The 144179-nt window shown below is 41.4% G+C and overlaps 4 protein-coding genes across 12 annotated transcripts; 3 read left to right on the top strand and 1 right to left on the bottom strand.

Moving 5' to 3' along the window:
* Positions 1 to 879: 879 nt before the first annotated feature.
* On the top strand, positions 880 to 2624 carry LOC125885632 (perforin-1-like). Its single transcript, XM_049571306.1, has 2 exons — positions 880 to 1259; positions 1448 to 2624. The coding sequence occupies exons 1-2, from the start codon at positions 880 to 882 to the stop codon at positions 2622 to 2624; spliced, it is 1557 nt and encodes a 518-aa protein (XP_049427263.1).
* On the bottom strand, positions 2491 to 57374 carry LOC125886569 (uncharacterized). 8 transcript variants are annotated; one of them, XR_007449045.1, is made up of 4 exons: positions 55835 to 57374; positions 46505 to 46744; positions 22074 to 22140; positions 18462 to 21676 (listed from the first exon to the last, which is right to left on the bottom strand). XR_007449045.1 is itself a non-coding variant. In XM_049572883.1 (3 exons), the coding sequence occupies exons 1-2, from the start codon at positions 57125 to 57127 to the stop codon at positions 46529 to 46531; spliced, it is 1509 nt and encodes a 502-aa protein (XP_049428840.1). In that variant the 5' UTR covers positions 57128 to 57374; the 3' UTR covers positions 2491 to 2582; positions 46505 to 46528. The 8 variants fall into 8 exon arrangements, 6 of the variants coding, with proteins under 6 accessions (XP_049428840.1, XP_049428842.1, XP_049428839.1 ...); XR_007449046.1 differs by having other exon boundaries at positions 18462 to 21684; XM_049572883.1 differs by lacking the exons at positions 18462 to 21676; positions 22074 to 22140 and adding an exon at positions 2491 to 2582.
* On the top strand, positions 22160 to 119772 carry LOC125886558 (perforin-1-like). Of its 2 annotated transcripts, XM_049572857.1 has the most exons (4): positions 36974 to 36981; positions 37141 to 37676; positions 37865 to 39036; positions 119633 to 119772. In XM_049572857.1, the coding sequence occupies exons 2-4, from the start codon at positions 37141 to 37143 to the stop codon at positions 119635 to 119637; spliced, it is 1713 nt and encodes a 570-aa protein (XP_049428814.1). In that variant the 5' UTR covers positions 36974 to 36981; the 3' UTR covers positions 119638 to 119772. The 2 variants fall into 2 exon arrangements, with proteins under 2 accessions (XP_049428813.1, XP_049428814.1); XM_049572856.1 differs by lacking the exon at positions 119633 to 119772 and having other exon boundaries at positions 22160 to 37676; positions 37865 to 39470.
* LOC125886556 (perforin-1-like) lies at positions 117475 to 119639 on the top strand. Its single transcript, XM_049572854.1, has 3 exons — positions 117475 to 117577; positions 117737 to 118272; positions 118461 to 119639. Exons 1-3 carry the CDS (start codon positions 117563 to 117565, stop codon positions 119635 to 119637), a joined length of 1728 nt encoding a protein of 575 aa, XP_049428811.1. The 5' UTR covers positions 117475 to 117562; the 3' UTR covers positions 119638 to 119639.
* Positions 119773 to 144179: the final 24407 nt, after the last annotated feature.

Raw genomic sequence — 144179 nt, forward strand, 5'->3', positions numbered from 1 at the left:
TGTGAGTGTTGAACTATAGGGTTCCTAGTCAGTATCATCAAGATGGCTGGGTACTCTGAACTGCAGTTTGGTGAATAAGCACAACAAACAGTCAGGGCTTCCCTCTCAGTGACTCAGTCACATTAAAGCGACCCGCTCATTTCCTGGGGAGGACTCCAAAACAACGGTGCTCACCTGGAGTTAAATTCTCACCTCGGATTAATTCTTCTTTTTTTTAAAATCAATAAGCAATATTTGTAGCTTGAACTTAAAATTTAGGTGACTCTATTAATGTAGCATATTTCATTACAGGTCAACTAAATTGTGCCCAACATTAAAGTGCATACAACAAGTGACATGGAAATACTATTTAATAAAATGCAAGGAGAACCACCCACTCTTCCAAAGACACTGACATACCACAGAACCATCCCACAAACACAAACACACACACACAAATGCACATGCTTAAATCTAAAATGTGTGAGAATCACGTTGGTGCTCAAGACTCCACCTCCAAATCAATTCTATAAGACAGGTCAGACATTGTGAGCTACTGAACACAGTCTGATGTCAACAGCCACGGTAAGAGCCGATTTGATTGAGTAATTGCTTCTATTACTCAGTCATTTGCTTAGTGACATGCAATTTACATTGAAATTTTTGATTCCAAATTTTCATTGTTTAACTGATTCTGTGCCTCTGCCTTTTACCTTCTGTTGCTTTTTATTTTCTTTTGTACAGATGGCCAGGCTGTGGCATCTCATGTTCCTGTGCTGGGCATGGACTCCTCTGTGTCTGCTGTCCAGTGTAAGCTTCAGAGGTACACCACAGGAGTGTGAAAAGGCTCACTTTGTCCCTGGTTACAATCTGGGTGGAGAGGGCTTCGACATCGTCACAATGAAACGGAAAGGTGCCTATGTCATCGACACTGAAACATGGAAGCTTGACAATGGCACATGCAGGCTATTCAGCAACAGCTACATGAACCGAGAGAGCCAGAAGGTTCCAGTTGCCGTGGTGGACTGGAGAACCCTCCCTAAGTGCAGTTTGAAGGTCTCCGGTGTACTCTATGATTCTGTCGAAGCTCTTGTCAATGATTCCACCTCGGCTGTGTCCAATGATTGGAGAATTGGCCTTGAAATCTCTGTAATCCCACTCGTCACTCTTGGTGTTGGCTTTGGAGGTTCCCACTCCAAAGAATCTATCTTTGGCATGCAAAAGTCCAAACAAGACCGCTACACCTTCTCTGGCCATTCTGTCTACTGTAACTACTACCGGTGAGTATGTGGACAAGTGTCTTTTGTCATTTATCTGGTCAGTTCACTGAGATATGTTTTGTTTTACAGTGTCCTGGATAAATAACAATAATGACAGTAATTCTGCGTAAAATAACATATACAGTCACGTGAATAAAATGGGACTGTGATAGATTTTAACTGATTAATATTATTCCTGTTCTTCACAGCTACAGACTGGCAACAAAACCTCCACTGAGTCATGATTTTGAATCAGCTGTGAACTCCCTTCCTTCCTATTCACCCGAAACATTGTCATTATATCGCAACCTGATTGACACTTATGGTACACATTACATCACACAAGTGTCGCTAGGAGGGCAAATAAAAGCAATCACTTCCATCAAGACCTGCGTGGCAACCATGAATGGACTGACAGCAACAGAAGTCAATGACTGTCTGTCAGTGGAGGCCTCTGCTAGCTTTGCAAGCACTGCCAGCATTAAGGCCGAATACAAGCACTGTCAGGAAAAGAAGGAGAAGTTAGGCCTTACCCAAGATTTCCGCACCATGTTTAATGAGCGTAACACAGAGGTCATTGGCGGACACATTGACGGTGCTGATATCCTCTTTGAAGGCCGAACAAACTCGTCGGTCTATAGCAGCTGGCTTGGATCACTGAAAACCACACCTGATGTGGTCCAATACAACCTAAAGCCACTGCACACCATACTCCCAAGTGCTCATCCTGCCAGGGCCGGACTGAAGCAAGAGGTGGAGAAGTACATCAAGAAAAATGCAGTGTTGAAAAAATGCTCAGAAACCTGTCAGATTGGGCAAAGATCCAATAAAAGGGATCCTTGTGCTTGTGTTTGCAACAGTGATCAGAATATCAAGTCAAACTGCTGTCCTGCTGGGAAAGGTCTTGCTACATTAAAGGTTTTCAGGCTCTATGCACAAGGGTTGTATGGTGATAGGTGGACTCAGACAGATGGTTCAGTTGAGGTGAGATACGGAGATCAGGTAAAGCGCACTGCCATCATCAGTAACAACGACAATCCCACATGGTTGGAGAGATTTGAATTCGGACCCATTGTCATTAATATGAGAGACAAACTTACGTTCCGTGTTTATGATGAGGATACCTACTGGGATAGTGATCTACTTGGTGAGTGTTCATTTGATCTGCATAGAGGGAAAGTGAGTGACAGCTGTATGTTTGACTATGGTACCTTCTTCTTCTCCTACATAGTAGAATGTGCACCAAGTCTCAGTGGACACAAATGTCAAGAATACATGCCCTCCCCCATGAGTCCCTCTTTGGCCAAGGTCTTCCACACCAGAAATGGGGTCCTTCTTGGAGACCTGGGGAAGAGGTATGCTAAGTCACTCAGTCAGTCATGTTAAGGTCAGCTGTTGACATGAGATGTGGTTATGAAACAATAACAATTTTCTGATGTTCATGCAAGTAGTTAATAGCATCTTTCACTGTTACTCTTTCTTTGTTTGACTTTGGTAAAAAGTTAATCTTGAAATGTAATCCAAAACTTTGTCTGTAAAAATTGATGTTTGATCATCTATCTTTTCTGCTGCTTCTTTATCATTTGTTAAAAACTCTGCCATTAAAGCATCGACAAAGACAACAGCAGTGTCTGCCTGATTTTATGTGGTGAATGTTTCTACTGTGTAATTTAGTGGTTAACGTGTAAGGATTAGGGTTAGGAGGTTAGGGTCGGGGGGCTAGGGTTAAGTTTCGGGTTTACTAAATGCAGCCACACATATAGACTTTCCAACCTTGTGTGTTCAACTTTGTAAAAAAAGAAAAAAAAAAATAGATTAATAATAACTTTCATCTGAAGTTCCTCTGAATGAGGTATCATTGAGCTGGATTTTAACACTTTTTTAAAGACTCCTTTTCATCTCTGGAAACATTTTTCAGCTACAGTTTAACTAAGACACTCTTCCCTGTTGTGGGCTTAGGTGTAGAGTGGAAGGATTCATGCTGAAAGAATACAAAGATACAGGTGTTAATTGCTTATTTGATCCTTATCTATGCTCCCTGATAGCTCTTGTATTAAAAATGTAATCCTACAGCTGCTACTTTGATCACTGAACAATTGTAATTTCATTTCTTGTTGTCCCACCAATTTTAAATTGAGAAGGAATGGGCCATCAGCAGTGTATTGCAATAAAAAATATTCTATCCAAAACATAATCATCAAATCACTGTGACATTGTATCTAAACGAAATGCAGATGACAACCGGGAGTGTCATAAATTGTAATAGCACGGGATTAACAGAAACTCAAAATAAAGGAAGTGAAAATAATGTGAATGAAAAAGGGAGGGTAAGGAGAGTTAGGGTGATACACAAGAAAAACAAGTCAAACAAGACAGACAGAATAAAAAGCCACCCTCCTGCAGACATTTTGCTGTGAATCACATTAAAGCAGTGTGCACTTTAGTCATCTTTATCATAATATCCCATAGCTAACTATCTGAACAGCAGACAGTAACCTGTGTGCTCCTGAGTTTGAACAAGATAACACAAGGTTTCATGGGCTGGGTTTGGAGGGTTGTGTGTGTGTGTGTGTGTGTGTGTGTGTGTGTGTGTGTGTGTGTGTGTGGTGATGGACAGCTGAGCATGGAAGGTCAAGGAGCACTGATATGGAAGCAGTATGACCTCTGACCTCTGACACTTTTAAGTCTGTTTGAATGTCGACTGAACATTCACACCAAACTACATTATAATTTTGACTACTTGGACGGCTCCTCTCTCTCTTCGGTGCAGGACAGAGCAACACAGGAGATCCTATATACCAACAGCCATCAGGCTTTATAATTCTTTGACATATAATAGATGAGCTGACAGATAAGTGAATTTCCCCTTGGGGATGAATAAAGTTATTCTTATTTTTATTAAAAACTTGTTGGTTGATTTAATAATAGTTTGATTTTGTCTTGATTGCGTGTGTGTGTGTGGTGTGTGTGTGTGTGCGTGTCTGTAGGTCAGAAGCGGAACGAGAGGGAGGCGGAGCATCAGTCTCTGACTCACATTGGCGCTGACAGAAAAATTTCCTTTTCGGCCAAGACCTCCAGATATGATAATGAACACATTGTCACTTTATTATCCAATCAGAACACATCATTAGCTCTGTGTCTGTGTCATGTTTACATTTATTAAAAGTGCTTTTTTTTAATACATTAAATCTAAGTAAAACAAATGGTCAGTGATCATCACACATCGCAGTGACATATTAAAATAAGATATACTAAATTAAGATCAACATGTAACATTTTCTTGCTCTGAGAGGTCACAACAGTTTTATTGTTCTGCTGGGAACATAATGGTAAACAATGATTGGACGCAGAGCAGACAGTCAGTACAGAATAGATGCTCAGCACAGAATAGATGCTCAATGCAGAAGAGATGCTCAGTGCAGAAATAACACTCAGTACAGAAAAGACACTCAGTACAGAGCTGAGGCTTAGCACAGAATAGATGCTCAGTGTAGAATACACAGTCATTGCAGAAAAGACACTCAGAGCAGAACAGATGCTGAGTGCAAAATAGATGCATAGTGCAGAATGGGTGTGTGGCGTCAGTCCGACCACCCAGTGGTTCAACTACTCATTAGTCCGACTACCCAAAGGTCCGACCTAGTAGTTGAATCCTATTAGTCCGACCTCCCAAAAATCCGACTGCAGTAAAGTTACATTTAAGGGGGGACCAGGCAAGTTTCCCCTTTCAGTAAACACAGAGCAGCAGTACCACTAAACAGCTGCAATGTCTCTATGCACGGACTGTGAGGACAGTTGCGTTTAACTCATCAACAGGAAATCATATCATCTGCTATATGTGATGTACATGCCCTTATTTGGATAACACATCCTGGTATTCCCTACACATGGGAAGATGTTTTATGTAGCTGTCAACTGAATGAATGAATGAGTGACATCATTGTATTTTTTTTCCTGCTGTATAGCGCATTGCACATCGCCACTCACTAGGCTGCTGACTGGCTGCCATAAGCTACACACAAATTAAACATTAATAAGTTCTAACAAATGCAAATTTTATTACATTTTTTCCATAAGGAGGCCAACAGTAGAATTTACCACATAACAAAAGCAGACAAGAACTACCGTAGTTTGAGCGCTGTCCTTGGTGCTGAAGATGCCCCTGAGCCTGTTACAGGCAGCGGTTGTAACAAAATCACTTTAAGCACTGTCCTTGGTGCTGAAGATGCAAAAACAAACAAATGTCTATACTTCAAAACTCACTACCTCTGACATGACGAACCAAGACAGTGTACATGGATAAAAAAAACCAACATCAGCAGAAAAGCAGAAGTCCTGCAAACCAACAGCAAGAGGCGATCACCATGGCCAAATAATGTCGCAGATCTGTAATAAAGAAATAAAAACAAGACAGCTGTTGGCAACTAACGCCGTTGCTGCTGCAGCTACTACTAGGCTCCTACTGTTATCCAAACTAAATTAAAGGAAGCAAAGATTGTTTAACCTATAATTCCACATTATGTTGCCTTCTTTCCACAGCATATAAATTATTTCCTTTTAACGAATGGCTCAGAGAAATGCCGTCTAGCAAAGTTAAATATTTTCACCACCATTTTAGTTATGAAATAGCCTTACATATGATATTCAAGGTGCACGCACACACAAGCAGGATCTCACACACATAAAACATGACTGGAATTAATAAACAAGCAGTAAATGCACAGTGGGGGTTATTTGTTTTCTGTATCAGTGTGACGTGCTGTGTTAATTTGAGTTTGATTTAATTTAATTACACTAAAGTTGTTGAGTTAAACTTACCATACGAGTCCTTTATGTTTTTATACAATTTATTGCTGCATTTTGAAAGCAAAAAGAGTTAAGTTTTTTTGGGGTTTCATGTTATATCAGGGGTTTCAGCTTGGCACCGTGAACCTGTGCCTTCTGTGACCTGTAAAAGTAGCGTTGTGACAAAAGCCTCAGTTTCTGTTGTTGGCGAATTGTTACAAGCTGATGAATTCGCTGGTCAAGGCTAGGCAAAACGTTAGTACAGGTGAGATGACAGGCAGATGGATGGTTTGTCTCTAACAAAATACTTTCTGTAGACGTGCTGCAAGAACGGATTAATGCTTAATATACATCTGCAGCCAGAGCGCATTACGCTGTCAATAGGCTTTATGTGTTGGGAATACCAGGTTGTGTTATCTAAATAAAGGCATGTATGTCACATATAGCAGATGGATGTGATTTCCCATCGATAAGATAAACGCAACTGTCCTCACAGTTCATGCTGGCGCAGTGAGGGAGAAATGCACAGACTGCTTCGTGTTGGAAGTGCTGTGGTCGGACTAATGGGCGGTCGCACTACTGGGTATGAAATCCGACGGTCGGAATAATGGCATTAAAATGGTTGGATTAAGGGGTGGTCGACATTATGGTACTAAAACGTAAAACTCGCCGTAGACCTGCATGGTCGGATTAGCAGGTAGTCGGAGTTAAGGGTAGTCGGACCTATGGGAGGTCGCACTAACGCTGAACTCTACTGCTGGAGTTTTTTGGAGTGTATTACACAAAGACAAAACATGCTGGCCTCAGGAAACAAACATTTTGTCAAATCAAGGCAGAGCTGTAGCTGCAGCTGCACTTGTTGCAGTCTCCCATGTTTAGTTAATGCTGTCAATGCTGTTATCTCAGTACACAGTAGCAGCAGGCATCAAGTGTGCACAGTGTGTTCTCCTTGGGTTGACAGGTGTAAAGAATACTGTTGAAATTACGAAGCTGTGCAGCGCTACAGGGTTAATTGTAAACATGCCATGTTGTACATACTATATACAAAGCCAAACATACATATACACACACGTGCACTTAAAAATTAGAAACGAAATGCAATTAAAGTATGATTGTGTTCGGCAGTGTTGGGTTAGATATATTCATAGCTGGTGGATTGTTTTTTCCCCTTGCAACTCCACCTCCCTCCAAAGGCCTACTCCCCTCTCCTCTATTACGTCCTTATTACGTCTATGATAGACGTAGGCGTTGACATACGACATCCCTCTGTCCTTTGGACCCTCATAGAGGATAAGGAAAAACCCAAATAAACCTTTTAAGGGGGGAATAAACGGTAGAAACCTCAGGAAGACCAACTGAGGAGGGATCCCTCTTCCAGGACGGACAGACGTGCAATAGGTGTCATACAGAACAGATCAACATGATAAATTAACAGTAATCTGTATGACAAAATGATACATAAAGAGAGACAGAGAGAGGGACACGACAGACAGTAATGACAGCAGCTTATGTGATGGAAAATTCTGGTATTTAAACATATTTAATCTATAATGTGTTGTATAAGGTTACTTTTTTTGATGAAACTGAACTTCTAACCTAATGATATGTGTTGCTCATTTAACCCCTACTGTGACAGCGGTGAGAGACACCAAGGTCACGAGCCAGGGAGGCTCAGACACTAAGATTATGAGCCAGGGAGGACAACAAGTGTCCTTGTTAGTCTGAAGAGATGTTGTGTTTTAGGAATGTCAAGGCGCCACATATTTTGACTGTTGATGTGCATGCGTTATGGGAACTATAAAGATATCAGAGCAAGAGGACTTGGTAGGCATTCACCGACTGACTGTTCATGCGGTTGTATGTTTGAGTGTCTCCATTCATGAATGCTTATTAAAACTCAAGAAAGACAGCCGACGTGTGAAGACTTTTTCTTTAAACTGTTCATTAAATAATTGTTTTGCCACCACACTTACAACAACAATAATAAAAGTAATAATATAATTAATATTACAGGCTATTGTGGTACAATATGTTGAAAGTAGGGGCGGCACGGTGGTGTGGTGGTTAGCACTCTCACCTCACAGCAAGAGGGTTGCCGGTTCGATCCCAGGCATGGCAGCCCTTCTGTGCGGAGTTTGCATGTTCTCCCCGTGTCAGCGTGGGTTCTCTCCGGGCACTCCAGCTTCCTCCCACAGTCCAAAGACATGCAGATTGGGGACTAGGTTAATTGATAACTCTAAATTGTCCATAGGTGTGAATGTGAACGTGAATGGTTGTTTGTCTCTATGTGTCAGCCCTGCGATAGTCTGGCGACCTGTCCAGGGTGTACCCTGCCTCTCACCCGATGTCAGCTGGGATAGGCTCCAGCCCCCCCGCGACCCTCAAGAGGATGAAGTGGTTAGAAGAATGAATGAATGAATGAGTGAATGTTGAAAGTATGTATTAATATCTGGCAGTATACATGTGTGACAATGATCATATGTGTATAATAACAGTAGAAGTATGACTAATGATAACAGTAGCAGCAGGAGGCATCTGGCAGGACCACAACCACACACGTCACACTATCCAGGCACCGCTGCGATATGAGTTAACCTGAGAGACAGTGAAGCACAAAGGCTCCGGAGAAGAAGCCGAGTTAGTGACATGCAGTATGATGCAGTAACAGGACATGAGAGAGAGAGAGAGAGAGAGAGAGAGAGAGAGAAGGTGCTCGGTGTATTATAGGAGGTCCCCTGGCAGACTAGGCCTAAGTCAGCCTAACTAGGGGCTGGTACAAGGCAAGCCTGAGCCGGCCCTAACTATAAGCTTGTGTCCTGGTGGGATAATTTGACACTATGAGCTCTCTAAGATATGACGGAGCCTGACCATTTAAAGCTTTATAAGTTAACAGTAGGATTTTAAATACAGACAGGAAGTAAACACTGGGCTCCCAGGTGAAAGTCCAGTGTTATAGAGGTTTTTCTTTTTTTCAGACAGAGATTAGGAGATGTTGCTTTACCTTTGTTAAGACTGAACTGATAGGACTCAAGAGCAGGACTCAATTCAGGTTCAGTTCAAATCAAAAGTCTTTAATGAAGAAGGCAGGTTCGATACACAGGAAGGCAGTCAGACAAGGCAGAGGTATCCAAAAATGCTAAGGCGGAGGCAGGGTCCAAAAACCAGAACTAGATCATACACTCACAAGACTCACACTGGGAAAAAGGCTGGGACGCTTACAGAGAACTGAAAATACGAACTGGCAGAGACAAAGGGATGCACACAGACTAAATACACAAGGGAAGGTGGGATAATGAGACACAGGTGACACTAATCAGGGCGGGGCAGGTTATCACACAAGGCAGGAAACACAGGAGGACAGGAAGTGAGGATCTGGAATGAGAGGTAAATACAAAATAAAACAGGAAGTAACCAAAAATGCACAAAGACAGAAAAACATAACTATACTCAGGGACTAAATGTTACAACCTTGACATGTTTCGACTGTTTACTTCAGTCTTCTTCAGAAGCGTCATCTGACGTGTGTCGTGACGTGTCTTCATCAGCTGGTGTTTCCTTGAAGGCATGACCGGCTTGGCAATCTGACAGATCTGCCGATGGTCTCTGGTGGAGAGCGCCCCAGGTGTGCGACAGCATTAAAGCCCTCTCATCTCGGTTGATAGTGTCCTGGCCCGCTTCCTGATCTCTATGGCCTTCTTGATCCATGACCTTGATTGCCAAATTAAATACCCATTGTGCCTGAGCCAGTCATGTGACATGCCACACCTGTTGCCCATATTTATAATAAAATTAAACCAAGAAAATGGAAATATGTACCTGTGTACGCCTATATCGTACCAGCACTACTTTTGATAAATAGGGGGGGCAATATCAGAATGTACATATTTTATATCCCACACACACACATACACACACACATCATACTATCTCACCAGCAGCAGAATGCATTACAGGATGCTTTCTTTATTAAAACCCTTCTAAATGGGATCTGCTTAGAGTGCAGATTTGTTATTTGTTTTCACCTTTGCCAAATGTTAGCATGCAGCTCACCACTGTTCTTAAGTACAAACTTGTAGAGTTATTAGCATGGCCATAGGCTCTGAGTCCGGTTGACCTAGGTTAGCCTGTGCTTGAGGCATAAGTGCACTGCAGCATAGGAAAACAGAGAAAATGGATGAACTATCTGAGCTTATGGAGGTTTACTGAGCTGGAGCTTAAAAGTGAGTTCCTCATAATTAAAGCAGTCACAATATGCTGTGCTCTATCATAAATGATGATAAACAACAATTTAATGAGGTCAGGTTAAAAAAAAAGGTTTTTGGAAGTGACTGTGCAAATGAGCAAGCAATGCAATAAGAGTAAGAGTCCACACCAACAACACACAAGTTCACCAACACCCTGTTTGTGATCACAGATTGCTGTTTGATGGTGATGAGATAGAAATGTGATACTGTGGCTCTACAAACTTGTTGCTCAGCTGACCATCTGCTGATAGAGGAATTAATTGTTAATCTGCACTGATGTTAACAGGTTGCAGTATGCCAGTGTGCAGCAGTCGAGGGTGCCGATCCTGTGTCTAAGTTTCAAAAGGCTGATGAGAGCAAGTAAACTCAGCTGAACACATACTTTGACATGACCTTCTTCACAGATGGTCCTGATCAGGGCTGGATTGGCTATAGGGCATAGGGCCGGTGGGCCGTTGGCATATTTTGGGCTGGCACAATCGTAATTTACTTAATGTAATTATGTAGATATTTTTTTAACGGCCTTCCTCCTCTGCCGCCCCCTCCCCGCTCATTTTCTGAGTTCTCTTGAGAGCGAGTAGCTGGCTGTTGGCCTTGTGCACAGTGGTGGAGTGCGTAGCCTTCTAGTGTACACTGATGGATAAATCACCAAAGTGCAAGGGAGGTGCGGAGAAGCTACGGGAGAAAAGGCGCAAGAATATCCAGGCAGATGCAGCCATGTGTTAGTGGAATTATCCCTTTATGATGCTGCCACCATGTTCCAGACCCAGAACATGATACACTCTAAGCAAATTCAGGGTCTTGAAATACACCTTTCTTGTATCTTTCCCCTGATTATTTTCAATAATCTTGCTGCAGGTTTGTTTGGAATGCTCAACCAACCTTTTGGCCCAACCAACCAGCTCAAACCATTGACCTCCTCATTGCTATTTAACTTCAACAACAAAATGTTGACTGAATTTCTTTAAAACTTCAATCATCAGTAATTGTGGTGGAGGTTTTGTTAAGTAGATGGACCAGCAGTAGAACTGTCAGATCATTCATCATCTAAATGATTTTGTACCTTATGTGTTTTCCCTTATTTGGATCATTTTGAGAAACTACTTAACTACATACTTAACAGTAAATACCCAGTGGTTCAACTACTGTCACACTTCATGATAACGCTAATAGCATATAAACATACAGGAAATGAATGCAGTTGTAGATTAAATCAATGACAATTATCTCCAGAGATGCACACAAGACTTTTGACTGTTGTCATATAATAAAACTCTTTTCTAGTAAAGACTGATTTATAATTAAGCTGCACTCCCAGATCATTACAGCAGTTCTTACTATTGTCATTAACACTAAGCAGGTCAGCTATAACAGAGATGACGTGCAAATACATTGGTAAGTAATCAATAAAACCCCACTTAAACAGTTTTAACAATCATATCACTGTGAAGACTTTCCAAAATAACATCTGTCAGGATGTAAAAAAAGTAGCCTTGTCTTGAGCTTGACAGTCATGCTCATTTTCAGATGATCCCCATGGTTTTATAATTCTTAATAACCAATCTATAAGCTGAACAGATTTTCAAGTCACAGCAAATATTTTCTAATATAACTTTTATCAGATTTGGGTAACACTTTATATTAAGGTACTGTAATAAGCGTTAATTAATGCTTAATAAGCACCAATTAACCAGTTAATGAGCAGTTATAAGACAGAATAAGATGTTTATACCATTAATAAGACTATATGTGTTAATTATAGCATAATTAACACAGTTATTATTGCATATAGGAGCATTATAAGCACTTAATAGAAACTTGACAACAGTTTATAAAGCTATCCTAAATATTAATTAATAAGATGTCTATTTACATTAATTATGATTTATAAGGGTTAATTATAGAATAATAACCACATTTATTACTGGTTTATAAGACACTATAAGACCCTATCAGATTAAATTAATAAGGTGTTATTAATAGTTAACAATGATCTTTTGCAGCTACCGGCTCTAAAGTGGGAACAGTGTCCTATAAAGGTTAATAAATCATTAATATGCTCTCAGGGCTCGAAACTAACGGTGCCTCGACGTCCCAGGGACTATAAAAATTGCTACTGGGACACAAAGATGATGTGTCTGGGACAATTACGGGACAGCAAAAAAAAAAAAAAAGTCAAAGCAATATGGAAATAGGTGTTATTTACAACGTCATTACATATGGGTATCTGAACGTTGCTTTTGTCGCTTGAATAATTGACCTATGGCTGACCTAAGTCCCGCCCTCAAACACAATGAGCCAATCACAGTGCGTATAGCCATTCCCATACACTTGGATATTCTCTGCCTGGAAGTTCATTGAAATGCATTACAGAAAGTCAGTTTTGTACAGTTTTATGAAATGGTCAAACGGTGTGCATGGGGTACATGCAACTCCGACACAAGGTATCCAGAGAGGCTGGGCGACGAGGTGTATTTTTTACCCTTTCCTAAACCACATCTCAACCGAGAAAAGTGTCTCCTTTGGATAAAGTTGTGCGGTAGACCACAACATTAACTCAACGTGAATAAGATTAACAAGGATGTCTACATCTGTTTTAAGGCAAGACAGCAACATGTTTAAGGCAACATATTGTCACTTTGCTGGAAAGAAATATAAAGTTATCTTTAACATCTCTAGCTAACGTTAGCTAAAGTTAGCCTAACGTAAGCTCCTAGCTGCGTTGTTCATCATGTCTCCCTGTTTGCTGGGAGTTCATTAGCCTATTTTGTTCTAGTTTTGTACTTTGGTATTCGTACATCACTGTTAGCTCTAGTTAAGCTAACGTTAACTTCTGGAGCTTAGCTTCATTAATTTATCTGTAATGGCAGAGATAACAAAGGTTGGCAAACGTTATGCTGAATGATTTAATGTAAATACTGTAGCACCAAACTAACGGAGAGACACTCTTGGTAAAGATGGTAAAAAGGCCGTTATCCTTTCTCATATTCTGAGCCAAAACCTTAACTTCAGTGGCACTTTAACTTGTTGTCTTTGGTGGCGATGCCAACGACATGCGGTTAACAAGCATACACTGTAAATTCTGGCTTGTAATTTAAGCTTTTCATCGACGTTCTCAACAATAAAATGATGAATATATCCCTCCAATGTGTAGTTTAGGCCCTTTTGGTTACTTCTCAATGACATCTGATCGTTATGTCCCCAAAAATCATCAATTGCCTCCTGTGAAATGCCGTGTACTGTGACACCTGCCATAGCACCCAGTCACTGAATGTTGATAGTTTGTCCGAGTGAGTGGGGGGGGGCGTGGTTTAGCCATAGGTCAGTTTCAATAAAAACTTAATATGAACAGCAAAAATACAGTAGCTTTTGCTGCACCTGATCTGGATCTGGAGCTCAACTCACTGCATGACGGTCACGCTGGGTGCCACTCGCCACCTATGCTCGCCACTCCTCATCAGAGCACAGAACCTAGCAATGCTGAGATGGTTGAAAAAAATGATGCAAGCTCCTCCAGTGCTGCTCCAGTTCGAGTAGGATGCGACACTTCGTTTCGGGACTCTGAAGACGATGTTTCATCTGTTTCTGCCCCTGTGGTAAGTTAGTTTGTTAAAGTAGACTATAAGCTAACGTTAGCTTGTTGATTTTTAGCTAGTTCTAGTTCTTTGCAATAGCTAACACTAGCAACTTGTTAAATGTTGAGGAACAGGATCACTAAAGAGATAAGAAAAGCTAAAGCAAATTTTTTCATCAATGTCATTAATGAAGTGAAAAGCAACACACAATTAATTTGGAATCAGATTCAAAAACTGACAGGGACTGATCATCTAAGATGCACTAAGCAATTAGAACTGAGAAGCAATGGTGAAACAATGCAAGATCCGGTGATTTTGGCGAAAGCCTTCAATGAATATTTCATTGATTCAGTTGCTGAGATTGCACAATGTTTCCCTAACATGCATGAAGACCTCAATCTCACTCCAGTGAATACTAATTTGCCCACTTTTAACATTAACAATATAACACTAAGTAAAGTACAAATGCTGATAAACTCACTCAAACCCTCTACAGCTAAAGACACTTATGGTATGGACTCAGCAATGCTCAAATACCTCAAGGAATCCCTGACACCTCCCATTACACAGATTATCAATCTGTCAATCTCGCAGGGGGTATTCCCAAATAATTGGAAAACAGCTGTGATATCACCAATTTTTAAGTCAGGCGATCCACAGGCTATCTGTAATTACAGACCAATTAGCATCCTACCAGTGGTGTCCAAAGTTGCAGAGAAGTGGGTAGCAGAGCAGCTTACTAACCACTTAAACAACAGCCCTTTTTCACTGCATCCCATGCAGTTTGGTTTTCGAGCCCATCACTCTACAGAGACTGCTAACTGCATTTTTCTTGAAAAGATAAAGCTCATGATGGACAAAGGAGGCTCTGTTGGAGCTGTATTCCTGGACCTGCGAAAGGCATTTGACACAGTGAACCACCAGGTGCTCATAGCCAAACTCTCTACATTTAACTTTACCCATAATGCCCTCAAGTGGACAGAATCATATCTACTTAACAGAACCCAGTGTGTAAAGGTCCACAACTACCAATCGGCTGCTCTTAAAACTTGCACTGGTGTCCCACAAGGGTCTGTACAAGGACCACTTCTGTTCAGTCTCTATATAAATGACTTGCCCTCTGTGTGCTCTGACGTGGAGACCCAGCTATATGCTGATGATGCAGTGATTTATGCCCATGGCAGCACAAAACAACATGCTGCCGCAAAACTCACTAATGCACTGTGCCACATCACAAACTGGCTAAACCAATCATGCCTTCAACTCAACACAACTAAAACTGTCAGCATGTTTTTCTCTAAAAATCCATCTACCACCTCAGAACCAGTCATAATGCTGTCAGGGAAAAAAATGCAAGTTGTCTCTGAATATAAATATCTGGGCATCCTGATCGATTCTCATCTGTCTTTCAAATCCCATGTTAAAAAAGTCCGTCATTGAGCCAAATTTAACTTATCCAACTTCCGTTTTATCAGAAACTCAATGAGCACCAACGCAGCCAAATTGTACATGAACACAATGATACTATCACATCTCACATACTGTTTGACAAGTTACGCACAGGCCAATAAAACAACACTAAAACCTCTCGAAGCACTGTACAAACAAATACTCAAAGTTTTGGATCGCAGATCAAATAACTACCACCACTGCCTTATCTTAACAAAGTACAAACTTTTGAGCTGGGACAATTTAATCAAGTACACAAACCTTTGTCTTGTTTTTAAGATCATACATAACACTGCTCCCCCTCCACTTCAAACTTTCATCACTCAGAGGTCAAGCAATAACTGGGCCACGAGAGATGCAACCCAAGGAGACTGTGTCATACCCATTAGGAAAAGTGCCTTTAGCCACTCAGCATTTTCAGTTAAGGCGTCGCAGGACTAGAATACAGTACCAGTACACATCAGAGAACTCAGTTCATACCATTTGTTCACAAAACAGTTGAAATCATGGCTCATCAACAATCAAACCTGTACACATTAATACTCAACTGCTGCCTCTGTCCACTCTTTAACAACTGCCTGCCTGCCATATTCTTTTGCTTATGTCTGTCTTGCTGTTGTTTGTTGCAGTCTATGCTTGTTTTTTGTGAATAGGGCTGCTTTGTAATTGTTACTGTCTTGCTGTTGTTTGTCACAGTCTATGTTTGTTTCTTGTGAATTAGGCTGCTCAGATCTGGCCAGAGACTGCGGATGAAAACTAGCCTTTTGGTTAATTCCGGTATATTTACAGTTCACTGTTCATTAATATGCATTGTCCCTGATAAATTAACAAATAAATAAAATAAATAAATAAACTCAGCTAATGTACATGATGGCCTTACAAAGTTATAAAATGTAACTGTGTGTTCTAAATGTTGATGTTTATGATAATGACGGTAGAGGAAGAGGTGCGCTCGGTTCATTCAGTCAGTAATAATTAGGTTAGCAACTTTAGCTACAGAAATGAAGGTCATGCTTGAACTAGCAGCCAGTCATGTTTCTAAATTTCCTACAGATAAGCTGAGTATAATGAACACCCAGATAACAGTAGTATGAGTTAGCAGAACTGTTGTGTAACTGTGACCCCCAGAGACATTGACTTTGACCGCGATTAAGAGTGTGTGTGTGTGTGTGTGTGTGTGTTAGGGTTAGGGTTAGGGTTAGTGTGTGTGCTTGTGGAGGGTGCAACTAGAAATAGCCTCTGTAGCTAAGTGCATCGCTAATGACATTTTGTGTGAGTTAAAGTGAGTGAAATGTGTGTGAAGATGCATATGGTTGAGATACAAGAGTGACAGTAAATTGTGTGAAGCAGGATGAGCAGAGTGAATGTGTTAGGAGCATCGATGAGCTGTGTGATATGTTGAGCAGGCTAATGGATATAGGCTGCTTCATGTTCATGCTAACGCCTGCTGATTTGCTAACGCCATAGCCTGACTTCATCCCTCTCCGTCAGTAAGGTTAAAGGAGCATTTTATAGGTTTTGGCAATTGAAGTTAGCATCAGGCCCAGTGTGTAAGTGTTTCATTGTCACTCTTGTGAAACCATTGTGAGAGTAATTCAGTAGTAGGCTGTGGATTAAAAACAAGGGAAGTTAGATTAAATGTGCTTATGGGTTGAATTCTGAGCCTCCTCTTTCAGAGGGATGGGCTGACATTGCAGATGGTGTCAGATGGACGGCAGAAGACGACCCTGGCTCTTGTAGCCATGCAGGTAAACAAAATAAACTCCCTAGAGAGGAATTCATATGCTACAGTGTATGTTTAGCAATCGTGACAGTGAAAGTTTTTTCTTCTGTATTTCAGACAGTCCCAGGTCAGCATCTGAAGCAGTTCCTGGATGGAGTGGGACCTTTTCCCAGAAACACCTTCTCTGGTGTAAAACTCAACAGGAAACAAGTGGATGATGATGACTTTCACAAAGTGAAAGATAAACTGATCAATGGCTTCTGTGACAACCTCACCACGCGGTTTGGCAACCTTGATGAGGGTGTCTTGAAGGCCACTGCCACCATGTTTGACCTAAGCAACTGGCCTGAAGACATCACTGACCTGGCCACCTTTGGCCTGGGTTACAGGGAGCTTTGTGGAACACTGTATTCCTCAACAGTCAATCTAAGTAACAAAACTTTTGAAAAAGCCAAATGAACTCAGATCTGTCATTTTTTTTTAGAACTCAACTATTAGGGTTTCCTGTTTTTGACAATAGTGGTTGCATTAAAAATCAATATGAAAAGGAAATATGTCCTTATGTTGTGTTTTCACCACCATTGGTAGGCTGAATTCTCATCACGAGCGAATAAAGCAGCTAACTCTGAATCAATCTGCTCAAATTTTTTAAGTTCAAATAACTCATGTTTGTCTTTGTATGCCATTTTGAGGAAATGAGATTCCCATGATCCTTTGCTAAAGAAAATAATAACATACTAGAGTGAAAAGAACGCATCAGAATTCTTTAATGTTGAAATAATGATTGATATCTAGATGTTGCAATAGGTGCATAATTAATAGAACTATTAACTTAAGTGAGTGCATAATAAAGAGTTTATGAATGTCAACAAGACACTGTTCCTACTTTAGATCCAGTAGCTGCAAAGATGCATTATGAGCTGTTAATAAGTGCATATTAATAACTTATTAACGTTTATACAACACTGTTCCCTCTTCAGATCCAGTAGCTGCAAAGATGCATTATGAGCTGTTAATAAGTGCATATTAATAACTTATTAACGTTTATACAACACTGTTCCCTCTTCAGATCCAGTAGCTGCAAAGATGCATTATGAGCTGTTAATAAGTGGATATTAATAACTTATTAACCTTTATATGACACTGTTCCCACTTTAGATCCGGTAGCTGCAAAGGATCATTATTTACTATTAATAAGTGCATAATTAAGCATTTATTCACTGTAATATGGCATTTATATTAATTTCTTATAGTCTCATTAATGTTAATAAACACCTTATTAATTTCATCTTATAGGGTCTTACAGTGTCTTATAAACCAGTAATAAATGTGGTTATTATTCTATAATTAACCCTTATAAATTATAATTACGCCTAATGTAAATAGACATCTTATTAATATTTAGTATAGGTTTCTAAACTGTTACCAAATTTTCTATTAAGCGGAGGTGGAAAGAGTACTGAAAATTTGTACTCAAGTACAAGTACTGTTACATTGCTTAAACTGTACTCAATTACAAGTAAAAGTACTGGTGTTTAAAAAATACTAAAGTAAAAGTACAAAGTACTCTTCTCAAAAACTACTCAGAGTATTAATTAGTTTTAACCGATGGATGTTTTATTGCGTCGTCAATAGCAGGCATTCGATTCGATTCACCTGTATAAAATATCAAAAACAGCTCACCTTATACAGTGAAATTACTGCAATGATGACTATTATGAGGCAAGAGTGTAAACACATGGCACACACATTAATACATGGGGCTCACTGACTCCACAAGAGTCACAGCTTTCCAGTCAGCCCCAAATTATCTAACTGTAATACTGTTTAAGGACCCCAATATGCAAGAATAATAAAATAGAATAGGCAAAATTACATAAATACCGCACGCAAAATTACCATGTGGGTTTTGCACAAAACTGCAAGGGATTAGAGTGAAGTGGATGAGTCTGTAAAGGGGTAACGCTTATCATACAAAAACATTTTCATTCAGGTATCTTTAAGTAAGAGAACAACGAACCCCTTGCTCGTGCCCTGTTTTCCATGCTAAACATTAGCCTGAATTTGGAGCACTATTTACCCCCCTTACCGACAGGCTAACATGACATGGTTAACTTTCATGGTTAATGTTTCATATAACATAGCGTCACTCTAGCACAAAATATAGGCCTGTTGAATGTAGGCCTGTGAGTATTAAATGACTACAGATTTAATTTATTGTAATGACGGTGGCTGTCAAAATATTAAGCTAAAACATCTCTAAGAATTGTAGCTCAATTATGTATGCATGCACGCGCACACGTTAGTTAGCTCCGTCTTATTTTAATATCAGGCAAACCAGTGGCAGTGACAATATCTTTGCAGACTTATCTTAGCCAAACTAATAACCAGTGCTTAATTTGTAAAATTAGAAGTAGGGGAACACTTTGGGCCTCTGAGAGAGCAGTGTTCCCCCACTCCCAAAAGTGGGGGAACACTCACCCGAGCCGCCTCACTGCGCGACTCCGAATGGAATGGTTGCGACATCTAGTGTTGTCACCGTACCAAAATTGGGACCCACTGTACGATACCAGTGAAAGTATCACGGTTCTGAGTAGTATCACGATACCACAGCAAAAATGAGGCAGATGTGCCTTTTGTCATTTATAAAAACATAAATCACTTTTCTAAAATACATCAATGATATTTCAATGGAATAAATTACTAAACAGCTTCAATAAGTGATTAACAAAAGGGGGATCAAAATAAAAAAATAAAAAAATAAAAATCAACCAGCCACCCTCGTCCCCTGACAAGTACAGAACAGTCCCTTCATAAGTAAAGAACAGTCCCTAAAGTGCGGTGAGGTTTGTGGAACGTTACCTGCCACAGAGAGAAAAATGTGAACAGCTCGTTTCTCCTCTGACACGCCACATACCTGTGTGCCTGCGTGCCTCTTTTGTCCAGGTACTACTGGGCAGTCATGACGCCAACGAATGAGGAAATTACTGGACCTGGAGTCAGACTTCTCTGTCACCGGTAAGCCGTTATGTTGCGGCGCAGAGCACTATGGCGCATGGACACTCACCCTTGGCTTCTTTGTCTTCAAATCTTCAGTCCATAAATTAGTCTCTACTCTGCTGTGTAGGTATGTTACCGCCAGACACCTGTGCCTGCTGCAGCGGAGATGTCCTTTCCTTACGTCATAGATTAATTGGCGCGGTCGCGATCGGACAGCCTTATTGGCTACAAAGATGCAGATGAAAGGTTTGAATATTAATTCAAATTGTGGGCGTACTCAGTAGCGACTTATGATTTTAAAAGTAGCAAAGTAGATGACATGGTGTAAATTGTACTCAAGTAGGAGTAAAATTACACACTTGAAAAAAAATACTCATAAAAGTACAAGTACCCAAAAAATCTACTTAATTACAGTAACGTGAGTATTTGTAATTCGTTACTTCCACCCCTGCTATTAAGTGCTTATAATGCTCCTATAAGCAATAATAACTCAGTCAGTTATGCTGTAATAAACACTTATAGTCTTATTAATGTTAATAAGCATCTTATACTGCCTTCTAAGTGCTGATTAACTATTAATTTGTGCTTATTAAGCATTAATTAGCTATATAACAGTACCTTAATATAAAGTGTTACCCGGATTTGTTCTACCTAACAAAGTATTAGTACAAACTACATGGTGAAAAAATAATACATTTACAGTACTGTATAATACATAAAGTACTGTATTGAAGTTCAATTATGACGTACTTGTACTTGAGTGTTTCACTGAGTGTTTGACTTCACTACATTTCAGAGGGATATACTGTAGTTTTTAATCCACTTCATTTATTTACCAGCTTATAGGTGACTTTGCAGATGAGGATTTAAATACAAAACAAATGACCAGCATTTTACAGATAAAACTACCCAACAGTGTATAAAGTTTGTTTAATTAGTTCAGCCTTAAAGGTCCAGTGTTTAGGATTTAGAGGGATATTGTTAGATATTGAATATGATACAATAAATATGTTTTCTTTTGTGTATAATCAGCTAAAAATAAGAATCTTCATTTTTCATTACCTTAAAATGAGCTGTTTACATTTACATAGGGTTCCACAGGGTCCACCATGTTGCAGTGACATGTTTCTACGGTTACCTAGAACAGACAAACCAAACACTGGCTCTAAATGCTACAAATTGGGCCATTTTGATTTTTTCCTTTGCCAACTTAGTTAGAAGCCCCTCTGCGACGAGCAGCAATGGAAAAACACAGATTTTTTTTATTTTATTTATTTATTTATTTTCATGTCTAACTGCTTTGTTCAGAGTTTTTAGCGGTTTAAATCATTTGTTTTTCAGAGGAAGAGACCCCTGGATAATGCAGCTCCTAGTAAAAAACCTCTTGAACATTTGGAACTTAAATTGTCAGAGAATAAAGATGAGCACACATTAGCAAGTGCTGGGCTAGCATTCCATCTCCAACATGCCAAACAGCATCAGAGAAACACTGAAGGGTATCGTGAAACTACTTTATTCAGTGTTTTTACCAGTTAAAATCACCGGGTCTGTTTGTTTTGGAGAAGAGGAGACATCTACAATAATTTGGCTGGTAAAATCATGCTGAATGTCTGGATCAGAAATTCGGTGGAGGGATTGGTGTTCAGGACGCTATCACCAGTCCTGCAGCACTCATGCAAAGAATAAGACAAACAAGAAATGTATTAAAAACACACAGGACTGCTGCAATAATCTATTAAAAGTCTCTTGGGGGAAAGAAATCAAGGCCCTGGAGGACTAACATAACAAAGGGCAAAAGAAATTAACAGAAACCACCTAATATAATAAAAGGCAAAATAATACTGAAATCATTCAAAAATAGAACAACTGGGTCAACAATGAAATAAACTAAATGAACAAACAAACAAAATGAAATAAACAAAACAATGCAAAAAAAAACAAAACAAAAAAAAAACAGCAGTGGCAGTCTGTCTATAATAAATGAAAGAAAACAAGTTAAATGAATGACCATTCAGCCAAAAAAAGTAATTCATGTGAACAAAGAAAGTTGGCATTTTACCTCTTCTGACACAATACCCTTCATGGGATTCACATGCCAGAGCAGGGGGGTAGCCGGGGAACAGGACCTAAGGTGTACCAGACAGAGAGTAAGCCACACACATACACACTCATAAAACATTACAAACATTTACACAGGTAACAGCAACCCCTTACCACAGCACATGTGGCAATCTGTCACACCAAGGACCAAGGAGGAAAAGCAGCAGCAGCAAAGGGAAGGCCAACACCTTGTCTGCCAGCTTATATCACTTTGTGATTTTGGACTCTCGATGTGAAAAAGGAATCTTTGTTGGTTATGATAAGAATAGCCCTGCATATCTAGTCTTTAATCCAGACTCAGGAAAAGTAACCAAAAACAGGTTGGTGAAGTCCATCGCAAAGAGTGTCAATGAGTGTCACACTCGGACAGATCAGGAAGGTAGTGAAGGTAGTGAGTATGTTTTGCATAGGGAGAGAGTTGAAACTCACTTACCATAAACTGACATGACAAAATCAACTCTCCAGGGAAAAGAAGCAGAGGTGTGTGACCCAAACACCAACACAGGTGAAGGGGAGAGTGATAGACGTTATCCAAAGAGGGAGAGGAGACGTCCTCAGTATTTAAGTGACTATGAGTGTGAGGTAAAATGTGATGACGACCATGTACTAACCAGTATTGATTATTGTTATAGAGTCATGCACGATGTACCCCAAACACTGAGGGAGGCTATCAGCTCACCAGAGTCAGAACAGTGGATTAAGGCTATGCAGGAGGAGATTAATTCTTTGAGGGAAAATGATACCTTTACCCTAAGAGGCCGTTTACACGTACACGGTGATTTTGATAAACGGAGACATCTTCCTTCGTTTGTGCCCTTCGTTTACACGCAAACGGAGATTTCTCCTCTGAAAACGAGTCTTTCTAAAAACTCCAGCCAGAGTGGAGATTTTGGAAAACTCTGGTTGCGCGTTTGCATGTAAACGGAGATAAACGGAGATAAACGGCAGTCGACGTCACAGTATGGGCCAGAACTTGCGCCTGTGTCAAAAGTGTGACCTATGTTGCTATGGTGACAATGGATACATGGAAGGCTTGAGCTTCTCGTTACACTGCCACCTACAGGTTTGGCGTGCTCTTGTGTATATATACAGGGATAAGTGTAAACGAAGATCTTTTTGAAAACGGAGACAGTGAAATGTCCGTTTATGAAAATAGCCGGCAACGTGTAAACGGCCTCTAACAACATTGCCAGAAGGTAAGCATGCAGTAGGCAGTATATGGGTTTACACAGTCAAAGAAAACCCAGTTGAGACAACATATAAAGCTAGATATGTGGCAAAAGGTTATAGTCAAGTTGAGGGGATTGACTATAAGGAGACCTTTTCGCCAACTGCTGATATGACATCGGTACGTAGCTTAATGCAGCTTGCAGCTCAATATGATTTAGAACTGCATCAAATGGATATAAAGACTGCATATTTGCGAGCCCCTATTAACTGTGAGCTATATATGGAACAGCCAGAAGGATTTGAGGTTAAGTCAGAGACAGGTGAGAAACTAGTCTGTAAGCTTAACAAATCACTTTATGGTTTGAAACAGTCAGGACGGAATTGGAATAAAATGCTACATGATTTCCTAAGTCAAAAAGGTTTTATCCAAAATCTGGCTGACCACTGTGTTTACAGTAAACAAACTGAAAGTGAGAAAATAATATTGATAATTTGGGTCGATGATCTTATTATTGCAGCGAGTGATAGTCAAAAGCTCAGAAGTGTGAAAGAAATGTTGAGTGAAAAATTCAAAATGAAAGACCTTGGTAAACTTAAACACTTCGTAGGCATTGGTTTTGCACAGGGAGAAGGTGAAATAAAAATGAGCCAAAAAGGTACATTACAAAGATTTTGGAGAGGTTTGACATGACTCATTTCAAATCTAGATCAACCCCATGTGAAAGCAAATTGAAATTTGACAATGAAGGTGAACCTGCTGATCCAAAAAGGTATCGGGAAATGATTGGCAGCTTGATCTATGTAATGACATGTACTAGACCAGATTTAAGCTTTATTGTCAGTAAGCTGTCACAACATTTATCAGAACCAAAAGAACAACATTGGGTAGCAGCAAAGCATGTGTTGAGATATTTAAAGGGGACTGTGAACCAGGAATTATGTTATAAGAAAAATGGTGTGAATCTTAATCTTGTTGCATTTAGTGATGGTGACTGGGCAGCAGGTCAAAATGACAGGTGAAGTACAGCTGGTTATTGTTTCAGTTTGTCTGGAATAGGTCCTGTTATTTCCTGGAAATCTAAAAAACACACACTTGCTTTATCCACATGTGAAGCAGAATACATGGCTTTGGCAGCTGCGACACAGGAAAGCCTGTATCTTGTTCAGCTACTGAATGGAATGTACAATGGGTGTGAGTACACACCAGTGACAATTTATGAGGACAATCAAAGTGCGATTGCTTTGTCCAAGAACCCTGTACAGTATGTCATCTAAGGTGTAAACATGTTGACCTCGAGTTCCCTTTTGTTTGATCTGCACTTTATGATGGGAAAATAACTATTGAATATTGTCCAACAGCAGACATGGTGGCAGATATTTTAACTAAACCTGTAACTAAAACCATGCTTGATAGATTTGCCTGTTTTATTTTTGGTGTAAAGGGGTAAACATGAAATGAAAATAAATTGTGTAAATGTATGTGACATTGTATATTGATATTCAGTATAAGAGCAAGTGGGGGTGTTGAATATTGCTCTTGTGCTCTTACACTGACTAGGTTGTCTGGAGAGGGGGTGTGGTGATTAGGTAGCAGGTGTCGCAAATCAATAAATGAACTCTTGCCCCTGGTCTAGGTGTGTGCATGCCGGTAAAACAGAACCGATGGCTGTGTGTGTTTATTCCTCTGTTAGTTAAACATTTGAGTCAGCGTTCCAGCCCTTTCTATGATGGCAGCTCCTGCTCCAACACAGGCGCTGGGAGTGTGGCCTGTCTGCAACGTGCCAAACAGTGTAGAGAAAACACTAATTTATACATAAAACTGCTTTATTCAGGGTTTTTGGGTCAGTGACAAATGAGGGTTGGCAAGATGAGCGATTCAGAAATATCTTCAAAGATAGTTTTCAAAGCATGCACCAGATTTGTTAAAATGTACATTCTGTATTTTTGTTGGTTTCATGTCATTTGAAATGACATTTGCACCATTTTTTATGAAAAGTAAGACTGAATGCTCCTGAAAATGTCAAATGGTTTAACCACGAAAGAATGATAAATATTAAATATTTTATCCACCTACAGTAGATTTAAGTGTAGTTATAAAAAGAAATCTTTATTTCAAAAGCAATAAATTGAAATAAGATATTTTATTGCATTTTGGCAATACTGAGCAGGACATTTCCTGAAAACACCCCCCTTTTTTTCTAAATAACGCTTGACAAATTATTTAAAATTTGTTAAAAAACACAGTGTTGCACTACAAAAGTGGATTACATTTATTCCACATTTTACCCCTGGACCCAGGAGGTTAGAGAGCCCAGGTCCCTCTCCAGCATCCTGAACCCCCCCGCCTGAAGGTCCAGGAAGGGCTGGTCCTGTGGCTTCACCCGGCCCGTCTGGACGGGCTCAGACGGAACTCTCATTATACCTTCGCGCGGCGCATTTAAGGGCGAGGAGAGGGGCTCATTTGATTGATGTGTGTAAAACCCACTCCACGCCTTCTCTCCTCCCTCCTTCCAACTTGCGCAGGTAGAAGGGACGGAGGTGGGAAAGAGGAGTAGCTGCGCCAGCATGCACGGTGTGCCAAACTTGCAAAATCCGCCTGGCCACACCCAGTTGGCGAAGTGCAAGTGCGCTGCGCCCCCGCCTCACCCGGTCTGCGAAACTAGAGGCCAGAGTGTTTTTGCACTTGCATCTGTGTTCACACCAAAAGGTGTTCATTATCTGCAGCTGCTGCTCATCATTACTGCAGACAGCCTTCAATCTTTAATCCAATAACGTGAGACCTCTGAAAGGTTGCAGTTCATATTGTTACCACACAGGGGCACTAGTTCCCTACAGACTAGAAATGCAGAATACAAATGTAACATTTACAACTGCAGTTTTACATCAGCACTCTATTATGAAAAAGAGCAAATGTATAGTCCTGTGAGATAGAAACCCTTAAGGTTCATCTATGCAAGAAATACCAAAGCTGTTTTCATAATTCATTAGTATTGGGATCAATGATTTCAGATCTAAACTGGAAGTTAAAGCATTTCCAAATGAAATTTATTCTTAGTTTCTATTGGGGCAATTATTGTATTTCCAAATGAAGTGACTGAAAAATCTGGTGATGACACAACTGAGCTTTAACCATAAACTCTTCAGGTTACATCTTAACTTTTATAAGCAAGTTACCAAATACACACGTTGCAGCAATGATTGTGTGTCGGCAGGTTGGGGCTGTTTATCAGCTATCGTCTGTCTTTCTAGAGTGTATCTTCTCCCTTCTGTCAAAACACAAGTTCCTGAACTTCAGCTGCGTTACACGAGGGAATTGATGTATCCACCATCTATTTATAAGACAGAGAGCAGGTGTGCCGATACACAGAGGCAAAGTGATTGGTTGGGATCTTCAGAAGACTATTTGTGCTTGTGTAAATACACACACACACACACAGACACACAGACACACACACACACACACACACACAAGAAACATGCTTGCATATGCAAACATGAAAATAATGCATTCACACATTCACACACACACACACACACGCACACACACACATACATTGATCTACATACATGAAACCTTTTCACAGCGCTGGGGCATGCATGCCCACAAGACAAAGGCATTCCCATACAATGCATACATTCAGACAATAAAAGATTTACAGCTGGCACACACACACACACACACACACACACACACTTTCAAACACTCATTTCCATCCAAGCAACTCAAACACATTTCCATCTGTTGTCAAATGAAAGGGAGACATGATGCTCTTCACAATACCAGTTTCTTCTCCCCTGAGGGTAGAGCAGATCCACACCCACAACCAGATCCTCTGAGCAACACTTGACTCAAATGATCCTCAGCACTCAACAACACATGTTGCCTTAATACTAATGACTCCACACACAGCTTTAAACATCATGGAAACAACTACTCATAGAACCACCTGTGACCACATTTTGTGTGAGGTCAAAGTGGTGCCAAAGTAATGTCTAGAGTCAGAAGAACCTGTACCCACAGTAATTTATAACCTCAGAAAAGAGAACTTCATTTCATGAGAACTGAGGGTGGGAGGAAGATAACCTTGTTTGCATATGCTTTTTATTGTGGTCATTTGCACCTCCCTCAAGTGAGACTGAAAGCACTGCTGCAACCTCAAAAAGGAAGTAGGCCTGCTTATGGACTACAAAATATATTTTCACGGGGTGAAATTTTGCCATTTGATGTAAAAAGGATGAAGCACTGGTAATAAGTACAGACATCTAGTGTCGTATATTACCAAATGAAAATAAGGTTGTTTACAGTAGGACAAGTCTTTTCATTATAGAAATCTGTTGGTAACATTCAACAGTCCCCCATAATGCTGGGAAAGGACATTAACTCTCACCTTTATGTATGCTAGTGAAGCATCACTCATCAAATAACATGATGTTTTAAGAAAAATTAAAGAGATCATACCGTACATTTACATGCACAGTTAAGTCGAGATACAGTTATAGCTCGATTAGGCTATTTATTTGAACTACTGTCCTTGTCCCAGTACAAGCACGGGAGAGGAATCGAATTATTGACTGAATATGTCAACTCTGCTATGATAGGTGGCGATATGCCCCCTTTCAGCTTGTTAGTATTGGACCTTTTTTTGGTTTACTTACTATGTCACAGACCAAACAGCATAAACTGTATCTCCTCAATTATCCAAAAATGTACGGCTCTGGTTGTAGATTTCACCATGTTGTTACTGGCTTCTTCTGTTGCACATTTATTGCTTATCGACCTTGGGTCAAAGCTCAGGGCGGAAACTGTGGAGCATGCGCAGAGTGCCTCTGCTAGTTTGGGTCCAATTGACTGTATGCATACACAAGCAATTCGACTCCAATCACTTTATCTGAGTGTGTTAGTCCGACTATAAGAAATTCTATTTAGTTAAATTTCAGTCAGACTAATATGTTTACATGTATTTTAAAAGTCCGGTTTTAGTTGGACTCTCACAATAAATCGATTTACCCTAATGTCACGTAAACGTACTAATAGAAGCTAGTCTCAGAGTTCTAAAAGGGGATTTATGGTTGTGCGTGGACCCTACGCACGTAGCATACACACATCACCTATGCCGTTGTGAGCAGTTTTACTTCTGCAGTGGTGTGTCTGTGTCACTCTGCAGTTACACCTCCAAAACACTAGTCAGCGGCAGAGGTTTCTGTGAAGTGCTGTTAGGTTAAGTTGATTCAAAACACACCGAAAACATACATTAAATAAAAGCCTTATGAGTTTCTTACAACTGTTTATAATAACATTACAAACACATATATTGAGTTTAACTTACCTACATATTATGTCATTGTTAAACCTTTACTAAGATTTTTTGTTGCTTTATTAAGATTAAAACATACTTTATTATGCACTTATTAACAGTTAACTATGCTTTTTGCAGCTACCAGATCTAAAGTGAGAACAGTGCCTTATTAAGCTTAATAAATCCTTTATTATGCACTTATGAACAGTTAACTATGCTTTTTGCAGCTCCCCATTTTGGAATGAGCACTACATGTGGTCAAGGTTGATAAAATGTGAAGAAACAATTGCATAACAATATAACGTTTCAGCGGTGAAACATAAAAACACACTTAAACACAGCTCTTTTGAAAATTGTTTTTTTTTTAGTTGTCATCATTTATGCATGAATGGCAGCCACAAAGAGAACATTTTATAAAAGCAGTTGACAAACAGAAAGATTTTAAGGGGGTCCTATTTTCATGCAATTTCATAGAGAAATAGATAAATTCAAGGACTTTCAATGACCTGTGTACAGGGCTGGACTGGGACAAAACAATGCCGACATTTATGTATCTTATTTGTACTTGCACACATTTTATTAAAAATTGAAATGATAAATCTTGTAGAGTGCTTTCACCATAGGCATTGTGTTGTCTGGGGCATACCGCTACCGAACACATCAAACTAACAGTGAGCCGACTTAACCTTCTTCAAGTTCAGTCAAGCGTCTCTCATTTCACTTGAAAAGTCACATCCTCCCCGGCGCATGAAACAGCCCGTAGTTGGCTGACCAGGGCCGGCCCAAGCCTCCTTGGGGCCCTAAGCAAAATTTGATTTTGGGGCCCTCTATTACTGCCAATAATAGTGATTATTGATCATTCACACACCTACTATAACTTATTTCATGTTCTACTCTGTCATTACGGATACACTTCTAAAACAGATGTGAGAACTTTTTGTTGTAGGTAGATTGTAATCCACAGTGATTCCACAGTGATTAAGGCCATGGAAGCAAACTTGTAGAAAAATCTTTCGTTTAATATTTGGTAAAGTCAGCAACTCCCCCTACTGGCCACACAGAGAATCAATACATAAAACATCAAAGGGCAGCCCGGCATGTTTTACCCTAACCTGGCGTTGCCAGACCCAATTCGCAAAACGCGTATGGGTCTGGACACGGAGTGTACATTTCCTCTATGAGGGGCGGTATCAACGGCTGTCACTCAAAGTGCCCCTTCACACAACTGGAAAGATGGAAAACCAATCAGAGTAAACGACACGTGTGACGTAGGCTAGCACAACGCCACTGTAAACAGACCAGCAAGCTGCTGCGGAGATGAGCTGTGATGATGTCTGGGAAAGAGTGTTGCTGTCGCTGCGGATTTCCTCCTCACTGTGGACTCCGAGTTGTATGGCTGTGATTCCCAGCTTGGTCGCTTCCCTGACGTGCTCCTCCATGAGAGCAACTAGCGGAGAAAATAGCCACTGGGTTTTCACTGAGTCCCATATTTTCCCGATCAACGGAGCCAGTTGATAAATGAAACTTTTACCAAACCCCGTAGGAAGGACGACAAAAACATCCTTTTTTTCAATAAAAGCTTTCAGTGCAGCCATTTGCTGTGCTTTTAAAGAAAATATACATTCCAATTTATTCAACACATTTACCATCGCAGTTTCAAAATCAGTAGCCATGTTGGTTGTTTACGAAATGCATTCATTCCACTCCTTGTCCCTCGTATTCTGATGACGTGCCCGCCCCAAAGTAATAAACGGTTGTGATTGGCCCGGTAAACTTTAATCGATGCCAGAATGCGCCTTAATGATTGCATGGCCAGACTGATCTATGGAGCGAAATCAAATATGAGCTCACAAGATCAGGATGGTTTCACCAGGCTAGTAGGAAACTATACTCTGTTAACATAATATTGTCTTTTTGTACAAGAACGTACATTTGATAATCATCATCATTCACACATGGAAAAAAATAATGAATAACTTTTTTCTTTTTTTAAGTTAATTGCTCTTGGGGACCCCCTAGTGGTCACGGGACCCTAAGCAGGTGCTTAGTTTGCGTATGCCTTGGGCCGGCTCTGGCTGGGGTACATGGAGAAAAGCCACACTGACATGGGGAGACCAGTGTGAGATCCACACAGAGGGGCTCAAGCCCCCATTCTTGGTTGGAACCAGGAACCCTCTCGCTGTGAGATTACAATGCTACCCACTGCACCACCATGCCGCCCCCCTTGTATCATGTATAAATGTAAGCACTTTATACTGTGTGTTGCTTCAGGGAGTCTGACTGGTAAAGTTAAATTCATTAAAATGTTTGACTATAAAAATGCTTGAAGTGGAACTATTAACATGCCACCAAAAACAAGCTACATAAATAAAGCTTTTAGTCTCAATAACATTAATAATGTGTTATTTCAATAATTTCTGAGTAGTGCTAAAACACACCCTCACGCAAAACTACTGGAAAGTTCAGCTTCGTCATTCTAGTTAAATACTTCAACCACACGAGACAAAGTGTGAAACGCATCAGAGCCTAAAGAAAAAAACGACAAAATGTGTGACATTTTGTTTCGCAGCATGGCTGCTATGATCAAGCACTATACAGTCACGTAGTGAAAAGAGTAATTGTGTCTTCTACTTCTACTACTGTTAAAATGCTATGATTAATTCTACATGGAGCAGATTTGAGAAACTTTTCAAGACAAAGCTGTGTGATCATTTCACACAGCAGTCGCTATGGTGTGTACTTTCAGGGACTGTTTGGTTGTGTTTCAAGGTGGGATGCATCTGCAAACTTGCAAACTTGCAGCACCTACAGAGAGCACAGTTCCATCCTGTGACACAGGAAAACTTGTATGTGTCTCTTGAGATGACTGTCACTGTTTTGAATCACTATTTTATTTAAGCACTATAATTCAGTATGGCATTTGTTCGACCACCACATATTTACAGTGTAAAACATTCACCCCAGTTTTTGATATTTATTGTTTTACCCTCATTCACAATGGATACTGCACTTAAGATTAACAGAAAAAGAAAACAAATATCAAACTGATCTAAAAAAGCAGATAGCTAGGTATATGATTGCATACTTATTCACCCCATGTAAATCGTTGTTGGTGTGAGAAGTCTTTCAGAGGTCACATATTAACTGGAATGAAGACCACCTGTATGTAATAAAGGTGTTGGAGTCGAACATGATTTCCTGACTGCAACGTCAAAGGTTCAGGGCATAAGATTTACAGGGATTGAGTGGCCTTGGTGAAGATTACAGATTGCAAGCAGCTGAAACTTCAGCCGCTTAGAATTCCCCCCGTGTTCATTGTTCAGAAGGTTTTTACCGGGAGATGAATTATCCACAGAGGTCTCTTCCACTACAGAACAAACAGACCCAGGGTTACAAACTAGTAAAAACACTGAATCAAGCAGTTTCATTGTACAAATCAGTGTTTCTCTAACCCTGTTTGGTACATCGCACACAGGCTGCTTGCTTAGCGGTGGCTAATGTGTGCTCACCTATTTTATCTGATAACTTAATGTATGCTCATCTTATTTCTGAACCAGATGTTCAGGAGGGCTTTACGTGGATCTGAATCCACAGAGGACTCTTCCTCTCCAAAACAAACAGCTCAGGTGATTAAAAGCAGTAAGAACACTGAATAAAGCAGGCTACAAATAAGTGTTTCTCCAGACAGTGGTTGTTTTCAGTGGGCTTCTAATTACTCTGGCTGATGTGAAAATGGGAAAACCTGAAATCATGAAAATGTGAAAATGCAAATTGCCGAATTTGGAGGCAGTGTTTTGTTTGTCTGTTTGTCTGTTCGGGGTTACTGTAGAAACATGGCAATCTCCATTTATGAGGACCCACTCCCTATGTAGATATTAACGGCTAATTCTATGATAAGGAAAACACGATTCTTATTTTCAGGTGATTACACACTATAGAAAACACGCTTATTATATTATATTATATTATATTATATTATATTATATTATATTATATTATATTCAATTTTTGCCAATATATCCCCTGAATCCTACACACTGGACCTTTAAGAATATAGTTTGTAATTAACCAGTTAAACCTAGTACGTTTCTTTAACTTAAAGACTGACTTTTCTAAGTGCCTACATGGTCTGTTCAATATGATGCATAGCACAACTCTTCTCCCCTCTCAGAGTTCCATGTACAAAAAAGGTAGTGCAAAAAACAGAAGTTCATTCAAGTAGATGAGCTCAACCACATGAGACATTGTGAGAAATGCGTCATATGAACAAAACTGAACCAAGACTAATGTGTGACATTGATGTGTGTCCTCTGCAATGTATTACCAAGATCTGTTGTAGCCCCTGTTGGTACCTATAGAAGGAAGGAGACATTGGAGAGGTGAAAGAGGGAGGATGAATACATGTGTAGATGGTCAGTTAGGAAGAGATGGCTGAATGAGGAAGAGCCATTAGAGGAAGAAAGGAGGGAGAGTGAGTTGAGAAAAGTGAGGTTAATATGAGATAATATGTTAACCAGGTGTGAGTAGGCTTGACAGGTGAATCGAGTCATGGCTGAGGCGTGGCCTTTAATTCCAAATGTTCCAAATCCAAAATTAGATGACACATTCGGTCAGTGAAATCAGTAATAGCATGAGCGCTGAACGATCTCTGGAAAACTTTGTGTGTTTGCTACCGGGACAGGTCACCAATCTTTCACACAACACTTACAGACTAACACATTTACACATACACCTTCAAATTAAGATCACCAAAATGATTACAATTCATTCCTTGGGGAATATAAATATCTGTACCATTTTTAATCTCATGATTGTCATGACATTTCTGGCTAAATAAAATCCACCCAACAGGGTGAAAGTTCAGCTCTGCTGCTATCAATGGCAGGCCAGGCTAAAGCTACAGATAGTAGAATATCCTTAAATAATTAGAGCCCATATATCACTTCGACCTAGATTCTGACATGTTTGTTGACAAGTCTTTTGTATATTGATACCCAGTGCTAATGTGAACAGCCTAGAGTAGAGGCCCTGTGTTGTGTTATTTGTTAACTGGCTTACAACTAATTGAACAGCTGAAACCGGCAGAACTGCTCTAGAGTTGGTCCTCATAGAGTCTGAAGTTTCAACTTGTGTTCTTCTTGCCAACATGTTCTCATCACAACTTGTCAAATACTGCTGCTTTGTCAGTGGACCTAACACGTCAGGAAATAAATGCATACAATCTTTTACTAAATAAACTTACAATGTATATAAAAATTGATTGTTTTTAGGTTCTATTCCTTAACGTTTAGGCGACAAAAGCACGTGGTTGGGTAAGAAATTTTTTTTAAAAAAAATCTTGGTTTGACTTAAATAATTACGGCTGTTACTAGTGTGGTTTATGTGACATACCTCACCAGTGTAGTATGCCATGCATACTTGCACACTATGCAGACTTTCTCAGCCCTATACTACGATGGTGGCCCATGGCGTCAGAAACAGCCGCTGCCTGGTGTGTGTCATTCTGCTGCCAAGGGTGTCACTCAGGCGCGCCGCCAGACACTTTTCACCGGGGCACGTGCCTCAGTAAACATACGCTGTGCCCCTGTATAAATTCCCAATCAAATTCCTAAATAAGCCTATTTTTGTTTCATTACTGAATATCTGTATTCATTACTGAATATCCGTAGGGCTATACTATGACTGATGTGTCAAGGAAGAATAGCATGGGCACAATTGCTTCCTACTTCGACCACGTAGTAGGGCCGGCGCCGCATATCAAAGAGTGGAGAGGTTGCACTTGCAGGCATTGTGTGCGTCTGTGCATATTCAGTGAATGAAACATGCAGGAAGCCTGGAGTTGGAAGGCAAGCTGCTGTGGCCTGCGGTGCAAATTTATCAGCGGACTGTAGCCCACACATGTTGTCAAGTAAAGCCGAAATGTATATAATGTATATAATACCACTGCACACTGATGGATCATCATGGACATAAGGAAATTCTTTTTGCAGAACAGAGGAGGCAGGCTAGTTTAAAAAGCTACCCAATCAGGGGAATACCTTTTCAGACCATATCAGTTACTCTTAATTTAAGATTTTGACTTTTTTTTGGTAACATTCCCTCTTGTAAAAGGATTTCTTGATTGCATTTACTATGCTACAGTAAGATTGAAAAGTTCATAAGCTGGACTGAAATATTGTTATTATTTGCATATATGTTATTTTGTATCTGTTGATTTGTAAGATTGTAAGACTATGTAAATCACTTTTTTGGGAAATATTCCCTCTTGTAAAAGGCTTACTTGATTATGTTTGGTATGCTACAGAAGGAGGAACTGAAAGGCTCAATGGCTGAACTCAGAAGTTTTTTTATTTGCTTACAGATGTAGCTCTGTTAAACCTGTTAAAGGTTGATGCAAATATAAATAAATGTTCTCAAACATCCAGTACAGGCTAACTTTCTGTATGTTATACGTCTTACCATAGTGCTTTTGTCAGTTTGAGTGGCATTTATAATTAGTAAGGCAGTATTGTAAATCTATGTGTGTGTGTGTGTGTGTGTGTGTGTGTGTGTGTGTGTGTGTGTGTGTGTATGTGTGTGTGTGTGTGGGTGTGTGTGTGTGGAAGGGGGGGTTGGCTTCTGACTGGGGGCCTGTGCCCCTGCACAGCTGTATGCCTAGCAATGCCCCTGGTGCCACTGTGCGTCAGTGTCTGATGCCAAGGCCAACGGACACAGCAGCGATATTTGAGGAGTTGGGACGTGCCCGGAAAACTTCCAACGGGGGGCACCCTGGAGGCATCCTAATCAGATGCCTGAACCACCTAAAGTGGCCTCTATTGATGTGAAGGAGCAGCGGCTCTACACCGACATCCCTCTGGATGTCTGAGCTCCTCAACCTATCTCTACGGCTAAGCCCAGCCAACTTTCATAGGAAACTTTTTTTCTGGCACCTGTTTACGCAATCTCATTCTTTCGGTCACTACCCAAAGCTCATGATCACAGGTGAGGGTTAGGCATAAATTAGCCAGTAAATTGAAAACTTTGCCTTCTGGCTCAGCTCTGTTTTCACCACACCATAGTCCAGTGCAGTGCCTGCATCACTGCAGATGTTGTGCCTAACTGCTTGTCCATCTCATGCTCCATTTTACCCTTATTGGTGAACAAGACCCCAAGATACTTAAACTCCTTTGCCTGGGGCAGTAACTCTCTCCCATCCTCAGAGGGGGCAATCCACTGTTTTCCGTCAGAGAACCATGGCCTCAGACCTGGAAGTGCTTACTCTTATCCCAATACCCATCTGCTGTCTTAGGAAGCCTGCTTAGTAGAAAACACCAGAATATATATCTTGTATCGCCAGTCAGCCTGAAAATATGAATTTTTGTCCATATCGCCCAGCCCTACTTCTGACCACAACTTTTAGTATCTGCCTCCACAATAGAGGCTTTGTACATGGCCTACTTGGATTCTGTGTCCCCAGCCTCCCCCAGGATGCATGAAAAGTTCTTCTGGAGGTGGGAGGTGAAGATCTTGTAAACAGGGACCTCAACTAGATGGTCCCAGTTCACCTTCACTACTCTTTTGGGTTTAGAAGGTCTGTCTGGCAGCCTCCTCTGCCATCAGATCCAACTTACTACCAGTTGGTGATCAGTTGACAGCTCTTGATCCTAGGGTGTTCTAGTACTAAGTGCACTTATGAACCGCCCTATGCTCAAACATGGTGTTTGTTATGGCCAATCCAAGAAGTCCAGTAACACACTGCTGGAGTTCAGATCAGGTAGGCTGTTCCTCCCAGTCCCCCCTTACAGGTTCCTCCATTATTGCTCATGTGAGTGTTGAACTACAGGGTTCCTAGTCAGTATCATCAAGATGGCTGGGTACTCTGAACTGCACTTTGGTGAATAAGCACAACAAACAGTCAGGGCTTCCCTCTCAGTGACTCACAGTCACATTAAAGCGACCCGCTCATTTCCTGGGGAGGACTCCAAAACAACGGTGCTCACCTGGAGTTAAATTCTCACCTCGGATTAATTCTTTTTTTTTTTTTAATCAATAAGCAATATTTGTAGCTTGAACTTGAAATGTAGGTGACTCTATTAATATAGCATATTTCATTACAGGTCAACTAAATTGTGCCTAACATTAAAGTGCATACAACAAGTGACATGGAAATATATTTAATAAAATGCAAGAAGAACCACCCAGTCTTCCAAAGACACTGACATACCACAGAACCATCCCACAATCACTCACACACACACACACACACACACACACACACACACACACACACACAAATGCAGATGATTAAATCTAAAATGTATGAGAATCACGTTGGTGCTCAAGACTCCACCTCCAAATCAATTCTATAAGACAGGTCAGACATTGTGAGCTACTGAACACAGTTTGATGTCAACAGCCACGGTAAGAGCCGATTTGATTGAGTAATTGCTTCTATTACTCAGTCATTTGCTTAGTGACATCCAATTTACATTGAAATTTTTGATTCCAAATTTTCATTGTTTAACTGATTCTGTGCCTCTGCCTTTTACCTTCTGTTGCTTTTTATTTTCTTTTGTACAGATGGCCAGGCTGTGGCATCTCATGTTCCTGTGCTGGGCATGGACTCCTCTGTGTCTGCTGTCCAGTGTAAGCTTCAGAGGTACACCACAGGAGTGTGAAAAGGCTCCCTTTGTCCCTGGTTACAATCTGGGAGGAGAGGGCTTCGACATCGTCACAATGAAACGGAAAGGTGCCTATGTCATCGACACTGAAACATGGAAGCTTGGCAATGGCACATGCAGGCTATTCAGCAACAGCTACATGAACCGAGAGAGCCAGAAGGTACCAGTTGCCGTGGTGGACTGGAGAACCCTCCCTAAGTGCAGTTTGAAGGTCTCCGGTGTACTCTATGATTCTGTCGAAGCTCTTGTCAATGATTCCACCTCGGCTGTGTCCAATGATTGGAAAGTTGGCCTTGAAATCCCTGTAGACCCATCTGTCACTCTTGGTGTTGGCTTTGGAGGTTCCCACTCCAAAGAATCTATCTTTGGCATGCAGAAGTCCAAACAAGACCGCTACACCTTCTCTGGCCATTCTGTCTACTGTAACTACTACCGGTGAGTATGTGGACAAGTGTCTTTTGTCATTTATCTGGTCAGTTCACTGAGATATGTTTTGTTTTACTGTGTCCTGGATAAATAACAATAATGACAGTAATTCTGCGTAAAATAACATATACAGTCACGTGAATAAAATGGGACTGTGATAGATTTTAACTGATTAATATTATTCCTGTTCTTCACAGCTACAGACTGGCAACAAAACCTCCACTGAGTCATGATTTTGAATCAGCTGTGAACTCCCTTCCTTCCTATTCATGCAAAACATTGTCATTATATCGCAACCTGATTGACACTTATGGTACACATTACATCACACAAGTGTCGCTAGGAGGGCAAATAAAAGCAATTACTCCCATCAGGACCTGCGTGGCAACCATGAATGGACTGACAGCAACAGAAGTCAATGACTGTCTGTCAGTGGAGGCCTCTGCTAGCTTTGCAAGCACTGCCAGCATTAAGGCCATGTGCCAGCACTGTCAGGAAAAGAAGAAGAAGTTAGGCCTCACCCAAGATTTCTGCACCATGTTTAATGAGCGTAACACGGAGGTCATTGGCGGATACATTAACGGTGCTGATATCCTCTTTGAAGGCCGATCAAACCCATCGGTCTATAACAGCTGGCTTGGATCACTGAAAACCACACCTGATGTGGTCCAATACAACCTAAAGCCACTGCACACCATACTCCCAAGTGCTCATCCTGCCAGGGCCGGACTGAAGCAAGAGGTGGAGAAGTACATCAAGAAAAATGCAGTGTTGAAAAAATGCTCAGAAACCTGTAAGATTGGGCAAAGATCCAATAAAAGGGATCCTTGTGCTTGTGTTTGCAACAGTGATCAGAATATCAAGTCAAACTGCTGTCCTGCTGGGAAAGGTCTTGCTACATTAAAGGTTTTCAGGCTCTATGCACAAGGGTTGTATGGTGATAGATGGACTCAGACAGATGGTTCAGTTGAGGTGAGATACAGAGATCAGGTAAAGCGCACTGCCATCATCAGTAACAACGACAATCCCACATGGTCGGAGAAATTTGAATTTGGACCCATCGTCATTAATATGAGAGACAAACTTACGTTCCGTGTTTATGATGAGGATACCTACTGGAATAGTGATCTACTTGGTGAGTGTTCATTTGATCTGCATAGAGGGAAAGTGAGTGACAGCTGTATGTTTGACTATGGTACCTTCTTCTTCTCCTACATAGTAGAATGTGCACCAAGTCTCGGTGGACACAAATGTCAAGAATACATGCCCTCCCCCATGAGTCCCTCTTTGGCCAAGGTCTTCCACACCAGAAATGGGGTCCTTCTTGGAGACCTGGGGAAGAGGTATGCTAAGTCACTCAGTCAGTCATGTTAAGGTCAGCTGTTGACATAAGATGTGGTTATGAAACAATAACAATTTTCTGATGATCATGCAAGTAGTTAATGGCATCTTTCACTGTTACTCTTTCTTTGTTTGACTTTGGTAAAAAGTTAATCTTAAAATGTAATCCAAAACTTTGTCTGTAAAAATTGATGTTTGATCATCTATCTTTTCTGCTGCTTCTTTATCATTTGTTAAAAACTCTGCCATTAAAGCATCGACAAAGACAACAGCAGTGTCTGCCTGATTTTATGTGGTGAATGTTTCTACTGTGTAATTTAGTGGTTAACGTGTAAGGATTAGGGTTAGGAGGTTAGGGTCGGGGGGCTAGGGTTAAGTTTCGGGTTTACTAAATGCAGCCACACATATAGACTTTCCAACCTTGTGTGTTCAACTTTGTAAAAAAAGAAAAAAAAAATAGATTAATAATAACTTTCATCTAAAGTTCCTCTGAATGAGGTACCATTGAGTTAGATTTTAATACTTTTTTAAAGACTCCTTTTCATCTCTGGAAACATTTTTCAGCAACAGTTTAACTAAGACACTCTTCCCTGTTGTGGGCTTAGGTGTAGAGTGGAAGGATTCATGCTGAAAGAATACAAAGATACAGGTGTTAATTGCTTATTTGATCCTTATCTATGCTCACTGATAGCTCTTGTATTAAAAATGTAATCCTACAGCTGCTACTTTGATCACTGAACAAGTGTAATTTCATTTCTTGTTGTCCCACCAATTATAAATTGAGAAGGAATGGGCCATCAGCAGTGTACTGCCACAAAAAATATTCTATCCAACACATAATCATCAAATCACTGTGACCTTGTATCTAAAGGAAATGCAGATGACAACCGGGAGTGTCATAAATTGTAATAGCACGGGATTAACAGAAACTCAAAATAAAGGAAGAGAAAATAATGTGAATGAAAAAGGGAGTGTAAGGAGAGTTAGGGTGATACACAAGAAAAACAAGTCATACAAGACAGACAGAATAAAAAGCCACCCTCCTGCAGACATTTAGCTGTGAATTCCATTAAAGCAGTGTGCACTTTAGTCATCTTTATCATAATATCCCATAGCTAACTATCTGAACAGCAGACAGTAACCTGTGTGCTCCTGAGTTTGAACAAGATAACACAAGGTTTCATGGGCTGGGTTTGGAGGGTTGTGTGTGTGTGTGTGTGTGTGTGTGTGTGTGTGTGTGTGTGTGTGTGTGTGTGTGTGTGTGTGTGTGGTGATGGACAGCTGAGCATGGAAGGTCAAGGAGCACTGATATGGAAGCAGTATGACCTCTGACCTCTGACACTTTTAAGTCTGTTTGAATGTCAACTGAACATTCACACCAAACTACATTATAATTTTGACTGCTTGGACGGCTCCTCTCTCTCTTCGGTGCAGGACAGAGCAATACAGGAGATCCTATATACCAGCAGCCATCAGGCTTTATAATTCTTTGACATATAATAGATGAGCTGACAGATAAGTGAATTTCCCCTTGGGGATGAATAAAGTTATTCTTATTTTTATTAAAAACTTGTTGGTTGATTTAATAATAGTTTGATTTTGTCTTGATTGCGTGTGTGTGGTGTGTGTGTGCGTGTCTGTAGGTCAGAAGCGGAACGAGAGGGAGGCAGAGCGTCAGTCTCTGACTCACATTGGCGTTGACAGAAAAATTTCCTTTTCCTCCAGATATGATAATGAACACATTGTCACTTTATTATCCAATCAGAACACATCATTAGCTCTGTGTCTGTGTCATGTTTACAGTTATTAAAAGTGCTTTTTTTTTTTTTATCAATTAAATCTAAGAAAAACAAACGGTCAGTGATCATCACACATCGCAGTGACATATTAAAATAAAATATACTAAATTAAGATCAACATGTAACATTTTCTTGCTCTGAGAGGTCACAACAGTTTTATTGTTCTGCTGGGAACAACAATGGTAAACGATGATTGGACGCAGAGCGGACGGTCAGTACAGAATAGATGCTCAGCACAGAATAGATGCTGAGTGCAGAAATAATGCTCAGTGCAGAGCTGACGCTCAGCACAGAATAGATGCTCTGTGTAAAACACACAGTCATTGCAGAAAAGTCTCCAAAAGGAGTCTCAGGAGCCAGAGCCTTCAACTATCAGGCTCCTCTCCTGTGGAATCATCTTCCTGTTACGGTCCGGGAGGCAGACACCGTCTCCACATTTAAGACTAGACTTAAGACTTTCCTCTTTGATAAAGCTTACAGTTAGGCCTGGCTCAGGCTTGCCTTGTACCAGCCCCTAGTTAGGCTGACTTAGGCCTAGTCTGCTGGAGGACCCCCCTATAATACACCGGGCACCTTCTCTCCTTCTCTCTCTCTCTCTCTCTCTCTCTCTCTCTCGTATCCTATTACTGCATCTTGCTAACTCGGCCATTCTGGATGTCACTAACTCAGCTTCTTATCCGGAGCCTTTGTGCTCCACTGTCTCTCAGATTAACTCATATCGCAACGGTGCCTGGACAGCGTGACATGTGTGGTTGTGCTGCTGCCGTGGTCCTGCCAGATGCCTCCTGCTGCTGCTGCCATCATTAGTCATTAGTCATACTTCTACTGTTATTATACACATATGACTATTGTCACATGTGTATACTGCCAGATATTAATACATACTTTCAACATATTGTACCACAGTAGCCAGAACTATAACTATAATATTATTACTTTCATTAATGTTGTTGTAAGCTACTGTCATTACCTGCATCTCTCTCTCTCTCTCTCTCTCTGTCTCTCTCTCTTTCTCTGTCTCATTGTGTCATGTGGATTACTGTTAATTTGTTATGCTGATCTGTTCTGTACGACATCTATTGCACGTCTCTTCCTGAGGTTTCTACCGTTTTTTTTCCCCGTTAAAGGGTTTTTTTTGGGGAGTTTTTCCTTATCCACTGCGAGGGTCATAAGGACAGAGGGATGTCGTATGCTGTAAAGCCCTGTGAGGCAAATTGTGATTTGTGATATTGGGCTTTATAAATAAAATTGAAACTGAATTGAATTGAAAAGACATTCAGCACAGAACAGATGCTGAGTGCAAAATAGACGCATAGTGCAGAATGCAGAATGTGCACACTCACTGAAGAAGAGACGCTAAACTCTACTGCTGGAGTTTTTTGGAGTGTATTACACAAAGAATTGACAAAACATGCTGGCCTCAGGAAACGAACATTTTGTCAAATCAAGGCAGAGCTGTAGCTGCAGCTGCACTTGTTGCAGTCTCCCATGTTTAGTTAATGCTGTCAATGCTGTTATCTCAGTACACAGTAGCAGCAGGCATCAAGTGTGCACAGTGTGTTCTCCTTGGGTTGACAGGTGTAAAGAATACTGTTGAAATTACGAAGCTGTGCAGCGCTACAGGGTTAATTGTAAACATGCCATGTTGTACATACTATATACAAAGCCAAACATACATATGCACACACGTGGACTTAAAAATTAGAAACAACCCAAGTCATGAAATGCATTTAAAGTATGATTGTGTTCGGCAGTGTTGGGTTAGTTACATTCATAAGGTACACAAAATTAGAGTAGTTACTGAGGAACTAATGAGGAACGAATGAGGAACTAACTATTAGTTAATGGTCAGTTCCTTAGTAACTCATGATCAAATTTCAGAGGAGTAGTTACTGAGGAACTAATGAGGAACTAACTATTAGTTAATGGTCAGCTCTTCATTAGAAAATGAGACATCAAAATGAGTAGGTAATGATTCAGTAATCATTACCTACTCATTCTGATGTCTCACTTTACTTTGGGGTACACAAAAAAGTAACTAATGAGTAGGTAATGAGTACTGAGTCATTACCTACTCATTTTGATGTCTCACTTTACTTTAGGGTACACAAAAAGAGTAACTAATGAGTAGGTAATGATTCAGTAATCATTACCTACTCATTTTGATGTCTCACTTTACTTTAGGGTACACAAAAAGAGTAACTAATGAGTAGGTAATAGTTAGTTCCTCATTAGTTCCTCAGTAACTACTCCTCTGAAATTTGATTTGAAGTTACTGAAGAACTGACCATTAACTAATAGTTAGTTCATCATTCATTCCAAATTTTCGGCCGATTGAGCACGTTGAATCGGCGGCGGAGCTTGTCGGTGAGAGATCCCTCTGACTGGCTGTTCAGGTTTTATATCCTCGCCCCTGTAGCGAGTGAATCTGCCTGTAGTGAAACCGGGGCTAACTGGTGCTTCCTCCTCAGGCTCCACTTCACTCAGCTGCCTGACAGATCCGCTGCTTCTTCCCACTTTAACCTGAATAACAAACTGAAGCTAGTTGGGAGCGGCTAGCGGAGCGTTAAGGCCAAAACACACCGGCGCTGTACGACGTGCGTCAAAACAGCCGCCCCCATTACGTGCTACTTGGCCGTCTTTTTTTTTCACAACTTTATTTAAGACAGGAAGTTTACAGAATGCAGATCTTTGACATTACACATATCATATATCACATATGCCAGGGGGGATAAGAGTTTACAAGAAAATATTAAAATGATCACAAATATTAATGTTTTTGATTGCCTTTTGATTAAGGGAAAATTTAATGGAATCAATGTAACGAAAGCAACAAAAGAAGGTTTTCTATGTGTAAACTTACATTTGTGAATGTGAAATCTTGCCAAAAGTAAGATGAGATTAATGATAAATCTTTCACTGGGTTTTGCCGTATTTCTGTTAGTCAAAAAGTCCAAACAGCATATCCCTCCAAAACAGCTTAAATTCTTTTTCAATATTGTTCGCACTAAAATTACAAATATCACTCCAGAGTCTTTTGACAATGGGGCAGTGCCAAAATAAATGAGTAACAGTTTCAAGCGTCGGGTGTAGTCTTTGTAGTGTGCTCAAATGCAACTGACACAGGGTGACGTGAGGCGACGTAGACGACGCAACAGTTGGCTTTCGTTGCCCCTAGTTCTTTGATGTCGGTTTGGTGTGTCAGCACCTTGTACAGAATAACATGGATGATCATATTAATGTGTATGTGGAACTAATTGTAAAGATGATGATGAAGTAATGAAAGACTACTCATTATGTGTCACTTTACTTTAGGACATAAAAAGGTTAACTAATGGACGGGTTATTGAGTAATGATTCTGTACTGATAAAGTAACTGGTTCACTAATTATTAAGTTGTGATTAACTCCTCTATGAAATTTGATCATGAGTTAATGAAGAACTGACCATTAACTAATAGTTAGTTCCTCATTTCATTCCTCATTAGGTCCCCAGTAACTACTCTAATTTTGTGTAGCTTAGTTCCTCAGTAACTACTCATTAGTTCCTCATTAGTTCCTCAGTAACTACTCTAATTTTGTGTACCTTATTGTAAAGTGTTACCGATTGTTTTTTGTTTTTTCCCCTTGCAACTCCACCTCCCTCCAAAGGCCTACTCCCCTCTCCACTATTAAGTCCTTATTACATCTATGATAGACCTTGGCAAGGTAACGTTAGATACACGGAAGAGAAGAGCGAGTGTAACGTTACAACCAAGACAGTCAAATGCAACCCTGGAGTTTTAAAACTCAACCGGAGTCAGTGATGACTGATGAGTTTTAGAATAAGCTTTAGTGCTAATGTTACCAGTAAGTGGAAACGCATAAGGAAGACTGGTTGGAGTTTTCTTAGAACCATATGAGAATGGTACAATTACGAATTTTGATCTCTGGTGCAATTGACTTACATTTTAGTGTGCCATCAGCTTGAATATGTAACATAGTAGAGTGCTGCAGGGATGATGTCTTTAGTAGAGTGATGTGGAAGTTAGTATTGCTCTGGTTCCCTTTGTCAAAAAGCCTATGGGATATTTTCATCAGATTTTATTGCAAAAAATAAGCTCTGTGGCAAACAAAAGTTTATGTTACTTACACATGTTGTTCAGCAAGATAATCTTCACAAATGAACACCACATTTATGATACTGAAGCATAAATGCAATCGCGAGAAGTTAATAGCTAGCGTTAGGCTATAAACAAAAAATACTATGAGCGCATGACTAACGTCACCACCACAACAAGGCTGTAAAACCGTGTTCGGTGTGATGATGTTCCAACACGTTATGATCACAAGGTGTCACATATTGCTGCTTTGTCAGTGGACTGTCACGGCTATATATTATAGGCTAGGTATCCTCCTGCATCAACAGTTGATGTTCAGGGACGCCACCACCAATTCTAGGACATAAACAAAAGCACATGGTTAGGTTTAGAAAAAACATCAAGGTTTGGCTCTACATTCAATCAATCAATCAATCAATCAATCACTCAATCAATTTTATCTATAAAGCCCAATATCACAAATCACAATTTGCCTCACAGGGCTTTACAGCATACGACATCCCTCTGTCCTTTGGACCCTCACAGCGGATAAACAGCAGGAAAAACTCCCCCCAAAAAAACCATTAACGGGGGAAAAAAACGGTAGAAACCTCAGGAAGAGCAACTGAGGAGGGATCCCTCTTCCAGGTCGGACAGACGTGCAATAGATGTCGTACAGAACAGATCAACATGATAAATGAACAGTAATCTGTATGACAAAATGATACATAAAGAGAGACACAGAGAGAGACAGAGAGAGAGGGACACGACAGACAGTAATGACAGTAGCTTACAACAGCAATAATAAGAGTAATAATATAATTAATATCACAGGCTACTGTGGTACAATATGTTGAAAGTATATATTAATATCTGATAGTATACATATGTGACAATAATCATATGTGTATAATAACAGTAGAAGTATGACTAATGATAACAGCAGCAGCAGGAGGCATCTGGCAGGACCACGGCAGCAGCACAACCACACACGTCACACTATCCAGGCACCGCTGCTATATAAGTTAACCTGCGAGACAGTAGAGCACAAAGGCTCCGGAGAAGAAGCCGAGTTAGTGACATCCAGAATGGCCAAGTTAGCAAGATGCAGTTACAGGACATGAGAGACAGAGAGAGAGAGAGAGAGAGAGAGAGAGAAGGCACCCGGTGTATTATAGGGGGTCCCCTGGCAGACTAGGCCTAAGTCAGCCTAACTAGGGGCTGGTACAAGGCAAGCCTGAGCCAGCCCTAACTATAAGCTTTATCAAAGAGGAAAGTCTTAAGTCTAGTCTTAAATGTGGAGACGGTGTCTGCCTCCCAGACCGTAACAGGAAGATGATTCCACAGGAGAGGAGCCTGATAGCTGAAGGCTCTGGCTCCTGATCTACTTTTGGAGACTTTAGGGACCACGAGTAACCCTGCATTCTCAGAGCGCAGTGTTCTGGTGGGATAATATGGCACTATGAGCTCTCTAAGATATGATGGAGCCTGACCATTTAGAGCTTTGTAAGTTATGAGTAGGATTTTAAATACATACAGGAAGTAAACACTGGGCTCCCAGGTGAAAGTCCAGTGTTTTTCTTTTTTTCAGACAAAGAGATTAGGAGATGTTGCTTTACCTTGACATGTTTTGACTGCTTACTTCAGTCTTCTTCAGAAGCGTCATCTGACGTGTGTCGTGATGTGTCTTTATCAGCTGGTGTTTCCTTGAAGGCATGACCGGCTTGGCAATCTGACAGATCTGCCGATGGTCTCTGGTGGAGAGCATCCCAGGTGTGCGACAGCATTAAAGCCCTCTCATCCCGGTTGATGGTGTCCTGGCCCGCTTCCTGATCTCTATGGCCTCCTTGATCCATGACCTTGATTGCCAGATTGACAGAAAGTCGCCAAATTAAGTACCCATTGTGCCTGAGCCAGTCATGTGAAATGCCACACCTTTTGCCCATATTTATAATAAAATGAAACCAAGAAAATATAGAAATATATATATCATACATATGTCTGAAAAACACATCTTGATACGTCACAGTTGCTGCTCATCGGCAGCAGAATGCATTACAGAATGCTTTCTTTATTAAAACCCTTCTAAATGGGAGCTGCTTAGGGTGCAGATTTGTTATTTGTTTTCACCTTTGCCAAATGTTAGCATGCAGCTCACCACTGTTCTTAAGTACAAACTAATATAGTTATTAGCATGGCCATAGGCTCTGAGTCCGGTTGACCTAGGATAGCCTGTGCTTGAGGCTTAAGTGCACTGCAGCATAGGAAAACAGAGAAAATGGACAAACTATGGTTAACTGAGCTGGAGCTTAAAAGTGAGTTCCTCATAATTAAAGCAGTCACAATATGCTGTGCTCTATCATAAATAATGATAAACAACAATTTAATGAGGTCAGGCTAAAAATAAAAAGGTTTTTGGAAGTGACTGCAAATGAGCAAGCGATGCAATAAGATTAAGAGTCCACACCAACAACACTTGCCTCACCCTCACAAGTTCACCAACACCCTGTTAGTGATCACAGGCTGCTGTTTGATGGTGAGGAGATAGAAATGTGATATTGTGGCTCTACAAACTTGTTGCTCAGCTGACCATCTGCTGATAGGAATATGGCAAATTGGTTTTTCTTCTACACTGACATTGGGCTGACCCAATGAAATGTCTCAGCCCTTCCTCCTCTGCCGCCCCCTCCCCGCTCATTTTCTGAGTTCTCCTGAGTTAGAGTAGCTGGTTGTTGGCCTGGTGGACAGTGGTGGAGTGCGTAGCCTTCTAGTGTACACTGATGGATAAATCACCAAAGCGCAAGGGAGGTGCGGAGAAGCTACAGGAGAAAAGGCGCAAGAATATCCAGGCAGATGCAGCCATGTGTTAGTGGAACTATCCCTTTATGATGCTGCCACCATGTTCCAGACCCAGAACATGATACACTCTAAGCAAATTCAGGGTCTTGAAATATACCTTTCTTGTATCTTTCCCCTGATTATTTTCAATAATCTTGCTGCAGGTTTGTTTGGAATGCTCAACCAACCTTTTGGCCCAACCAACCAGCTCAAACCATTGACCTCCTCATTGCTATTTAACTTCAACAACAAAATGTTGACTGAATTTCTTTAAAACTTCACTCATCAGTAATTGTGGTAGAGGTTTTGTTAAGTAGATGGACCAGCAGTAGAACTGTCAGATCATTCATCATCTAAATGATTTTGTACCTTAGGTGTTTTCCCTTATTTGGATCATTTTGAGAAACTACTTAACTACATACTTAACAGTAAATACCCAGTGGTTCAACTACTGTCACACTTCATGATAACGCTAATAGCATATAAACATACAGGAAATGAATGCAGTTGTAGATTAAATCAATGACAGTTATCTCCAGAGATGCACACAAGACTTTTGACTGTTGTCACATAATAAAACTCTTTTCTAGTAAAGACTTGATTTATAATTAAGCTGCACTCCCAGATCATTACAGCAGTTCTTACTATTGTCATTAACACTAAGCAGGTCAGCTATAACAGAGATGACGTGCAAATACATTGGTAAGTAATCAATAAAACCCCACTTAAACAGTTTTAACAATCATATCACTGTAAAGACTTTCCAAAATAACATCTGTCAGGATGTAAAAAAAGTAGCCTTGTCTTGAGCTTGACAGTCATGCTCATTTTCAGATGATCCCCATGGTTTTATAATTCTTAATAACCAATCTATAAGCTGAACAGATTTTCAAGTCACAGCAAATATTTTCTAATATAACTTTTATCAGATTTGGGTAACACTTTATATTAAAGTACTGTAATAAGCGTTAATTAATGCTTAATAAGCACCAATTAACCAGTTAATGAGCAGTTATAAGACAGAATAAGATGTTTATACCATTAATAAGACTATATGTGTTAATTATAGCGTAATTAACACAGTTATTATTGCAAATAGGAGCATTATAAGCACTTAATAGAAACTTGATAACAGTTTATAAAGCTATCCTAAACATTAATTAATAAGATGTCTACTTACATTAATTATGATTTATAAGGGTTAATTAAAGAATAATAACCATTATTATTTATTTATTTATTACCGGTTTATAAGACACTATAAGACCCTATCAGATTAAATTAATAAGGTGTTATTAATAGTTAACAATGATCTTTTGCAGCCACCGGATCTAAAGTGGGAACAGTGTCCTATAAAGGTTAATAAATCATTAATATGCTCTCAGGGCTCGAAACTAACGGTGTCCCGACGTCCCGGGGACTATAAAAATTGCTACTGGGACACAAAGATGATGTGTCTGGGACAATTACGGGACAGCACAAAAACAAAAAAGGTCAAAGCAATATGGAAATGGGTGTTATTTACAACGTCATTACGTATGGGTATCTGAACGTCGCTTTTGTCGCTTGAATAACTGACCTATGACTAAGCCAATCACAGTGCGTATAGCCATTCCCATACACCCGGATATTCTCTGCCTGGACGTTCATTGAAATGCATTACAGAAAGTCAGTTTTGTTTGGTTTTATGAGCTTTTTCGGAGATTTGAATTTTAAAAATGGTCAAATGGTGTGCATGGGGTACATGCAACTCCGACACAAGGTATCCTGAGAGGCTGGGCGACGAGGTGTATTTTTTATACTTGAAACCACATCTCAACCGAGAAAAGTGTCTCCTTTGGATAAAGTTGTGCGGTAAGTTAGACCACAACACCAACTCAACGTGAATAAGATTAACAATGATGTCTACATCTGTTTTAAGGTAAGTCAACATTGTGTTTTTTTGCCTATTTTGTTCTAGTTTTGTACTTTGGTATTCGTACATCACTGTTAGCTCTAGTTAAGCTAATGTTAACTTCTGGAGCTTAGCTTCATTAATTTATCTGTAATCGCAGAGATAACAAAGGTTGGCAAACGTTATGCTGAATGATTCAATGTAAATACTGTAGCACCAAACTAATGGAGAGACACTCTTGGTAAAGATGGTAAAAAGGCCGTTATCCTTTCTCATATTCTGAGCCAAAACCTTAACTTCAGTGGAACTTTAACTTGTTGTCTTTGATGGAGACGGCAACGAGATGTGGTTCACAAGCATACACTGTGACCTGTAAATTTTGGCTTGTAATTTAAGCTTTTCATCGACCTTCTCAACAATAAAATGATGAATACAGTGTTTCCGCCGCCGCTGCTGCTCCTTCAAAACATTTATTTTGCCAATGCACCACCACCGCTCTGAGACATCTGTGCACTTGCACAGCACAGCAGCCAGTGTAGTGAGGAGAGCAGGGAGTGGGCGAAGGCTCCTATTGGAATTAACGTTATTCGCGGGATCTTGAAAGTCACTACTGTGTAACTGCAAAGGTGTTTCTGTTGTCAGAATACAGATTTCGATACTAACTTGTGTGAAGATCTAGTCAATATTACTGTTTCAGTCCGTTTTAAGCTAGATGAGAAAACATACACTGTGTAATAGCAAAGGTGTTCCCTCCAATGCGTAGTTTAGGCCCTTTTGGTTACTTTTCAATGACATCTGATCGTTATGTCCCCAAAAGTCATCAGTTGCCTCCTGCAAAATGCCGTGCACTGTGACACCTGCCATAGCACCCAGTCACTGAATGTTAATAGTTTGTCCGAGTGAGGGGAGGGGGGCATGGCTTAACAACAGGTCAGAAGACGACCCTGGCTCTTGTAGCCATGCAGGTAAACAAAATAAATTCCCTAGAGAGGAACTGATATGCTACAGTGTATGTTTAGCAATCGTGACAGTGAAAGACAGTCCCAGGTCAGCATCTGAAGCAGTTCCTGGATGGAGTGGGACCTTTTCCCAGAAATACCTTCTCTGGTGTAAAACTCAACAGGAAACAAGTGGATGATGATGACTTCCACAAAGTGAAAGATAAACTGATCAATGGCTTCTGTGACAACCTCACCACGCGGTTTGGCAACCTTGATAAGGGTGTCTTGAAGGCCGCTGCCACCATGTTTGACCTAAGCAACTGGCCTGAAGACATCACTGACCTGGCCACCTTTGGCCTGGGTAACAGGGAGCTTTGTGGAACACTGTATTCCCGAAAGTAACAAAACTTTTGAAAAAGCCAAATGAATGCAGATTTTTTTTTTTAGAACTCAACTATTAGGGTTTCCAATCCTTTTTTCCTGTTTTTGACAATAGTGGTTGCATTAAAAATCAATATGAAAAGGAAATATGTCCTTATGTTGTGTTTTCACCACCATTGGTAGGCTGAATTCTCATCACGAGTGAATAAAGCAGCTAACTCTGAATCAATCTGCTCAAATGTTTAAGTTCAAATAACTCATGTTTGTCTTAGTATGTCATTTTGAGGAAATGAGATTCCCATGATCCTTTGCTAAAGAAAATAATAACATACTAGAGTGAAAAGAACGCATCAGAATTCTTTAATGTTGAAATAATGATTGATATCTAGATGTTGCAATAGGTGCATAATTAATAAATTTATTAACTTCAGGGAGTGCATAATAAAGAGTTTATGAATGTCAACAAGACACTGTTCCTACTTTAGATCCAGTAGCTGCAAAGATGCATTATGAGCTGTTAATAAGTGCATATTAATAATTTATTAACGTTTATACGACACTGTTCCCACTTTAGATCCAGTAGTTGCAAAGATGCATTATGAGCTGTTAATAAGTGCATATTAATAATTTATTAACGTTTATACGACACTGTTCCCACTTTAGATCCAGTAGCTGCAAGGATGCATTATGAGCTGTTAATAAGTGCATATTAATAGTTTATTAACGTTTATACGACATTGTTCCACCATTAGATCCGGTAGCTGCAAAGGATAATTATTAGCTATTAATAGGTGCTTAATTAAGCATTTATTAACAGTAACATGGCATTTATATTAAATTCTTATAGTCTCATTAATGTTAATAAACACCTTATTAATTTGATCTTATAGGGTCTTATAGTGTCTTATAAACCAGTAATAAATGTGGTTATTATTCTATAATTAACCCTTAAAAATTATAATTAATGTAAATAGACATTAATATTTAGTATAGTTTTCTAAACTGTTACCAAAGTCTCTATTAAGTGCTTATAATGCTCATATAAGCAATAATAACTCAGTCAGCTATGCTGTAATAAACACTTATAGTCTTATCAATGTTAATAAGTATTTTATACCACCTTATAAGTGCTCATTAACTGTTTGATAACGCAATCAAACAGTGTGCGTCGGCAGTTTTTTTAAATTTTTTTTTATTTTTATTTATTTAAAGAGGACAGCGCACATTAAACATACATTACTGTAGATGTGCCAGTGTTAGCCAAAGGCTAGTTTCCAACCGTAGTCCTCCAGCATGGTGTTAAGAGCCATTAAAACATACAAGGGTCATAATACATAATAAAAAACAAAACAAAACAGAACAGAACAGAAAACAGGGACATAGGTAAGATACAATTTAAAGTAAGAATACTACTATCAAGACACTAACAAAGGGACAATCAATACAATACTACCAAGACAGATAAAACAGACAGTTATACATAACAAAAACCATTATATGCGGTGCAATTAAAAACAAGATGAACTGTCAGGGATGAGTAATTGAGATGAAGGTGCAGCAATGCAAAGACCAGAGCAGGGTTTCTTGTTGGAGTTGTGCTAAGATGGATTGAGAAACACAACGAAACCATGGATATAAAGTGCTACAGTGCTCATGGAAAGTGCTGCAGTGCTCTGCTTATAGAGATTGTTGTCAGAATGTTGGGTTAGTTGTCAGATGTGAGTAAATGGAATGGAAGTGCAGCAATGCAAAGACCAGAACACAGGTTATTGTTGGAAGTTATGTAAATTGAGATAAGAAGAAGTAGTACATATCTAAAGTGCTACAGTGCTAAAGTGACTTGAGAAGAGGTAGTACCTTGTAAAGTGTTGCAGTGCTTCTTGTGGTTTACCCATGTCACTGCGCATGTCAGTGAGAGAACATGTGCAGCGGCATGGGGAGCTAAGTATATACAGTTAACAATGATTACAGGTCTGGTTAGACTTGAGCCAGTCTTTTAAATGTCTTTTAAATATAAGAAAAGAAGAGCAGTCTCTTATGGAAGTTGGCAGGCCATTCCAGATTTTGCTGCCTCTGACTGACAGAGCAGACTGTGAGAAAGAGGTACGCCTAGATGGAATTGCGCAGTCTCCTCTTGTAGTTGCTCTAGTGTTGATACCGTTGGTGGATTTACGTTCAAAAAACTGACTCAGGGGTGGAGGTGCCAATCCATTCACAATCTTATACACACGACATGCAAGTTTAAGCGTGATAAGACTGTCAAAGCTCAATAGATTATGGCGTGTGATGATGTCACAGTGATGATAAGAGAACGGTTTTTTGTCAAAAGTTTTTAGGGTTTTTTTATAGAGAGATTCAATTGGTTTAAGTATGGTTTTTCCCGTAAAAGACCAACTTGTGAGACAATACTCAATATGTGAGAATATCATAGAGTGCATGAATATTTTTGCTGCTTCTTCAGTTAATGAACATCTTATTTGCCTGAAATTGCTCAGATTGAAATTAATTGTTCTGCCTACTCTTTTCACGTGCTTTTCGTATGATAGGGTCGGGTCTAGAATGACTCCGAGGTACTTAAACTCTGTCACCAAACTGAGTTCCTCCCCTCTCAGAAATACATTGGAGTTTCGCAGAACAACAGATCTTTTAGAAAAGGCCATACAAACAGTTTTTTGCGTATTTAGGTACAGACATGAGGCAGTGAGCCATTCTTGAACACTGGACATGACAGATGTTAGTGTCTTAGACACATCGCTATAGCTTTTACCATGAGTGAGAACAACGGCATCATCTGCATACATCTGGAAATGGACATTATTGCACACATCTGGCAAATCATTTATATACAGAGAGAACAATAATGGCCCAAGTATGGAACCCTGCGGAACTCCAACAGAACAACTGAGATAGGGGGATTTAACATTACTGACATAGACACATTGTTTTCTATTTGATAGGTAAGATCTGAACCACTGAATAGCTTCTATGGAGAAGTTAAAGTGGGATAGTTTAGACAGGAGGACCTGGTGATCCACCGTATCAAAAGCCCTTTTCAGGTCAAGAAACACTGCCATGGCACAGGGACTGCTGTCCAATAAATGCCTCACTTTTTCAGTGAGCATGCAGGTGGCTGTTTCTGTTGAATGCTGGGCTCGAAAACCAAACTGCATGGGATGCAGAGGGGTGTGACCTTTATCCAGGTGTTTAGTGATTAAGCTGACAATCCACTTCTCAGCCACCTTAGAGATAATAGGGAGAATGCTTATGGGCCTATAGTTTGCCATATCAGTTTTGGCACCCGATTTAAAGATAGGTGTAACCATAGCAACCTTCCATTGAGGTGGGACAGTGCATTGACTGATTGACAGGTTGATCAGATGTGTGAGTGGTTTTATGAAGTGGTCGGCATTTGTTTTTAAGAAGTTACTATCCAGCCCATAAGCATCTTTGGCTTTTGAGGATTTAAGAGATCTAATTATCTTTCCCACCTCAGCTTCAGTGATTTCCTCTAACCTAAAAATAGGGAGATCATTTTTGATAGGACACGGTGTGTATGTTGAGGGTCTGAACAGTTGCACAATTTGGGTGACAGAGCTTATGAAGTATGCATTTAGTGTTTTAGCAATAGTGAGGGGATCTTTCACCAGAGCATTATTGATTTTCAAGCCAAGGGTATTGTTGGTTTTATTATTTAGTCTGCCCGTGAGCTTATTAATACAGTCCCAGACCTTTTTTCCATTACCTTTGTGACTCTCTATAATTTTTATGTAAAATTTGGCTTTTGCCTTTCTTAGGGTCTGAGTTACTAGGTTTCTGGCATGAGAGAATTGATGCCTGTCCGTGGTTAACCCCGATTTTAGTGACTTTTTAAGCAGTTGGTCTCTTTTTTTCATTAAGTTTCTACAGTTTTCATCTATCCAAGGTAGGGTTACCCTTTGCCCTTTTCTATTACTCCCTCTTCTGGTGAAAGCTTCCATCACTTCGCTGATTTTGGAGAGGAAGACAGAGCAGCCAGACTCAATGTCATCACACAAAAAGATTTCATCCCACTCAAGGCGCTGTAGAGCTGCCACAAAATTTTGTTGAAGATTTTTTGGAATAAAACTGGCAGATGGTTGGGGCCTGAGAGGTCTGTTTAATCGTTTTTTTGATAATTTTCTGGAAAAAAATATTATGTTGTGATCTGACATTCCAGTTAAAAAATTATAGGTTTTTGTGATCCTTTCTGCTCTGTTGGAGAATAAAAGATCTATTCTGGTTCTAGAGTGACTGGTGACCCTTGTAGGTTGCTCTATTAATTGTGAGAGATTAAAATGATCTGTTATTTGCTTGAGATTTTTTCTGCCCTTTTTATCATCCCAGTTTACATTCAGGTCACCCATAATGATTACTTCCTTATTTAGATTGCAGGTGTTTAAAATAGTTTTTAATTGCTCATAGTACTCTACTTTAGCAGAGGGATGGCGGTATAAACAAAGCAAAGTGAAGGACATCTCTGCTGACAGGGTGATATTTACTCCAACACACTCAGCCTGAATCTCATTCGGCCATTTGATCTGTTCACAGTCCAGTGTGTTCTTAACATATAACAAGGCCCCGCCACCTTTCCCTTTTACTCGATCGTTTCTGAAGACATTATAGCCTGGCATGCTCACTAGAGCTTCAGGGGATAGTGGCTTAAGCCAAGTTTCAGTTAGACCCAGACAGTCAATGTTTGAGTGCATAAGTAGATCTTCCAGCTGTTCACGCTTATTGATCATACTGCGGATATTTAGATGGCCACAAAACAGTCCTTTCACTTTACATCGTGGGTCTCATACAGTTTTTGCCTGCTTGAGTGTCTGAAAGAGTTTTGTAGCTCGATGCTTTTTGTAGATAGTGTTTCTGGGTTTTACCTTGTTGAGCTGCTGGGCTGTTGGGTGAGCTGCTGCGCTGACAGTGCTCGGATGTAACAGGCGAGCCGCAGCTGAGGTGACGGTGTGAGGATGGTGGGCGCCTCCGTCAGCTCCCAGCTGCTGGGCCGCTGCTGAGTCGTTGGTGTCGGGATGGTGGATGCCGCCGTCAGTTCCCAGCTGCTGGGCCGTCTGCCCTCGGCGCGGCCCCGCTGGGTTAGCCGCTGCTGAGGCGTTGGTGTCGGGATGGTGGATGCCGCCGTCAGTTCCCAGCTGCTGGGCCGTCTGCCCTCGGCGCGGCCCCGCTGGGTTAGCCGCTGCTGAGGCGTTGGTGTCGGGATGGTGGATGCCGCCGTCAGCTCCCAGCTGCTGGGCCGTCTGCCCTCGGCGCGGCCCCGCTGGATTAGCCGCTGCTGAGGCGTTGGTGTCGGGATGGTGGATGACGCCGTCAGCTCCCAGCTGCTGGGCCGTCTGCCCTCGGCGCGGCCCCGCTGGGTTAGCCGCTGCTGAGGCGTTGGTGTCGGGATGGTGGATGCCGCCGTCAGCTCCCAGCTGCTGGGCCGTCTGCCCTCGGCGCGGCCCCGCTGGATTAGCCGCTGCTGAGGCGTTGGTGTCGGGATGGTGGATGCCGCCGTCAGCTCCCAGCTGCTGGGCCGTCTGCCCTCGGCGCGGCCCCGCTGGGTTAGCCGCTGCTGAGGCGTTGATGTCGGGATGGTGGACGCCTTCGTCAGGTCTGTGAGCAGCACGGCGGACTGCGGCAGTAACAGCAGGGAGATAGCACCGAAACATCGGAGGGGGTAGGTGAAGCAGAGCCAGCAGTTCGCGAGTCCTGCTAGTTGTTAACTCTGCTGAATAGGCGGCTGTCGTGCTGCTGGTGGCTGGATGTAGCAGGCTATTGTTAGCCTCTAGCCGCTGTGTCAGGCCTAGCGCTTGTGGGCCAGGATTTACCTCCACATCGCCAGCTAGAAGTGCCATGATTGTCAGGAAGAGCAGCCTTCGTATCGTATTTGCTGGGGTTGTTGTATCCTTTTTCGTGGAGGTGGAGGGTGTCCTGGCTCGTCCGTCATGTAGGATTACCGAGTACAGTAAATACTGACTTCCAGGTGCCAGTGAGAACACATTGTCCTTGTCTTTGTTATTGTGGGTTGATAGTCGCTGCCGTGTTGATAGTAAACACAAGCATATTGCAAAGATTACACTCGGTATCCAACTATAAGACGGAGTTGACGCTTTTAGCACAAACGCAGTACCTGCCACCCTCTGTGTGTGCTCGGCGGCCATCTTGCTTTTCATCATGCTTGTCTGCTATCCAGACATGGTGAGGAGATTTGTCAATGTGGCGATATTTTACTCCGTCCGTCACCGCACTCGCATTTGCAACAAAAAATAGTTTTGTGCGGGCAAAATAAACCATTCAGCACGCTGTGTGAGTACAGATTTCAACCAGCAGCAGAAACGAAACGGCGAATCCAGCCGGTTGTGGGTTGAACGGGGGTCACAGACACAGACAGGACGTATTCCTGTCAAATACGGCGGCGCATGATAAAGGCTTACCTGCGATGGAGAAGTCCGGCTCCAGGTGAATAACTTGTTGTCATGACTGCCCAAAAGTACCTGAACAGCTGAGCCATAGCGGCACACAGTATGTGGTGTATCAGAGGAGAAACTTTAGGGACTATTCTTTACTTATGAAGGGACTGTTCTTTACTTGTCAGAGGAGGAGGGTGGCTGGTTGATTCTTATTTCATTTATTTATTTTATTTTGATCCCCCCTATGTTAATCACTTATTCATGCTGTTTTTGAAGTATGAATAAGTCAAAAAGTAATTTATTCCACTGAAATATCATTGATGTATCATAGAAAAGTGATTTATCTTTTTATAAATGACAAAAGGCACATCTGCCTCATTTTCGCTGTGGTATCCTGATACTACTCAGAACCGTGATACTTTCACTGGTATCATACCGTGGGTCCCAATTTTGGCACCGTGACAACACTAATCTGGAGGGGGTTCATGTGCAAAAACTAATGAAAAAACTAAAAAACGGCATTAGTATTCGGGCACCCCCCCTCCCCCTGTCACCCCAGCTGCTGAAAAAAATCCTAGAGGAAACACAACTCCAAGTGTTGTCCAGATTTGTTCTACCTAACATAGTATTAGTACAAACTACATGATGAAAAAAATAATATATTTACAGAAGTACTGTATTGACCCTTACTGCTATTTTGGTGTAACCTCAGAAAACATTTCTACAACCACTTGTCAACACAAGGCTTTGGCGTTCTCCTCCTCACTAGCACGATGGTTAATATTACTGAATTGGAAGAATGCTGCGCCACCCACCCACACACATCTCATCAAGAGTATCATGTGTAATCTCAAGTCAGAAAAAAATCAGGTGTACGGTTAATGGTGCTCTTCAGAACTTCCATAAGACATGGGATGATTTTATTGTAGTTGTAAACCAATTAGATGGGCTACAATTAGAGTGATAAACTTCCAGCTGACCCACTATAACTTCATCTTCTTTGGTTGAAGACGAATCGACGTGCAACTGGCCCCCCCCCCCCCCCCCCCATGTTGTTCTGTCCTGTCTGTTGTTTGTGTGTCTAATTGTCCCTTTTTTTTGTTTCTTTTCTTTTCTTTTCTTTTCTCTTTTTTGGTTTCATTTCAATTTTTATTCTCTGTTTTTCTCTTGTACGGTTATTTTCCATATTATATTCTACTTGCATTGTTTTTATTTATTCTGATTCTATATAATGTTGGTATTATGATTTCTTTTGCACTTGCCTATTTTATGGATATATTGGATATAAACCCTGTGTGCCTTGATGGTTGATATATACATGCATCCAAGGAAAATTCAATAAAAACAAATGTGAAAGAAAGAAGTACTGTATTGAAGTTCAATTATGAGCTTGTACTTGAGTGTTTCATTATATGCTACTTCAACTTCACTACATTTCAGAGGGATATATTGTACATTTAATCCACTTTATTTACCAACTTATAGGTGACTTTGCAGATAAGGATTTAAATACAAAACAAATGACCAGCATTTTACAGATAAAACTACCCAACAGTGTATAAAGTTTGTTTAATTAGTTCAGCCTTAAAGGTCCAGTGTTTAGGATTTAGAGGGATATTGTTAGATATGGAATATGATATAATAAATATGTTTTCTTTTGTGTATAATCAGCTAAAAATAAGAATTGTCATTTTTCATTACCTTAAAATGAGCTGTTTACATTTACATAGGGTTCCACAGGGTCCACCATGTTGCAGTGACATGTTTCTACGGTTACCTAGAACAGACAAACCAAACACTGGCTCTAAATCGGGCAATTCGGGTTTTTTCCTTTGCCAACTTAGTTAGAAGCCCCTCTGCGACGAGCAGCAACGGAAAAACAAAGATTTTTTTATTTTATTTATTTATTTATTTTCAAGTCAAACTGCTTTGTTCAGAGTTTTTACCGGTTTAAATTACTCGTTTTTTAGAGGAAGAGACCCTGGATAATACAGCTCCTAGTAAAAAACCTCTTTAGTGGTGCAGCTTAACTAGACATTCCATAACAATTGCGCATTTTGTGATAAAAGCATCAAATTTGGTACACGTATAGCCAAAGACATATATAAAAGAATTAGATGTGGAGCCATCATGGATTTTCAATATGGCAGCCATGGTAGCCATTTTCCAAAATGGATTCCGGCCACAACTGTTTTTAGATCAAATTCCATAATAACTATGAATATTATGTGATAGAATCATCAAATTTGGTACAGTTATAGCCAACGTCATGTAGAAAAAAATTAGATGTGGAGCTATCATGAATTTTCAATATGGCGGCCAATTTTCAACATGGCCGCCATTGACAACTATTTTTAGATCAAACTTCATATTAACCCTAGATATTATGTGTTAGAAGCATCACATCTGGTACAGTTATAACCAAAGACATGTAGAAAAAAATAAGATGTGGAGCCATCATGAATTTTCAACAACTTTTTTTAGATCAATTTTCATATTAACGATGGATATGTGATATTGAGAATATATGTTGAATCTATCTATCTACCACACATAGCACTTGGGAACTATCTTTCAGATAGTACATTTTTCAAGATGGCAGCCAATTCATGAATTGATATATGAATATGTCATATATATTTGTTATGATTCTGGATACAAATTATTAACTTCAGAGTTGCTCAGAAACTGCAATTCAAGACTCAAAATATATGATAACAATACATTTTTTCAAGATGGCGGCGATGACTGGTAGCCTATGAGAATTAGACTAGCAATACAGTTGCATAGATTTATCTGTTTTGGATATCTCAGTTAGGGTTAGGGTACAGTGTGTAGTGTAGTGTCCATTCACATTTTTATGAAATAAAATTGCCTAGAATAGAGTGGACGTCACAGCACAACCAGGGCACACTGGTGACACCACTGCTGTGAAACTCAGCATGGGGTTCAGTGGCAGCTAAATACACTCTGCTCAATAATGATTTACTCAGTGATGGTTTAGTGGTAGTGTAGTTTAGTTTCCTAAATGATATCTAATGTTAGCCCCACATCTAGCTGATATGCACATTAAGATGTAGTTAAATAGCTGCATCTGAATTGACAGGATGTGCCTGGACATGTGTCCAGGCTTAATCTGGTGTGGGACCGCTACTTGTCTGAGTCCTTGAAAGCTGCCACAAGAGCAAAGCGTGGGGAAGGCATGCAGAGACATGTGGTAGGCTCTACACCCATTCCCAGGAACTGGCAAAGCTTTCTCAGAGTTGATAGCAATAAGACTGAGTTGTTCACCTTACTCTCAGATGCTCTGCTTGAGAAGTTTGTGCAGGACAATAAATAGCTTGTTGTCACAAATAGTGTAGAAGTCCTCAGCAAGCCACCACTACAAGATCTGCCCTCAATTGCTCCATGTACACACGAGGAGGCTGATAGTCGCATATTATTACATGTGGCCCATGTAGCAAGAAATGGCCATCGGAAAATAACGATACAAACTGTTGATCCTGATGTTGTGGTGCTGGCTGTGGCAGTTGCTCAGAGTCACCAGCCAGAAGACAAGCTTTGGTTGGCATTGGAACTGGAAAGGCTTTTCGATACTTTGCAGCCCATGAAATTGCAGCAGGGCTGGGGCCTGAGATGGCACGTGCACTTCCAGTGTTTCATGCATTGATGGGCTGTGACACTGTATCAAGCTTTGCTGGCCATGGGAAGAATACTGCCTGGGCTGTATGGACTGTCTTTCCAGAGCTTACACATGCCCTGTTAAAGCTATCCTCTGCCCCAGATGACATACCAAAGGAGGTAATGGCTACGATTGAGAGGTTTGTTATACTGCTCTATGACCGAACCAGCCCATGCACAAAAATAGACACTGCGAGGAGGAAGTTATTTGTGAAGAGGCACAATGTGCTGTCGATCCCTCCGACAAAGGCTGCCCTAGAGGAGCATGTGAAGAGAGCAGTTTACCAAGGAGGGCATGTGTGGGCCCAGATGCTGGTGTCCACACCAGAACTACCTTCACCATGTACATGGTGACATGGACATGCCTACCAGATGCAGGCCAGGCCAGCTATGAACTTGTCTCCTGCCAATGTAAGAAGTGTTGTGTTAGGAAGTGCAAGTGCAAAAAAGCTGCCTTAGAGTGCACAGCTCTCTGTTACTGCGAAGGGGTGTGCTGAATAGACTTTCCCGCACTGGACCTACTTAGACAGTTATTGTTATCACATATTTTGAGTCTTGAATTGCAGATTCTGAACAATTCTGAAGTTCAGGTAGGAATTTGAATTCAGATTCATAAAAAATATATGAATTGACACAAAGATCATCCAAATCAGAAGAGTCTATGCAGCTGTATTGCAACTATCATTTTGCGGGAGTTGGCTGCCATCTTGAAGAATGTTTTATCCAAATGATAGTTCCCAAGTGCTATGTATGGCAGATAAATTCAACTTATATCCTCAATATCACATAATATCCATCGTTAATACGAAAATTGATCTAAAACAGTTGTCAATGGCGGCCATCTTGAAAAATGGCCACCATATTAAAAATCCATGATGAATCCATATGTAATTTTTTTCTACATGTCTTTGGCTATAACTGTACCAAATGTGATTCTTCTATCACATAATATCTAGGGTTAATATGAAATTTGGCCGCCATATTGAAAATTCAGGGTGGCTCCACATCTATTTTTTTTCTACACGTCTTTGGCTATAAGTGTACCAAATTTGACGCTTTTATCACAAAATGCACAATTGTTATGGTAATCTGCACCACTACTTGAACATTTGGAATTTAAATAGAAAAAATAGAAAAAAGATGAGCACACATTAGCAAGTGCTGGGCTAGCATTCCATCTCCAACATGCTAAACAGCATCAGAGAAACACTGAAGGGTATTGTGAAACTACTTTATTCAGTGTTTTTACCAGTTAAAATCACCGGGTCTATTTGTTTTGGAGAAGAGGAGACATCTACGATAATTTGGCTGGTAAAATCATGCTGAATGCCTTGATCAGAAATTCGGTGAGCAAACATGGCAGGCGCTGGCAGTGTGGCCTGTCTGCACCATGCCAAACAGTGTAGAGAAAACACTAATTAGGGCCCGAGCGACGACAAAGTCGTCTGTGAGGACCCTATTGTAATCACGCTGTTTATTATTATTATTATTAGGGCTTGAGCACCTAGCGGTGCGAGGACCCTATTGAAATGCAAGGATTTTTAGGGCCCGAGCGACGACGAAGTCGTCCGTGAGGACCCTATTGTAATTGCGCTGTTTATTATTATTATTAGGGCCCGAGCGACGACAAAGTCGTCTGCGGAGGACCCTATTGAAATCACACTGTTTATTAGGGCCCGAGCAACGACGAAGTCATCCGTAGGACCCTATTGTAATCGCGCTGTTTATTATTAGGGCCCGAGCAGGAGACCTGCGAGGTCCCTATTGTTTTTCTCCCGATTATTTATTTATTTAGGGCCCGAGCGACGACGAAGTCGTCCGTAGGACCCCATTGTAATCGCGCTGTTTATTATTAGGGCCCGAGCGACGACGAAGTCGTCCAAGGACCCTATTGAAATCGTGCTGTTTATTATTATTATTATTATTCTTGCGACATTTCGTGTCCCAATTTTGAAATGCTTCTAACTTTCCACATTCGTCCGGCCACATCCGAAATTCGATATTTTTGGGAGGTTGCACATGGTCGGCGCGAAATGCCGAAATAGCGCCCCCTACAAATTTTCAAAATACCCTCCCCATTGGGGTTAGTTTGTCGTAGGCAAACGAAATTTGGTACACACATGTATCATACCGAGACGCACAAAAAAGTCTCTTAACGTCATGGTGAAATCCCAACAGGAAGTCAGCCATTTTGTTTTGAATTTTTTCATTACGGCGATTTCCACAACTTACATTTGAATGAACTCCTCCTAGGGATTTCGTCCTATCGACTTCAAAGTTGGTACAGATCATCCTGAGAACATGCTGATCAAAAGTTATTAAAAGCTTTTCTCTATGTCAAGGGACGTGGCCGCTAGGGTGTGACAAATTTTGGCGACTTTTCGTTTTCTTGCCATCGAATTTCGAACGGCTCTCTTGCCCACATACTTGATCTCAGCAGCTTCAAACTTGCTGGACATGATGATGGCTCCGCCCCGAACGCCCCGATATGTTAATATCCCACCTTACTCATAGCACCCCCCGGTGGTAACAGGAAGTGACCAGTTTTTACTTTAACATGTACTAATACCACAACTTCATTCCACTTCTAATGCATGCAGAACAAATTGGTGAAGCTACCTTATGAATGCTGTGAAGCTACGTCTAATGGTGTCCATGTGGCGGCGTGGTGACTATCGATCCCTCGCCACTAAATATGTTTGGCATTTTGATGGCTTCAGTGACTTCATCTCCTCATGAAAATTGATCCACAGGTCAAGAATGATGAGCTCTTGCATCTGATAGGGGCGTCGCCCATGGGGGGGACAAAATGCCTCTATAGCGCCCCCTTGAAATTTTCAAAAACCCCATAAGGGTTTTTTTGGAGTAGGAACATGAAAATTGGTACACATGTGTATATTGTCCAGACGCACATAAAAGTCTCTGGCACCAATGCTCTACTCCAAACAGGAAGTCGGCCACTTTGATTTTGTCTAAAATTTTGGCGTGATTTCCACATGTTGTATTTTAACAAACTCGTCCTAGGGATTTCATCCAATCAACTTCAAATTTTTTACAGATCATCCAGACACCATGCTGATCAAAAGTTATTAAAAGATTTCCTCTATGTCAAGGGGCGTGGCCGCTATTGTGCCTCCCTCGCCACCAAATACGTTTGGCATTTTGATGGCTTCACCATCCCCATATCCTCATGAAAATTGACACACAGGTCAAGAATGGCAAGCTCTTGCATCTGATAGGGGCGTCACCCATGAGGCGGACAAAATGCCTCTATAGCGCCCCCTTGAAATTAAAAAAAAAAAAAAAACCCTTAGGGGTTTTTTTTTGGAGTAGGAACATGAAAATTGGTACACATGTGTATGTTGTCCAGACGCACATAAGAGTCTCTGGCACCAATGGTCTACTCCAAACAGGAAGTCGGCCATTTTGATTTTGACTTGTCATTTTGACATGATTTCCACATGTTGTATTTTAACGAACTAGTTCTAGGGATTTCATCCAATCAACTTCAAATTTTTTACAGATCATCCAGACACCATGCTGATCAAAAGTTGTGCTCTGCATGTCTGTAAGTCAAAGGACGTGGCTGCTATGGTGCTGCCAGTTTTGATGCATCGCCATGCATATTCAAGCAGCTCTCTCTCCCACATAATTCATCCAAACTGCTTCAAAATTTCTGTACACGATAAGAGCCCCGCCCTCAATGCCTCCATATGCTCGAAGGCAATCTTGCTCATGGCGCCCACTTGTAGAAACAGGAAATGCCATTTTTTACACTGACAAACGCCAACCTCAAGCTCCTGATCTGATCAACTCCATTTTGTGGCCACATGACGATCAAGTTGATGAATCTCCAAAGTGACACACGTGTCCTGTCATGTTGCAGGCCACGGCAGTGGCGGCTTTTCATCCTTCACCACGGAACATCAACTTGATATAAATCCTTCATGTATTGTCCGATTTGCTCAAAATTTCACATGTGTGATGAGGGTCCACCCCTGAACGCACCTGCCCACATCTGGTTATGCTCATGCTGCCCCCTTGTGGAAACAGGAAATGCCCTATTATACACTGACATTGTCCGATTTGCTTGAAACTTGGATGAACGAAACATTGCGTTTTTTCGTTCCTGCCAGGTTTTTTCTCCCTTCTTGCTTCGCGCCACAGCCCCCACATGCCTCAGGCCCCCGCAGTTACATGGGGGAGCGAGGGCCCGATCACAGCTGCTTGCAGCTTTAATTTTTTTTTCTTCCGCCCATATGATCGCATTTTTCATTGCCTGAACATATCCCAAAACTCACCAAACTTGGAATATAAGTCACACCTGGCAAAAAATTTTATAATCTATTGTTGTCCTGAATTTCCACCACTAGGTGGCACTATTATTAAGGAAAGTGCGTTTTGGGTCATAACTCCCATATACTTTGTCGCACATTCAAAAACCTTATATCCAGGCGTTCAGTGAATTGAGCTGAATCTTGTGGTATAGGCCACGCCCATTTCCGCCTACCATTTTTTCCTCAAATTCGCAAAATGTCATAAACCTACTTTTTCGTACTCCTCCCAGGCAATTTCACCGATTGGCATGAAACTCTGCACACATCATCTGTGGACCCTCCTCACAAAAAGTTATTGAAAGAATTTCGATATTCCAAACAATACTCAAGTTATTAAATAACAACTTTCTGCAGATTTCGTTGTAAACAGGAAGTGCTGCATATCTCCACATTGGTGTGTCCGAATGACATGAAACTCAAGTTACCACTTCCCCATGAGCCCCTGAGGCTCTATGCAAAGTTTTGGGTGATGACCACAGGGTGGCGCTGTTTAAATTGAAGTAATTTATATCTCAACATTGGTTGGGCGGATTAACACGAAACTTGGTATAATTATTGTCAATGCCCTCCTGAGGATATCTGACGAAGGGCTTACTGATCCGCCACTAGGTGGCGCTCTGGTGGCCGTCTAATTTAATATTTGGCACTGTGCCAACACCATAACACTCATGTAAATAAAATTGATAGGGGAGGTATAGACTGGCCCCTGTAACTCACAGACCAAAGATGACCAGCAGGTGGCGCTATTTTCAATGCAAAAGCATTTTTGGCTAATAACTCCCACATAACATGTCGCACATTGTTACACCTTCTATTTACGTGTTCTCTAAATTGTGTGATGCAAGCCACGCCCACTTTCGCGGTAACTTTCCATTCGCTAAAACGCGACAAATGAAAAACGTACCTTTTTGAACTCCTCCTAGGTGATTTGACTGATTTGCACCAAACTTCGCATGTAGCATCTGTGGACCCTTCTGACAAAAAGTTATCAAAAGTTATCAACGCCCAAAATATAAAACAACAAATTCCTGCACATTGTTTTCAAAACAGACAGTCTTTCATATCTTGACCAAATACAGTCCGATTACCACAATACTTTTGCTGATTGTGTTCCATGGCCCGATGAGAGTTTGTGCAAAATTCGGTGCAAATCGGCCAATAGGTGGCATTCTGGTGGCAGTCTAATTAGTGTGAATGGAAGTAAATTGGAAAATCTTCAAAACTCATTGTCTTTCAACCTCTTCTTGTCCCTCATACTTTGAGTTAGAGACACCATGTCAACTTTTAAAGAGTCAGAAGACCTTGAACGCATTACCTGTACATAATTATCTATCTTTATCTTCATTTTGACCATGACCAATATTCTTTTGTTTATGAACACTGGTAGATAACTATTTTGACACCAGATGGTCTTTGGCTGCTCCTGACGCTACCGTCATAAAAACAAGAGACTGCACATGCGCAGTTGCGCACTTTCAGCTGATTGTAAACAGATAAGATGGCGACAAGACGCAACTTCAATGTTCATTTAAAGATAGACGTTTTGAAATATTACGAACAAATGTCGGGGGAATACTCCGCAGGACATATGATGCCTGGTATGCAGAGGACGGCAACAAGACCTTCACAAAAGGAGGGAACATGAGAGCAGCTGACAAACGCAAGATAATGGCTTACCATCTCCAGGTCCAGTAATTTCCTCTTTGGTTGGTGTCATGACTGCCCAGTACCAGGACAACCGAGCCGTGGCGGAACGCAGGGTATGTGGCGTGTCAGAGGAGAAACGAGCCCTTAACATTTCTCTTTGTGTTAGGTAACGTTAATGGCGTTAGGCTGACCAAACATCCTCTTTTGCCCGGACATGTCCAATTTTCACGTCCTGTCCGGGGCGTCCGGGTTTTTTTTTTTATAAACTGATAATGTCCGGTTTTCCGTGTGTGTGTGTGTGTTACGGCTGCATATTTCTGTTCGAAGCCTAACCGAGCCCGACATTATTTATAACCAAAGCACTGAGTTTGTGCCACACAGTTGTTACGGTTACAGGCTCTTTATCCCGATGGGCCCGAACGACGCATAGTGCGTCCAAATTCACACGTGTTCTTCTCTATTGATTTTCTCCGCGACCGTGCGTCATAGCGAGAAGCCACGCATATCACGTGAAACAGCGGAATCATAGCTTTCCGACAAGACCAGAAGTAGACCAGAAGAAGTATATAACTGAAACTGAAAAACAAATATTATTTTGGAGGACATCATTGCACTTGGTTGACTATTTTTCTATGATCTTAGATGTAAATATTGCATGTTTCTTTCAGATAAAACACATTTTTGTCTTGTGAATGAGTCAATGGAATTTCTTGCAATAATGAAAAAATACTGGCAATCATGTCTGCCTGGCACAAACCACATGTTTTGGACAGCTGTGAAGTGACAGAATGTCCCAGCATCATGGTTCTTATATTGCCAGATTCCAGAGAGTCTCCCCTCTTCATATATGGCAGAATATGTCAACTTCCAACTTGCTATGCTGAGATGCATGTAAAAATGTAAGAATTTAGTCACACAGATTCGTTTTTTTCATTGATATAATTGATAATTGATATAAAAATTTATATAAAATACAGGCACATAGAAGGACATGAAATGATGGCAAATCTGGTTAGCCCACATTGTCCTGAAAAAAAAACAAGATATAGCATGTGTATGTAGCCTTTATAATGACTGTGATATGAGCTTAAAAGTAAAGGCAGTAAAAATACCCCAAAAAAGGCCTAGGGCCCATAGGGTTTATCACTTATTGATGCTGTTTTTGAAGTATGAATAAGTCAATAAGTAATTTATACCATTGAAATATCAGTGATATATTGTAGAAAAGTTATGTATCTTTTTATAAATGACAAAAGGCACATCTGCCTCATTCTTACCGTGGTTTCGTAATACTACTCAGAACCGTGATACTTTCATTGGTATTGTACCGTGGGGGGTGGGGAGAAGTGGGGCGTTGGGGAGTTGTGGTGGTGCGCTGAGGGATGGTTCGCCCAGGGCATAAAACTAGCCAGGACCGCCTCTGGCACTGATATTTTTACCGTAACCATCTTTTTATCTATGGAAGCCCATTTTCGCCAGTAATGGAAAAAAATCGCCATTCCTAATCAAAAATGTGAGATAAAAAGTCATAATTATGAATATAGCCTAGTTTTCAAATTAATTTGTGGCATGTTGTCTTGTAAGGTGTGTGGCATCACAGTGGCTGCAGATGGGACAGAGGATGAGATGATTCACTGTTTCAAGGCAGGACAACTAGTACAATGTGTTGTAGTAAATAGTAAATAGTAAATAGTGGTGATTTACAAAAACACCAAAAACTATTTTTACTGTTAAAGTAAAGTTTGTTACTGTAAATAATACAATACTTTCTTTGTAATACTAGAAAAAAATTACTGTAAAGACAAGTTTACATAAATATTTCTGCTGTTTCAATTTAAAAAAAAAAATACAGTATTTGTATTTTCAAATTTGGCTGTGATTTTTTTTTTCTTTTATTAAAAGCCTCCTTCAAACAGTAGCCTGTCCCTATTTGTAGCCTGGTCCCAAATTATTTTTTTGTTAATAGTGGCCCTGGCTACTATTTGGGGAAATACAGTATGTATGTAACATACAGTCAATGGCCACTTTGTGTACACCTGTCTAATCTAATGCAATCCAGTAGAACGACTATACCATGATTTTTTCCCCCGAAGCTTATACATTTTCGGTTGTTGTTGACATCGTCAACAAGTGGTGATTCTACTTTGTTTATTATTGAGGTCATAGTGAATGGTGGTAGTGTACTGGGGTGGCCTCCTAATTTTGTCTAATTGAGGAGGACAAATATTAGGAACATTTTTAAATATATTGCACTCCAGTACACCAACACCACCCACTACGACCTCGATAATAAAGTAGAATAATCACCTTTCTGACAAAAGCTGAAAAAGTAAAAGCTTTGTACAATGTGTGGCAGAGCTGTTGTATTGGATTGTATTAGATTGCACAGGTGTACCTAATAAAGTGGCCAGTAAGCCCCACATTTACACCACCAATCCATGCCTGCTCTGGGTCTCCCCGCAGCCCCTGAGACCATGCTGATCAATAGTTATTAAAAGCTTTTCTCTATGTCAAGGGGTGTGGAGGCTATGACGCCGCCCTCGCCACCAAATCAGTTGGCTTTTTGATGGCTTCAGCGACCTCATATCCTCACAAAATTGATACACAGGTCAAGAATGGCGAGCTCTTACATCTGATAGGGCCGTTGCCCATGGGGGGGACAAAATGTCTCTATAGTCCCCCTTGAAATTTTCAAAAAACCCTCCCCATAGGGATTTTCTTGGAGTGTGAAGATGAAACGTCACACCACGTCAGGGTTAAGTTACTCTGAGTTTTCACATAACCGCTTCAGTGATGCGTGCTGCTGGCCCCCCGCGATAGCGCGGGAGAGTGAGGGCCTGGTGACAGCTGCTTGCAGCTTTAATTTGTACATAAATCTGCTTTATTCAGGGTTTTTACTGATTTAATTACCTGGTGTGTTTGTATTGGAGAGGAACAGACCTCTGCAGATAACTTGGCTCCTGGTAAAAATCTCCTGAACGATGAACAATGAAGAAATTCTAACCGGGAGAAGTTTCAGCTGGTTGCAATCTGCATTTCTCACCGCTAGACACCACTACATCTCCCTAAATCGTACTCACTGTTCTTTTAATAATATCTTGCAGAAATGTCAATTAATTAGCCACAATTAAATTCTTATTTCGTAATTCATTTATTTATTGGCACTCCGAAAGGGTTCCACAAGAGTACCTTTCAAGTACATTTTCCTAGTGACACTGCATACTTTCTTTGTAATGGAGTATTTTTCAGCTGTGATGCTGAATATTTGAATATTTCTTCCACTACTACATGTATTAAATGAAATAATACAAAATGGACCTGCATTTGTACCATTTGCACCTTTCTAGTCATCCGACCACTCAAAGCGCTTTTTACACTATGAGTCACATTCGCCCATTCACACACACATACACTGGTGGCTGACGCTACCATACAAGGTGCCACCTGCTACTGAGTTTTTAACAAGGTGCCACCTGCTACGCACACACACACCGATGGAAGCATCATCGGGAGCAATTTGGGTTTCAGTATCTTGCTCAAGGATACTTTGACATACAGAGAGGAGGAGCTGGGGATTGAACCGCTGATCTTCTGATTGGAAAGTACATTAACTCGCACCTTTATGTATGCTAGTGAAGCATCACTCATCAAATAACATGATGTTTTAAGAAAAATTAAAGAAATCATACCGTACATTTACATGCACAGTTAACCCTGACCCTTTCTTGCATTTCACACAGCACTTAGAAAAAATTTGAAAATCCACAACTCCCGCCTCCCTCTGAAGTCCCATCCTCCTCCTCCTGCAACTCCACCTCCAATGGCCTACTCCCCCCTCCTCCATTACATCCAGAATAAGGCTACAGTGCTAACGATAGATAGTAGCGTTAACGTTACTAGTAAGTGGAAACGCACAGGGAAGATAGCGTTAATGTTTCAGAGGCTACGCTACAGTAGGCTAACATTAGCCATTAGCGACTGGGTGCTGTGTTGTCATATATAACATTATGAACTGAACTGAACTTCTTTGTCATTTTTATGCGCAGCACAAAAAAACGAACTGACATTTCGCATACCCCAAGCAAAAAGAAACAAAACATTTAAAACCAATTTGTGCGACATATAAGAAAGACACATCACAGCACACCACGGAGCTTACCAGATGATGCAGCCTCCCTGTCTGCTCTATGTAGCGTTAGCCTCCTTAGCTCAACACCGGCGTCTTATATGTTACCATTCATCCATGTCTCAGTGAACACAAGGACGCAACAGTCCCTCACTCCTCAGTTACTGGATCTCTGTTGTCAGATGTAATCCATTTTGTGTCCAGCGAGCGAACGTTTGCCAGAAGGCTGCTGGGAACAGCTGGTTTGACGGGGTTAGCTGTTAGCATAGAGCTAACCCCTCCGCGCTCCCCCCGCTCCTGCGTCCTCTCACAGCGCTGCCGGCATCTTCCCTTCGGGACAGCTCCAGGCGAAACCATGGTCGTCTCAGGTTACTAGTTTATATCCACAAGCCTCCCTGTTTCTAGCATATTTGTTGTCTCACAGACTCAGGGGTGGAAAGTGTGGGGGGGATGTTACACGAGCGGTTATGTCTGTCGGAGGCCTCCACATGGGGAAGACAGACAGGACAGGAGAAAACTCCGACCAATTATTGCATTCGGTCCGAATGCAACGATTGGTCAGAGTTTTCTTAGAACCATATGAGAATGGTATAAGAGTTTTCATCTCTGGTGGAATTCACTTACATTTTAGTGTGCCATCAGCTTATTAATAGCATTTGAACCTAAACAAAGAAAAGTGTAAAATTTCCAGAAAGGTAAGGGTTGCTTTAAGTTGAGATACAGTTATAGCTCGATTAGGCTATTTATTTGAACTACTGTCCTTGTCCCAGTACAAGCACGGGAGAGGAATCGAATTATTGACCGAATATGTCAACTCTGCTATGATAGGTGGCGATATGCCCCCTTTCAGCTTGTTAGTATTGGACCTTTTTTCGGTTTACTTACTATGTCACAGACCAAACAGCATAAACTGTGTCTCCTCAATTATCCAAAAATGTACAGCTCTGGTTGTAGATTTCACCATGTTGTTACTGGCTTCTAGTTTTGTTGCACATTTAATGCTTATTGACTTCCGGGTCAAAGCTCAGGGCGGAAACTGTGGAGCATGCGCAGAGTGCCTCTGCTAGTTTGGGTCCAATTGACTGTATGCATACACAAGCAATTCGACTCCAATCACTTTATCTGAGTGTGTTAGTCCGACTATAAGAAATTCTATTTAGTTAAATTTCAGTCAGACTAACATGTTTACATGTATTTTAAAAGTCCAGTTTTAGTCAGACTCACACAATAAATCGATTTACCCTAATGTCACGTAAACGTACTAATAGAAGCTAGTCTCAGAGTTCTAAAAGGGGATTTATGGTTGTGCGTGGACCCTACGCATGTAGCCTACACACATCACCTATGCCGTTGTGAGCAGTTTTACTTCTGCAGTGGTGTGTCTGTGTCACTCTGCAGTTACACCTCCAAAACACTAGTCAGCGGCAGAGGTTTCTGTGAAGTGCTGTTAGGTTAAGTTGATTCAAAACACACCGAAAACATACATTAAACACACATTAAACATGGCTTAATAGAGACAATTTGAAAAACAAGTACACAAACTGGCTTCACTACAACTCGCAGCGTTCACAGATAAACACTCCAGAGACATTTTCCCCATAAATACAACACAAGCCTATGGCATTTAACATTGTATAAATTAGCCTAGCAACTAGCAATCTTTTCCTCTTCTCATATTAAACCAGGAACAACGGCAACATTTGACAAAGGTAACGGCACACAATTTTATTTTTTATGTATACTTTATTTATTAATCCCCGAGGGGAAATTCAACTTTTTCACTCTGTTAAACAGGTCCGAACACACACATGCACAAACAGGACCCATACATGCACTAAGATGGAGATGTCAGAGTGGGGCTGCCCATGACAGGCGCTCCAAGTGGTTGGGGGGTTCGGTGCCTTCCTCAAGGGCACCTCAGCAGTGCCCAGGAGGTGAACTGGCACCTCTCCAGCTACCAGTCCTCCATATCTTGGTCCGGACGGGGACTTGAACAGGCGACCCTCCAGTTCCCAACCCAAGTCCATAACAACTCACAAGGTTCATTGACAAAACAACTGTCCTGTACTAAACATGTTTTTTTTTTAAACAAATACAACAGGCTAACGTTATTAGCACAAGCCTATGGCATTTTACATTGTATTGACAGGAGGTCTGCGTCACTGCGACTAGGGTGACCGGATGCTTACAAGCCACATGTGGGACAAGGAGTGTGTTTGTGTGGGACAATGTGGGACACGTTACCGCAATGCTGAAACATAGTCTAGATTTTTAAACAATGTCCATCTTACCATAAAACATAAACATTTCTATTGAGACCAAGCTTATAAATATGAATAACAACAATTTGATTTGGTTGCACACAGTATGCACATTTGTGCATTGGGCATTTATTTTTTGAATTTATTTTGCACAGAGAGGTTTCAACAACATTTTTCTTTAATGGACTTTTTCCAGTTAAGGGAAATAAATGCATTTGTCACAGGAAAATGATACTTGTAAAAACTGAAAAAATCTACTTGTAAAAACTCGAAAAAGAAACCTCAAGTTTCACAGAGCTTGTGGGATATTCTGATTGTATACATTTAAAGTATCAGCTTTTTTTAAGTTAAGTGCATGTTCTCAACTCTCAAAGGTCAACTAATCTGTGTGCAATAAAACAAAGGCACAACTGACACACAACTGACAACATTTTAACAGTTGTTTGTTTTCAGTCAACCTAAAATTACTTAGACCAAAGAACTTTGTGCATTTAAGCACAGAACATAGGTCAACTGTTTTGCATTCTAATACATAAATAAGAATAGAATAAAATAAAATAAATATCCTGTGGAGTTTTCCAAAAAATAAATATCCACATATTTAACCAAAGCATCCTTTGTCACCTCAAGTCTCTCATTTCAACCTCCAGACTTAAAAATAGACAAAAACTTTATTAAAAAAAGGACAAAATCTAACCAAACACCACATGAATACAAACCAAAGCTGGTCAGGAGGAAGGCAAACTAAAGTTCAGATCTTTTTAGATTTGTCCATCACCACAAAATAAGCAGGTAAATCCACATGCTATGCATTTTCGGCACCATGGACAGCACCTGGTTGACAAACAAAAATAGATTAAATCATTAAAATCTAGTACCACACTGGAGGGCCACAATATTAATTCCAAATATCAACATTAAGTTTCTTACCTTAGGTGATCTTCTTGGCTTTGTACTTTTTGTTTGAGCATGCTGCCTCGAGTAGGGCCTTCTCCTTCAGTGCATAGGTGTAGAATTCCTTACAACTGTATCCAAGGTTGCATTTGACTTGAATTTCACTCTTGATAAGGTCCACAGAGCATCGGTTGCATTGGTCAATCCATGCTGCTAACATAAGGGAAAACACTCTCTCCACAGAGGCATTTGTGACTGGGATGCTGAAGAGAAAGGATGCAATAGCAGTCATATTTGGTGTCTTTGTGCCTTAAAGCAGGATTGACCACTTCTCCAAAACAGGGGCACTTTTGTCCACGATTTCCAGCTGGCGTGGTAAAGTCACAGAGTATTCTTCATACAGTTCATCCATGTCCAGTTTCTTTTGTATCTGAAGGACCTCAGCTGCATCACAGAGATGGGAGAAAGTGAAGTTGCTCTTCAGTGCCAAGCTTGCAACAATGTTCTGGTAGTTGTCTGAAAAATCATAACACTTTTCAAGGTAACTCAGTGCTGCCTTGTTGAAATGTAAAAGATCACTCTTGATTGCTGCTGCCCTTTGGTCTGGAAACTGTTGGAGGATTGTGCTGGTTTCCATTCCAAAGAAAGAATCCATCTGGCGGTGTTGAAGCTTTGTTTTGAGAGTGTGCATGATGTCATACAGCTCACAGATGGTCATGTCCTCTCTTTCCAGCTGCAGCACAATGTCATGGAAGATCTTTAACCCGTTACTGAGGACAGACAGGTAAATCTGTAGCATAAGGGGCTGACCATCACCATCCTGGTCATTTCTAAACAGCTTCCACAGTGACTCTGGGCAGTGATCCTCTCCCAGTGAGAGAAAATAGCTCTTGATAGCTGTCCAGTTGTCATGTAGCCTTTTGACAGCAGGCCATACACTTAACCATTTAGTAGGTACATGTCTAAGAACAGCCTGATACTCCTCGTCGACAAAGGCAAACACTGATTTCAGTTCTGCAGTATGTTTTGCAGATGCTGCAAAGTGACTGAATATTTTGTTCAGTGTGGACTCACTGTCAATATCCAGTCTGTCACAAGCATGTTTTGCACAGTTATGGACTACGTGAGCCATACAGTTTGCTTTTATGATGCCACTGTTATCTGCTTTCAACTTCTGGAAAACGTAATTATTTTTGCCATAATTAACACTTGCATTATCAGCAGTGTATGCTGAGATCTTGTCCAGTTGTAGGTCATTTTCTCTTAATTTGCTTGTTATCTGGCGATGTATGGTAGCAGATGACTCATCGCTATCCTCATAGAAATCAGTTATCCTGTTTTTCAAACCCAGCTCAGGTGTCCAATATCTCACAGACAGAGGGAAACGTTTTGTCGTGCCATGATTTGAGGCATCTGAGGCCACAGAAAAAATGGCGTGTGACCATTCTTGTCATCTTGCACCATCGGTCTATTTAACTCACTTAAACAGGTCTGCATAGAGGCTAGCACATCTGTAACTATGGCCGCTGCTTTTGTGCGTCCACGTGAGATTTTTTTTGCAATCTCTGAGTCTAAAAAAATGACCGGAGCTAGCTTACTACCACAGTCTGATGACCTGTATGAATGCAAGTGCTGCACAGTGTGGCAAATGTTCGTTATCTCAGCTGCTGTTGTCTGTTTGGCAGTCTTCTTTAGCTTTCAGGAGGAATGTTTCCAGAGAGCGGCAGGTTTCTTTCTGAGCTAGCCATTTCTTGTGGGTTTCACATGACGTGTGTCGCTTCACGTTATAGTCACCTCCTTGTGCGATGGAGAAGTGACTTTGACAAAGTTCACAAAACACTCGCTGTGAATTGCCCTCCACTGGTTTCACCCATTCATAAACACGTTCCCCTTTCTTTGTTGTAGCTGCATCTCCTTTTCTTCCGAGGATTTTCCATGGTTTTCCGCCAGAATCTGCATTCAGGGAGTTGAGGCTCTTGCCTTTGTTTATTGTGTCAGTGGGTGGAGGTAACATTAGCGTTAAGAAGGACAGTGACAGGTTGATGAACTGTTGACCCCACATGTACGTTGATTGATTTACAGTGGACACACACAATCAGTGGACACACACAATGGTGATAGCCCTCTCTCAGCTATTGGATGAAAGTCATGTTTTGAGAAAGGTGACTGTCCTGCACTTTGGAGAGCAAGAGCCAATCAAATGCGGGATATTGTCTCAATTTGCGTGACATGGGAAAAGTGATTATAATAGGCTCGTTTGAGATGTTCCAGGCCTACGCAGATTCGATCACCGTCGATCGGTGCACAATGCATGCCGATTAGTTTTGTGTCCGATTTCATCCCAACCAGTGCCGTAGAAGGACTCTGATCCCGACTTGCTTTGACGTATTACAAAAGTGGACGGCGATAAAACCACGAGAGCGAGGCAGCCCCAGTTTTTAGAGCCAGGCGCTGCAGTTACTCTCCACCGACTGCACCGCCTGGCTCTCACCTGACCTAACAGCTGATTGGTTTAGATGTTGACTCAACAATATGACGTTTTAGATAAACTTTTAATTTTTGTTGAATTTTAGAGATTAAGATTTTATTTGTCTGATTTGAAGGTTTATTCTGTAACAGAAAACATGTTGTGCGACTGATGGTGAAGTTTAGTTGTCAGAGACTGAATACATTCATCATAAACTATACAGAGTCTACTGTACTATATTAATATTGGACGGTTTAATTATTGATGTATTTAGCAACACAAAGACTTGATGTGAAGATACTTAAAATAACATCTGTACAGATGTGAAGCCCTGACTGTATCTGACTGAGCCTTAATGAAAGCTGTTGTCTTGTGTATTTTTTTCCTCTGAAAATATGAACCTTATAGTCAAACACAGTTTATTTAGCCTGTGTAGTTGAGGGGACAGGTCAAACTGATATGATGCTGATTTACAGGAGAATTCATGTCAAATGGAGGATAAACCATGAACATAAACTACAGATCACCTGTAAAGCATTTTAATAAATTAATCTATCATAATTGAAACAACTGGAGACTGAAAACAAACTGATATATGGGTCTGATCACTTTTTTAATGACTTGACATCATTCCAGACAGGATGTAAGTGTGTCTGTGACTTCCTGTATGGACTGAAGGCTGTTGGCTATTTTTATTACTTTTACTATTATTTGAGTCACTGTGTCTGTTCATATGCCAGCTGAAATGTTGCTGTAGTCACCTAAAAGCTTCAGCAGATGGCAGGAGCTTCATCTGAAGTACCGTAAGTAAATATTCAAGCTACTGTATCCTCCACAACAAGTTCCTACAGATGTTTCAGAATAAAAGCCTATTTAGAAAATGGAGGGATTCTCTCAGCCTAGGTTATAAGGGGCTTTAAATTTGAAACAAATTCAGGAAGTGTTGAGTTTAAAATGACGGCTCAATGCATTAACTTTATAAAGGCAGTGGGAGGGGATAAAAAGTAAATCTATAAACACACAGAGGGATTAATAAATAACGGACCGTCTATAATGTAGTCTGTTTCAAATGAAGCTGGGAGCCTCTGCAGTTGTGGTGAGTAAAAGCCCCACCGCTATTTGTTAATGTTATTACTTTATGTCAGTCTCCATTGTGAGGATATACCATTGTTTGCTAGCTTGATGCTAATGACAGTATTCAGCGGGTTGACAAAGTGCCTCTGCTGTTTCACACCATCATTTCCCCCTTTTACTCTGTGTGGTAACATCCCTAGAGGAAATATTAAAAACGCTGGGGTGTTGTTGTCATACAGTTGTCTACGGCAGCAGATCATTCTGTGTTTCTACTGGTCAAAGTGACGGCTGTGATGGGAGAATTGGATCTCAGTGAAGGGCAAGTGGTCCATAACTTTAATTTTGGAGACAAAAAATGTAGGCTTAGCGCCCTGTGGTCCATTGCCCAATAGGAAATGCAGAATACTCAAAAGTACTTTAAAAGTACTTGAGTTACTTTTCTCAGGGAGTAATGCAGTAAAGTAACTGGTTACTTTTCAAAAAAAAGTAATGCAGTAAAGTTATTTGATTACTTTTAAAGTAACCCTTATCCAACTCTGGCTACGCCGTAGGTTACGGCGTAGGCTCCAAATCGACATGGAGCCTAAGCCGTAACCTACACATCTGGACTGAGTGGAGCCCGGTGGGGATCAGTCCGGTTGCCAGTGATTGCTTGCTCCGCAACTAGCGAAACATCCTGCCGCCAATTTTTTACTGGAGTTTACCAGCCTCATACGGCATTTTAAGATAATTGCAAGTATGCCCTTTTCCTGCTTCCAGTGTCTGATAGTCCACCACTAACGTTTACATCACATCTCATCTTGTCAACGAAAACGAAACACAGATTCCGCCTTAGTTTTTATTATTGCTATCTATTCACAGCTCGTCATCGTCTTGTTTTCGCCATGGAAAGCAGATTGTTGACAAAAAATTTCATCATTCAGCTTAATATGTAGACATGAAGGGCCACTGACTTAATGGCGATATTTGATGAGTTGGCATGAGAACGCATTGGAAAAGAAACATCGTTAGGCATCTTTAAGTTTAGGCAAGTAGAAAAAATGTACAAATAGTGCATGAGAACAGCCTGACCATTTTCTTACTCTTTCACAATGTTAGGTACAGTGTTAGGGGTTTCACCTTAACTTTGTACTGTATTGCGGTAATAAATTAAGTTTTAGCAGTAACAAAGTAATATAATGCATTATCAACAGGATTTCAGGTAATATTATTACACTGACAGTGTCACGCAATGTGTTACCACATGAAATAAACTGCTCATTGTTTTCATTTTTATTCATCCAAACTGATCCACTTCCCCCAAAGGTGGTTGTCATGTCAGTACAGACTACATCATAGAAGGGTGCCGCCAGTGATCGGCACATCTGGGTCATGTTGTACTGTGCATTATCATGTTCTTTCTATTAATATACCAATGTATAACGTATCCTGTTCTGCTTTTCTGCCTTAAGGCTGCCTGAAAATAGCAGGGATACCCTAACCAAACCTAAACGGGCCCTGTGCGGGCTGGCCCAGGTGAGGCCCACAGCAGAACTTTTCCTTGGGCTTCCTGCGGGCTTTCACTGGGCAGCCCGCACTAGCAAACTGCCCACAGAAAATCCACACAGGCCCGGTGTATGTCAGCCCTTTCGGGCCCACAGCAACTTTTCTACCTCTGGGCCCACACAGGTTTTAGGTTATCAGCCCACACTCCTTCCTAATACGGTTGTGATCATCTTACCCTTTTTTGTCCAGCCTAAATTTTATTATTTGCTGGGTCGCCTAGCGATATCCTATCCATAGACAGTTTTTTATATATTTTTTTCTTCATCTGGTCTCAGTTTGAAACCTATCAGAGAAGAATAAATAGCAGCAAACAGGCAAATGTGTGTGTTTGCCTGTGAAAATCAGAGATTATGGCAACATATTTACAGGGGCATATTGAGACAAGAGAATGAAGTAATGAATTAGATGAGGCAGTTAAGTGAATAGCTAAAAGGCTCCTGTATAAGATGAACTGACTTCAAACTTCTACAAGTTTAAGGGGGGAGGATTCCAAATCTCCAAATCGGAAACAAAAAACAGAAATTGGGAATAATAATTTAATTCTTTTAGCAGAGTATTTCATAAATAAATATCTTTTTTTAAGAATATACCTATATTGTGATGCTTATCAAAATTAATTTATATTATATTAGGAGGAGATCCTCCTGGTTATGGCACATGACGTGTTTACCTGGTGCTTACTGGGTAAGAGGTGAGACGTAGGGTCGCAAGAGGGAGTGCCAACTCATGGATGTACACGCCCTGGCGGAGTTGATGAGGTTTTTAACTGTTCTTAATATTTAATGGTTAATTCAACTCTTACGGTCATTTCTAGGACAGTGTCCCTGTTTTCCTGATTCAATTTTTGGAAGTATTTTGTCTGCTGAAGAACAGTGTATACAGCACGAGAGTGCGTCTGTTTAGCAGTCAACGACATTTTTCCAGCCGAGTATTCTGAGGTAAGTCTATGGGCTGAAATATGTGCCACCAGAAACTGAATTTGAATCATTTATATTTGAATTTGAATTTCTAAACTTTAATAATTGCATTGAAAAACTGAATTTGAATCACATAATTTGAAATTGTTTAATTTGAATCATTGCATTGAAAAACTGAATCTGAACAGTATAATTTGAAATTGAATTTATTAGTTTGGAACTGAAGTCCAATCAAATTTGATCCTCACTGAAAATTCAACTCTATATATCTTCACATTCAATTCTCACAATTCAAATGGGAACTGCCCATTGGTTCGACATCCCATTGGTTCGACATCCCATTGTTCCGACCATATTAAACTCATTGTTCCGAAGTCCATTCCGAAAGCATCATGATGCCCTGTGGTTAAGGTCTGGTTAGGTTTAGGCACAAAAACCACTTGGTTAGGGTCAGGAAAAGATCATGGTGTGGGTTAAAATGAAAAAGAAAGTGACAAACACATAAGCCGTGAGCCTGCTCCGCCTCAAGCCGGTCGCGGCGCACCATATGCCCGCCGCGAGCCATTCAGCACCGTGGACAGTCAGACTAATGGGATGTCGAACCAATGGGCTGTCGAACCAATGACATGGACCCATTCAAATTCAGTTCTCAAAATTCAATTTCAAATTTACTGTGACAGACATCCGGGTACTTGAAGGATGAAGGAAGAGCAATTGAGCGCAGATACACAGGACTCCTCTTCGGCCAATCAGCACCTACGTTTTTGAGCATGTAGGAAGAAGCGCTCGCTGACCAAGCGGCAACCTCTGGGGGTGACGAGTGACGGTTTTGGTCTCTATTGCCAATCTCCCCTCTCATGACAACTGTGGGCTTTAAAATTGCGCATAATTAAGGGCGTGGCCACTTTGAGTGACAGGTGGCAACATCACGGGTGGCTAACTAGCATGCTAACTAGCCGCTGGCTCCGCTGTGCGGAACTGAGCTCAGACTCGGCTGTCGGCTCGGCGTCGTCTCAGCTAATTCGCGTCCATGTTCAAGCCATTGAACCTGTCCTCTCAGCCGTGTTTGTGCCTTTTGGATATTTTTTTCAGGTAAGTGAAATTCGGAAATTCTAGCATCATTTTATTTATGTTTATATGTTAGCACTAATTAGCGGTATCAGTGTCTGCGGTCACAACCTAGCTTGTCAGTTTATTGTCATTATTATTAAGCCTTTATTTAGGACATGTAAAATCACGTTGAGACCAGAGGTCTCATTTTCAAGTGCGACCTGTATCACAGTAGCAACATCCACATCAAATTACAGAGCAACAGACAATACAATACAAAACAAGTGTAGCTCGTTAACTAGCTAACTAGCCAGCTAACGGTTAGCTTTCGAGCAAGACGCCAATCCGGGGATGCATCGAAGTCAGAACCTAACAGAGTAGTGTTAGGATTTAGGCATTTAGGGAGATAATATTTTGAACACAAGGTGTCTGTGTGAGTTTTGAAAATAAAGGTCCTCCATGTTAGTTGGCTAACGTTATGCAATGTTAACGTTAAACTTATCATATGAGCAGTGTAACTTTAACGTAACATTAAGGCTATACTTGTGTATGTAAATTAAAAAGTGTCGAACTGTGTGAAATTACAATGTAATTAAAAAAAACTAATTTGACATTTGACTGTCACAATATAAAAATATTAAGAAGATTAGTGTATGATATAGGCCTGTGCTTACACAACAATAGATAATGCACAGACAGAATATGAGGACTGTGATGGCCACCACCTTTTTTTTTTCTAAAATAAATTGATTATGATCTGTTGCATATTGAAGTAATTTAAGTTGTATTGTTTGCATGTAAAGGAGTCTGTGAAGTAGGTAACCTAACACATATATTTTAATATCTATTTGTCTGTTCAAGGTTTTCCTCTAGGTGACCCAGACAGACTGGACCAGTGGACACTCAACATGAGAAGACAGAACTGGACTCCGAACAAGACTTCCCGTTTGTGCATAGAGCACTTTGAGAGTCATCACTTCAGCACGGACTCCAGGATAAAGACACCTTTTTTCATACAGTACCTCACAAAGAGTCAAGAAACATATTAGTTTAAAATGATGAATTATTGACCATAATACATTTAAATGCATTGTATATATTAATAATTGTCATACATTACTAAGTACTCAATTAGGGCACAGCTTGCTCTGTACTATTACTGATAAGGTGAAATTACTGACACACCAGTGCAGTTTAGTGTTCCCCTGATGCAAAAGGCCAAATGAAGATTTTATCACTCAAGGAACATGACATGTATTTACCAACTTTAACATTTTAGTGCATTTTATGCAAAGACCCTTTATCATAGTGAGAATCACTACCTTTTTCCCCACACACAGTCTGTGAAGAACCAATGGAAAAAATATTCTCATAATGAGACAGCTGAACATAGCATGATTCCACAGTGGCAGTGAGCTTTGAGAACAGTTCAGTTTCCTTTTAATAGCAACAATTATTTTAATGTGGATGAATTGCATACTGTACATTCATACTCCATTTGTCTTGGTAGTACAGTGTTAAATTTAAAATCACATTCAAATATAAAGTTGAATATCTACAGAACTTAAACACAAAACTATTTTATGAAGGACAGCCACTTACTCAGCACTAAGATCATTTTGGTGGTGAGTGGGCTTTTAACCAAGTCAGGCTGTAGTCAGTGTTTTCTACCTGTGTTTTTAACCTGTCTTCTTTCTCTCATGTAGGACACTTGAGGAAAGTTACAACGCCTCGGCAGACGTGATATTTACTCCACAGTAAAGAGGTTGTTTCACAAGAAATTAAGATTTTGCAAATTATGACACTGGGTCCTATCCATAGGTTTTATAATTACTGTTATAAATCTTTTCATTTATTCCATGTGTACTTTTTGTAAGCTTTTAATATGGATGTTTTCATGAATGCAAGCTTTGACTTTATTTTGTGAAACTGTTTGTGTAATGGTTATAACTTTTGTTATATAAAATGGATCAGACAAAATTTACTTCAGAGTAAAAGCACATTTTTTGAAAGCTGTCTTTCATCAGTTTCCTGTGATGATTGGAAATATAGTGGTGATTTAAACCATTAACAAAATATAATAGTTATTAATGGAATCTTAACGTTTTCATTTATGTCTTAACATTTACCCAAGTTTGCATTTATCTTAGCAGAATGTAAAAAAAAAAAAGAAGAAAAGCTGATGTTATGTGCTGGTTTTGTTTGAACATTTCTTTAAGACAAATGAAGAAAATTCACTGAGAAACTCTTCTCCTTTTGTGAAAAACAAGGAAATATCTGCACACTGAATAGTTTTAAGCACCGTAGGAGGTATTATTTATTTGTGACGTTGTGACATATGAGAAGGTTCTGTGGGTATTGCTCGGTATTGAGACTTATATAGTGAGGCTAAAAAAAAACAAAACATAACACACAATTTGCTGATTATGTTTCTATTTGCCTCACTATAAAAACGTCACGATACCTTTGCCTGAGAAAGACCCTCTCAATTTTGGCGAACAAGTGATACCTCCTTGGGGGCTTCAAAACTGTTGTGTCCAGCTAATTCTTTGTTTTTCACTTTGAGCCCTTTTATCCAGTCACATTCTTCTGTGTTAAAACTAGACTTCTAACAGAACAGCAAACAAAGGGTACTCTCCAAAATCTTCTCAGGCTCTGCTGCTGGGTGTAAGGTGCTTAGTTATCTTCAAGTACAAAGTTAAAATAATCAGACCCACACAGAAATGGACTGCTTAATTATTTGCCAATGACAATGTTAAACATTAATGCTTAATGTTTTATCTGTAGTGTATGCTTTGTTTGTCCTTTCAATTGACAGTCAGATTTGATTGTGAAATACAACATTCAGTCAGTAACAAAGACAAAAGGAGTGCAAATATAACTAGAATTTATTGAAATTTTAAACAAGTTATAGATGAATATCAAAAACTCAACATTAGCCATGACAGCCTGGGCTATGATCAAGCCTAACAAAATGTGTCCTAAAGGCCAAATTCAAAAGCAGTGACACTGCCAACTGTAAGCAGTTCACTGCATTTGGAGGCGGTCTTTAAGACAATTAACAAATTTACTTAAAAACATATCATTTTCCCTAGGTGTGAAATGAACTCCATCTTTCAAAAATAGCCCAGGACTGTCATGTCTGATGTGAGGGTGCTCAATTATGGCACCATTTAAACTATGAACAAATGTAGCCATAACACATAACACATATTTCCTGGCCTTATCAATCTTTGCTGGATTGCCACCAGCCTCCCACCTGCACCTTTGGGCCAATGAAGAAAATATTATCTTAATGCCAGGATGCTGGAGGTGAAGCTGGTGCAGATCCTCCTCCATCATGCTGATGAGCTTGACACTGCTGACCTTCCCCATGTCATTGCCACCACATTGGATGATGAGGACATCTGGTGCTGCTCTTCCTCGCAGGGAGTGGGAAAAGAAGGAGAAAGGCCTCTCCACCCCAGCCAAACCAGCAGACACGGATGTCCAGCATGCTGAGGTTGCTTCCCAAGGTGTCTGCAGCTCTCTGGGCACCACACCGGACATAGCTGTCACCAGTGCTCCACACTGTGCATATGAAAGTAAAATGAGTGTAATAAATGCTTTATGTAATGAAAAACAAAAAGTTAACTATAAAGGGTGAATCACTTCTTTTTGTTGACAATACTATTATGTCACATCTGTAGGATAAAATAAAACAGGGAGCAACACCTCAAAATGTAGATGACTTGATGATGTCTATTAAATGCTTTCTTTTTGTCCTTGGAAGACAATGTAATAGCTGCCTAAAGTCAAGTAGCCAAAACTGGTACTTACAGTTTGTGCTGTGTGTAGCACACGTGGTGGAGACATCACAAGTGGCCATGACCTCAACACCGGTGATGTACTGAAAGAAATTAACTGCGGTCAAGCCAGCCGTCCCTCGTTTACGTTAAGTCAAGCCAGCCGCTCCAACATTTCAAGTGCTCCCGTATTGCAGACTTTACGGCAAATGCACGGAGGTGGTTAAGAAAGTCAGCGCTAGCATGCTACAGCGTGGACGTACTTCCGGTTTTCAGAATAAAATATGTGTGAAAGACAATAAAAAGAAAATGTGAAAAAATGTGAACGGCAATAAAAAGAGACGTGTCAGTGTGATCCTGCAATGGTTTTGAATCATTATGTCACATGACCTTGAGGCTACTGACAAAAATTATATTTATTATTAAAACCAAAAAAAATAAAATTTAAAAAGTCGTAGTAAAGTAGTAAGTAAAAAAGTAGTAGTAGTGGTAGTAGTAGTAGTAATGATAATAATAATAATAATAATAATAATAATGATAATAATAAGAAGGAGTAATAAACTATAATAAAAAGAGGTGTATCTCAACCAGCCAGTGGGGTACTATGGTCCTACACTGATTTTGAGTCATTAGGTCACATGACCTGGAAGCTATTGAGCTAAAATGCTAATATTTACATTAAAAAATATATTAAAAATATCAGGACTGTTACAATGTAATAAAAAGAGGTGTATCTCAACCAGCCAGTGTGGTACTATGATCCTGTACTGATTTTGAGTCATTAGGTCACATGACCTGGAAGCTATTGAGCTAAAATGCTAATATTTACATTAAAACAATTATTAAAAATGAGAGAAATATTAAAATGTAATAAAAAGAGGTGTATCTCAACCAGCCAGTGAAGTACTATGGTCCTGCACTGATTTTGAGTCATTACGTCACATGACCTAGAAGCTATTGAGCTAAAGTGCTAATATTTACATTAAAAAATATATTAAAAATGAGAGAAATATTAAAATGTAATAAAAAGAGGTGTATCTCAACCAGCCAGTGTGGTACTATGATCCTGTACTGATTTTGAGTCATTAGGTCACATGACCTGGAAGCTATTGAGCTAAAGTGCTAATATTTACATTAAAAAATATATTAAAAAATGAGAGAAATATTAAAATGTAATAAAAAGAGGTGTATCTCAACCAGCCAGTGAAGTACTATGGTCCTGTACTGATTTTGAGTCATTAGGTCACATGACCTGGAAGCTATTGAGCTAAAATGCTAATATTTACATTAAAAAATATATTAAAAATGAGAGAAATATTAAAATGTAATAAAAAGAGGTGTATCTCAACCAGCCAGTGAAGTACTATGATCCTGCACTGATTTTGAGTCATTAGGTCATTAGCCAAACCACCGCCCCTATAATTGCTTTTCAATGGTAGCCTACCTTTAAGCACCTCTGTCCGCAGTCCTCTTCTGTCCTCTGTCCAGATGACCTTCAACCAAGTGCTGTATTTTGTGCCGCTAGTTTTAAAGATGTCCAGTGTGACTGCCAACCACTGCTCAGGTGTCACATTGTCAGATAAATTATGTTTGATGAAGGTTTTCACAAGAGTATCCCTACCTCCGGCTAATTGCCAGAGGTCTTGAGTCTTCTTTCTTTGGCCTTTCTTAAAACGACTCATCAAGTTAATTTACAGATGCTTAATCAACGTGCCTCTCCCCAGAAGATGTCTACCTTTCTCTAGCCTACTTGGACTGTTCTGGAAGTTCAGCTTCATTAGCGCCATCCACTGGTTTACATAGGCTATTGATGATACTAAATCATTTTTATTTTTTATTGGTATGAATGCTGACTCGACATTCACAACATACAATATCATGAGTAAGATACTATGTTAATTCAATGATTTTTAAAAATGAAATCGCTATTTTAGTAGGCTAGTTTTTTAATGTACCTAAATATTCGCATTTTAGCTCAATAGCTTCCAGGTCATGTGACCTAATGACTCAAAATCAGTACAGGACCATAGTACTTCACTGGCTGGTTGAGATACACCTCTTTTTATTACATTTTAATATTTCTCTCATTTTTAATAATTGTTTTAATGTAAATATTAGCATTTTAGCTCAATAGCTTCCAGGTCATGTGACCTAATGACTCAAAATCAGTGTAGGACCATAGTACCCCACTGGCTGGTTGAGATACACCTCTTTTTATTATAGTTTATTACTCCTTCTTATTATTATCATTATTATTATTATTATTATTATTATTATTATCATTACTACTACTACTACTACCCCTGCTACTACTTTTTTACTTACTACTTTACTACGACTTTTTAAATTTTATTTTTTTTGGTTTTAATAATAAATATAATTTTTGTCAGTAGCCTCAAGGTCATGTGACATAATGATTCAAAACCATTGCAGGATCACACTGACACATCTCTTTTTATTGCCGTTCACATTTTTTCACATTTTCTTTTTATTGTCTTTCACACATATTTTATTCTGAAAACCGGAAGTACGTCCACGCTGTAGCATGCTAGCGCTGACTTTCTTAACCGCCTCCGTGCATTTGCCGTAAAGTCTGCAATACGAGAGCACTTGAAATGTTGGAGCGGCTGGCTTGACTTAACGTAAACGAGAGATGGCTGGCTTGACCGCAGTAGAAATTAACATGTTGTAACAAGTATAACACTGCCTTTCTTTCGCAATTTCTACATTTCTTAATCATGTTCTAGATGATAATCTCGCAATGCACTGTTCATAACAGTAATGTACATTTCAGTCCCCTTCGGACTTTTATCAATGTCAAAATCATAAATATGTGCACTGTTTGCAACAACGGTGTGGGTACAAGCATATAATCTTTAATGTCAGCCGTTATGCACACTGCAAATCCAACAACTAACTCTAATTTCTTGTTTGGTATCAACAAAACTATCATGGTAAGAAAGAACACTACCGTTAAACTCCGGCGCTCGTTGCTGCGTTGCTAAAATGATAGCTGAAACAATGCTAACGTGCTAGTCGCCTAATGTAATTGTAAACATGATTTGTTTATGCTCGCTAACTAAACGAAACGTTCCTACAAAGTAGCTATAACATTAGCAACAGTTAAAAAAGGTCATTAAAATATATGGTAAAATGCCAAATTACCGTATTTGTCCCAGCTGCATCCATGGTCAAGCCAGTATGAGTCAAGGCAAGCGAACGCTTCTTACTACGTGTTCAAACACGTAGATGCTTATTGGCCGAAGAGGAGTCCTGTGTATCTGCGCTCGGTTGCTCTTCCTTCATCCTTCAAGTACCCAGATGTCTGTCACAGTAAATTTGAAATTGAATTGTGAGAACTGAATGTGAAGATATATAGAGAGTTGAATTTTCAGTGAGGATCAAATTTGATTGGACTTTAGTTCCAAACTAATAAATTCAATTTCAAATTATACTATTCAGATTCAGTTTTTCAATGCAATGATTCAAATTAAACAATACAATTTCAAATTATGTGATTCAAATTCAGTTTTTCACTGCAATTATTCAAGTTTAGAAATTCAAATTCAAATATAAATGATTCAAATTCAGTTTCTGGTGGCACATATTTCAGCCCATATAAGTCTTTATTTTAACTTATATTTGGTTCTTATATCGATTTTTTTTCGCTTAATGTCAAATATTTATTAACAGTGTAGTGTAGTGTTGTGCTTTGGTTGTCACTGAGTAAAAGGGTTTTCGCTAAAAGTAAATTCAAACATTACATTTTAGCGAAAATGATAAAATTGCTTCGTCATTTAGCTAGTGTTAGCTAGCTGGTTTAGTTCTAACCAGTGCGTGTGGTCCACCCTTCTCCTCTGTTTCTAAGGCAGTAGGCTACAGCAAGCGGTGGGAGAGATAGAAGGGGGGGGGTTTGTATGTAAATATTAGGGCTGGGTTAAAATAATCGATTCTTCCAATTAAATTGATCTTCACTGGAATGACCAGGTATCGGTTCGTAAAATCAGAGATTGATCTTTTAATACACACTTTTTCCCATGGATATGTGAAGCTTTAGCCCTGTTAATCTCGCCAGTAGTAAACGAGCTGAGTGCTAAGCTATGAATAACCATAGTATTTAGAAGCTCCAACATTACAGGCTCTTTTATCAGTAACTTTTAGCTTACTTTTTTTACATTTGAGTGTAATTTATTATCACGCTACAAAGTCTCCTCCTGCTGTCTGTGTGTCCTGGCTGCTGCGCCACTTTCACGCACACACACAAACACACACAAACACAAACAGAGAGGTGAAGATAATACAGAGCCCCATACATACTACAGTACTTGTAAGTAAAAAAAAACCGAACACAGAGAGAGTAAGTCAGTGGCGGGGGGTGTCGCCCAGGGCACCATTTAGGCTAGCTAAATGGTGCCCTGGGCGACACCCCCCGACGCAGTTTGTAAGGCCTACCTGACATAGTTATTGTTATGGACAATGTGTAACACGCTGCTCGCACAGCAGCACAGCACTGAACACACAGTCAATTGGAGCGGAGCCTGTGTTGCGTTCAGGCATTGTTATGTAAATAATAAATTCCAGCACTTGAATAAGCCATAGCACAACACAGCAGCATGTCAAGTGGCGCTCCTTCCACACGTCATGACAAAGTGCCACCCTGGGCAAACGCCCATTCAGCCCATATCAGGATCTGCTACTGAGATCAAAGTCAAAAGTAGCACTCTGTTACCAAAGCAAAATCTTTTTTTGCACTTTTGCACATCCTTGTGTCTCTCCCTCTTTCTTAGGCCAACAGACCACATTTTCACCCCCCAACACACACACTAATACAGCCCATACACATTACGGTACTTGTAAAAAAAAAAAAAAGAGAGATCAATGGAAGCCAAAAGGTCAAAGACCAATTTAGCAAAAGCAAAGCAAAGTCTTTTTTTGGTTTAGTCTTCAGTGCAGCATGTTTACTCAGGTAAAAAGAGAGAGGCTCAAAGAATGGCAATTCAGTGTGTTTTAAACCTTTTGTTGAACAAAAAGCGCCATCTAGTGGTCTCAGAAAAGAAAGAAAATGCTTAGTGGATAGTGCCGGCCATAGATATATATAATCTGTATATCTATGGTGCCGGCGCCCCATGTATAGAAGTGATGGGCCACCCCCCCCTCTCTCTCTCTCTCTCTCTCTCTCTCTCTCTCTCTCTCTCGGTCTCTCTCTCTCTCTCTCTCTCTCTGTCTCTGTCTCTCTCTCTCTCTCTCTCTCTCTCTCTCTCTCTCTCTCTCTCTCCATTTCACACTGTCCTGTCCATTAAAGGCAAAAAGCCCCAAAAAATAATCTTTAAAAAAAGAAAATAAAGAGAATGCTTCATGAGGCTTCATGAGGCCATCACGAGTACAGACGTGTCCATCTCCAGCTTGATTCAAGGCACACACACATCAGTAAATCAAAAACCTATTGACAGACAGCGTGATCGATACAGTAAAAGTTGCTGCTGCCACATGTGGATACCACGGTTACCATGGTGTGTTTGTTTACGCAGCAATTTCTCCAGTGTTACTTGACACAAAAAAGATACTGTGACGGGCTGGGCTTTTCTCCGACTGTTTCACTACAGCAACTGCAACAACAACTTCACACACACACACACACACACGCAAAATGTTTCATATTTTGTGTTTGTAACATGAAAAAAATGTGGGTTAGTATTCCCACTAAACAACAACTTCACACACACACGCAAATTGTTTCATATTTTGTGTTTGTAACATTTAAAAAATGTGGGTTAATATTCTGAAAGTGCCATTAAAAGGTTAAAATGATTTAAGAAATACGTTATACGTATACGTTATACGTTAGCGATGATCAGGACTGAAGTTGGTCAAAAGATTTAATTCAGTGAAAGTGAAAAAAATATTCATTAATAATTTTTTTATAACAGGAAATTAGAAAATTTTAGGAAATTAACACTTTTTGCAAAGAGGGTAAAATGTTATTTTCTGAAGAGGTGCACAAGGGTTAAACAGGCTGGCTGACCCAATTCACTGGCGTTTCATACATTTTTTTTGTCAAGATATTAGCTAACAAATAGGCAGTAGTGTTTAAAACATATATGTATAGTGTTACAATACAATCAATTAAAGGGCTAGCATATGAAGAAATTGCTCACCACAGACATTGTTGTTTAATATATCTGTTTTTTTGTTTTAGAGGCTGTAAGAAAATGTGGCCTCCAGCCAAGTCCTCTGGATTAAGGAGGAGATTAAGGTGTGGCTCCGGAACCCCAGAGACAGAGCAGGCGGACGGAAGGAGCGGATCATTTGTTGTATTATCCTGTTATGTTTGTTTTGAAGTTCAGTGTTTGTTTGCTGTTTTACAGCTGCTCCAATCAAGCTAAGTTACTCCTCCTTAGTAAGACACACCTTCAAACAAGTAGGACTGTTGTACATAATGGAAATGCAAATCCCTGTCATGCTAGGTTGACATGCTGAGTCAAGCCAAACGAGCAAGTGTATAGAAAAGGGGTAAAACATACATAATAACGTAACTGTTAGTATGTACATGATTTATTGTGAAAAGTGATATATATATAATGCTCATTTTCAGGTTCATTATTTTACTTTAGGTGTCTACTAGAATAGATTTACATGCTTTGTAACTTTGCAGACCTTGTACACACAAAAAAGCCATCAACATAACAACATACTGTAAGAGAGGTGTGGAGAACCACACACACTACTAAAAATAAGGAAAAAAACAAAACAAAAGCACATTATGTCCCATTTAAATTAATTGTTGATTAAGCTGGTTCTTACTTGATGTAGGGAATCTATTTTTCCCAGAGGAACTTCAGTTACAATTGTCAGTGTGAAAAATATATTAATGTATACATGAACTAAAGTTAAATGTACATTTTGGGGGTTATATGAGGAGTATGAGATAGTCATCAGTGCTGGCCTTGTCTGGGCCCAGTGGGGGCAGCCCACACTGCATTTGGGCTTATTGAGGGCCAACAGTGCAGGGCCAGTACTGAGGGGCCAATGTTTTGCCAATGAGCAAATTCTGAGGGGCCCTCTGCAGGCAGCCCACTTGGGGCCCTCAGGCCAGCCCTAAGTTGATTGTCTTTATTTCGAACGTGTAAACAGTGGAAACAAAACAAAGACAAAAAAACAGGTAGACAAGTAAATGAATACTAAATTAAAAAAGGCAATACTGAATTAAAAAGGCAGTGGGCCCATAGAGACCACAAAATCAGTGTGGGCCCTGTCTGGGCAGCATTTGGGCTTATGAGGGCCAGCAGTGGGCAGCCCACACTTAAAGCTACTCTTACCTTTCTTGCATTTCACACAGCACTGAGAAAAAAATTGAACATCCACAAATCCTGCCTCCCTCCAAAGTCCCATTCCCCTCCTCCTGCAACTCCACCTCCCTCCAAAGGCCTCATTACGTCTATGATAGACGAAGGTGTTGGCATGGTAACGTTGAGCAAATTCTCAGGGGCCCTGTGTGGGCAGCCTGTTTGGGGCCCTCAGGCCAGCCCTAAGTGGGCCTGTGCAGGACCAGTTCAGGGTTGTTTATAGTAACTTATTCACATGCCATTCCATTTCTTCTAACTTCAACATTTGCGGATTGTGTTTCATATCATAGGCCCACAAATATTTATCCATATCTCATAATTATCAGGCTTTGATCCTCTGCTGACCCTCCCTGTGTCCAAGGATATTCATTTATTTTAAGCGGACTAGGCTATTTAATCATGCCTTATCTTTTTATTTTTTTTATTTAATACAACGTGGTGACCACTGTATGTGAATGCAAGAATATGTCAGACCTGTGCAGCACTGGATTTGAATTGAACTGTCATTAAACTGGAGCTTCTGTGCTTTGATTATCTGCTGTGAAAAACATGACCCTCATCCATTTAAAATCAACATTAGTTCTTCTGAGCTCATTTTGGTGAAAGCAACGCAAAAGTAGTGTAATAAGTAAGTTATTGCTCTCCAAAGAGAGTGATATTGTAAAGTTACATTACTGTCAAATGAAGGTCACAAGTAACTGATTGGGGAGTGCTGTGCAGTCCACATGGGGAGGACACTGACAGTTTGACCAACTGCCTCACAGACAACATAAACTTCTGCGTGGAGAACACTGTACCAACCAGGAAAGTATGGTGCTTCTCCCACAACAAGCTGTGGGTGACCCCTGATCTGAAAGTGTTTCTGAATGAGAAGAAGAGAATTTTTAGATCAGGGGACAAAGAAGAGCTGGGGAGGGTCCAGAAAGACCATAAAAGAGAAATAAGGAGGGGCAAGGACAGCTACTGGAGGAAGTTAGAACATAAAGGTGCAGACACACTATACGGACTACATCCGACGGCCAAGTAGCACGTACGTTCTGCGCCTGTGTGAGAGAGAGCGGAGTGAGAGAGTGGTACATCCTGTCAGCCGAGGGGTGTCCTATCTGTGCAGCCCAGCACCGCAGCACCTCCACGGACTATTACATCCAGACAGTCCCAGTGTTTCCTCCACAGGCTCCACCTCACTCAGCTGCTCGATAAGCCCACTGCTTCTTCCCATTTTAACCTGAATAACAAACCAGGGCTCGATGCTCCAGTTGAATCCAAACAGAGAGCCGGGGCTAGCTCAGAGACTAGCGGAGGCAAACTGGCTGTGCTTCCCTCCGGTCATGCTGCGGCTAACGCTCCGCTAGCTGCTCCTAGCTAGCCCCGGCTCTCCGTATGAATCCAAACAGAGAGCCGGGGCTTGCTTGGAGGCTAGCAGAGGCTAACTGGCTGCGTTTCCCTCTGCTCATGCTGCAGCTAACGCTCCGCTAGCCTCACAGCTAGCTCCGGTTTGTTATTCAGCTTAAAGTGGAAAGAAGCAGAGGATCTGTCGGGCAGCTGAGTGAAGTGGAGCCTGAGGAGGAAGCACCGATTAGCCCCAGTTTCATTACAGGCAGATTCACTCGCTACAGGGGCGAGGAACTAAAACCTGAACAGCCATTCAGAGTGATCTCTCTCACCGACAAGCTCTGCCACCGATTCAACATGCTCAATTGGCCGAAAAGCCGCCACTGCCGCCGCCTAAGTGCTGATGGTGTGGGACATACTGCAAAAACTAGGGCGATACACACTCACCGATGGCCCGACTTTGGTCGACGGCCGACCGTCAGCTTGGTGTGTCAGGGCCTTAAGAGAGGTGTGGAGAGGCCTGAATACAATTTCTGGCAACAACAGCGGGAGGAGGTGGGCAACTGAACTGAACCTGTTTTTCAACAGTTTTGATTCTGCTCCCTCTCCCTCCACCACCCACCAGAGCACAGAACCAGGGCCCTCTCACCCTCTCTGGCACACCTCCTCCCCCTCCCTCAGGACATCTGGGTCATTAGCTGCGCCCTCCCCTCATCTCTTAACCCCCCCCCCACTTCACACCTCCCTCCCCCCATCTTCCTCAGCTGGAGTCATTCCCCACCCCGCGCTGCAGCCTCTCCATAACAGCTGACCAGATGAGGAAGGGGCTCATGAAGATCAAGGCTCCAGACTGCTGAGGAACTGTGCAGTTCAGCTCTGTCAGTTGGTTCTGCACATCTTAAACCTCAGTCTGGAGATGGTTCCTGTCCTGTGGAAGACTTCCTGCATGGTTCCCGTACCAAAGACTGCACACCCCAGGGAGCCCAACCACTTCGGACCTGTAGCCCTGACCTCCCACCTGATGAACACCATGGAAAGGATTATACTGAACTATCTCAGACCCCTGGATAGAACAGAACTGGACCCCCTGCAGTTTGCATATCAGACAGGCATTGGGGTGGATGATGCAGTCATCTACCTGCTTCACCGATCACTGTCTCACCTGGAGAACACTGGAAGCGCTGTGAGAGTCATGTTTTTTTTTTTTACTTTTCCAGCATTTTCAATACAATACAGCCATCTTTGCTCAGGGGGAAGCTGGAAGGAGCTGAAGTTGACCGCCACCTTGCTGCGTAGACCATCGACTACCTCACTAGCAGACCATAGTACATGAGGCTTCGTGACTGTGTGTCTGATGTGGTAGCCTGTAGCACAGGGGCTGCACAGGGGACAGTCCTCGCCCCCTTCCTCTTCACCCGGTACACATCCTCCAGAAGTTCTCTGATGATACAGCCATTGTTGGGTGTGTATCAGAGGGGAATGATCTGAGTAAAGGGGGATCATCACTGACTTTGTCAACTGGTGTGAGGTCAACCATCTTCACATCAACGCCTGCAAGACAAAGGAGTTAGTGATTGACTTCTGCAGGAAAGTGCCCCAGACTGCTACTCCAGTGAACATCCAGGGTTTGGACATTGAGGTTGTGGAGGAGTACAAATACCTGGGTGTTCACCTCAACAACAAACTGGACTGGTCCACGAACATCAACATCCTGTAAAGGAAGGGCCAAAGTCATCTCCACCTGCTGAGGAGGCTGAGGTCTATTGGAGTGTGCAGGACACTGATAAGGACTTTCTATGACACTGTGGTAGCATCTATCATCCTCTATGCAGTGGTCTGGTGGAACTGTGGAAGCACGGAGAGGGACAGGAAGAGACTGAACAAGCTGGGTAGGAGGGCTGGCTCGGTCCTGGACTGTCCCCTGGAGACCATCAAGGAGGTGGGCAAGAGGAGGATGTTAGCCAAGTTGATATCCATCATGGACAACACCTCTTACCCTCTGCATGAGACTGTCCGTGCACTGAGCAGCTCATTCAGCAGCAGACTGCTGCACCCACAGTGCAGGAAGGAGCACTAGGCCTACCGCAGCTCGTTCATCCCATCAGCTGTCGGACTCTTTAAGAGCAACATCTGATGTAATGTAGCACTGTCATGTCTGCTGCATAACTCTGTATAAAATCATCGCTGCTAAGATTGTGTGCAATTTACATACTCTGTGCAATATTCCACATCTACAAATATATTGTGTGTATATTGTAAATAGTCTCGTGTGTACAGTCAACTAACTTTAGTGCCTTACTTTTTTCTATCTATTTTTTAATCTATTTTTATCCTAAAAAAATATGTACATATATATATACAATAAATATATATCTATATATATCTATCTATATATATATGTATATATATATATAAATATATATGTATATATGTATGTATATATACTGTATACATATTTTCTATTTTTTAATCTTTTTTTTTTTTTTTTTAAATCCAAGTATACATTGTCACCCTCCATTTTCTGTCTGTACTTTGAGTTGCTGCGACATGTGAATTTCCCAGGTGTGGGATAAATAAAGTTTATAAAGTTTATCTTGCCCAACGCTGGTAAGGAATAGTAGCAATGTCACATCTTTATATGTAGTATTAGAATCAGAATCAGAATCAGAAATACTTTATTGATCCCCGAGGGGAAATTATTTATGTTACAGGTGCTCCTTGCAAGACAGGAAAGATACGTGAAAATGTAAGATATTTAAACAGTAGTATTTACAGATATATATAGTTAAATAAACAGGAATTATTAACAAACATAAACATAAATATATGTGTATATATATTTATATATATATATATATATTGTGAGTTGAACAAGATTATTTACACAAACAGAATATATACAGTCAGGGTGAAATGGGGTTATTGCACAAGTTAAATTAGATTATTGCAGTGTGTGTGAAAAAGTCTCAGGGCCACTCAGAGGGAGGAGTTGTACAGTTTGATGGCCACAGGCAGGAATGATTTCCTGTGACACTCAGTGGTACATCTTGGTGGTATGAGTCTTCCACTGAAAGTACTCTTGTGTCTGACCAGCACATGGTGGAGTGGGTGTGAGACATTGTCCAAGATAGTTCATAGCTTAGACAGCATCCTCCTTTCTGACACCACCATCAGAGAGTCACACTCCGTTCCCACAACGTCACTGGCCTTGCGGATCAGTTTGTTGAGTCTGTTGGCGTCCGCCACCCTCAGCTTGCTGCCCCAGCACACAACAGCATAGAGGATAGCACTGGCACTCATAGAAAATCCTGAGCATAGTCTGGCAGATGTTGAAGGACCTCAGTCACCTCAGAAAATAGAGACGGCTCTGGCCCTTCCTGTAGAGAGCGTTAGTGTTCTTAGCCCAGTCCAGTTTATTGTCAATAGGCCCGTTTCCACCGCAGGAACTTCAGGGTAATTTTACAAGGCCGGGGCCATTGGTGTGTGTCTCAACCGCAGGAACCACCCCTGAAGGACAGAGTTCCGGAACTTTTATGGGGGCTAAACAAGTCCCTGCCTCGGGGCAGGTACTCAGAATGGCCCCGAAAGACTCCTGGCTGGGGCTTGGGGATTACTTGGTGTTGATTGGATATACTCAAGGAGGCATGTGACGTCAACAGAAAGCAACAAAATAGCCGGCATTTTTAAAACTCAGCAGACGAGGATTAGCTCGTTCATATAGCTTTCGCCGCCATGTAAAAAAAAAAAAACTCACTAAATGGCCCGTGAAAAAAAATATTCTTTCCAGCGGATATCTTAGTTACAACATGATTGAGCTAGCAAAGCAATTTTGTGTTGATATGTGTGGTATTTATTCAGTTTTGGGAAATCACGATGTCTAGAAAGCATCAGCTGACAGGGACAGCTAACAGCAGCAGCAAAGCTAACATCAGGATGTCATCTGTTAAAAGCCTCCCGTTGTCGGATATGACATGAAACTACCCCAGGGAGCTCAATCATGTTGTAACTAAGACATCCGCCAGAAAAAATATTTTTTCACGGGCCATTTAGTGAGTTATTACAGACACCGCTATCGGCTAACGGCGTCCCTACGTTGTCCTGGTCAAAATGGTTGCACAACGATTACGTCACATCCACAGGCAGCCCATAACTTTACAGGAACCTTCCTCGTAATCCGCTCTCTCAGTGGAGACACAGCGGTTGAGAGGGCCAAACGAGAGGACGTTCCTGTAGTAGTTCCTGCTCCCCAAATAGTACCAGGAACTTCTTCAGTGGAAACGGGCCCAATGTGTACCCCCAGGTACTTATAGTCCTCTACAATGTCCACACTGACCCCCTGGATGGAAACAGGGGTCATCGGTGTCTTGGTCCTCCTCAGATCCACAGCCAGTTCCTTTGTCTTTGCCACGTTGAGTTGCAGATGGTTCTGCTCACACCATGTGACTAAGTTATTCACAAGAGCCCTGTACTCATCCTCATCACTCTTGGTGATGCATCCAACTATAGCAGAGTCATCAGAAAACTTCTGAAGATGGCAGGTCTCAGTGCAATAGCTGAAGTCCGTGGTGTAGAGGGTGAAGAGGAAGGGAGAGAGGACAGTCCCCTGCGGGGCCCCGGTATTGCTGACCACTCTGTCTGACACACAGTGTTGCAAGCGCACATACTGTAGTCTGCCAGTCAGGTAGTCTACAATCCAGGACACCAGGGGGGCATCCACCTGCATTGCTGTCAGCTTGCAAATGTTCAGTTATGCCTCTGCCTCCTTTAGCGACAGTGGTAATTGTAATAAGTGTAGCTTATTTGCTGCGTTGGAGGCGAGGCTTAGTGAATTAGAATCGCGGCTCCGCACCATGGAAAACCATTCCGTAGCTGCAGTAGTTAGCCAGCCCCCTGTAGCCGGTGCGGAGCCACATAGCATAGCCTTAGCCTCTGCTAACTGTCCTCCGGTAACTCCCGTTCAGCCGGGAGGTTGGGTTACGGTTCGCCAGAAGCACAGCTCCAAGCCGAAGCCCGTGGCTCACCACCAGCCTGTTCACGTTTCCAACCGCTTTTCCCCACTCAGCGACACACCCGCTGAGGACAAAACTCTGGTTATTGGCAGCTCTATTCTGAGGAACGTGAAGTTAGCAACACCAGCGGCCATAGTCAAATGTATCCCTGGGGCCAGAGCGGGTGACATTGAATCTAATTTAAAACTGCTGGCTAAAGCTAAACGTAGATTCAGTAAGATTGTAATTCATGTCGGCGTCAATGACACCCGGTTACGCCAATCGGAGGTCACTAAAATTAATATTGCCTCGGTGTGTGAATATGCCAAAACGATGTTGGACTCCGTAGTTTTCTCTGGACCCCTCCCAAATCTGACCAGTGATGACATGTTTAGCCGCATGTCATCATTTAATCGCTGGCTGTCCAGGTGGTGTCCAGCAAACGATGTGGGTTTCGTTAATAATTGGCAAACTTTCTGGGGAAAACCTGGTCTTATTAGGAGAGACGGCATTCATCCCACTTTGGATGGAGCTGCTCTCATTTCTAGGAACCTGGCAAACTTTATTAGTAATTTAAATCCCTGACAACCCAGAGTTGAGACCAGGACTCAGAGTCGCAGTCCTATACGCCTCTTCTAGTTCAGTTACCCAGCCATAGTTTCCATAGTTTGTGTCTGTCCCCCGACCACCTAAATTATTTAAATCTAAAATTAAACAAAGAGAAGTTGTGCATAACAACCTCATAAAAATTAAAACCTCTTCTGTGACACAAAGACAAAACAGGAAAATTAAATGCGGACTGTTAAATATCAGGTCTCTATCGTCTAAAGCAGTGTTAGTAAACGAATTAATATCAGATAATCATATTGATTTACTCAGTCTCACTGAAACCTGGCTGTGTCCAGATGAATACGTTAGTCTAAATGAATCCACTCTTCCCAGTCATAGTAATACCCACATTCCTCGAGGCAGCGGCCGAGGAGGGGGAGTTGCAGCCATTTTTAACTCTAGTCTGTTAATCAGCCCTAAACCTAAACTAGATTTTAATTCATTTGAAAGCCTCGTTCTTAGTCTTTTACATCCGACCTGGAAAACCTCGCAGCCACTTTTATTTGTTATAGTGTACCGTGCTCCTGGCCCGTATTCTGAATTTGTATCTGAATTCTCAGAGTTTTTATCCAGTTTAGTTCTTAAATCAGATAAAGTTGTTATTGTAGGCGATTTTAACATTCATGTTGACGTTGATAATGACTCCCTGGCTACCGCATTTATCTCATTATTAGACTCCATTGGCTTCAGTCAGGGTGTACATGAACCCACTCATTGTTTTAACCATACCCTCGATCTAGTTCTCACGTAAGGAATTGAAATTGATAACCTAAAAGTCTTTCCACAGAATCCCTCGCTATCAGATCATTATCTGATTACTTTTGATTTCTTTTTACTCGATTACACGCCACTCAGCAAGTTACTATACTAGATGTTTATCAGATAGTGCTGTCGCAAAATTTAAGGAAAAGATTACTCCGTAGTTAAATTCAATACCAAGTCCCTCAGTAACAGAGGTTTCCCGTACCGACTTTGATCGTTTTGTCGATAGCGCCTTAGGCTCGCTGCGAACAACACTTGACTCTGTAGCTCCTCTTAAAAAGAAGTTAAAAAGCAAAGAAAGTTCGCTTCTTGGTATAACTCTCAAACCCGTAAGTTAAAACAAATATCGCGAAAATTTGAAAGGAATTGGCGATTAACCAAACTGGACGAATCTCGTTTAATTTCTCGTTTTAAGAACAACCCCAGGTTTCTTTTCAGCACTGTAGCCAGGCTGACTGAGAGTCAAAACTCTATTGAGCCTTGTATTCCTTTAGCCCTTAGCAGTAATGATTTTATGAGCTTTTTTAATGACAAAATTCTAACTATTAGAGGCAAAATTCATGACCTCCTGTCCTCAGATAGTACCTATCTAACCTCAAACACAGCTGTAAAACCTAATATATATTTAGATTGCTTCTCCCCAATTTCTCTTCAAGAATTGACCGCAGTGATTTCTTCATCTAAATCATCAACGTGTCTCTTAGACCCCATCCCAACTAGGCTACTTAAGGAGGTCTTTCCTTTAGTTAACACTCAGATATAATCAATATATCCTTATTAACAGGCTATGTACCACAGTCTTTTAAGGTAGCTGTAATTAAACCTCTACTAAAAAAGCCCACCCTGGATCCAGAGGTGTTAGCCAACTATAGACCAATATCTAATCTTCCCTTTATGTCAAAGATCCTTGAGAAAGTAGTCGCAGACCAGCTGTGTGATTTTCTCCATGATAATAATTTATTTGAGGAATTTCAGTCAGGATTTAGAGTGCATCATAGCACTGAGACAGCACTAGTCAAAATTACAAATGACCTTCTCATTGCTTCAGACAAAGGACTTGTCTCTGTACTTGTTTTATTAGATCTTAGTGCAGCGTTTGACACAATTGACCATCGAATTCTACTGCTGAGACTGGAACACTTAATTGGCCTAAAAGGTTCTGCACTGAGCTGGTTTAAATCTTATTCACCTGATCGTTTTCAGTTTGTTGACGTTCATAATGAATCATCCTCACGTACCAAAGTTTGTTTTGGAGTTCCGCAAGGTTCTGTGCTCGGACCAATCCTATTTACTCTATATATGCTTCCTTTAGGTAACATCATTAGAAATCACTCTATAAATTTCCATTGTTATGCGGATGATACTCAGTTGTATTTATTGATGAAGCCAGAAGAAACTAATCAATTAACTAAACTCCATAACTGCCTTAAAGACATAAAAACTTGGATGAGCACCAATTTCCTGATGTTAAATTCAGACAAAACTGAAGTTATTGTTCTTGGCCCCAAACAACTCAGAGACTCTTTATCTGATGACATAGTTTCTCTAGATGGCATTGCTCTGGCCTCTAGCACTACCGTAAGAAACCTCGGAGTGATATTTGATCAAGATTTGTCTTTTAATTCTCATTTAAAACAAACCTCACGGACTGCATTTTTTCATCTGCGTAATATTGCGAAAATTAGGCCTATCCTGACCCGAATTGGTCCACGCTTTTGTTACCTCTAGGCTGGATTACTGTAACTCTCTATTATCAGGTAGCTCTAGTAAGTCCTTAAAAACTCTCCAGCTAATTCAGAATGCAGCAGCATGTGTACTAACAGGAACTAAGAAACGTGATCATATTTCTCCTGTTTTAGCTTCTCTGCACTGGCTCCCTGTAAAATCCAGAATTGAATTTAAAGTCCTACTGTTAACTTATAAAGCTCTAAATGGTCAAGCTCCGTCATATCTTAGAGAGCTCATAGTGCCATATTATCCCACCAGAACACTGCGCTCTGAGAACGCAGGGTTACTCGTGGTCCCTAAAGTCTCCAAAAGTAGATCAGGAGCCAGAGCCTTCAGCTATCAGGCTCCTCTCCTGTGGAATCATCTTCCTGTTACGGTCCGGGAGGCAGACACCGTCTCCACATTTAAGACTAGACTTAAGACTTTCCTCTTTGATAAAGCTTATAGTTAGGGCTGGCTCAGGCTTGCCCTGTACCAGCCCCTAGTTAGGCTGACATAGGCCTAGTCTGCCGGAGGACCCTCTTTAATACACCGGGCACCTTCTCTCCTTCTCTCTCTCTCTCTCTCGTATTCTATTACTGCATCTTGCTAACTCAGCCATTCTGGATGTCACTAACTCGGCTTCTTCTCTGGAGCCTTTGTGCTCTACTGTCTCTCAGATTAACTCATATCGCAACGGTGCCTGGACAGCGTGACGTGTGTGGTTGTGCTGCTGCCGTGGTCCTGCCAGATGCCTCCTGCTGCTGCTGCCATCATTAGTCATTAGTCATACTTCTACTGTTAATATACACATCTGACTATTGTCACACATGTATACTGCCAGATATTAATACATACTTTCAACATTGTACCACAGTAGCCAGAACTATAACTATAATATTATTACTTTCAACAATGTTGTTGTAAGCTACTGTCATTACCTGCATCTCTCTCTCTCTCTCTCTCTCTCTCTCTCTGTGTCTCATTGTGTCATGTGGATTACTGTTAATTTGTTATGCTGATCTGTTCTGTACGACATCTATTGCACGTCTGTCCGTCCTGGAAGAGGGATCCCTACTCAGTTGCTCTTCCTGAGGTTTCTACCGTTTTTTTTCCCCGTTAAAGGGTTTTTTGGGGGGAGTTTTTCCTTATCCGCTGCGAGGGTCATAAGGACAGAGGGACGTCGTATGCTGTAAAGCCCTGTGATGCAAATTGTGATTTGTGATATTGGGCTTTATAAATAAAATTGATTGATTGATTGATTGATTGTCACCCAGTAGAGCTGGACGTATGGTGTTGAACGCACTAGAGAAGTCAAAAAACATGACACTCACAGTGCTCGCCGGCTTATCCAGATGGGCGTAGACACGGTTGAGCAGGTAGATGATGACGTCCTCAACTCCAAGTCGGGGTTGATAGGCAAACTGGAGGGGGTCCAAAAGTGGCTTGACCATGGGCCGGAGCTGCTCCAAAACGAGTCTCTCCAGGGTCTTCATGATGTGGGAGGTCAATGCAACGGGTCTGTAGTCCTTGGAGCCACTGGGACGTGACATCTTTGGCACAGGAATGAGGCAGGATGTCTTCCACAGCAAAGGGACCCTCTGGAGACTCAGGCTCATGTTGAAGACATGCTGAAGTATTCCACATAGCTGGGGGGCACAGGCTTTGAGCACCCTGGGGCTGACACCATCAGGGCCTGCAGCCTTATTTGAGTGGAGTCTCATCAGCTGTCTTCTCAAATGGTCAGCAGTGAAGCACGTTGTGGAGGTTACGACACGTGGGAGAGGGGTGTCGTCCTCATGATGGAGTGTGCAGTCAGTCTGGCCACGGGGGGAGGAGGTGTGAGAAGGGGGGGGGGGGGGTCAAGAAGGAGGGTGTTGAGGTGTGAGAGGGAGGAGTGGGGGAGGAGGGCGGAGTGGGAGATGGTTGACCAAGACAGACAGCAGAAGAGTTGGGGGGGGCTGGGCAGGTCCAGCAGTGTCAAATCTGTTAAAAAACAGATTCAGTTCATTGGCCCTGTCCACGCTGCCTTCAACTCCTCTGTGGATGTTGGTCCTGAAGCCAGTGATAGTCCTCATTCCACTCATTCCACAGACCTCTCTCATGTTGTTCTGCTGGAGTTTCCTCTCCAGCTTCCTCCTGTACCTCTCCTTAGCCTCCCTTGTCTTCATCTTCAGCTCCCCCTGTATTGTTCTCACCTCCTCCCTGTTACCAGCTCTGAAGGCCCTCTTCTTTGAGTTGAGGATGACTTTGATGTCCTTTGTTACCCACGGTTTGTTATTTGGATAACAATGGACAGTCCTGGCTGGGACAGTGAAGTCCACACAGAAGCTGATGTAGTCCGTGATGCACTCTGTGAGCCTGTTGATGTCCTCCCCATGTGGCTCACAGAGTGCCTGCCAGTCTGTCACACCAAAACAGTCCTGCAGTGTCTCATAAGTCTCCTCCGACCATCTCCTCACTATCCTCATGGTCACAGGCTGGCTCTTGACTAGTGGTACATAGCAGGGGTTGAGGTGCACCAGGTTGTGGTCTGACCTACCCAGAGGGGGGAGGGGGGAGCAGCTGTATGCATCTTTGGCGTTAGCATACAGCAAGTCCAGTGTTCTCTCCTCTCTGGTAGGGCAGCTCACATACTGTGTAAATGTGGGCAATGTTGTTTCCATGGTGACATGGTTGAAGTAACCCGAGATAGCTATGAAGGCACTGGGTGTTTAGTCTGCAAGCGGGCTATGGCGGAGTGAATGACGTCACATGCCGACGTCGGGTTGGCAGAGGGGGGGATGTAAACAGTTACAATAATGGCATAGGAAAACTCCCTGGGCAAATAATACAGCCTGAGCCCAACAGCAAACAGTTCAATGTCCGGGCAACAGATTTGTTCCTTAATGGAAATATGGTCAGGACTGCACCAGTGGTTGCACGTTGTACGTTATTTACTAGAACGGCAAGCCCCCCTCCTTTGCGCTTACCGCTCTCGGTGCAGTCCCGGTTGGCCCAAACAGTCTGAAAGCCGCTGATGGAGACGTTGTCGGGAATGTCCTGGTGAAGCCATGTCTCAGTGAAGCACATCAGACTACATTCCCGGTACTCCTTCTGACTCCTGGCGACCGCTGTCAGCTAGTCCATTTAATTTGCCAGTGACTTCACGTTGCCCATGACGAGAGAGGGGAGACACTTTTATCTTCTCTTCTCCATAAGCCTCCGTTGTCTCAACCCTGCTTTTTTCCGCCGCTGTTTACTTCCTCCCCTGCATCCTCTGTGTGTTTTCCTCCACAGTTCAGCTGGTATCTCCGATGTTCCGGCAGCACAATCAGCTGATCTCTGGAGTAAACAATGTGGCCATGAAGTTGTTGCGCAATGGTGCCGGGTCCGAATGAAATAAGTAATTCCAGGGTGAGGAAAACGAGCACAACTCTCTCAATCAGCATGTTTGGAGAGGGCGCAGTTTCAAAATGACAGTCACAAAAAAGCAAGCACAAATACCAAACTTAATGAAGCAAAAAAGAAAGAAAACTGAGAAAACAAGCAGGAGCGACTGCAACAGGCTGCACGCGTGGGCGCATGCACACTAGACGCACAAGACCGCACTAGTGCATATTATAGCACTAGCTGCACAAAGTTTCAAATGTGTTTGCTTTACCCCACTACATAAACACAGTGAGGGTCCTTAGCTGCTCCCTGTCAGAAAGCTACACTGATATTTCATATACAGAGATAAAAAGGAGGCCATATCAGCAAGCAGCTGGGGACAATCAACCTGGGACAAAAAAAAAAAAGCCTGGCAACTAAACTTTTACAAAAAAAAAAAAAAAAAAAAAAATCAGCGTTTTTTTTTCCCAGCCTTTTTAGTTTGAGCTCTTTTTTCCTTTACCTATAACTTGTTGTGTTTAATAAACGACTGCTCTTTACTCTTAACTTACACAACATGCAGCTCACATACAGACACACAGCAAGCAGAATATCAGTGTCTTAATCTATGGGGTCCCATTTGTCCAGAAGATGGTGCCATTGACTTGACTATAGAAATTTAAATTTTGATCTTGATTCTTAGACAGAGAGAAGCAGAGCCTAGACCTCCTAAACCAAATATCCATGACAAAGGGAGCAAATCCAGAGGTAGTACAACACAAGACTCCATGAGAGAGCCCACAGAGAGACTGTAAAGGACAACATAACTGGACCATGTCTTGTTTAAAGTTCATCACATAGCAATACACTGCCTCAATGATTTCTGTCTCTTGTATTTACTTGCTCAGCGAGCCTCTGCCATAAGTGAAAAGGAAAATGGTAACTCCACATTTGACTCATTTACATGCGTTGCTTGTCATCATCTACAAATCACCTCAGTTTTATTTACAGTTGGGAGAGCATGAACACCAAGGCTGATGAGCTGGGTGAGAGCAGCAAACTGCAGGGCTGGAAAATTAAGAAAACATAAAAGTGTCAAAAATTGCAGTTCTTCGGATGTTCACTTGAGAGTGACTCCAGAAGCCAGTCAATCCCCGTATATGCCCAACAGGCTTCAAAATAGGAGTCCACAAACCAATAGGTGACATAATGGTAGCTACGTCTATTATTTTTACAGTCTAGGGGAAATATATAATAAATCATGGCCTGGCTGTTTGGCAAAATACTACAGTGATAGTAAAGCTTTGCTGACCAGTCTGACAGTGTACACACTTGCACACTTGTGACGTAATATCTGCTTGTGCGTGCATGGTCACGAACATACATGGACATGGCGGCACTTTTTTTATTTACCTTAAAAGAGCTAATATGCACATGTGGCAAACAGAAGACATGAGTGTACGTTTACATATTCATATCTATAGGCCTAAGCCCCACATACTTCTGTAGACGTAAATTTGTTTTATGGCGCAGATGAAGGTCGATTTCATCAATCTATGGTAGTATAGTAATCTGCTTAAAAAATCCAGTAATATGTCCTGTTGTGACAAACAGAAAGATTTTAAGGGGGGTTAGGGGGGTTCTCCCCCGAGAAAATGTTGAAAATTCACACGGCGAAATCCTATTTTCATGCAATTTCATACAGAAATAGATAAATTCAAGGACTTTCAATGACCTGTGTACAGGGCTGGACTGGGACAAAAAAATGCAGACATTTATGTATCTTATTTGTACTTTGCACACATTTTATTAAAAATTGAAATGATAAATCTTGTAGAGTGCTTTCACCATAGGCATTGTGTTGTCCGGGGCATACCGCTACCGAACACATCAAACTAACAGTGAGCCGACTTAACCTTCTTCAAGTTCAGTCAAGCGTCTCTCATTTCACTTGAAAAGTCACATCCTCCCCGGCGCGTGAAACAGCCCGTAGTTGGCTGACCAGGGCCGGCCCAAGCCTCCTTGGGGCCCTAAGCAAAATTTGATTTTGGGGCCCTCTATTACTGCCAATAATAGTGATTATTGATCATTCACACACCTACTATAACTTATTTCATGTTCTACTCTGTCATTACGGATACACTTCTAAAACAGATGTGAGAACTTTTTGTTGTAGGTAGATTGTAATCCACAGTGATTCCACAGTGATTAAGGCCATGGAAGCAAACTTGTAGAAAAATCTTTCGTTTAATATTTGGTAAAGTCAGCAAACTCCCCCTACTGGCCACACAGAGAATCAATACATAAAACATCAAAGGGCAGCCCAGCATGTTTTACCCTAACCTGGCGTTGCCAGACCCAATTCGCAAAACGCGTATGGGTCTGGACATGGAGTGTACATTTCCTCTATGAGGGGCGGTATCAATGGCTGTCACTCAAAGTGCCCCTTCACACAATTGGAAAGATGGAAAATCAATCAGAGTAAATGACACGTGTAACGTAGGCTCGCACAACGCCACTGTAAACAGACCAGCAAGCTGCTGCGGAGATGAGCTGTGATGATGTCTGGGAAAGAGTGAGTCCCATCTTTTTCCCAGACATCATCACAGCTCCCCATCAACGGAGCCAGTTGGTAAATTAAACTTTTACCAAATCCCGTAGGAAGGACGACAAAAACATCCTTTTTTTCAATAAAAGCTTTCAGTGCAGCCATTTGCTGTGCTTTTAAAGAAAATATACATTCCAATTTATTCAACACATTTACCATCGCAGTTTCAAAATCAGTAGCCATGTTGGTTGTTTACGAAATGCATTCATTCCACTCCTTGTCCCTCGTATTCTGATGACGTGCCCGCCCCAAAGTAATAAACGGTTGTGATTGGCCCGGTAAACTTTAATCGATGCCAGAATGCGCCTTAATGATTGCATGGCCAGACTGATCTATGGAGCGAAATCAAATATGAGCTCACAAGATCAGGATGGTTTCACCAGGCTAGTAGGAAACTATACTCTGTTAACATAATATTGTCTTTTTGTACAAGAACGTACATTTGATAATCATCATCATTCACACATGGAAAAAAATAATGAATAACTTTTTTCTTTTTTTAAGTTAATTGCTCTTGGGGACCCCCTAGTGGTCACGGGACCCTAAGCAGGTGCTTAGTTTGCGTATGCCTTGGGCCGGCTCTGGCTGGGGTACATGGAGAAAAGCCACACTGACATGGGGAGACCAGTGTGAGATCCACACAGAGGCTCAAGCCCCATTCTTGGTTGGAACCAGGAACCCTCTCGCTGTGAGATTACAATGCTACCCACTGCACCACCATGCCGCCTTGTATCATGTATAAATGTAAGCACTTTATACTGTGTGTTGCTTCAGGGAGTCTGACTGGTAAAGTTAAATTCATTAAAATGTTTGACTATAAAAATGCTTGAAGTGGAACTATTAACATGCCACCAAAAACAAGCTACATAAATAAAGCTTTTAGTCTCAATAACATTCATAATGTGTTATTTTAATAATTTCTGAGTAGTGCTAAAACACACCCTCACGCAAAACTACTGGAAAGTTCAGCTTCCTCATTCTAGTTAAATACTTCAACCACACGAGACAAAGTGTGAAACGCATCAGAGCCTAAAGAAAAAAACGACAAAATGTGTGACATTTTGTTTCGCAGCATGGCTGCTATGATCAAGCACTATACAGTCACGTAGTGAAAAGAGTAATTGTGTCTTCTACTTCTACTACTGTTAAAATGCTATGATTAATTCTACATGGAGCAGATTTGAGAAACTTTTCAAGACAAAGCTGTGTGATCATTTCACACAGCAGTCGCTATGGTGTGTACTTTCAGGGACTGTTTGGTTGTGTTTCAAGGTGGGATGCATCTGCAAACTTGCAAACTTGCAGCACCTACAGAGAACACAGTTCCATCCTGTGACACAGAAAAACTTGTATGTGTCTCTTGAGATGACTGTCACTGTTTTGAATCACTATTTTATTTAAGCACTATAATTCAGTATGGCATTTGTTCGACCACCACATATTTACAGTGTAAAACATTCACCCCAGTTTTTGATATTTATTGTTTTACCCTCATTCACAATGGATACTGCACTTAAGATTAACAGAAAAAGAAAACAAATATCAAACTGATCTAAAAAGCAGATAGCTAGGTATATGATTGCATACTTATTCACCCCATGTAAATCGTTGTTGGTGTGAGAAGTCTTTCAGAGGTCACATATTAACTGGAATGAAGACCACCTGTATGTAATAAAGGTGTTGGAGTCGAACATGATTTCCTGACTGCAACGTCAAAGGTTCAGGGCATAAGATTACAGGGATTGAGTGGCCTTGGTGAAGATTACAGATTGCAAGCAGCTGAAACTTCAGCCGCTTAGAATTCCCCCCGTGTTCATTGTTCAGAAGGTTTTTACCGGGAGATGAATTATCCACAGAGGTCTCTTCCACTACAGAACAAACAGACCCAGGGTTACAAACTAGTAAAAACACTGAATCAAGCAGTTTCATTGTACAAATCAGTGTCTCTCTAACCCTGTTTGGTACATCGCACACAGGCTGCTTGCTTAGCGGTGGCTAATGTGTGCTCACCTATTTTATCTGATAACTTAATGTATGCTCATCTTATTTCTGAACCAGATGTTCAGGAGGGCTTTACGTGGATCTGAATCCACAGAGGACTCTTCCTCTCCAAAACAAACAGCTCAGGTGATTAAAAGCAGTAAGAACACTGAATAAAGCAGGCTACAAATAAGTGTTTCTCCAGACACTGGTTGTTTTCAGTGGGCTTCTAATTACTCTGGCTGATGTGAAAATGGGAAAACCTGAAATCATGAAAATGTGAAAATGTGAATTGCCGAATTTGGAGGCAGTGTTTTGTTTGTCTGTTTGTCTGTTCGGGGTTACTGTAGAAACATGGCAATCTCCATTTATGGGAACAGCCCATTGGTTCGACATCCCATTGTTCCGACCATATTAAACTTCCAAAATCACTGTTCTGAAATCATCATGATGCCCTGTGGTTAAGGTCTGGTTAGGTTTAGGCACAAAAACCACTTGGTTAGGGTCAGGAAAAGATCATGGTGTGGGTTAAAATGAAAAAGAAAGTGACAAACACATAAGCCGTGAGCCTGCTCCGCCTCAAGCCGGTCGCGGCGCACCATATGCCCGCCGCGAGCCGTTCAGCACCGTGGACAGTCGGACTAATGGGATGTCAAACCAATGGGCTGTCAAACCAATGACATGGACCCCTATTTATGAGGACCCACTCCCTATGTAGATATTAACGGCTCATTCGATGGTAAGGAAAACACAATTCTTATTTTCAGGTGATTACACACTATAGAAAACATACTTATTGTATTATATTATATTATATTATATTCAATTTTTGCCAATATATCCCCTGAATCCTACACACTGGACCTTTAAGAATATAGTTTGTAATTAAACAGTTAAACCTAGTACGTTTCTTTAACTTAAAGACTGACTTTTCTAAGTGCCTATATGGTCTATTCAATATGATGCATAGCACAACTCTTCTCCCCTCTCAGAGTTCCTTGTACAAAAAAGGTAGTGCAAAAAACAGAAGTTAATTCAAGTAGATGAGCTCGACCACATGAGACATTGTGAGAAATGAACTGAACCAAGACCAATGTGCGACATTTTGGTTCATGTCGTGATGGGAACAGGGCACACACTGCTGCTATGATGGAGTACCACTCAAACAGTAATCATTTTTAAGTCAAATGATCTGCATGCAGATCAACTGTGTGTAATCAATATCATCGTTACAACCATTAAACTTTAGAATAATTGGAGGAAGCATTTATTTGTGGGAGGGATGAAGTCGTTGGATATAGACTGGACCTGACATGTAGGAAACTGAGAGGTGGGAGGCTCAATGTAGGGGATGTGTGTCCTCTGCAATGTATTACCAAGATCTGTTCTAGCCCCTGTTGGTACCTATAGAAGGAAGGAGACATTGGAGAGGTGAAAGAGGGAGGATGAATAGATGTGTAGATGGTCAGTTAGGAAGAGATGGCTGAATGAGGAAGAGCCATTAGAGGAAGAAAGGAGGGAGAGTGAGTTGAGAAAAGTGAGGTTAACCAGAGATGATGGGCTCTAGTTTCGCAGACCGGGTGAGGCGGGGGCAAAGCACACCTGCGCTTCGCCAACTGGGTGTGGCCAGGTGGATTTTGCAAGTTTGGCACACCGTGCGCCTGCACAGCCACTCCTCTTTCCCACCTCCGTCCCTCCTACCTGCGCAAGTCGGAAAGAGGGAGGAGAGAAGGCGTGGAGTGGGTTTTACACACATCACACCAATCAAATGAGTCCCTCTCCTTGCCCTTAAATGCGCCGCGCAAAGGCGTAATGAGAGTTTACTCAATTCGCCATGGCAGAAGAGAGCAGCAGCGTCAGACGGCCAAACTTCTCCCAGGAGGAAACTGATGTTTTGGTCCGGGAGGTCCAAGCTCGCAGTGTCCGAATATATGGAACTGCGAGCAGACCTCCACGGGCTGATGATGCAAAGGTAGCCTGGGAGGAGGTCACCACAATCGTAAATCAATGTTGTGTTTCTCTCGTGCGCGCGTGCGCTCTCTCTTTCTCTCTCGCAGTCTCACTCTGTTTCTTTTCTTTTGACTTTTCTAAGATGACAGATGCTGAATATATACTCCCTATCTGATGCTGTGGCTGTTTGTGGTTGGCTGAGAGGGGTGTGAACTTATTAGTTTGCAGCTGTGTTAATCAAATCAAGTTGGGTTTCCATTACACGTGCTAAACGTGCCAAACGGTGCCAATCCCCTTTGATCTGACATCAGATGTGACGGGACAGTCGATATAGAGATACATTTATGTGCTGATTGCAGATAGTTGTATTGAATAGTGGTTTTTGGGGGGTATTTATTGCATTGTTAATGTGCCTCATATTCTGGAGATCTGCCTGTGAGGTTTTGGTGACGTGTGCGCACTGTCCACCGGTCAGCCAAACTTCGGCTTACACCGGCTGCGCTCCACCTGCGCTGACAGTAGACCTGGTTTCAGCTGGCGAGCTTTTAGCGCACCTTCGGCGAAGCCTTTTGGCTCGAAACTGTCACTGCGCCAAGCTGCATCTGTCGACACCTCCCCCTGCTGCGCTGCCACACCCATCTCAGTGCACTTCGGTCTGCCAAACTACCAAACTGAGCGCGCCTCGGGTTGCGCTGCTCGAAACTAGCTTTGCGCGGGGTTCGCCACCCTGCGCTGCGCCGGGAAACTAGAGCCCAATGTGTTAACCAAGTGTGAGTAGGCTTGACAGGTGAATCGAGTCATGGCTGAGGCGTGGCCTTTAATTCCAAATGTTCCAAATCCCAAATTAGATGACACATTCGGTCAGTGAAATCAGTAATAGCATGAGCGCTGAACGATCTCTGGAAAACTTTGTGTGTTCGCTACCGGGACAGGTCACCAATCTTTCACACAACACTTACAGACTAACACATTTACACATACACCTTCAAATTAAGATCACCAAAATGATTACAATTCATTCCTTGGGGAATATAAATATCTGTACCATTTTTAATCTCATGATTGCCATGACATTTCTGGCTAAAGAAAATCCACCCAACAGGGTGAAAGTTCAGCTCTGCTGCTATCAATGGCAGGCCAGGCTAAAGCTACAGATAGTAGAATATCCTTAAATAATTAGAGCCCATATATCACTTCGACCTTGATTCCAACACGTTTGTTGACAAGTCTTTTGTATATTGATACCCAGTGCTAATGTGAACAGCCTAGAGTAGAGGCCCTGTGTTGTGTTATTTGTTAACTGGCTTACAACTAATTGAACAGCTGAAACCGGCAGAACTGCTCTAGAGTTGGTCCTCATAGAGTCTGAAGTTTCAACTTGTGTTCTTCTTGCCAACATGTTCTCATCACAACTTGTCAAATACTGCTGCTTTGTCAGTGGACCTAACACGTCAGGAAATAAATGCATACAATCTTTTACTAAATAAACTTACAATGTATATAAAAAATGATTGTTTTTAGGTTCTATTCCTTAAAGTTTAGGCGACAAAAGCACGTGGTTTGGTAAAAAAAAAAAAAGAAAAAAAAAAAAGAAAAAAATCAAGGTTTGGCTTAAATAATTACAGCTGTTACTAGTGTGGTTTATGTGACATACATCATGTGACATACCTCACTAGTGTAGTATGCCATGCATACTTGCACACTATGCAGACTTTCTCAGCCCTATACTACGATGGTGGCCCATGGCGTGAGAAACAGCCGCTGCCTGGTGTGTGTCATTCCGTTGCCAAGGGTGTCACTCAGGCGCGCCGCCAGACACTTTTCACCGGGGCACGTGCCTCAGTAAGCATGCGCTGTGCCCCTGTATAAATTCCCAATCAAATTCCTAAATAAGCCTATTTTTTTCATTACTGAATATCCGTATTCATTACTGAATATCTGTATTCATTACTGAATATCCGTAGGGCTATACTATGACTGATGTGTCAAGGAAGAATAGCATGGGCACAATTTCTTCCTATTTCGACCACGTAGTAGGGCCGGCGCCGCATATCAAAGAGTGGAGAGGTTGCACTTGCAGGCATTGTGTGCATCTGTGCATATTCAGTGAATGAAACGCGCAGGAAGCCTGGAGTTGGAAGGCAAGCTGCTGTGGCCTGCGGTGCAAATTTATCAGCGGACAGCAGCCCACACATGTTGTCAAGTAAAGTCAAAAAGTATATAATGTATATAATACCACTGCACACTGATGGATCATCATGGACATAAGGAAATTCTTTTTGCAGAACAGAGGAGGCAGGGACAGGGAAGCAGTAAGGAGAGATGAGAATGAGGTAAGATCATCTGGTTAAAAGTTTAGTGGTTCAAGAAGGATTTCTTGATTGCATTTACTGTGCTCCAGTAAGATTGAAAAGTTCATAAGCTGGACTGAAATATTGTTATTATTTGCATATATGTTCTTTATTTTGTATCTGTTGATTTGTAAGATTGTAAGACTGTGTAAATCACTTTTTTTGGTAATATTCCCTCTTGTAGAAGGCTTACTTGATTATGTTTGGTATGCTACAGAAGGAGGAATTGAAAGGTTCAATGGCTGAACTCAGAAGTTTTTTTATTTGCTTACAGATGTAGCTAAGTACTTATGTAGATAAGTAAATGTTCTCAAACATCCAGTACATGCTAACTTTCTGTATGTAGTAAGGCAGTATTGTAAATCTATATGTGTGTTCGTGTGTGTGTGTGTGTGTGTGTGTGTGTGTGTGTGTGTGTGTGTGTCGAAGAGGGGGGGGGTCGGCTTCTGACTGGGGGCCTGTGCCCCTGCACAGCTGTATGCCTAGCAACACCCCTGGTGCCACTGTGCGTCAGTGTCTGATGCCAAGGCCAATGGCAGCGATATTTGATGAGTTGGGACGTGCCCGGAAAACTTCCAACGGGGGGCACCCTGGAGGCATCCTAATCAGATGCCTGAACCACCTAAAGTGGCCTCTATTGATGTGAAGCGGCTCTACACCGACATCCCTCTGGATGTCTGAGCTCCTCAACCTATCTCTACGGCTGAGCCCAGCCAACTTTCATAGGAAACTTATTTCTGGCGCCTGTTTACACAACCTCATTCTTTCGGTCACTACCCAAAGCTCATGATCACAGGTGAGGGTTAGGCATAAATTAGCCAGTAAATTGAAAACTTTGCCTTCTGAGCCAGAAGGCAAAGTTTTCAGTTTTCAGCTCTGTTTTCACCACACCACAGTCCAGTGCAGTGCCTGCATCACTGCAAATGTTGTGCCTAACTGCTTGTCCGTCTCATGCTCCATTTTACCCTTATTGGTGAACAAGACCCCAAGATACTTAAATTCCTTTGCCTGGGGCAGTAACTCTCTCCCAACCTCAGAGGGGGCAATCCACTGTTTTCTTCTAGAGAACCATGGCCTCAGACCTGGAAGTGCTTACTCTTATCCCAATACCCATCTGCTGTCTTAGGAAGCCTGCTTAGTAGAAAACACCAGGATATATATCTTGTATCGCCAGTCAGCCTGAAAATATGAATTTTTGTCCATATCGCCTAGCCTGGAAATCCAGATGCCCCGCCCCCAGCAAATTCGAATTTGCACTGTACGGGGATCTGGCCCCGACAAGCAGACCCTGCTGAATCGCCTATCGGACCAATCAGATCTGTCTGACAGAGGCTCTGGGGGGGCGTAACATGATGAGGACAGCGTTGCACTGTAGGTGTCGAAAAGTAAACAGCCAAGATGGCAGCTGCCGAAGAACCGTCCATTCAATTTAGCTTGGGAAAAAATGCTAAGCCAACTACACTTATCTTTTTCTTTGAGAGAGGAACAGAAGACTGCCCTAGAAGCCTTCGTTTCCAGGAAGGAACTTTTTGCTGTTTTGCCGACGGGATATGGCAAAAGCATAATACAGCAGTTAGCCCCACTGGTCGGTAAACAAATGGGGCTTTGTGCAATGAATACGTCACCTTGTTTTTGCTCTGATTGGCTATCGTGCTATCCAATTGCGTGCGGCGACATTTAATATGCCTCAGTTAGTAGGAAGGGTGTATCGGTGAGGGCCAGACTCAAAATCTTTCTAGATTTGAGTCTGGATTTCCAGGCTAGCCTGTAATGGGTGTAATTTGGACCCAAAAGCAGTACACTGTAAATCGGTAACAGTTGGTAATGACCTTTATTATCACGGCAGCAAAACAGCAACTTGAGCAGATGAATAAACTCAGCAGACAGTTCAATCTTCAGGCTAATAGCCCACACACACAGTCTCTGGGTCTCAGGCTTGAGGAAGGGATTAAGCCGAACCCGGCCATGAGGCCGAGTGGGGGGCGTGAGCCCTCGGACCCGTACAGTTCAGTTCTGTAGCGGCCAGGAGTAAAGGTAAGGGGCTTACTGGAGACGAGGTAGTCGAGGTGAGGTGTCCAGAGCCGGAAGAGCCAGCCGATGATGCAGAGGTGCCAACGAGGAGCGAGCAGCAGAGGAGCAGGGGCCAGGCGGAGGAGTCAAAGCCAGGAGAGCAGACCAATGAAGCAGAGGTGCCGGTGAGGAGCGGGCAGAAGGGAAGCTGGGGCCAGGCGGAGGAGTTGAAGCCAGGAGAAACGACAGACAGCAGAAGGCAGGTAAGTTCACTGGGAGGCAGGCGAGGAGAGCAGGTCAGAGGCAGGCAGGGTCGGCAACAGGAGATCAGGTAGGTAATGAGTGCTGGAAAGTCTCGCATGGATGCAGTAGAACAATCTGGCAAAGGTGAGAGTGCTGGAGAGGCTTAAATGCAGGGCTGATTGGGAATGAGCTGCAGCTGAGCTTGCAGGTGAGTGTAGTTGGGCTGACTAGGTAGGAGTGGCTGGCAGTTAGAGTGGAGCAGAGGCAGGGAAAGTGGAAAATTACTGAGGCAGAGGGATAGGAGGGGAGACAGGGAGGATGAAACTGTGACATGGCCCAGCCCTATTTATGACCACAACTTTTAGTATCTGCCTCTACATTGGAGGCTTTGTACATGGCCCACTTAAGTTCTGTGTCCACAGCCTCCCCCAGGATGCATGAAAAGTTCTTCTGGAGGTGGGAGTTGAAGATCTTGTAAACAGGGACCTCAACTAGATGCTCCCAGTTCACCATCACTACTCTTTTGGGTTTAGAAGGTCTGTCTGGCAGCCTCCTCTGCCATCAGATCCAACTTGCTGCTAAGACCCTGTGTAATTTACATACTCTGTGCTATATCCCATATCCAATATCTTTATTACACTGTTGTAAATAGACTTGTGTGTACAGTAACTCAATTTAGTGCCTTACTTCATATATGTATATATACATATGTATATATATATGTGTGTGTGTGTATATAAAGTAAGGCACTAAATTGAGGTGCTCACCTGGAGTTAAATCTTCTCGGGTTAATTCTTCTCCTCCTTTTTTTTTTAAATCAATAAGCAATATTTGTAGCTTGAACTTGAAATTTAGGTGACTCTATTAATATAGCATATTTCATTACAGGTCAACTAAATTGTGCCTAACATTAAAGTGCATACAACAAGTGACATGGAAATATATTTAATAAAATGCAAGAAGAACCACCCACTCTTCCAAAGACACTGACATACCACAGAACCATCCCACAAACACACACACACACACACACACACACACACACACACACACACACACACACACACACAAATGCACATGCTTAAATCTAAAATGTGTGAGAATAACGTTGGTGCTCAAGACTCCACCTCCAAATCAATTCTATAAGACAGGTCAGACATTGTGAGCTACTGAACACAGTCTGATGTCAACAGCCACGGTAAGAGCCGATTTGATTGAGTAATTGCTTCTATTACTCAGTCATTTGCTTAGTGACATCCAATTTACATTGAAATTTTCGATTCAAAATTTTCATTGTTTAACTGATTCTGTGCCTCTGCCTTTTACCTTCTGTTGCTTTTTATTTTCTTTTGTACAGATGGCCAGGCTGTGGCATCTCATGTTCCTGTGCTGGGCATGGACTCCTCTGTGTCTGCTGTCCAGTGTAAGCTTCAGAGGTACACCACAGGAGTGTGAAAAGGCTCCCTTTGTCCCTGGTTACAATCTGGGTGGAGAGGGCTTCGACATCGTCACAATGGAACGGAAAGGTGCCTATGTCATCGACACTGAAACATGGAAGCTTGGCAATGGCACATGCAGGCTATTCAGCAACAGCTACATGAACCGAGAGAGCCAGAAGGTTCCAGTTGCCGTGGTGGACTGGAGAACCCTCCCTAAGTGCAGTTTGAAGGTCTCCGGTGTACTCTATGATTCTGTCGAAGCTCTTGTCAATGATTCCACCTCAGCTGTGTCCAATGATTGGAAAGTTGGCCTTGAAATCCCTGTAGACCCATCTGTCACTCTTGGTGTTGGCTTTGGAGGTTCCCACTCCAAAGAATCTATCTTTGGCATGCAGAAGTCCAAACAAGACCGCTACACCTTCTCTGGCCATTCTGTCTACTGTAACTACTACCGGTGAGTATGTGGACAAGTGTCTTTTGTCATTTATCTGGTCAGTTCACTGAGATATGTTTTGTTTTACAGTGTCCCGGATAAATAACAATAATGACAGTAATTCTGCGTAAAATAACATATACAGTCACGTGAATAAAATGGGACTGTGATAGATTTTAACTGATTAATATTATTCCTGTTCTTCACAGCTACAGACTGGCAACAAAACCTCCACTGAGTCATGATTTTGAATCAGCTGTGAACTCCCTTCCTTCCTATTCACCCAAAACATTGTCATTATATCGCAACCTGATTGACACTTATGGTACACATTACATCACACAAGTGTCGCTAGGAGGGCAAATAAAAGCAATCACTTCCATCAAGACCTGCAAGGCAACCATGAATGGACTGACAGCAACAGAAGTCAATGACTGTCTGTCAGTGGAGGCCTCTGCTAGCTTTGCAAGCACTGCCAGCATTAAGGCCGAATACAAGCACTGTCAGGAAAAGAAGAAGAAGTTAGGCCTTACCCAAAATTTCCACACCATGTTTAATGAGCGTAACACAGAGGTCATTGGTGGACACATTGACGGTGCTGATATCCTCTTTGCAGACCAAACAAACCCATCGGTCTATAACAGCTGGTTTGGATCACTGAAAACCACTCCTGATGTGGTCCAATACAACCTAAAGCCACTGCACACCATACTCTCAAGTGCTCATCCTGCCAGGGCCGGACTGAAGCAAGAGGTGGAAAAGTACATCAAGAAAAATGCAGTGTTGAAAAAATGCTCAGAAACCTGTCAGATTGGGCAAAGATCCAATAAAAGGGATCCTTGTGCTTGTGTTTGCAACAGTGATCAGAATATCAAGTCAAACTGCTGTCCTGCTGGGAAAGGTCTTGCTACATTAAAGGTTTTCAGGCTCTATGCACAAGGGTTGTATGGTGATAGGTGGACTCAGACAGATGGTTCAGTTGAGGTGAGATACGGAGATCAGGTAAAGCGCACTGCCATCATAAGTAACAACGACAATCCCACATGGTCGGAGAAATTTGAATTCGGACCCATCGTCATTAATATGAGAGACAAACTTACGTTCCGTGTTTATGATGAGGATACCTACTGGGATAGTGATCTACTTGGTGAGTGTTCATTTGATCTGCATAGAGGGAAAGTGAGTGACAGCTGTATGTTTGACCATGGTACCTTCTTCTTCTCCTACATAGTAGAATGTGCACCAAGTCTCGGTGGTCACCAATGTCAAGAATACATGCCCTCCCCCATGAGTCCCTCTTTGGCCAAGGTCTTCCACACCAGAAATGGGGTCCTTCTTGGAGACCTGGGGAAGAGGTATGCTAAGTCACTCAGTCAGTCAGGTTAAGGTCAGCTGTTGACATGAGATGTGGTTATGAAACAATAACAATTTTCTGATGATCATGCAAGTAGTTAATAGCATCTTTCACTGTTACTCTTTCTTTGTTTGACTTTGGTAAAAAGTTAATCTTAAAATGTAATCCAAAACTTTGTCTGTAAAAATTGATGTTTGATCATCTATCTTTTCTGCTGCTTCTTTATCATTTGTTAAAAACTCTGCCATTAAAGCATCGACAAAGACAACAGCAGTGTCTGCCTGATTTTATGTGGTGAATGTTTCTACTGTGTAATTTAGTGGTTAACGTGTAAGGATTAGGGTTAGGAGGTTAGGGTCGGGGGGCTAGGGTTAAGTTTCGGGTTTACTAAATGCAGCCACACATATAGACTTTCCAACCTTGTGTGTTCAACTTTGTAAAAAAAAAAAAAAAAAAAAAAAAAAATTAGATTAATAATAACTTTCATCTAAAGTTCCTCTGAATGAGGTACCATTGAGTTAGATTTTAATACTTTTTTTAAAGACTCCTTTTCATCTCTGGAAACATTTTTCAGCTACAGTTTAACTAAGACACTCTTCCCTGTTGTGGGCTTAGGTGTAGAGTGGAAGGATTGGCTGAAGGCTGAAAGAATACAAAGATACAGGTGTTAATTGCTTATTTGATCCTTATTTATGCTCACTGATAGCTCTTGTATTAAAAATGTAATCCTACAGCTGCTACTTTGATCACTGAACAAGTGTAATTTCAAATGACCTTGCCTTTCATCACAATATGTAGGATACAACTTAACCCAGTTCATACACTATGGGGATTTTCATTTCTTGTTGTCCCACCAATTTTAAATTTAAAGGAATGGGCCATCAGCAGTGTACTGCCACAAAAAAATATTCTATCCAACACATAATCATCAAATCACTGTGACCTTGTATCTAAACGAAATGCAGATGACAACCGGGAGTGTCATAAATTATAATAGCACGGGATTAACAGAAACTCAAAATAAAGGAAGTGAAAATAATGTGAATGAAAAAGGGAGGGTAAGGAGAGTTAGGGTGATACACAAGAAAAACAAGTCAAACAAGGAAAAAAAAGCCACCCTCCTGCAGACATTTAGCTTTATACAACAGTTAGTTCTGACCGAGTAATTTGATTGGACGAGAGGCATTCCATGAGTGCTGATATAGAGTATAACATCACTGGGACTTGTAACAGTAAAATCACTCCGCTCACAGGTGTTATAAATATAAATACAACCGTTAATTAACCAACTGTCACATTCGCTACATTGACACAAACTGACACTAGTGTTACACCAAGAAGATGGATATTTTCCCCAAAATTAAATTTGAATTAAATTATGAGTGGTCGTCAGGAGAGGACGAGGAAAAGGAAAGCCAGGACTCTTCTGTGCAGACCTCCAGGTGTGTTTGTGTAACATCAGGAGGTGATGAGGATGAAGGAGAGTGAAAGCTGAATCTGTTCGTGCCAACATCCAGGTTTGCCAACGTTTCATCAGCCGAACTAGACAAAGTTACGCAGTTGCAGATCAATGTAAATACAAAGTAGCTTGTGAGTTCCTGGCATGTGTGATGCGTTGCCTGGCAACAGACTGGGGGAACTGTTTTTTTTTTCCGCGGAGCTACATAACATACTTAAATAATTTATTTCATCACCTTTTGTTAACATTTCCTTACTCAGCATTGCTGTTTAAGCTGTTGTTGAACTGTTGTATCACACGAGAGGAAGTGATGTTGTACTGTATATCGTCACTGCTTGCAATTATCTTCTGACCGAATCACAGCCATGACGATATACAGTACAACATCACTCCCTCTCGTGTGATATTGCTTAAGTGAATCACATCAAAGCATCCAAGAAATGCCCAAATCACCCGTATTTAAGAAATGAAGTGTACACTTTAGTCATCTTTATCATAATATCCCATAGCTAACTATCTGAACCGCAGCCAGTAACCTGTGTGCTCCTGAGTTTGAACAAGATAACACAAGGTTTCATGGGCTGGGTTTGGAGGGTTGTGTATGTGTGTGTGTGTGTGTGTGTGTGTGTGTGTGTGTGTGGTGATGGACAGCTGAGAATGGAAGGTCAAGGAGCACTGATATGGAAGCAGTATGACCTCTGACCTCTGGTGTGTGATATCAGGGACAGAGACAGTGATTAGAGTCGTTCACTGATCACTGTTTGTCGTATAGTCTGCTGACACTTTTATATGTCTGTTTGAATGTCGACTGATCATTCACACCAAACTACATTATAATTTTGACTGCTTTGAAAACTTGTTGGTTGATTTAATAGTTTGATTTTGTCTTGATTGTGTGTGTGCGGTGTGTGTGTGCGTGTCTGTAGGTCAGAAGTGGAACGAGAGGGAGGCAGAGCGTTAGTCTCTGACTCACATTGGCGCTGACAGAAAAATTTCCTTCTCAGCCAAGACCTCCAGATATGATAATGAACACATTGTCACTTTATTATCCAATCAGAACACATCATTAGCTCTGTGTCTGTGTCATGTTTACATTTATTAAAAATGCATTCTGACCAATGCCCATGGTGATAGTAAACATGTTGTTTGAACCTCCTTATTAACAGTCAACATGTAACATTTTCTTGCTCTGAGAGGTCACAACAGTTTTATTGTTCTGCTGGGAACAACAATGGTAAACGATGATTGGATACTCAGGGCAGAACAGATGCTGAGTGGAAAACAGACGCATAGTGCAGAATGTGGACAGTCACTGAAGGGGCACTGAATCCCTGTGAGTGTTTTTGGAATGTATTACACAAAGAATTGACAAAACATGCTGGCCTCAGGAGACACATTGTTTTTTACAAGTCAAGGCAGAGCTGTAGCTGCACTTCTTGCAGTCTCGTATGTGTGGTGGGTGTGTGGTGTGTGTGTGTGTGTGTGTGTGTGTGTGTGTGTGTGGTGAGAATGGGCTGAACATTCATTTAGCCACTTGTTCAAAACTGCCTTTTTAAGACACGTAAAAGCTCCACGAGTGTGCTTTTTACTGACACCACAACTGAACCACAAAAAGGAAGTCATGCAAAGTATACACATTTAAACCTGCACTCTGAGCTTCCCCTTTGAAGGTTTTCTAAGGCCTTAATGTAGAGTGACATTTCAAGCCCATAGCTCTTCCTCAGGACTTCTGGGCTCCTATCACGATAACAAATTTTGCTGGGCGATTAATTGCATCAGAAATTATTGCGATAAGCGATAATATTGTGTCATATTGTGCTTTTAAGACCCTTTTTTTTTATTGTAATTTTGTTGTTTTTAGACCATTTTTTAAACTTATATAATGATAATAAAGGCATAATGATGCATGTACACCCATTTTAAAGAGAAATAAACATTTATTTAACAAGAATATTTAGGAATGCAAAAAGAATTTAAATATCTGAAATAATATGTAGAAATATCAAAATAAATAAATATAAAAAAATAGACTCTCAGTCTCTCACTCACAGGTGTGCAGCTAAGTTGGTCATATTCGCTCTTTTTGTTGAGATGGTTTTAGAACAAACCCGGCATCCTGGCTCACTGTCAATTCTGACCGATGCCCATGGTGATAGTAAACATGTCATTTGAACCTCCTCATTAACAATCAGCATGTAACATTTTCTTGCTCTGAGAGGTCACAACAGTTTTAATGTTGCTGGGAACAACAATGGTAAACAGTGATTGGACGCAGAGCGGATGGTCAGTACAGAACTGACGCTCAGTGCAAAACAGACGCATAGTGCAGAATGTGGACAGTCACTGAAGGGGCACTGAACCCCTGGGAGTGTTTTTGGAGTGTATTACACAAAGAATTGACAAAACATGCTGGCCTCAGGAGACAAATTGTTTTTTACAAGTCAAGGCAGAGCTGTAGCTGCACTTCTTGCAGTCTCGTATGTGTGTGTGTGTGTGTGTGTGTGTGTGTGTGTGTGCGCGTGCGTGCGTGTGTGTGTGTGTGTGTGTGTGTGGTGAGAATGGGCTGGACGTTCTGTAGTCTCATTTAGCCACTTGTTCAAAACTGCCTTTTTTAAGACACGTAAAAGCTTCAGAGTCCAGGAGTGTGCTATTTACTGACTTATTTTATGCTGTTGCACTAAACATGAGAGTCTGTGAAAGCTTGTGCTAACCACAGACTTATTTCTGGTATTTAACCTAAAATCCATTCAAAAAAACCCCATTGACTTCAAGATGTGGGAACTGGGAGTGCTAAAATGCTAACTCATTTCCAGGTTTTAGGGCTCATTCCTGCACCACTCACTGGCAGCACCAGCGGGAGAAACACTACTGTGCATATTCAGCACTTCTCATTGGACTGAATAGGCATCTTGGGGTCTGGTATCCAGTTCCGATAATACAATCAAGGGGTCTTAAGGCCCTGACACACCAAGCCAACTGGTGGCTTTTTGGCCGATTAAGCATGTTGAATCGGCGGCGGAGCTTGTCGGTGAGAGAGATCACTCTGCTTGGCTGTTCAGGTTTTATTTCCTCGCCCCTGTAGCGAGTGAATCTGCCTGTAGTGAAACCGGGGCAAACCGGTGCTTCCTCCTCATGCTCCACTTCACTCAGCTGCCCGACAGATCTGCTGCTTCTTCCCACTTTAACCTGAATAACAAACCGGAGCTAGCTGGTAGCGGCTAGCCGAGTGTTAGCTGCAGCATGACCGGAGGGAAGCACAGCCAGTTAGCCTCTGCTAGCCTCCAAACAAGCCCCAGCTCTCTGTTTGAATCCAAACAAAAATTTGAAAAAATTTAAATATCCGAAATAACACGTAGAAATATCAAAATAAATACAAAAAACCAGACTCTCAGTCTCTCACTCTCAGGTGTGCAGTTAAATTGGTCATATTCACTCTTTCTTGTTGAGATGGTTTTATAGAACAAACCCGGCACACCGGCTCGTCCAAATTACTGGGCTGCCCTCTGTCATTTGGTTTAAATCCAAAACACTCCCACACAAGGGCCGTGGCATTTGGTTTAAGAGCAAGTTCCATGTCTTCCTCTTATGCTTAACTGTTTTTTTTTTCTCCGCCTCATCTCCCTGTCACGAAGATCGCACTGTGTGTGTGTGTTTCTGTGTAGCCCATAGCCCCACCTCCCCCACAGAGACAAAGACACTCGATGACAAGAGGTTTCCCTCCGTTCATTACGCTAATGAACCAACTCACCCGGCTGCCAGACGACGCACAGCAGTGAATGCTCTTGTTGTCCAATCTCTGTGGTGGAGAGAGACAAGGAAAACAAACACGCATGAATATGGCAATTAATCCTTTTTAATTTACCGTGCAATTAACCGACTTATCGCATATCGCGACAGACGATAGCAACGGAAAAACACAGATTTTTTATTTATTTTATTTATTTTATTTATTATCTAACTGCTTTGTTCAGAGTTTTTACTGGTTTAAATTATTTGTTTTTCAGAGGAAGAGACCCCTGGATAATGCAGCTCCTAGTAAAAAACCTCTTGAACATTTGGAACTTAAATTGTCAGAGAATAAAGATGAGCACACATTAGCAAGTGCTGGGCTAGCATTCCATCTCCAACATGCCAAACAGCATCAGAGAAACACTGAAGGGTATCGTGAAACTACTTTATTCAGCGTTTTTACCAGTTAAAATCACCGGGTCTGTTTGTTTTGGAGAAGAGGAGACATCTACAGTAATTTGGCTGGTAAAATCATGCTGAATGTCTGGATCAGAAATTTGGTGAGCAAACATGGCAGGCGCTGGCAGTGTGGCCTGTCTGCACCGTGCCAAACAGTGTAGAGAAAACACTAATTTGTACATAAATCTGCTTTATTCAGGGTTTTTACTGATTTAATTACCTGGTGTGTTTGTATTGGAGAGGAACAGACCTCTGCAGATAACTTGGCTCCTAGTAAAAATCTCCTGAACAATGAACACTGAAGAAGTTATAACCGGGAGAAGTTTCAGCTGGTTGCAATCTGCATTTCTCACCGCTAGACACCACTACATCTCCCTAAATCGTACTCACTGTTCTTTTAATAATATCTTGCAGAAATGTCAATTAATTAGCCACAATTAAATTCTTATTTCGTAATTCATTTATTTATTGGCACTCTGAAAGAGTACTTTTCAAGTACATTTTCCTAGTGACACTTATGTACTTTCATAACTTGCATCCTTTCTTTGTAATGAAGTATTTTTCAACTGTGATGCTGAATATTTCTTCCACTACTACATGTATGAAACGAAATAATACAATTATTTTAGTGCTTTTTACGCTACGAGTCACATTCACCCATTCACACACACATTCATACACTGGTGGCCGAGGCTACCATACAAGGTGCCACCTGCTTTTAACACACACCGATGGACCAATCACCGATCACTGGGAGCAATTTGGGGTTCAGTATCTTGCTCAAGGACACTTCGACATGCAGACAGGAGGAGCTGGGGATCGAACTGCTGATCTTCCAATTAGTGGACGACCCGCTCTACCTCTGAGCCACAGCCGCCCCAAGTAATGCATCTAAGTGCTACTGTATGTGTGCTATTTATTTATATTATAATATTATGATAGAGTGTTTTTGCACTTGCATCTGTGTTCACACCAAAAGGTGTTCATTATCTGCAGCTGCTGCTCATCATTACTGCAGACAGCCTTCAATCTTTAATCCAATAACGTGAGACCTCTGAAAGGTTGCAGTTCATATTGTTACCACACAGGGGCACTAGTTCCCTACAGACTAGAAATGCAGAATACAAATGTAACATTTACAACTGCAGTTTTACATCAGCACTCTATTATGCGAAAAAAAGAGCAAATGTACAGTCCTGTGAGATAGAAACCCTTAAGGTTCATCTATGCAAGAAATACCAAAGCTGTTTTCATAATTCATTAGTATTGGGATCAATGATTTCAGATCTAAACCGGAAGTTAAAGCATTTCCAAATGAAATTTATTCTTAGTTTCTATTGGGGCAATTATTGTATTTCCAAATGAAGTGACTGAAAAATCTGGTGATGACACAACTGAGCTTTAACCATAAACTCTTCAGGTTACATCTTAACTTTTATAAGCAAGTTACCAAATACACACGTTGCAGCAATGATTGTGTGTCGGCAGGTTAGGGCTGTTTATCAGCTATCGTCTGTCTTTCTAGAGTGTATCTTCTCCCTTCTGTCAAAACACAAGTTCCTGAACTTCAGCTGCGTTACACGAGGGAATTGATGTATCCACCATCTATTTATAAGACAGAGAGCAGGTGTGCCGATACACAGAGGCAAAGTGATTGGTTGGGATCTTCAGAGGACTATTTGTGCTTGTGTAAATACACACACACACAAGACACATGCTTGCATATGCAAACATGAAAACATGCATTCACACACACACACACACACACACACACACACACACACACACACACACACACACACACACACACACATACACTGATCTACATACATGAAACCTTTTCACAGCGCTGGGGCATGCATGCCCACAAGACAAAGGCATTCCCATACAATGCATACATTCAGACAATAAAAGATTTACAGCTGGCACACACACACACACACACACACACACACACACACACACACTTTCAAACACTCATTTCCATCCAAGCAACTCAAACACATTTCCATCTGTTGTCAAATGAAAGGGAGACATGATGCTCTTCACAATACCAGTTTCTTCTCCCCTGAGGGTAGAGCAGATCCACACCCACAACCAGATCCTCTGAGCAACACTTGACTCAAATGATCCTCAGCACTCAACAACACATCTTGCCTTAATACTAATGACTCCACACACAGCTTTAAACATCATGGAAACAACTACTCATAGAACCACCTGTGACCACATTTTGTGTGAGGTCAAAGTGGTGCCAAAGTAATGTCTATCGAGTCAGAAGAACCTGTACCCACAGTAATTTATAACCTCAGAAAAGAGAACTTCATTTCAAACGATGGATTGGGACTGAGTGGAGATTAAGTACATGGACTTACACATACACACACATGAAGACACATATAACATGCATACTCCAACTCAACGTCTTCTTGGCTCCCTCCCCCCCTCCCTCCCTTCGTCGTAATGTAGCATGGGAGGGTGATGCGATGCGCCCAAATGTGGCTGTGTGCGCGCCCCCCAGTGTCTGTGCTGTGACACCTCCCCTCTCCAACACCCTCCCCCCCTCCCATATGTGCAAGTCTTCGAGTTTTGTTGTAATGTCTTATTATGTTGCTCATGTGCTGAGGTGTTTTTTTTTCCTATTCCCACAATGTGCCCCCCTACAGGAGCCTAGTTTGGGAGTTGCTTTTTTTCCCCTCTTCCTCCCTCTTGTTCTCCTTTTTTCATCTAAGTAAACGGGGCGCTGCTCGTGTGGCGACCCACAGTTCTCCCGCTCCTGTCCTCCCCTGTTCTGTTATGTGGGGGTGGGAGGCGCGGGTTTTCAATATTTGTAGTATTTTTTTTTTTTTTTTTTGGTATGTTTTTAGTTTGTAAAGCGCTTTGGGGTTGCATTTTTGATGTATGAAAGGCACTATATAAATAAAGTTTGATTGATTGATTGATTGATTTCATGAGAACTGAGGGTGGGAGGAAGATAACCTTGTTTGCATATGCTTTTTATTTTGGTCATTCTACCTCCAGTGAGACTGAAAGCACTGCTGCAAACTCAAAAAGGAAGTAGCCCTGCTTATGAACTACAATATATATTTTCACGGGGTGAAATTTTGCCATTTGATGTACAAAGGATGAAGCACTGGTAATAAGTGCAGACATAGTGTATGGAGCTACATTTGTTTCTTTATTATTCAATCAAACAAATTAGTTTTTGCAGTCAAAAAAAAGATTTGAGAAGCAAAAGTATCAATATTGCAATCAAAAAAGTAAAAAATTATCGATTAAAAAATGCAAATCCTAAAATTTTGTTTGTGAGTAATTTTTTTCGTTTGCAAGTCAAAAAGTTTTGCGAGTAAAAAGTTGAACCTGGTGGGCGGGGCCTAAACTGAAAGCTGTAAGACACATCTCTATTGGCCAGTCTCAAATGGAATGACAGCTTGCAAAGCATTTTTTTTCTTCTTCTCTCGGTTTATTGGCAGATTACAAATAATTTAAAGGTGCATACCGCCACCTACTGTACAAGAGCGTGCAACATCATGCCATTTAGCTTGTTTCTTAAATTCTATTCATCAGCCTAGTACGCTTGCAAAGCAACATGGGAGTTCTGTAGTACACGGGGAATTCAGTGCGGGAGTTGTGGTGATAATCAATTTTTCGGGCTCCGGTTTCCAAAAAAAATTTGTCCACATGAGTGGTGTGATAAAAAAATATGATATCCACATGAAACCATAAAACCCACTACCAAGTGATGTAATACACATGCCAAAGCAGGAAGTGGCGATGTAACTTCTAATGGAAAGGCCATTTTAACCAATCAGAAGTCAGAGTCAATACGAGAATAGGGAAGTGCGGAAAATAAAAACAACCCGATCCACAAAAGTAGTGCAACCTGATCCAGAACCTCCGTTGGCAGGACCGTCGCTGCTTTCGTGGAAGTGTAGTTGGGGTAGCTAGCAACAGGAGCCGAGGTGTAAAGGTTTAACAAAACAAAATGTTTAACATTTAACATTTAGGTGCTACATTTAATATTTAGATTTAACTATTTAATATATTTCTAAGTTAACAAATATTGCTGTAAATGTGGTAAAAGGTGACGTTAAAAAAATCACAACACTTTTTTAAACATTGTTTGAAGCTAAATGTGGCAAAATGTTGATGTTATTTTCAGCGTGAGACACTTTATAAACGGCACCCCATACATCCTATGATACAATACAGATGGTATGCTACCTTCAGGTAGGTCTTTAGCAAGGTCAAGGATTGGTCTGTGGCCTCTTCTTTCAGCTGCTCTCAGTCGTGTGTTCCATGAATCTGTATGTAGGTGCCGCAAGCTTTGAGTCATCATCTGAACAGTGTGTTAACTAGTCCATCCTGGGATGCTCTGGCTGTGGTCCACTTGTACTTTGTTCTGCCATATTTTTTTCTATCCTGTGATGTATATCTTCTGAAAATAAAATACAAAAATCTAATAAGCTTAACACTGTTCTGCTACCCATACATTCGTAGTAAACTTTGTTTTAGGTGCCTAGACAATACCCTCCTTCCCGGCTAGCTAGCTAGCATAACATGGTTGGTAACAACATATAACTATCTAGGTTCATACCATGATCTACTTAACCTACAGTCTGAAAAGAACGGCAGACCTTTTTCCGTAAATGTACTGATAGATGGAGTAGCCTAGGCTACTCCATCTATCAGTACATTTACGGAAAAAGGTCAAGCGTTCTTGTTAGACAGTAAGCTAAGTTAATGAGTAGGCCTACAGCAAACCAGAACTTATTCTGTTCCAATTCGAACACTGGTTAACACAGTGGTAGTATTTGAAGCATCAGTACACTACCTTTCATTGTGATATGCCGCTCACTGAGGAAAAAATCCCTTCACGAGCTGACTTGATTTTGATCACCTCGATATAGACTCCTAATAAAGAGTCTTATTGTAAATAAATAGGCCTAATGTGTGTGCAGTAGTGGTTTTGAAAGCACATTTAGGCATAAATATTTAGAAAGTTTAATATTTTTAATTCAAGACTTTAATATAAGCAATAATAATAATAATAATACATTTTATTTGAAGGTGCCTTTCTTGGTACTCAAGGACACCGTACAGATACACAAAATGACATTAAAAAGACATTAAAAAGAAACAACAATAAATTAAAAAAACAACCAAAAAAAAAAAAAACAGTAGAAAGTGACAGAGCAATTGGCATCAGATGGAATAGGCAGTTTTAAACAGATGGGTTTTGAGTTGTGATTTGAAATGGGGGAATGAATCGATGTTTCTGAGTTGGGGTGGTAATGAATTCCAGAGATGTGGAGCAGAGCGGCTGAATGCTCTGCTCCCCATGGTGGTGAGGCGGGCGGAGGGGACAGACAGGTGTGTGGAGGAAGAGGATCTGAGGGAGCAGGAGGGAGTGGGAACATGGAGGAGGATGGACAGATATGGGGGGGCGAGGTTGTGGATGGCCTTGAATGTTAACAGGAGGAGTTTAAATTGAATACGGAACTGAACCAGGAGCCAGTGGAGCTGTTGGAGGACAGGAGTGATGTGGTGGATGGAGGGGGTTCGAGTAGTGATACGGGCAGCTGAGTTCTGGACCAGTTGAAGTTTATGGAGGGATTTGTGAGGGAGGCCGAAGAGGAGAGAGTTACAATAATTGAAACGGGAAGTGACGAGGCTGTGGACAAGGATGGTGGCAGTGTGGGGGGTAAGTGAGGGGCGGAGATGATTGATGTTTCGTAAGTGGAAGTAGGCAGGCCGGGTAATGTTATTGATGTGGGAGTGAAAGGATAGTGTGCTGTCAGTAGACTAACTTGTAAACTTTTTTTTCATGATTTCATGATTTTCATCATGTTTCTAGCTACAATAGCCCAGGGTGGACAGACTCATGAAAGCTGATTATGTATAGGACTGTATATGTTAAAGTTTATGCAAGTGTAAATTTCTACTATTGCTTAGAAAGGTTACAAAATACAGATTTTTAGTTTAAGGCTCACAAGAGATAGTATAGGTATATTATACATTTCCTGAGTCCTTAGAGTCCTGTGAGTATTGCGGTTGTTGACTCTTGTGCCCCTGATGTTTCTGGATGCCACAGGGATAAAAGAAAGTATATCGTTTAGGCGGAAGTTTTGGGAAAATGTGTATTGTTGGTGGTTTAAAGAGCTCTGGCGACTTCTATGTTTGTCAGAAAGACCCACCAAACCTAAACGGGCCCTTCACACGGATGTGTGAAGCTTTAGCCCTATTAATCTCGCCGGTAGTAAACGAGCTGAGTGCTAAGCTATGAATAACCATAGTATTTAGAAGCTCCAACATTACAGGCTCTTTCATCAGTAACTTTTAGCTTACTTTTTACATTTGGGTGTAATTTATTATCACACTGCAAAGTCTCCTCCTGCTGTCTGTGTGTCCTGGCTGCTGCGCCACTTTCACGCACACACACAAACACACACAAACACAGAGAGGTGAAGATAATACAGAGCCCCATACATACTACAGTACTTGTAAGTAAAAAAAAAACAAACACAGAGAGAGTAAGTCAGTGGCGGGGGGTGTCGCCCAGGGCACCATTTAGGCTAGCTAAATGGTGCTCTGGGCGACACCCCCCGACGCAGTTTGTAAGGCCTACCTGACATAGTTATTGTTATGGACAATGTGTAACACGCTGCTCGCACAGCAGCACAGCACTGAACACAGTCAATTAGTGTGGTGCCTGTGTTGCGTTCAGGCATTGTTACATAAATAATAAATTCCAGCACTTGAATAAGCCATAGCACAACACAGCAGCATGTGAAGTGGCACGCCTGCACCGGCAATTCAGTGTGTTTTAAACCTTTTGTTGAACAAAAAGCGCCATCTAGTGGTCTCAGAAAAGAAAGAAAATGCTTAGTGGATAGTGCCGGCCATAGATATATATAATCTGTATATGATATCTATGGTGCCGGCGCCCCATGTATAGAAGTGATGCCTGGGTCGCGAGTTCGACTCCAGCTTGCAACGCTTTGTTGCATGTCATCCCCCCACTCTCTCTCTCTCCCCATTTCACACTATCCTATCAATTAAAAGGCAAAAAGCCCCAGAAAATAATCTTTAAAAAAGGAAAATAAATAAAATGCTTCATGAGGCTTCATGAGGCCATCATGAGTACAGACATGTCTATCTCCAGCTTGATTCAAGGCACACACACATCAGTAAATCAAAAGCCTATTGACAGACAGCGTGATCAATACAGTAAAAGTTGCTGCTGCCACATGTGGATACCACGGTTACTATGGAGTGTTTGTTTACGCAGCAATTTCTCCAGTGTTACTTGACACAAAAAAGATACTGTGACGGGCTGGGCTTTTCTCCGACTGTTTCACTACAGCAACTGCAACTGCAACAACAACTTCACACACACACACACACACACACACATGCAAATTGTTTCATATTTTGTGTTTGTAACATTTAAAAAATGTGGCTTAATATTCTGAAAATGCCATTAAAGGGTTAAAATTATTTAAGAAATAGGTTATACGTATACGTTATACGTTAGCGATGATCAGGACTGAAGTTGGTCAAAAGATTTAATGCAGTGAAAGTGAAAAAATGCTCTGCTATTTTTATAGCACTTTTTAGGAAATTAACATTTTGTACAGAGGGTAAAATGTTATCATTTTCTGGAGAGGTGCACAAGGATTAAACAGGCTGGCTGGCCCCATTCACTGGTGTTACATACATTTTTTTTGTCAAGATATTAGCTAACAAATAGGCAGTAGTGTTTAAAACATATATGTATAGTGTTATAATACAATCAATTAAAGGACTAGCATATGAAGAAATTGCTCACCACAGACATTGTTGTTTAATATATCTGTTTTTTTGTTTAAGAGGCTGTAAGAAAATGTTGCTCCGGAACTCCAGATACAGAGCCGGTGGATGGAAGGAGCGCTACAAACATCTTCCTCAGAGGAAGCCGTTTGTAGCGTTAGATAGCACTGGTCACTGGCAACAAACAAGGAGGCTCAGGCAACATTAGGATACAGTAGGCTAACCGCAACTGGATGCTGTGTTGTCATATATTACATTATAGCCTATGTTAGGGTACCCTGCAGCACAGGGGCTCCACAGGGGACAGTCCTCGCACCCTTCCTCTTCACCCTGTGCACATCGGACTTCAGATAGGACTCGGACAGCTGCCACCTCCAGAAGTTCTCTGATGATACAGCCATTGTTGGGTGTGTATCAGAGGGGAATGATCTGAGTAAAGGGGGATCATCACTGACTTTGTCAACTGGTGTGAGGTCAACCGTCTTCACATCAACGCCTGCAAGACAAAGGAGTTAGTGATTGACTTCTGCAGGAAAGTGCCCCAGACTGCTACTCCAGTGAACATCCAGGGTTTGGACATTGAGGTTGTGGAGGAGTACAAATACCTGGGTGTTCACCTCAACAACAAAATGGACTGGTCCACGAACATCAACGTCCTGTACAGGAAGGGCCAAAGTCATCTCCACCTGCTGAGGAGGCTGAGGTCTATTGGAGTGTGCAGGACACTGATAAGGACTTTCTATGACACTGTGGTAGCATCTATCATCCTCTATGCAGTGGTCTGCTGGAACTGTGGAAGCACGGAGAGGGACAGGAAGAGACTGAACAAGCTGGGTAGGAGGGCTGGCTCGGTCCTGGACTGTCCCCTGGAGACCATCGAGGAGGTGGGCGAGAGGAGGATGTTAGCCAAGCTGATATCCATCATGGACAACACCTCTTACCCTCTGCATGAGACTGTCCGTGCACTGAGCAGCTCATTCAGCAGCAGACTACTGCACCCACAGTGCAGGAAGGAGCACTAGGCCTACCGCAGCTCGTTCATCCCATCAGCTGTCGGACTCTTTAAGAGCAACATCTGATGTAATGTAGCACTGTCATGTCTGCTGCATAACTCTGTATAAAATCATCGCTGCTAAGATTGTGTGCAATTTACATACTCTGTGCAATATTCCACATCTACAAATATATTGTGTGTATATTGTAAATAGTCTCGTGTGTACAGTCAACTAACTTTAGTGCCTTACTTTTTTATATCTATTTTTTAATTTATTTTTATCCTAGAAAAAAAATACACGTATGTATATATACTGTAAACATATTTTCTATTTTTTAATCTTTATTTTTTTTAAAATCCAAGTATACATTGTCACCCTCCATTTTCTGTCTGTGCTTTGAATCGCTGTGACATGTGAATTTCCCAAGCGTGGGATGAATAAAGTTTATAAAGTTTAACTTGCCCAACGCTGGTAAGGAATAGTAGCAAAGTCACATCTTTATATGTAGTATTATAGCACTAGCTGCACAAAGTTTCAAATGTGTTTGCTTTACCCCACTACATAAACACAGTGAGGGTCCTTAGCTGCTCCCTGTCAGAAAGCTACACTGATATTTCATATACAGAGATAAAAAGGAGGCCATATCAGCAAGCAGCTGGGGACAATCAACCTGGGACTAAAAGAAAAGCCTGGCAACTGAACTTTAACAAAAAAATAACATTTCAGCGTTTTTTTCCCAGCCTTTTTAGTTTGAGCTCTTTTTTCCTTTACCTATAACTTGTTGTGTTAAATAAATGACTGCTCTTTACTCTTAACTTACACAACATGCAGCTCACATACAGACACACAGCAAGCAGAATATCAGTGTCTTAATCTATGGGGTCCCATTTGTCCAGAAGATGGTGCCATTGACTTGACTATAGAAATTTAAATTTTGATCTTGATTCTTAGACAGAGAGAAGCAGAGCCTAGACCTCCTAAACCAAATATCCATGACAAAGGGAGCAAATCCAGAGGTAGTACAACACAAGACTCCATGAGAGAGCCCACAGAGAGACTGTAAAGGACAACATAACTGGACCTTGTCTTGTTTAAAGTTCATCACATAGCAATACACTGCCTCAATGATTTCTGTCTCTTGTATTTACTTGCTCAGCGAGCCTCTGCCATAAGTGAAAAGGAAAATGGTAACTCCACATTTGACTCATTCACATGCGTTGCTTGTCATCATCTACAAATCACCTCAGTTTTATTTACAGTTGGGAGAGCATGAACACCAAGGCTGATGAGCTGGGTGAGAGCAGCAAACTGCAGGGCTGGAAAATTAAGAAAACACAAAAGTGTCAAAAATTGCAGTTCTTCGGATGTTCACTTGAGAGTGGCTCCAGAAGCCAGTCAATCCATGTATATGCCCATGTTTAAAATACTTTTAAAGCAGAAATAAACATTTTTACAGCCTGGTACAAAAACACTGTAGCTAATTTCAACATTTATGACAACTGTACAGTTTTATAATGCACCCATTTACATTTCATAAAAGCTTAAAGTTGCACATATTTAGGGGCGGACTGCTTTGAGTGACAGGCTGGCTGCTGATAGTGTCCTCGGCTTCTCAGTCAGATCCACTCTCACTCCTCCACAGCTCCACCCTCTGCTGAAATATGGTCACTTCTGGCTTCAAAAAACCAAGATGACAATGGCCGAAATGCTGAACTCCAGGCTTCAAAATAGGAGTTCACAAACCAATGGGTGACATAATGGTAGCTACGTCTATTATTTTTTACAGACTATAATAAATCATGGGCTGGCTGTTTGGATAAATACTACAGTGACGAAGCTTTTCTGACCAGTCTGACAGTACACACACACACACACGCACACACACACTGACACTTGTTCCTGTTGCGACCTCTGTGCATAAAACTCAGCAATGTCTTACCCATAGTGAGCAGCACCGAGGTTACTGGCACTGATAATTGTAACTCTGTCACATATGGATCTGAGCTTAATAAATAATATAGAGACTAAAATGTACACTTTTTTAAGCTATAAAGATTGTAATATTTGGTTTGGAGGATAAAGGAAAATTGGCAGGCTTCACCCTGTAGAAAAGGACTGAGATGATGTGAATCCCTGAAAAATCTCTGGTGGTGGAGGCCACTGTTAAGGTGCAGAGTGCAGACACACCAAACCGACATGAAAGAACTAGCAGCGACGAAAGCCAACTGTTGCGTCGTCTACGTTGCCTCACGTCGCCGTGTCAGTTGCATTTGAACACACTACATGGACTACATTCAACGGCCAAGTAGCACGTACGTTCTGCGCCTGTGTGAGAGAGAGCGTAGTGAGAGAGTGGTACATCCTGTCAGCCGAGGGGTTTCCTGTCTGTGCAGCCCAGCACCGCAGCACCTCCGCGGACTATTACATCCAGACGGTCCCAGTGTTTCCTGCACAAGCTCCACCTCACTCAGCTGCTCGATGAACCCGCTGCTTCTTCCCATTTTAACCTGAATAACAAACCAGGGCTCGATGCTCTGGTTGGATCCAAACGAAGAGCCGGGGTTAGCTCAGAGACTAGCGGAGGCCAACTGGCTGTGGTTCCCTCCGGTCATGCTGCGGCTAACGCTCCACTAGCTGCTCCCAGCTAGCCCTGATTCAAACGGAGAGCCAGGGCTAGCTGGGAGGCTAGCAGACGCCAACTGGCTGTGTTTCCCTCTGGTCATGCTGCAGCTAACGCTCCGCTAGCCACTCCCAGCTAGCCCTGGCTTTCCTTTTGAATCCACACAGAGGCTAGCAGATGCTAACTAGGGGAGGGGCTAATTCAAAATTCTGCCTGGTCACGTGATAAGGCCAGCTGCTTCTAATCGGTGCGTCCATTTCACGCTCTACACTTGGTGGAACCAGCACAGCGGCGGTAGACCGTGAAGCAGCAAGAGGAATGGTTAGCATGTTAAACAACTATTGTAGTTATCTTTGTGGGGAATTTTAATACCCAGAAGAGCGGTCTGTTCACCAAGTGTAGAGCGTGAAATGGACACACCGATTAGAAGCAGCTGGCCTCGTCACGTGACCAGGCAGAATTTTGAATTAGCCCCTCCCCTTTCTTACAAAAAGTTAACATACCACATTATCTCTGCTTAACATGATTAGTGTAATGAATCTTTCAGCTAAATAGTACAAACAACTAACGTTGTTTAGTAATGATAGCATGTTTTTACAAAGCATGAAAGAATTAGTATTGATTACTCAGAAGTTTAATTAGAAACAAAATCTGGGTATACAGTTGTGTTGGTTGGTTGGTCGGTTGGTCCACAAAGCTTTTCGTGAATAACTCCAAAAAAGTCCTTGACCAAAAATGCTCAAAATTTGCATGCTGCAATTAGAGACCACAAGTAACTATGCAGGGCGGCACGGTGGTGTGGTGGTTAGCACTCTCGCCTCACAGCAAGAGGGTTGCCGGTTCGATCCCGGGTGTGGGAGCCCTTCTGTGCGTTTGCATGTTCTCCCCGTGTCAGTGTGGGTTCTCTCTGGGCACTCCAGCTTCCTCCCACAGTCCAAAGACATGCAGATTGGGGATTAGGTTAATTGGTAACTCTAAATTGTCCGTAGGTGTGAATGTGAACGTGAATGGTTGTCTGTCTCTATGTGTCAGCCCTGCGATAGTCTGGCGACCTGTCCAGGGTGTACCCTGCCTCTCACCCGATGTCAGCTGGGATAGGCTCCAGCCCCCCCGCGACCCTCAAGAGGATGAAGCGGTTAGAAGATGAATGAATGAATGAAGTAACTATGCCAGAAAGAACAACCATGATTCATCCATTAATGGTGTGATTGTAGCAAATTTGGTCGCAGCTATTGCAAATGTGCGCTTTTATTGCGCAATTATTATTTATTGATTCGGATTTAGATTCAGACAACTTAACTGATCCCACGTGAGGCAATTAATTTGTAGCATACTCATCCCAAGCATCAACCACAGCAACATACAATTTATGTTATGCACAGTCCAGTAAAACAGACCACTAGGTCATTGAAGGGCACATTGAATGGCCGTAAAAAAACATATATATAAAAATATTGAAAAAAAAAATAAATAGAAAATATTGTTACATCCAATATTATCAGAATGTGTAAATACAAAATAAGTATTTTGTTACAAATTACATTTGCTTTTTCTTGGCCTTATCAAATACAAATTACAAAATACTCAAATGTAATTGAAGTACATATTTTAAATACAAGTAACAGAAATACTGCCCATCCTTGCTCAAAATGACAATGCTAACATGTAGAAGTTAAAGGGGAACACTATCACCAGGTTAAGAATCCCAGTGTGCGGGGTGCTGGTGGCTTAGTGGTAGAGCAGGCGCCCCATGTACAAGGCTGTTGCCACAGCGGCGCAGGTTCGACTCCAGCCTGTGGCCCTTTGCTGCATGTCATTCCCTCTCTCTCTCTCTCCCCCTTCACACTTGTCTGTCCTATCAATTAAAGGCTAAAAAGCCCCAAAAAATATCTTGGAAAAAAAAAAAAAAAAAAAAGGAATCCCAGTGTGTTATTTCCAGTGCCTAGGAAAACTTAATCACTATTTGTGAACATGAACTACTCTCTCTCAAAGCTAGAAGCCAGAGAAGGAAGTCTCAAACCTGCATAACATAGGGTAGGCTATAAAGTCTGGAGTTGCTCCATAGACACTGAATGGGAGCCTGATTATGTGGACCCACATAATGTTTGCTTTCTTTTTTATATCCAAATAAACTTTATTCTATTGTAGTGTCCTCAGTTCATAAACTAACAATGTACTCATATACTCAGAACATTTCCCTGGCTGCTCTCAGTGCCATCTAGAACACCTTTCAGCATCCATTCCCTATGGAGTAGCTCCAGACTTTATACCCTATGATCACAAATTTGAGTTTTAGCACTCTAGTTTCGGAGCGTTTTCACGTTTACTAATGTTTTGGACTGTCTTAGACCTAGACTTAGGAATAACATCTATCAATCAATCATTCATCATTTATTTGTGACATTAAATTATACAAATTATGTTTCACGTCCATCTGCGTAGAGGGAAGGTGAGCAACAGCTGCATGTTAGATCACGATACCTTCTTCTTCTCCTACATAGTAGAATGAGCACCAAGTCTCGGTGGTCACCACTGTCAAGAATACATGCCCTCCCCCATGAGTCCCTCTTTGGCCAAGGTCTTCCACACCAGAAATAGGGTCCTTTCTGGAGAGAGTGGGAAGAAGTATGCTGAGTCACTCAGTCAGTCAGGCTGAGTTTTGCTGATTAAATTTCACAGTGAATATTTTGCAGTAGTTATGTGTACCTTTTGCACTTTTGAATCATTAATTGTCATTTTTCTTTGACCTCTGCCTGAAAAAATAACTTTGTATCTTCTTACTTTCACATTTTTTTTGCAAGAAATACTGATGATCCAGTTTACATGCCTTTTTTTCAAAACATGTACAGTATGTATTGCAAAATCTGCCAGTAAAGCATCAGCAAGGCTGGCGCTGTGGAGGAGCGAGAGGTGGATCTCACTCACAGACTGTAGCGATGCTTCACAGACAACCTGTCACTCAAAGCAGCCCCGCCCTTAATTATGTGCAACTTTGCGTCTTAATAAAATGGAAATGGGGAGTTATATCATCATTCACCCCCTGTATAGTTGTCATGATTGTTGAAATTAGTTATAGAGACCAAACAAATTTTTTTTTGTTCCAGGCTGTAAACATGTTTATTTCTGCTGTAAAGTTGGACATTTTAACAAGGGTGTGTGTGTGTGAATTGACTGGTTTCTGGAGCCAGTCTCAAGTGGCCATTCAAAGAACTGCAGTTTTTGGCACTTTTGAGGTTGCTGCCTGATCTAAACCTTCAGACCCCGCTGTAGTAGCAACTTGTCAGTAAGATATGCCCTAAAGCCTACCTTGCCTTTACTCTGAATAGCACCATAATTTTCAAAATAAACATCATACTGAAGTGAAGACTCAAACCCAGCGATTGAGATCATAAACTCATTAGAAAATGTTTACTGAGGTAATACATCATGTGAGAAATAATCATTTTCGTACAGACCTCTTTACAATCAGACTTACTTTTGCAACCAGCCGTGTCACTTTAACCATGTGTTAAAGTGAATATAAATGAATGATGATGTGAACACTTCTAATATTTATGACTGTAAGTGGTTGCTGTTCAATACAGTAATACAGTGATACACTATCAGGTGCAGGAAAAGGGAGGAAATACACAGTCCAGTACAGATACTGTAAACAGATGGATAGATCTTCATTCTGTGATGCATAATAAAGGAAAGCAGGAGGAGCCACATCAAAGTACTTAGATCCACCCCTTTATCCTCACTTTCCTCCTGCCTGCTATCAAACAATGACCCCTTTACCAGCACCCATTATTCAGACTCACTTGCTCTTCCAAAACAGGTCATCTTAGTTCTTCAACTTGACAATCTCCTGCTGGCCAGGCTTATCCACACCCCATTCCTTTCTCCTTCCCTTGCTCCTAGAAGAAAAGAGGCAGAGGCAAGGGGATTTGCCTCACGGTAGGTAGCTGTTTTATGTGAAGCATATGAGAAAAGAGAGAAGAAAGGAAAGAGGTTTTTTGGTAAGGCTTGGCAAAGGGAGCCAGGAGCCCACTTAAGGAGCAGTGGGTCTTAGGGCTGGATGATTTGTTTGGAGAAGCCCTCTTCAGCCAAAAGGCGGATTAGCTGCACGCAGGTTCCCATGGAACCAGGGCGAGGTGGGGAGGGATTTTAGAGGTTACCACACCCCTGCATGACCGCACATGCATGTAAGTAGACGCACATGGACAAACATGTGGATAAAACACAGACATAAACAGCAACACACAAACACGAATATACACCTGTATTCAAAGTACAAGTCCATGTCAAGTCTTTTCTGATCTGTCAAGTTGAGACTGAAGCCATCAAATTTGTGACTTGAATCCAAGTTATGTGATCCAAGTCCTCACCTCTGGGGAACACATCTGGGAGAGTCTCTTGTAAACTGCCTTAGGAGTAGTTGTATAGCCACTGGATTGTTTTAAATTGTATCAGATTATGTTTATAATCCTGTTTATCTTATATTACAGCATCTTTGCTATCTCTTCCTTATTAAAGGATTTTTTTTTTATTTTACCATTTTCCTTTTTTTATACACTGACCACTGAAACAAGTAACCTTGAACTCCTGATTACCTGGAAGGAAACACATCTACAGTATCACTAAGCCACAGCAAAAACAACTTTAAGGTTCATTTGTTGCTTTTTGTGTGTTGGGTGGTGTAGTGTAGTCCATAATAGATGTTTTCCATCCTGGGGCCTTCGATACAAGTCGTACCCTTCTGTCTCCATGTTTCCTGTCTGTGTCTCTACTTTACCTACACTCAGTTGCCAGTTTATTAGGTACACCTCGCTAAAACACTTCTGGCCCTAGGACCTGTGCCTACAAAAGGCACATTCAGTAATCCATCCACAGTTATACTGGCAGGTGTTTCTATTGTTTTGTCCACCTCATTTAGCTGAAGTCAGGTTTTTATTGTGAGAGCTGCTTCATTATGGTCGTTGTTTACTTACTGGCACCTTAACTGTGGCGATTTGCTGTTCAATATTCAGCCAATATGACCCAAAATGATTACTTTCAGTCCGGGTTACAGATCGGGCTGCGGGTCGTGTTTCAACGGGTCGGACTGGGTTGCGGTACTAATTGGCCTGATGCGCGGGTTTGCGGTTCGGGTGCGGGTTTGTACGTCGCTGGGTCGGGTTGGGGCGGATCTTGAAAACTGGACCAGTGCAGGACTCTGCAACTCTGTATAATTCAGTACAGTTAAAGGCATCATGGGGAATGTCACATTAACAACCTCTGTTGAATGGGCTATGCCTATGAGCATCATGACTTTAAGCTGCACATTTTCAAAAGCCGTTCACAGTGAGAGGATGAAGACTGTACTGATGGTTCATAAGGTGCGGCTGCTGCCATCTGCTGGACCAGCCACAGGATTGTATTTTAGTGTGTGAGCATTCACAGTTTGTAAAGTTTACTGTGTCTCAAATAACAAACTTCTTTTGTTTTATCAGACAAAATGTTTGCTGAAATGTACACTAAAACCAAATAAAACCTAAAACCTTGCACACAGCTTTTAACAGAACTTTGTTTCTGCTGTTTTAGGATTAATGAATTCAATGCCTTTAAGACTTTTTTTAATGATCTGAGGGAACCCTGTAAGAATCATTGCGTTTTCATTACCTTAACATGAGCTGTTTATATCTACATAGGGAACAGGTCCCCATTATTGGAGATCGCCATATTCACCAGCCCAGGACAGACAAACCAAACACTGGCTCTAGATAGGGCCATTCATGTTTTTGCATTGGCCACTGTTATTTGAATCTTGTCTGCAGTGAACAGCGTCAGAAAAACACTAATTTGTTACGTGAAACAGCTTTGTTTGGTGTTTTCTTTTAAAGATATTTTTTCCGGCATTTTCAAGCCTTTAATCAATAGGACAGATGAGTATGAAGGGGGAGAGAGAGAGAGAGGGAGTGACATGCAGCAAAGGGCCACAGGCTGGAGTTGAACCTGGGCTGCTGCGGCAGCAGCCTTATACATGGGGCATCTGCTCTACCACTAAGCCACCGGTGCTCCTGTTTGGTGTTTTCACCATGAGGAAGTAACCTTTGCAGATAATTCAATTTATCCTGAATGTCTGGATCTTAAGGTATCCGGAAAAACAAAGGTGAGCACACATTAAATGAACCTGCATTTGTATAGTGAGCTTTCTACTCATCTGACTACTTAAAGCGCTTTTTTACACTACGAGTCACATTCACCCATTCACACACACATTCATACACTGGTGGCTGAGGCTACCATACAGGGTGCCACCTGCTACTCAATTTTTAACACAGTCACACACCGATGGAACCATCATCGTGAGCAATTTGGGGCTGCTCAGGGATCATTAGCATGTGGTGTGTGAGCTGACTGTCTCCGACATGCCAAACACCATCGGAGAAACATAGATTTTTAAGGTGAAACTGTGTTTTTACTAGTTTTAATCACTTGATCTGATGGTTTCAACGTATTCTTACAGAACGGTTCTTATGATATCCTACAAATTTGCACCCCATGAATGATGTTACATCCTTAATGTACAGTTATGTAATTAACGTAAGTTACGGAGGTTAGGTTTAGGCAATAAAAGCTACTGTGGTTAGATGTAGGAAAATAAACATGGAGAGTGAACTCAAAGTCTGTTTTTTGGTGACAACTCCACTACCCCAACCTACCTCCTTACAAGTGCTTGGGACTGCTTCCTTGTTGTCCTGCTATTTGCACACTAGTCACATGATTGCAGCCTTTTGAAATATGTGGGAAATGTATGAATTTTGGTGAATTGCTTTTTGTGGGAAAAACAGCAGAAAAATGAGTAAGAACAGCCTGATTGTTCTGGAGAGGAGGAGACGTCTGTACCTCTCCTGGTAAAAACCTCCTGAACAATGAACACTGAAGGAATTCTAGCTGGGAAAAGTTTTAGCTGGTTGCAATCTGCAATCCTCACTGCAAGATGCCACTTTTGACTGTACTATTATGGAATATAAACAATAGCACATTTTTAAAATGTCAGAGTGAGGTTCTTGATTAAGATTAAGGTGAATTCTGACACTTTAATAAACCTCCTCATCTCAGTGATAGCTAATATGGGAGTAAACAGGATTGGACTCGTCACATACAAAAGCTCGTATTCTGAAACATGTGGGTATGTGGCTGTATTAGTGAAGCTTGCATGTCCTCTACTGGTGGACCCCCATGGTGATCTCGTCATCGAAACAGCTGCCATGACTACTGCCCCTCCCATCATCGACTCACCCAGTTGCTGTGGCTGTCCACGGCAACCTGGGAAATTTTTGGTCCCTTTCATCTCTTAGTACCACCCCAGTGGAGGATTGAACAACTGGTAGCACTACTGTCAACACCTCCCTATACATGCCACGGACAGCTCAGCTCAGCCTTGCAGCAAACATAGCGCAGATTAGCATGCCAGCAGTTCTCTTCCCAAACATCTCTGACAGCATTAGCACCTGCTAAGTCAAGGGTGTACGT

The sequence above is a fragment of the Epinephelus fuscoguttatus genome, linkage group LG3 (assembly GCF_011397635.1).
Source record: "Epinephelus fuscoguttatus linkage group LG3, E.fuscoguttatus.final_Chr_v1".
Classification (NCBI taxonomy): Eukaryota; Metazoa; Chordata; class Actinopteri; order Perciformes; family Serranidae; genus Epinephelus; species Epinephelus fuscoguttatus.

What these genes read in the sequence shown, in the direction of transcription:
- LOC125886556 (XM_049572854.1), top strand. An exon ending in GTCTACTGTAACTACTACCG is followed by an intron (nt 118,273 to 118,460) that starts GTGAGTATGTGG and finishes TGTTCTTCACAG; the next exon opens with CTACAGACTGGCAACAAAAC.
- LOC125886569 (XM_049572883.1), bottom strand. Translation starts at nt 57,127, where the DNA reads ATGATGAAAAGCAAGATGGCCGCCGAGCACACACAGAGGGTGGCAGGT. An exon ending in CAGCCCAGCAGCTCAACAAG is followed by an intron (nt 46,745 to 55,834) that starts GTAAAACCCAGA and finishes CTGGCAATCAAG; the next exon opens with GTCATGGATCAAGGAGGCCA.
- LOC125885632 (XM_049571306.1), top strand. Translation starts at nt 880, where the DNA reads ATGAAACGGAAAGGTGCCTATGTCATCGACACTGAAACATGGAAGCTT. An exon ending in GTCTACTGTAACTACTACCG is followed by an intron (nt 1,260 to 1,447) that starts GTGAGTATGTGG and finishes TGTTCTTCACAG; the next exon opens with CTACAGACTGGCAACAAAAC.
- LOC125886558 (XM_049572856.1), top strand. Translation starts at nt 37,141, where the DNA reads ATGGCCAGGCTGTGGCATCTCATGTTCCTGTGCTGGGCATGGACTCCT. An exon ending in GTCTACTGTAACTACTACCG is followed by an intron (nt 37,677 to 37,864) that starts GTGAGTATGTGG and finishes TGTTCTTCACAG; the next exon opens with CTACAGACTGGCAACAAAAC.